Source organism: Apodemus sylvaticus, chromosome 5, assembly GCF_947179515.1.
Source record: "Apodemus sylvaticus chromosome 5, mApoSyl1.1, whole genome shotgun sequence".
Taxonomy (NCBI): domain Eukaryota; kingdom Metazoa; phylum Chordata; class Mammalia; order Rodentia; family Muridae; genus Apodemus; species Apodemus sylvaticus.
In genome coordinates this window covers 150,493,985-150,635,494 of record NC_067476.1, presented here as the reverse complement: position 1 = coordinate 150,635,494, position 141,510 = coordinate 150,493,985, and the positions used below count along the sequence as shown (strand labels likewise).

The 141,510-nt window shown below is 49.6% G+C and overlaps 4 protein-coding genes across 8 annotated transcripts in view; 1 reads left to right on the top strand and 3 right to left on the bottom strand.

Moving 5' to 3' along the window:
* Positions 1-2,939, bottom strand: part of Cd40 (CD40 molecule) — a 15,628-nt gene extending 12,689 nt beyond the window's left edge. The window contains exon 1 of one of the 2 annotated variants that reach the window (XM_052184277.1): positions 2,812-2,939. In XM_052184277.1, the coding sequence (XP_052040237.1) occupies positions 2,812-2,862 (51 nt within the window). In that variant the 5' untranslated portion in view covers positions 2,863-2,939. The remainder of the gene's footprint in view (positions 1-2,811) is intronic. The other variant, XM_052184276.1, reaches the window with a different exon arrangement.
* A 21,556-nt stretch (positions 2,940-24,495) lies between these two features.
* Ncoa5 (nuclear receptor coactivator 5) lies at positions 24,496-58,927 on the top strand. Of its 4 annotated transcripts, none has more exons than XM_052184274.1 (9): positions 24,496-24,641; positions 35,275-35,346; positions 36,499-36,565; positions 46,205-46,531; positions 48,815-48,951; positions 50,002-50,128; positions 55,064-55,263; positions 56,312-56,632; positions 57,117-58,927. In XM_052184274.1, exons 3-9 carry the CDS (start codon positions 36,528-36,530, stop codon positions 57,704-57,706), a joined length of 1,740 nt encoding a protein of 579 aa, XP_052040234.1. In that variant the 5' UTR covers positions 24,496-24,641; positions 35,275-35,346; positions 36,499-36,527; the 3' UTR covers positions 57,707-58,927. The 4 variants fall into 4 exon arrangements, with proteins under 4 accessions (XP_052040234.1, XP_052040232.1, XP_052040235.1 ...); XM_052184272.1 differs by lacking the exon at positions 35,275-35,346 and adding an exon at positions 26,809-26,954; XM_052184275.1 differs by lacking the exon at positions 35,275-35,346 and adding an exon at positions 26,809-26,954 and having other exon boundaries at positions 56,312-56,655; positions 57,117-57,257.
* Positions 58,928-59,579: 652 nt separating this feature from the next.
* Positions 59,580-97,389, bottom strand: Slc12a5 (solute carrier family 12 member 5). The gene is made up of 26 exons (XM_052184270.1): positions 97,269-97,389; positions 84,547-84,641; positions 84,070-84,201; positions 83,647-83,793; positions 82,771-82,825; positions 82,144-82,274; positions 80,096-80,337; positions 79,197-79,408; positions 76,802-76,972; positions 76,499-76,597; positions 76,220-76,277; positions 72,897-73,071; positions 72,043-72,161; positions 71,656-71,754; positions 70,606-70,725; positions 70,174-70,278; positions 68,806-68,974; positions 66,630-66,825; positions 65,457-65,626; positions 65,082-65,213; positions 64,179-64,286; positions 62,991-63,113; positions 62,700-62,899; positions 62,374-62,388; positions 62,008-62,141; positions 59,580-61,872 (listed from the first exon to the last, which is right to left on the bottom strand). Exons 1-26 carry the CDS (start codon positions 97,387-97,389, stop codon positions 61,781-61,783), a joined length of 3,420 nt encoding a protein of 1,139 aa, XP_052040230.1. The 3' UTR covers positions 59,580-61,780.
* Positions 97,390-101,097: 3,708 nt separating this feature from the next.
* Mmp9 (matrix metallopeptidase 9) lies at positions 101,098-109,210 on the bottom strand. The gene is made up of 13 exons (XM_052184269.1): positions 109,016-109,210; positions 108,392-108,624; positions 107,998-108,146; positions 107,585-107,713; positions 107,304-107,477; positions 106,945-107,118; positions 106,431-106,607; positions 106,154-106,309; positions 104,706-105,009; positions 104,452-104,591; positions 103,835-103,985; positions 103,626-103,729; positions 101,098-102,171 (listed from the first exon to the last, which is right to left on the bottom strand). Exons 1-13 carry the CDS (start codon positions 109,154-109,156, stop codon positions 102,032-102,034), a joined length of 2,172 nt encoding a protein of 723 aa, XP_052040229.1. The 5' UTR covers positions 109,157-109,210; the 3' UTR covers positions 101,098-102,031.
* Positions 109,211-141,510: the final 32,300 nt, after the last annotated feature.

The window sequence follows — 141,510 nt, the reverse complement described above, 5'->3', positions numbered from 1 at the left end:
AAATTCAATGCCCAGCAACCACATGAAGGCTCACAGCTACAGTGCACTCATATACATAAAATAAATAAATAATAATAAAATGGATTGTGACACCTGCCCTGGAGGCTGGACTGTGAGATTGTGAGGGAACACAGGTGCATGGCCGGGCAGTAAATCAAGGTAGTATTCAGAAAATGGCAGCTTTCATCAGCACACATAGATGATGGCTGTCTGCTTGGATAGCCTGCAGCCTGGTAGCTGTCTGCCTGTCCAGAATCCAGGAAATCTCACTCACGTAATGACATGCACCTGAAAGCACCATCCCCGGGCAGCACTCCCGGAGATGTCCCGCCCTCCTTCTAGAACAGCGGCCATCCTCAGCCGCATCTTTGAAAAAGACAGCTTCCCTCTGATGGCTCGTCAGCCCGTTTCCATCCCCCAGAGCATCCTCCTTCCTCCACAAAAGGTCTCAGGGCCACAGCTTGGAGACCCCTGGCCATGTGAGTGGCAGGCTCAGAAGTGAGGCGGTCACAGATTCATACCCGTGGGTATTCATACTTTGGGTAAAACTCCTCCCCTTTCTGAGCCTCAGTTTGGTCATCTGTGTAACAGAGACCTTGGGAGAAATCAAATGAAGCGCTATGCAGCCTGGCTCACAGCCCCAAGCACAGGAAGACCTCAGAAAAGAGCACCTGTTGTTTCTGTCAGGCTCCAGCCCCTCCCTAGAGTCCAGATGGGGGCTTCCGAGGGCAGACTTTGCTCTCGGCTGGTCCACACGAGCCCTCATCACGCCTCTGTTTCTCCCTCCATCTCTCCCAAAGGCCCTCATTCACTTCTCTTGAACTTTCCCCTCTTCTTGCGTCCTGTCTCCCTGAAGGTCGTTGCTTAGAGCAGTGGTTCCCAACCATCCAACACTGCTGCCTGTTACAGTTCCTCAGGTAAGCCCCAACCATAAAATTATTTTTGTTGCTACTTCATAATTGTAATTTTGTTGCTGTTCTGAATGTAATGTAAATATCTGTGTTTCCTGATGGTCTTAGATGACCTCTGTGAAAGGAACCACTGGCTTAGGGGAAAAAAAACAAACGAAAGCCAGTCAAGCAACTCTCTCACTTCCGCTCCTCTCCGCTGTGACCTCCACAGCGATCCTTGGCAGGCCACATGTCAGAATCTACACTCTGGATGCAGTTCAGTCTGTACGGTGACTGCCCAGCATGCACGAAGGCCTCAGTGCTGTTCTAAGCGCCACATAAGACTGGGCATGGGGGTGCGTGCCTGCAGTCCCAGCACCAGGGAGGCGGAGGCAGGAGGATCAGAGATTCAAGGACAGGAGAGATGGCTGAGCTCTTAAGGTGTTTGCCATATAAATGTGTGGGGCCGAAGTTAGATCTCCAGAAACCCGTGCAAACCCCAGGTCTTGGTAGTGGCCTCCCTGTAAGTCCAGGTTCAGAAAGCAGAAGCAGGGGATCCCCACAGCAATCCTACTAGTGAGACTGGCCATATGGGGAGCTCTGGGTTAGATTGAGACCCTGTCTTGATGAGTAAGTGGGAGAGGATCCAAGAATGACTCATGATATGACCTTCAGGCCACCACATGCAAGCACACACGTGTCGCCACACAGACATATGCATACACACAAACCATGCATGAACAGACAAAGGAAAAGAAAAAAATTAAAAGTCATTCTCAACTAGATCATGAGTTTGAGGCCAACCTGGGATAGGTAACATTGGCTGATTGACAGGTATGTGCTTAGGGTACTGACTGCCCCAGCTGCGGAAAGCCAGGCCTGAAACAGGACACCTTCCTGAACAGACAATTCAAAGCCCTTGAGAGACCTAAGCCCCAGTCTCCAACCAAAAAGGACCTACAGTGCTTGAAAGCAAAGGGAGCCTCGCCAGAGGAGAGACTCAGGTAGTCAGGGGATTCCCAGACTCCAGAATGAGGAACTGCAGAAACACATTTAAACCAAAAGTGAATCAAGTGCCGGCTTCTGAAAATCCCCGAGATGTGCTTGATTGGGTCTGAACTTTTCTGGTGCCTGGAGAAACCTAGTCTGGTCTCTTTATCCTTTCTTGAGCTCTAAAACAACTCCTCCTCCTCCTCCTCCTCCTCCTCCTCCTCCTCCTCCTCCTCCTCCTCTTACTCCTCCTCTTACTCCTCCTCCTCCTTTTCCTCCTCCTCCTCCTTTTCTTCCTCCTCCTCCTTCTCCAGGTGTCTCCTGTACCATCTTAAGTTCAAGAGGCAGAGGCACAAACTTGGGGATTTCTCTACATTGGCTTGGCAGTGACACGGGTATGGTGGTTAGTAAATTACCTTTTACCTAAAAAGTACCGGGGGGTGGGGGGGGTGGGGGGGGGGGAGCTTGTTCCCACAAGATTCCCTAGACAAAAGTGGTCCCTACTGGCAAGGGGAAGATAACTACAGGTGGCAGACATCTGTCCACAATGGGAAAGTGACAGGAAACAGGCCAGACCCTCCCCTTCCCCTAGCCAGGCTTTCCTGTCCGCTAACCCTTTCCAGTCTCTGTCGCCAGCTCCCGAGCCCGGGTTTGGATCAGGACAAAGCTGTCCAGGCACCGCTGTGTAGGAATGCCCTCCCTAAGCTCCCTCTGTGGGACTACGTGGAACAGAACCCCAACCTTCTGGGAGGAAAGAGAGGCAGCCCACCTCATTTTTTTAAAGCCAAGGCCCGAGAGATCTTACCCATCTTATTCACCGCTTCCCGCCTTTCCCAAATCAACTAGGAAGAGCTCTCACCCCCGAAAATCTTATCTGTCTCTCACGCTCAAAGCCCTAACCCCCTTGGAAGTTAGAACTGAAGCCACTCACCGCTGTCAACAAGCAGCCCCAGAGCGCGCACAGCCGAGGCAAAGGCACCATTGCAGGGCGAGATCAGAGGAGCCAGATCACAGGGCTCCCGGCGAGGCCACAAGTCACTCCGACGTCCCAGCTAGGAGTCCCGCCCAGGAAGGGGGCGGGGTCTTTGGGCACCAATCTCGGTGGGCCTTCGGCTAGTCCCAGAGCAGGGATTTCCCCAGGACCTTCCCAGGAGTCTGATTGTCCCCCCTGGAGTTTAAGGGATGGGCACCAAGGTGGCGGGAGAAGGCGTGGTCCCAAGAGGAGCCCTTTTCCTACATCCCCCAGGCCCCACTCCCCACCCCATCCAACCCCCACCCCACCCCCACCGGCATTTAGGACCTCAAAAGCCACCTTTAGCAGGGCTAAGGACTCTCCTGATTGCAAGTTAGCAGAGGGGAGAAGGATTACTGTAGGGACTGGGGAGCACCACAGGGACACTCTTGTTTCCCTACCCCCCCCCCCCAATACCCCCGGGAATCTCTGCAGAACCGAAAGCATCTCCAGAGAGGTCTAAGGAAGTCCCCAGTGTCACCGCAAGCTCAGAAAACGGGAAAGACCACAGTTGAAGGGCCAGGAGGCAATTCAAGGAAGTTTGAGTTCCCTACTCAGTTTCTCTTTCTTGAGAAGGAAATTCCCACAAGTAGGGGGCGGCATCCATCCTCTCATCCATGGGTGCCACCCACGGATCTCCACCGACTTCTAGCCCATCCCAGCTCCATCCAGAGCCTGGAGACAGGCATTTACTGTATGGATCAGCCTTTCATAGGCTCAAAGACCCCTTGAGAAATGTTAGAAGACTAGAGACCCTCCATTAACTTTGCGGGAGGGGGGAGGGGGTTTCTGGGAACGAGGGATCCAAACTCTGGTCCTCATGCTTGTATGACAGACACTTTACCCTGGGTGTCATCTCCCCCAGGACCACCCACTATTCATCTTTCATATTTCTCCTCCCCCACCTCCTCATCCTCCCCTCCCCTCTTAGAGTATATGGGTGTCAGAGAACATCTTAGGGGAGTTAGTTGTCTCCCTCCGCCATGTAGGATCCTATATCAGACTTAGGTTGTTAGGCTTCATAAGTGCTGTCCTACAAACACACACACACACACACACACACACACACACTGCACTACCCACCACCATTTTTGAACCAGGGTTCACATCTGGATGGCTTGGGTTCTGGTCCAAGCTCTGAGTCTGATGCTTTGAGTTCACTTGAGTGGCAATCCCCACCTCAGTTCCCTCCCAGGACCTTGAACTAGCTAGTGCTTGAGATGCTGACACTCCAAACTGCACAGCCAAGCAAGCCAAACTGAGAGACCAGGCTGCAAGGAACCGGAGGCCGGGAGGGAGGACGTGCTACATGAAGCCCAGGTTGGGGGCTGTGAAGACACCATGACCAAAGTAACTCTTAGAAAGAGAGCATTTACTGGGGGCTTGCTTACGGTTTTAGAGGCTTAGTCCATGGTGGTAGGGAGCAGACAGGCATGGCACTGGAACAGTAGCTGAGAACTTTACATCCTGAGCCACAGACTGCAGGAGGGGGTGGAGGGAGACTGGGCCTGGCATGGCCCTTTGAAACCTCAAAGCTTATTCCTAGAAGGAGTAACACATCTCCAAGAAGGCCACACCTCCTCCAAGAGGGCCACACCTCCTCCAAGAAGGCCACACCTCCTCCAAGAAGGCCACACCTACTCCAAGAAGGCCACACCTACTCCAAGAAGGCCACACCTCCTAATCTTCCAAAACAGTTCCACTAATTGGGAATAAACATTCAAACAAAGAAGCCTACGGGTTCCACCTTCAGTTAAACCACCACGCAGACTTTGCTACAAAGATGGTAATAGCTTCATTTATCTTCCTTCACTCCATACTTAAGAGTCACGGGGTCAAAGGATGCCCTAGGGCTCAGGTTCCTTTATACTGTCTGTTCCTCACTCTGGCGTCCCTGTCCTGTCACCTCTGCCACTGTCCTAACTCAGAGCCTCACAGTGAGTATGTGAATAGGTTGTCAATTCTCACCCCAATCTGTCACAAAGAAGATGGCCAGATGGACACAACCCTGGTGGTCTCAATACTGACCTCAAGCTACAGTGGCCTCCTGCATAGAAGGATGCTGGTCGCATTCAAAAGGGCCAGAAACACTCAAACGAGGACCACCCAAAGACATCCAGGATGAGGAGAAAATGAAGCTGTCTTTCCCTATTTTTCATCTCCTTTGGACAACAAGTCTGGTTTTCATTCCTGGAAGCAGGGATAGGGGTGGGGATGCGGGTGGGGTGGGGTAGGAGTGGGGTTGGGGTGGGGTGAGCATTGCTAGATAACTTCAACTTTTGCTTATTCCTTATTTGCTTGATTCCAAAATTGGGCCCTTCGCAAAAACTGCCTGGGGAAAGCCAGTTCAACAGGATTAAAACATTAATTATATTATATAAAACATATCATAGCGGCAATTAAAGCATCTTAAATTAATGTGTGAAAGAATAAATAGTAGCCTTCGGGTTGCCCCATGGGGTGCAGACCAGACAAGATAAAGGGAAGATATTTCAGTTCACAAGTCCCTAGGAGATGCTTGTGGTGAAGCTCAGGGAAGGATGGGAAGGGTGCTGGGCCAAGCAGCAGCGAGCGGGGAGGGGGAGGGGAGCAGAGTTCAGGGAGAGGGAGGGGTGGTAAAATACGGTCAGGGGAGCGGGCAATGGTCGGTTTCCCATCAAAGGAAGGGTCGAAGGGTCCAGGGACAGAGGAGGGCAAGGGATGCTGGGAAGGACAGTGATCCAGGATTTCAGATCTCGGAGGAAATGGCCTTTGTGAGAAGCAGGGGGCAGGAGCGTGGCTGAGAGGCAGGCCTGGGTCAGAATCCACAGCCGCTGGTATCCAAAGGCCCAGCTCTACTCAGGAGCCTTAAACCTGTGTCCTGTCTCTGCTCGTTACTTTGTACTGTTTCCTGTTCCTTTTCCTGTGTATTATACTGTACTTGCATGTACATTTGCATGTGTGTGTGTGTGTGTGTGTACATGTGCGTAGGTCTGTGTGTATGTACACGTGTCTATATGTGTGTATGGGTGTGTATGTGTGTACTGTGCACACGTTTGATGAAAAAAAATGATACAGAGCTCATTGTTTTTCAGATTTTAACTCTGTCCTGTATTTGTCAAGGTTTTTTTGTGGTAGATAAGCTCATAAAACTATAATCAATAAGCCGGGAAATGGTGGCACATACCCTTAATCCCAGCACTTGAGAGGCAGAGGCAGGTGAGTCTCTGAGTTTGAAGGCAGCCTAGTCCAGGCTTGAGTTCTAGGACAGCCAGGGCTACACAGAGAAACCCTGCATTTATATGTGTGTGTGTGGCCAAGGCTACACAGAGAAACCCTGTGTGGGAGGAGGGGCAAGGCTACACAGAAAAACCCTGTGTGTGTGTGTGTGTGTGTATGTGTGTGTAAAATCCAACGTGAAGCTCCACAGCTTCAGAATGGCTACTCCAAAAGCCAGGCGGTGGTGGCGCACGCCTGTAATCCCAGCACTCTGAAAGGCAGAGGCAGGTGGATTTCTGAGTTCAAGGACAATCTGGTCTACAGAGTGAGTTCCAGGACAGCCAGGGCTACACAGAGAAACCCTGTCTCGAAAAAACCAAATCCAAAAAAAAAAAAAAAAAGAAAAAGAAAAAAAGAAAAAACCAAAATGGCTACTCCAACCATTAAATGTTCGTGAAGATGTGTAGACTTTGGTTCTGGCTAATCTCACTGCATGATTTTTTTTTATTTGCAAGTTCATTACAATAAAGTTTTATTTAAGAAAAATAAAAAGAATATTAGCTATAGTGTGGCTCGTGCCTTTGATCCCAGCACTCAGAAGGCAGAGGCAGGTGACTTTCTGTGAGTTTGAGGCCAGCCTGGTCTTCACAGTGAGTTTGCGGTGACTTCCTGGGACCAGGACCGTCCCAGCCCTGGACTTCCATGTCTGCACCTGTAACCAGCCTTCCACTCCATGTCCCATGCTGTCACCTGCACCTGACAATACTGTCGTCCCCTTGCCTCCTGTCACCTCGTTTTTTCAGTGCTGGGGTTCAGAGCACCTCCTCCGGGAACTCCTACACACACACACACACATACACACACACACACACACACACACACACACACAGCCCACGGGGGCAAACGCACCCATCTCCCCGAGCTCTCTCTCCAAGTCAGGCCCACCCTGCTGTACTTCAATTATTCTGTTTATTTGTGGAACCTGTGTGTTGAGGCAGCTCGACTCCGCGGTGGCACGATAATGAAGCGCTCTCTAATCTCTCCCTCCAGCCAGGCTCAACCGAGTTTCCCTTTTCTGTCCCTTAATGACATTTTGGGCAGATTGCATTACTTTCGGATCTCTCTGTGTTGTTAAACCTCCGTCCTTTGATGCGTTCTTCTCAAACTCAATTTAAATCTCATTTCATCTTCCCTGCTCAGCCAAGGATTGACTTGAGCCAGAAAAAAATCTTGTCAGCTAGAAATACAAAGCAGGCAAGCAGAAAAGACTGGCTGGGAGATGAGCCTTAGCTCATTCGAAGGAAGAGACAGGAGAGGCCAGATATCCCTGACAGGAGTGTCTGGCCTCTGCAAAGCACTCTCTGCCTGCCTGACGGTTGACCCTCTTTGTCTGCTGTGGCCAAGTGCTGGCTTCCTGTGGGGCAATGAGTTACTTCCACGGTTTTCCCTGTGGACAATTCTGATGGGACATCCAGTTTAGAGTCTAACATTCCTCTCTCACGGTTACCACTGAAGCATCCAGGGCAGCTGCTCCACCTTGTCAGTTTTATCCAACTCTCTTTGCCCAGATAGGTCCTGTCCACTGCCAGGAAGACCTCAGGGGAGACAGCATCCCACAACCCTTTTCTACAGTAACACTCAGAAGGTCCTTTGACTCTCGGGTCTCTGTTAATTCCTTTCCCTTCCACTGTATACCCTACAGTACTCAGGAAAACCGAAGACCCCACCCTCCCTGGGATTTTTAATTAAAGTGAGCAGAGGGGCTGGAGAGATGGCTCAGTGGTTAAGCGCACTGACTGCTCTTCCAGAGGTCCTGAGTTCAAATCCTAGCAACTACATGGTGGCTCACTACCATCCGTAATGGGATCCGATGCCCTCTTCTGGTGTGTCTGAAGACAGCTACAGTGTACTTACATAAATAAAGTGAGCAGAGATGAGAGAACCGGGGATGTGGCTAGTGGGTGTGGAGTCAGCTCTGCCTCTTTTAGTAAAAAGCCTGTCGGGAAGATCTGGCTCCCCACAACACAGAACCTGACGGATTTTCCTGCTGAGTCCTAACAGAACCTGTGCTCCATAACCTTTGTAATGGCCAGTCCTCACATCTGACGTGCTTCCTAGAGAGAAGGAGCTCAGCGTCTTAGCTATTGCCTTAGTCAGGGTTTCTATTGCTGCGGTGAAACAACATGACCGGAAAGGCACATTGGGGAGGAAAGGGTTTGTTTGGCTTACACCTCCACAGCACTGTTCATCAACGAAGAAAGGACAGGAACTGGAACAGGGCCGCAATCAGGAGGCAGGAGCTGATGCAGAGGCCACAGACGGGTGCTGCTTACTGGCTTGCTCAGCCTACTTTCTTATAGAATCCAGGACCGCCATCCCAGGGATGGCTCCACCCACAGTGGACGGGGGCGGGGCCCTCCCCCATCAATCACTAGTTAAGAGAATGACTGGGGGGGGGGCACCTGCAGCCCCAACTCATGGAGGCAGTTTCCTAATAGAGATTCCCTTCTCTCAGATGACATTAGCTTGTGCCAAGTTGACATTTAAAAACAAAGAAATAACAACATTGGCTGGAGAGATGGCTCAGAGGTTAAGAGCACCGGCTGCTCTTCCAGAGGTCCTGAATTCAATTCCCAGCACCCACATGGTGGCTCACAGTGATCTGTAATGCGGTCCGATGCCCTCTTCTGATGTCTGAGGGCAGCAACAGTGTACTCATAGACATAAAATAAGTAAATAAATCTTATGAACAAGCAACAACAACAAAGACCTGGCCAGCACAGCCATCTGTTCCATGCAACCCACAGGCCCATGCTGCAAAAGCATGCTGATTAAGTACCTATTGAGTGAATGCAGGGCCCCTGAACGAAAGGAATCCCTGAACACCAACCTGCCCAGGCCCCACAGAGCTGCATAGCTGGCCATGCTCTAGATGACTGAGTTCTCAGGCTGGGATTCCCACATATTTCCCTATCACTCACCAGCGTTGAACTGGGATTTGTCAAGAGGAACTAAGTCACCTAGGAAAGAACACAACAAGAAATCTGGAAAACCCGAGAGTCAACAAAGCAGAAGGATGCTTGACAAAATGTCGTCGGACTTTGGTTAAAATGACTTGCTGGCCTGGCTGGTTCTGACTCCCAGATGAGAGCCTCAGCCTCCTCGGACTGTGGGGTCTGCCATGCATCCTGACTTCTGTGGGCCTCCTCCTCTGTAGCCCACTCACTAGGGACCTCCAGGTGTCAGGCTTTCTTTGTTCCTAGCTTAGAGTTTTGTCTGTGTTCCAACCCTCCCCATCATCTGCCTCCTCTTCCATAGCAGGGTCTAAGGCAGATGGTGTCATCTCCTAGGGAAGCCTATTTTGAGATCCTCATCTAAAAGGGAATTCCTTCTATGCCCATCCCCCTCCCACTCTCCATAGAGTCCTCACGTAAAAGACAGAATTCTCATCATAGAGAGAAAATAATGTTTTTTTGGAAAGGGGCTGAGCAAGAGGCTGGAAAACCAGATTCAGGAGTCGGAATATAAAGAAGTCCTTTCAGCCATTCCTGCACTGGCCAGTCCCCACGACAGTCCTATGTTCCCAACCCCTGCTCTTCACACCCACGTTTGATCTCCTCCCTCAGTGGACCAACAGCAATTAGTGAGTCACAGGAGGTCACAAGGAGTATAAAACCCTGTTGCTTGGCTGGAAAGAGGACCAGTCAGTGACATACTTGATCTCAACACAAGAGGTCTTGAGTTCAGATCCCCCAACTAACCCTATGACTGGGGACGCAGAAACAAGTGGATCTCTGTGAATTCCAGGCCATCCAGGGCTACATAGCTAGACCCCATATCAAAACAATCAAAGAAACAAAACAAAACACAACAAAAATGAGGCAGTGTGTCTGTAATTCCAATGCTGGAAGCCAGAGACAGGAGACTCCCCCGGACTTGCTGGCCAGTCTAGCCAATTGGCAAGCTCTATCTAAGTTCAATGAGAAACCCCTGTCTCAGGGAGAAAATAAGGTACAGGGCCAGCAAAATGGTTTAATGGTTAGAGGTACTTGCTGCCAAGACTGACAACATGAGTTCGATTCCCAGGACTCACAAAGTGGAAAAAAGAGAGGCAACTCCTAAAAATTGTCCTCTAAACTCCACGTCCATGTAGTGTCACGCTTGCTTGAGTAACATACACACATAAATACATAAATATAATAACAAAAAATACGGTGCAGAGTGATTGAGGAAGACACCCAAGATACGTGATTCTTTTTTTTTTTTTTTTTAACTTTTGGATTTGTTTTTCTCGAGACACGGTTTCTCTGTATAGCCCTGGCTGTCTTGGAACTCACTCTGTAGACCAGGCTGGCCTCGAACTCAGAAATCTGCCTGCCTCTGCCTCCCAGAGTGCTGGGATTACAGGCGTGAGCCACCACCGCCCAGCAAGATACGTGATTCTTATAGAGCAATATTTATACTGAAGAACACTCAGTTCTGTGGTTATAGACACACACCACCACATCAAGGTTTTTATGTGGCTGTGGGGTGTCCAGAGCTGCAGACCAAACACTTTACCCACTGAGCCATCTCCCCTGGCTCAGAATCATGTATCTTAATTCTCTAGTGTCCCTGCAGAACATGCTAGTTCACTAAAGATATTATAATAAACAGACACATCATATGAATATGAAATATTATGAACCAAAAATAATCCATTGTCCTATCCCAGAATTAAATCAATATTTTCATTTGTACATTTATATTCACGTTTTAGTCCTAGCCTGTTGGTATCATTAGAGTTCTCTCTCCCAGGGAAAGCATGCAGTCCCTGCTTTATACTTTCCTATAATAGTATGCTCTGAACATTATTCCCACAGTATTTTTTCTTTTATAAGATTTATTTTTATGTTATTAATATATAATTTATTTATGTTTACTTACTGTGCTTTAGTGTTTTGCCTGCATGTGTGTCTGTGTGAAAGTGACAGATCTTCTGGAACTGATGTTATGGACAGTTGTAAGCATCATGTGGGTGCTGAGAGTTGAATCCAGGTCCTCTGTAAAAGCAGCCAGTGCCCTGAACCTTTGAGCTATCTCTATGCCTTAGATGATGATGATGAAGGTGATGGTGATGGTGATGATGACCATTTTTTCTGTGTAGTCCCGGCTATCCTCAAGCTTGCTCTGTAAACCAGGTTGGCCCTGAACTCAGAGACCCACTTGCCTCTGCCTCCAGAGCACTGGGATCAAAGGTGTGCTGTGTGCTACCACCGACTGGCTATAAGATGTATTTTTAATTGTGTATGTCTGTACATGGTATGCACTTGTGAGTATAGTGCCCATAGGGACCAGAAGAGGGCACCACATCACCTGTAGCTGGAGTTACAGGTCCATGAGCACACTGGCCTGCTGGGAACGAGACTTGGGTCTTCCACCAGAGGGAGCAGTCTGTGCTCAGGAAGCCTTCTCTAGCCCCACATCTTTCTTCCTTTATCTATTGTTACTCTCCCCTCTTCCTGACCTCCCATTAGGTATCATCCTACATGTTAAAAAATGTACTCATTCATTTCCTAAGGAAATGAGTCTATCATTTTCTGAAACCATTTCAATTTCTTCCCACACCACAGAAATTGTTCCAAGTCAGGAGGAGACACAGATCGGCAGCTCCTGTTCGAAATAGTTATGCAGTGCTCTATGTTGTGAACTTGTCACAGCCGGTCCAGCTGCTCTGCTGTGGACTGGAATCCAGGCTGCTGCTCCCGCAGTGGGCACTGCAGGACCCAGGACACTCAGTCATGCATGCTCAGGCACTTTATCCTGTTATCTGCGGAACAGATTTCTAGAAAGAACCTGCTGCGTATACAAAGTGCAAACTAGTATTTTCAAAATGCTTTGCAAGGGAAAAATTGGAAAAAAATTACATTTAAAAAGTTTCGAGATGTCGGGTGTGACTGTACACATCTTTAGTCCCAGCATTCCAGCGGCAGAGGCAGGTGGATATCTGTGAGTTCAAGGTCAGCCTGGTATACATAACCAGTTCCAAGATAGTAAGGGTTACTTGGGGATCCTCTGTCTCAAACAAAAGAGAACATTTTTTTCAAAAGAACCTTGGACTCTCTCCATTACTAAATGTTATTGCCTGTTTAGTATTTGACAGCTCAGTGGGTAACAGATATTACTTATTTAATGTACACTGTAGCTGTTTTCAGACAAACCAGAAGAGGGCATCAGATCCCATTACAGATGTTTGTGAGCCACCATGTGGTTGCTGGGAATTGAACTCAGGACCTCTGGAAGAGCAGTCAGTGCTCTTAACCACTGAGCCATCTGTCCAGCCCGATTCACATTTCTCCAGAATTATACTTCTGCTTTTTCGGTGAAATGAACGTTTTTTCTTTTCATGGGTCTAGGGCTTGAGCCTAGGGCCTCATCCCATATCCTCAGTCTCCTTTCTAGAGAGAAGCAGTGACTCAAGCTGGCCTGAAGGTCACTCTGGAGCCCAGGAAGGTCTTGATCCGGAGAAGCTGGGCTCACAAACCTGCACTACCAGACCCAGGGGGTGGAGAGCAGCTTATGTCTTACCACACCCTTTTCTATGAACTAATTATCCTTTTTGAAATAGTTGTCATTTGATCTCAATCATGTGTTCATTCAACTGCTTCTCAGAGTAGTTGATATGGGTCACATGTTGGCGCTGTAGTACTGCTCTAGACAAAGTTCCAGCACTGATGAGTTCTACGGATGAGACACATAGTAACCTCTTCCTCTGTCACTGTGTCAAAATCAGCCCAGATGTCTAATTGTGGTCTCTGGCAGCCAGTAACCATCTTGGTTTGGTTCTGGGATGTAAAACAGTATTGAGCACTTAGCCATTGCTTTGTTAAAGCGGGGGTGGGGTGAGGGGGCCGGTGTTTAGTCCAACACCCCACCTTGCAGCACTTTGCAGGCCCCCACCCACAGTCAGCACTCTTGAACGTATCTTGAGCACCTGTGACAAACTGTTTGGAGGCCATTAATGACTTCAAGGGCGTCTTTAGCTAACTCTGGACAGGAGCAGAACTGCCACATGTCCATGATAAACAGCCCTTTACCATTTGCTGAGGAGGAGGTCTAGGCTGGTGCCTTCATTCCTCGTCCCCTGAGGAAGGCTAAGAAGTGGGTCCTGCAGCAACCTCTCAGGCAGGGTAAAACTCCAGGGCCCCCTGGGTGTGATCTCCTCATCGGCCGCCCGCAACCTGGAAGTCCTTCCCTCCACTTGCCAAGGTCTCCATCAAAATTTTCTGGCTGTCATCTCTATTGTGTGACAAAACTTATCCTAGGAAAACACACAACACACATGACTACAGGCCCAACAACAGACCAAAGTACGGATACCACCGAAGTCCGTCTCGGTGAGCCATGAGTTTTATTGGGATTATTGACAGGAATATGGGGGAGGGGTTACTCACAGGAGCAGAAATGACTCAATGACAGCTTTGTCACCAAAGCCCACCCAGCACGGGTGACAGCTCACAAAACTGGGAACCTGGAGCCCACTGCATGGCCTGCAGGCAGCTCACCAGGCTGGAGAGCGTCCTTTCCAGATGCCTCAGCTGGTCCAACCCTCTGCCGGGCAGCTCGGCTGGCTTCTGCTTCTTCCAGGCAACTGCTCTAGTCTAGGTCTTCTTTATAGCTTTTCCCTTCTGGAGAATCTTCTGGCAGGTCAGCTCTCAGGAGTCAACTTTCGTTTTTACTTTGGCGGGGAAGAACCTAGGGAATCTGGTCAGTTTCAGGGACTTCCTGATGCTATTTTGTTTGCTTGGGTGTTTTGCTTTGTTTTGTTTTGTTTTGTTTTGTTTTGTTTTATTGGTTTTTCAAGACAGGGTTTCTCTGTGTAGCCCTGGCTGTTCTGGAACTCAATTTGTAGACCAGGCTGGCCCCAAACTCAGAAATCTGCCTGCCTCTGGCTCCCAAGTGCTGGGATTACAGGCATGTGCCACCACGCCCGGCGTCTGTTTTGAATTCTTAAGGAGCTTCTCTACAGGTTGGAAAGTTTCCATATCTGCAGACACCATCACACAGCAACCTCCTACGTCCCTGGGAGAACTCAGAGCTTTGTCTCACTTCCCATTCGGAGAGGCAGCTGCTAAGATCCTTCACTGATTCCTGAGGAAACTGGCAGCAGGTGACAGGGGAGTCAGAGAGTCATCACTGTGACCTCCGACCTTCGAGTGAGTCCAAAACCACAGTGCTCCTGTGTGGCCCCACCCTAACCTCTGCTTCTGTGTGAAGTGGGAGTGCTTGCACGGTTATCGGACAGACTGGATTGAGCACTTTTTTTTCATCATAATATCTAACACAAATGGTATAAACCATTGATAATAAACATCCATTTCAGGGGGTTCAGATAGTTCCCCCATGGCCCCTGGGCAGGTAGTATTCTTATGTCCATGTCAGACGACTGTATCGGGCTCTCTAGGGCGCAGGGCTATTGAAGCCTTAGGATTTCTCTAGTCTTGGGGTTTGAATATTCCTAGGTATATTAGTGCTTTGGCCCATCTGTGACGGCAGACACATTCCATACCTGTGCCATCCAATATGGACATTTGAATGTGGACATGACAATTGAGCAAATGGATGTCTTGATATGTACGTGTGTGTGTGTGTGTGTGTGTGTGTGTGTGCATCTCCCCATATAGAGAGGACAGAGGACAGCTTTTGATGTCACCCTCAGGAAACCAATCTACCTCCCTTGGGACAGGGTCAGTCCAGGCTGGCTGGCCAGTGAGCCCAGAAACTGGCCTCTCGGCCTCCCACGGGATTCCAAGTATGCGTCATCGCAACCAGCTTTTTCATGTGTGTTTGGGGACTGAACTAAGGTTCCTGTGTTTTGCCAACAGGGGGCATCCCAGCCAGCCCAGGACTTGCTTTTGACAAGGGTAAGCAGCCGCAGACAGCTAGCAGGTCCTACCTTATGTGACAGCTCCAGGCTAGCTGGGCAGTGGCGGGCTCTTGTCTTCCCCGCTCCCTCGCTTCTCTTTCAGCTGGAGCTATTTATCCCCTGCTCTGGAGGGTTCTGCCTGTCTCTCTCTCTCTCCTTTGTCTGTGACAGGTTCTGCTGAAGGAAGCAGTCGGGACTGTGGCAAGCGCTGTATTTTCATACACTCGGCAAGGTGAGACAAGCGCCCCGGTGACCTCTGAACTGAAAGCAAAGATGAATGCCGCTATAAATACGGCTGAATAGAGAATTGCTTCCAGACGGTCCCATTGTTCGACTTCCTCATAGTATTCACGCTGAGATAATTCCCAGCTCCTCAGATCCTCTATCGTTCTAAAACATCGCATTACCTCATCTTCATCTCATTACACTCACGGGTCACAAGCCGGCTTTCATTTCGTGTGGCTCATCACTGACGGCTGCGAAATCGAGTTGCTTCCTTCTGTTTCAGCGGGAGCCCAACAGAGAACTCCATACTTGGGAGCTCTTTTATCTCCCGCTTCCCACTTTTGACTCTTCTGTCTAAACAATGGGGGCTAACGGAGCTCTCCTTACCGTAGTGTGTATTTCACATCTGCTAGCATGTGACTCCACAACAGGAACGGGGAAAAGTAGTTATTTCTTTCCGAACTATCTAATCCTGAGGGATGACACGACCACTCTTGCAGGAGCCATGCTCATGGCCAACCGTCAACTCACCCGGACTGTGTTTCCATGGTACTCTCATAAAAAAACGCCACAAGATACAGTAGAACAAGAGGGCTTTGAAGCCCTCAATGACATGGGTTCGAATCCTGACTGTCACACTTAACAATGTCCATGAGAGGGAGCAGAATGCATTCACATCTTTTGAGTCTCAGTTTACCCATCTGTAAAATGGACGGAAGAATCACTGTTTCTATGGGGCATACTAAAAGCAAGGATCCCACCACAAGTAGACTACCTTATACCCTTCGGTGATTATCTGCTCCTCTGAGACACGGTATTCTCATCCAGAAAGTGGGATAGCAATATCTGTATTTGAGGTATGTATACAGTGCCCAGCAAAGTTCCTGTCTCAAAGAGCACCCTCGGTCTCTCGTGTACCCCAAGAGAGGTCGTCATTGGTTGCTAGCTTTGTTTCTAAGGGTGCTGTGACCTCCTCTGGCTGTCTGGAGAAGTCAAATACTCTCCAAGGAATAAGGCGTTGTGGGCATGTGACTGACAGCCAGCCCTAACCTGTTTTTGCCTGCCGAGAAATGAACTGCTCTGTCCTAGTCACTAGAGATCAGACCTGAGTGATAATTCGCACAGGTCCCTGGGGCGACGAAAGAGCCTTACTGTGGAGCCAGGCATCCATGCCTTACGGCGGTTGGCCTTTTGCTCTGGAATGCTGAGGAGATCCTAGTGGCCTGCAGGTGAGAAGATAACGGGACAGTGAGCGCTGAGGTGTTAACAGCTACCGTTGCTCCTGTAAAAACTGCTCGACACTGTGGAGAAGGGATGGAACGGTCTTTTGTTACTATATAAAGGGAAAGAAAGAAATAACTGGGGGAAGTAAAATGGATCTTCCTGCCCAGCTGTGGATTCCACGGGTAGTTATAACACATGCCTTTCTGACGGCTGTCTTCAAACTCACCTAAACCCTCTTCCACGTGGCCATGGCACTAAGGCTGCTGTCCTTCTGGTAGCAGTAAGAATAGATTTATTTCATCTGAGTTTGAATCGAGTCTGAGTCTCTGATTTCTCCAAGTGGGTTCAAATACCACACCATGATAGTGTCATGAAGAAAAGCAATTATATAGAGAGATACTCATCAAATTATGACAATACACATGTGGTCTAGTGCCCCGTGCTTGCTCATTAATTAAATAACAGATCTAGTGGCAAGTCCTCCATCATCAAAATGTAAGTACAGGTGCGAACAGTAATGTAAGAAAGATGCCTGCAGGCTAGCGGCACAGGCTGTTATCCCTGCTACTCGATCAAGAGTCTGAGGCAGGGGAATCAAAAGCTCAAAGTCAGTCAGAGCTGCAGAGTGAGTTCAAAGGCAGCCTGGGCAATTTAGCGAGACCCGGTCTCAAAGTCAGAAGTCCAAAGAGAGCTGAGGGTATAGCTCAGAGTAGAGCACTTGCCAAGCAGGTCTAAAGCCCTAGTAGGTTCACTCTCTTGTCTCACAGTGAGATAGATATGTCTGAGCTCTGTGGGAAATGGAACAGCAATTCGCAATCAAGAGAAAGGCTTGCTTCCGGTCAATAGAGACAGACATTCAAGTTCATGAACCCCAGGCCAAAAGTACTTACTTTATGTTTAGTGGCCCTCTGTCCTCATCAGTGGGCCCCAAGTCACAGATTAGGCAGCAACTCGAAGTAACAGGCTGCCAATTACCCATTGAATATTATGTGTCTGGCATACGGCTAAACGTTTTGCCTATTTTAAATATGAAGAGGTTAAGGGGTTATATCCAAGGCTGCACCATAGAAAATGGGAGATCTAAGGACTGAACCCAGGTACTGAGTCACAGTCTGTTTTCCTAGCTACCTTGTCACACTGTCTTGCTACAAAGGGTGTGAGAGTTGAGGTCAAACTGAAGCTGTTAGGATTAGTTGGACTTCGTTAGAGCGGGAAGTGAAGAAGGAAAGATGGAGAAAGAAGAAGGAATGGGCCAAGAGAATAGCATGAGAGACATAAAGACCTTGAGGTACAAAGAAGATGGCATGTGTCAGGCCTGACAGGACCACAGTGGTGGCAGATGGAAAGCTCAGAGGTCAGTGGTCTCAAGAGAGCAGGAAGACAGGAAGGGGACTGGCCTTGGGGGACATCGAAGACAGCTTTATGATCATCCTAGATCAACGGGGACAGATTCATCTTGCAAAAATATCCCAGCTGGTGTGGCAGTGCACACTTTTAATCCCAGCAGAGGCAGGCAGATTTCTGTATGTTCAAGGCCACCCTGATCTAGATAGCAAGTTCCAGGCCAGCCAGAGGTACATAATGAAACCCTGTCTCAAAAATAATTAATACAATTATAATTTTTGTATATGTAATATATATATTGAATATACACATACACATGCACCTATACACACATATATAATATATACATACATATATGTATATATTTATATGTATACATATATACATATATGCATATGTATATGTGTATGTGTATATATGAAGTGGACCAAATCAGGAGTGCAGCAGGATGCCCAAGATGCACAGACACGAAGAGATTGGAGGAAGATATGACGGAAAGGCTCAAGCACCGCAGCTGTGGGGTTGGGAAGTGATTCCACTGTGCAGACAGAGTTTGCAAAGATAGGCACAGCTCCTCCCCCTTCTGCATGCTCATCTCAGAGTGGGGTCCTCACTTCCCTCCCATTCGGAGGTAATGATTCTGTCTTCCTTGCTTGAAGCCGGCCATGCTTGTACGATTCCTCAAGCTCTGTCCCAGAACACCATGTGGCTCCTGCCTGCTTCTTTTGGCTTTTCCGAGACAGGGTTTCTCTGTGTAGCCCTGGCTGTCCTGGAACTCACTCTGTAGACCAGGCTGGCCTCAAACTCAGAAATCCGCCTGTCTCTGCCTCCCAAGTGCTGGGACCAAAGGTGTGCGCCACCGCTGCCCAGCTGTCCTGCCTGCTTCTTTCATTTGCTCTCTTGGAGCCCTCAGCGATGGGTAAACAGCAAGAGAGACCTAGGATGCCATGAAGCCTGAGCACATTGAGACCTGACGTGGAGAGACTCTAGGGCTGTGTGAGGAAGGAGACCTGGCCAGCCCACGGTTGCTCCAGTAGCCCCTGTCTCTGAGGCAGCCACTAACTCTGAGCTAGAACTGCTGGGCCAGCCCTTCCTGATTCCCGGAAACCGTGAACAAGAAGGAAATGGTGCCTTTACCACTGGGTTAAACCTGGAACGTTCATCTTCAGAGTCTGCCTGTACTGAGCCAGCCAGTTCTCCAGTTGAGACCTTCAGAGGGGACATTTGACATAATGAGTCAGGGTTATCTACAGAGGACCCTGAGAGATGGCGGCCTGTGGTGAATGGCTCTTTTTTTTTTTCCTCGAGACAGGGTTTCTCTGTATAGCCCTGGCCATCCTGGAACTCACTCTGTAGACCAGGCTAGCCTTGAACTCAGAAGTCCGCCGGCCTCTGCCTCCCACGTACTGGGACTACAGGTGTGAGCCACCACCGCCCAGCTCGGTGAATGGCTCTTTGGTGTGTTATCTTTGCGATTTTAATTACCCAGCCCAGTAACTTGCAAACATGGGAGAGCTTTTTAAAATTAAAATGCAGATCCTTGTGGAGAATGACAGTGCACACCTGTAATCCCAGTACTCAGGAGGCGGAGGCAGGATCGCTGTCTCAAGGCTTGGATCACACTCGGAGACCCAGTCTCAGATAAAAGGGGGTGGGGGCAAGGAGATAGAGCAGTGGTTAAGGTCTGTACTGAGCAAGCATGAGCACTGAGTTCAAATCTCCAACCTTTACACAGAACCTTAGGCGTGGCGATGCACACGCGTGACGCCAGCACGTGGAGACAGACAAAAAAAGCCCCTGGGACTTGATGGTCAGCTGGCCTGGATGAGCTCCAATTTCACTGAGAGACCTGTATCAAAACAAAACAAAAACAACAACAACAAAAAAAAAAGCCAAAAACTCCAAGGCAGGCAGCGATAGAGGAAGACATTCAACATTGACCTCTGGCCACACACACGAGCATGGCTTTGTATATACATGCAATGCACATACGTGTATATACCATGCTTACCCCTTCTCATAAACATGGGCTTGTACACATATTCACATACATACATACACGACACATGCCCCCAAGCATGGGCTTGTACACCCATGTGTATCCATGTATATATCACATATATTCTCCCCAACACACAAAACCATGGTTTGTACGTGCATGCATACACAGGTACAAGCACACATGAAGATATTCTCAGACTCTACCTCAGGTTCCCTGAATCAGAATCTCACAGAAATGGGGAGCCACTGGCCAACTGCCTTGTCTTGCTGTTGCTCTCCTTCACCTTTCTGTCTGATGTCCCAGTGCAGAGACAACCTGGGAGCTGCATCTCTTGAGAATTTCTGATGACAGGGCACTGAAAGGACTAACTTGGTCATCTCAGTAGCATATACTTTTTTTGTTTTGTTTTGTTTTGTTTTGTTTTGTTTTGTTTTGTTTTGTTTTGAGACAGGGTTTCTCTGTATGGCCCTGGCTGTCCTGGAACTCACTCTGTAGACCAGGCTGGCCTTGAACTCAGAAATCTGCCTGCCTCTGCCTCCCAAGTGCTGGGATTACAGGTGTGTACCACCACTGCCTGGCTCTCTTCTTTTTTTTTAAAGATTTATTTGAGTACACTGTATCTATATATGTGAGTACACTGTGTCTATATATGTGAGTACACTGTATCTGTCTTCAGACACTCCAGAAGAGGGAGTCAGATCTTGTTACAGATGGTTGTGAGCCACCATGTGGTTGCTGGGATTTGAACTCAGGATCTTTGGAAGAGCTGTTGGTGCTCTTAACCACTGAGCCATCTCTCCAGCTCCAGCATATACTTTTCTTAAAGGTAGCTTTTCTTAAGTGTTTCAAAAGTACATCCCCCATTGCTCTGCAGGTAGACTAAACACATTCCCAGGTGTAATAGCAATAAAGTGGAGATGTTACTGCAATAGCAGATAGCCCTGAACTCCATCCTCTTTATAGAATATTATATGGTGAAGAAGACAAGCAAAAATGGTTCAGGGTAGGCAAGGCATGGTGGTATGCATCCATATATAGTCCTAGCACCTAGGAAGCAGAAGGTTCAGAAGTTCAAAACCATCCTCGGCTCCAGGGTGACTTTGAGGCGAACCAAGAGTATGAAATCTGGGCAGTGGTGGTACACATCTTTAATCCCAGCACTCAGGAACTGGAAGCAGGCAGATCTCTGTGAGTTCAAGGTCAGCCTGGTCTACGGAGCCAGTTCCAGGACAGCCAGGGCTGCACAGAGAAACCCTGTCTCAAACTTACACACACACACACACACACAAAATGAACACACATACAAATTTCTTGAAGTGTTATTTGGTGTTAGATAGCTTAAGGAAAGAGGGAATCTAATTAGACTGGCCTGTGGCTTGTCAAAATCAATTTTAATTAAAAGTTTAATTATTAAAGGGCAAGAAATAAGTCATGTTAAGACTTACAGAAAAAATCATGTTTTCTATAGACAATAAAGTCTAAACTTAAAAAACAAATTAGAAGGGCTGTGTTTCTTCCAGTAGGGTTTGTGGGGACATCTCTCTCCCCATCTCTGGTACCTTCTAGAAGCTGCTTGCTTTCCAGAGTCAATCAGTGCCTGTCCTTCTCCTCCTGCCCCCAGCAAACGCCTGAGATGCTGGAGGAAATGTGCTGCCAAGGCGAGCACAAGGAGGGAGGATTTATCATGCTCATGGTTACAGGGGTTCCTGGCCCATCACTGTGGTAGGAGCGTGAGGTTTCTGCTTCTCATATTCTGGTGCGTCAGAACTTGAAGGTTCCGTGGATAACCCCCTCACCTCCAGCTAGCCCCTGGCTCCCAAAAGTTTCCATCACTTCCTCAGACAGCACCACCATCTGGAGATCAAGTGTTCTATGCATGAGTCATGAGGGACATTTCCTGTCTAAACTGTTACACTTCCCTTTATCCCCTCCCCATCCTGCTCCATCTCTCTTCTGCCCCCTCTCTCTTCTGTTTCTGTAGCATGCCTCCTTCTGTGACTCTGAGATTCTCACTTCCCTTTATAAAAACCCATGCAATTACATGAGCCTACCCAGACAACCCAGGGACAGTGCCTACATCAAAACCAACAGCATTATCCTTGTTACCTTGGAGACAGACTCACAGGTTCCAGAACCGAGGACACGGGCATCTTTGGCAGTCATCATTCTGACTACCACAGTGGTACAAAGCCACACTGACACGGGTGTGACCAGATATCATCTCTAAAATCAACAATCATGAGCCTTTAGCTTATGTTGCCCAAGCTGGCCTCCAACTCTCTGTGTAATGGAGGATGACTGTGAACTTCTGATCTCCCTTCACCTCCTGAGAGCTAGGGTTGTAGGCTTGCAAGATCACACCAGTTTATGCTGAGCATGCATTACCACACTTTCTGCATGGTAAGCAAGCACTCTGCCAACTGCCCCACACTCCAGCCCATAGTTCCACTTAACCACTGAAGTGATTTGAAAGAAAAAGGCCCCCTGAGGCTTGTATGAAGCGGCAAAATGCTAGGAGTTGTGTCTCTTTCTCCTCCTCCTCGCCTACCCAATCCACATGTAGAACTCTCAGCTACCTCTTTAGCACTATGTCTGCCTATGTGCCGCCATGCTTCCTGCCATGATGCTAATAGACTGAACCTCTGAAATGTAAGCCAGCCCCAATGAAATGTTTCCTACTAAGAGTTGCCGTGGTCATGGTGTCTGTCCACAGCAGTAGAAACCATAATGGAGACACTAAACTAGTTGACATGATTCCTATTTTTTTTTAAATTTAGAATGTATTTTAAATATTCACTTTTATGTGTATGAGTATACTGCCTAAACGTTATGTGTTCATCTGCACCACATTCATGCCTGCTGTTTGCATAGGCAAGAAGCCGGCAAAGGATATTCTGGAACTGAAGTTAAAGACAGTCGTGAGCTAACCTTTGGATGCTGGGAACACAGCCTAGGTCCTCTGCAGGAACAGCAAGTGCTCTTAACTGCTGGGCCATCTCTGCAACCCATACCTTAGGACCCATTTTAGAGAAGAAAGAATAAGTATCTGTGGACTATCAATTTGACAGATTTTTCTCTTTTGGTCTGTAATCTCATACATTCTTTTTTTTTTTTTTGGTTTTTTTTTTTGTTTTTTGTTTTTTGTTTTTTGGATTTGGTTTTTTTCAAGACAGGGTTTCTCTGTATAGCACAGGCTGTCCTGGAACTCACTCTGTAGACCAGGCTGGCCTCAAACTCAGAAATCTGCCTGTTTCTGCCTCCCAGAGTGCTGGGATCACAGGCATGCGCCATCATCACCCAGCTAATCTCATACATTCTTATAATCATTTTCACAACTGTTTCAGCTGTGTGTAACATTAGGCTCTAGCTGTAGCCTGAAGATGGCTAATTCTTCCCACGTGCACACATCTGTCTCAGTGTGCAGCTACACACTCTAGTGTGATTTCTTTTTAACCTGAGTTCTATCTTTCTGCTAGCCTCTACTCTCCAAAAGAAGGTGACAAGATTTGCTAAGATGGTGCCCAGCACATAGGTACATAACAAGTCACAGTGTCTTTCAATGAATTATTTTATAATTAAAAAGAAACGTTTTGAGGCGGGGTCTCCCTTGCTGGCCTGCCATTCCTTATGTATAGGCTATCCCTGAACACATAGTGGTCTGCCTGCTTCTGTCTCCTGAGTGTTGTTATTAAAGATGTACAGTGGCATACCAGATGGCTTTTGTTTTTAATGTGTGTGTGTGTGTGTGTGTGTGCATGTTGAATGTGTGTGCATGCATGGGGTTGAACTCAGGTCATCAGACTAGGCAACACCTTTCCCTCCAGAACCACCTCGCCAGCCAAGTGTTGAGGTCTTTGTAGCAAACGTACAAGAAAGTGAGTCAAGGAACAGAGTGAATATAGGATCCGATGTTTAAAGAAACTGGGCCTCTCACAGTGTTCAAATTCCACAGTTACCATTTTAGTTGACCTGTAATATCCACGAGAAGGAAGCCGAGGCCCGACGGCATTTTGAGGAGTTCCTTGAGGCGTGAGGCGATTCTGGTAGCCATAGCTTTGTTTCACGGAGAGCATTTACAATGGTGTGAGCTAATTCCAGTCCCTGTGACAAACTCTAGATTAAATGGGGGAGGGGGAACCCACAACATTTTTAGATGCTTCGTGGTCGACAGTAACGTTGTAGACAATTTTTGACCTTGAATATTCCTCAAAGAAATATCTCAAGAAAAACCTGCAAAGAGGCTCCTAGAGACAACTAGGCGACTAATAGGATACACAAGCTATTTAAATGCAAATTTAAATACAGCTTTTTCTTCACCTCTCTGCTTTCTTTGTTCCTTGTGATCGGGTTTGGGTATTGCACATTTTCCATCTACAGCTGCTTGGCCGTTCGGGGCTGGAAGTTTTACAGGGCTGGAAGTTCTGGGGGACTTAAATGTCCTAGCTGCACAGTTATGGGTCAGGAAAAGGACCCTGGAAAAGGGAAAGGCCAGACCAAAGTCCTTTGCGGAGCCTGTGCAGGCGTGGAACGGGTCCTCCCCGTTACTAGGCAACCGCTGGCGTTCTCAACCGCCGCCCAAGAGCCACCGCCTCGCCCCCGTCGCCAAGGAGATGGATGCCTCAGCTCAGCCCTGCCGTAAATGCGCACGTTCTTTACGACACTGCCGCGGCCGCCGCTGCGTGCGCGCCCTCTGCCCCCACCTCCACACTCCGCCCCGGCCGCCATTGCCTCGTGCCCGCGCTAGTCGGTTGGTGGCGCCTTTGTCCTACGGCGGGCAGGTGGGCTGAGGCCGAGGCGGCAGCGGCAGGCCTGAGGCGGAGGAGCGGCGGGCAGGCGGCCGCGCTGGTAGCGGTGAGTGCCGGGGAAGCGGTGGCCGTCCACCGAAGCGTAGTACTGATGGGCAGGCGGTTGGGGTGAGGGGGACGCTGAGGCGGGAGGGCCCGTTCGACGCGCGGCCGCGGCCTGCTCTCCGGGCACGCGCGAGGCTGCGCATGCCCGGGAGCGGGGCGCGGCTGCCTCCGGCTCCGGTCCGGCCCAGATCCGAGTCTGGCGGACCCAGGAGGCGAGCGACTACTGTGCGCTGAGGTGGGCACCGCGGCCCGGCTCGGTCGTAGCTGCCGAGGCTTCTTTGTAGGGTCGAGCACGCCCTGCTCTCGAGTCTGTGAAGTCGCTCGCCCGGGGGGGTTTGGTGGGCAGTGGCACAGAGGGATTCGAACCGGGATCCGGGATACCGGTCTCGGCGGCGGTGTCCTGACGCCGAGCAGCCCTAGGGAGAGCTGTCGCCCGCCCTGGGCGTATTCGAGAGATGTCAACTTGTGTGACATCTCGCCCATTATATATGGACGCGGACCCTGGGCCCGGTGAACCGGGCGAGAGAAATTGTGCGGGAGGTTCGCACGGACACGGCGTCGGAACCCACTGGCTTCCCAGGGTCCTAGCATGGGCCCTTTCCTCACCCCAGTAGCGGGTCAGGGACTTTGCTTAGGACCACGTCTTCCCAGCTTCCGTCCCTCGCGCTGCACCGATACAGTCCGCCTACATCTGTACTAGATACCAAATGTTAAATGTTTATCTTTAAACTGATTCCGACCCCCTCCCCCTTAAATGCATTTGTTTAAGGTGGAAATTTGAACCCCAAACGGTATAATGGAAAGCCAGTTATTTCTCTTAACGCTCATAAAAAAAATAATAAATACCTGTCTATTAAAATAAACACTGTGTCCTTGTTCCTCCTGAAGTTGTGCGCTCCAGGCTTTGGGAACCGCTGCCCTCTTGGAGTACGGGGTTAATTGTCATGTTGTGCCTTTCACTGTATATGCAATTTTTCACCCTGCGGCATTCCAGATCCCATTGCGATATCCCGGGATCTTCGGGGTGATGATTAATATTCTGAGCTTTCTCATTGTAAAAGGTTGCCCTTTAGAAGCGCTAGTCCCAGGAGCTGCAAGAACCATCTCTCAGATGCACTGGGTGTGTCTCCTCGCTTTCTTACTTGTATTGTGGTGTGGTAGCCACCTTGAAAGTTCATAAAAGGATGTTTCTGCAAACCCTGATGGGGCTTTTAACCACAGTACACTTACTCTTGTCTGTATCCGTCTTTGACTGTGAAAAGCAACTTTGTATCAACATTTTGGAACAAAGCACCAGTTTTGCCCTGTGGGGATTGGAGACCACTTGACTAATGGTTAGCGTGCATGCCTGCCTTTCTTTTTGTTTGTCTCTTCCATTTAGCTCGTCTTTCATCTTTCATATATTTTTGAGCCCCCCCCAGACATTCGTTAGTCTCTACCTAAACGTAGGTGACTGCTTTTCCTTGTATAATGTGCTAGCAGAACAACCACATTGCAAGACTAAATGGAAGGTGTTTTTCTAGATATCAGCTGTTCCATGTCCCATTAGCTATCTGATCATAAATTCAGTTTTTATAAAGTGTGAGAGTAGATCTACTTTATTTTTTTGACAGGAAACTCAGGAAAACCAACTTGGGTCATTCCAGATACCCCAGCTCCAAGGACTATATGACAAGAAGTCTGTATTTTGCAGGACTGATCAGATTGAGCACAGAGTAGAACTAAACCTAAGGTCACCCACTGTCCCGAACTTCTCAGCAGCAATTCTGTACAAAGAAGCAAGGAAGTTTCCTTTCCTCGGGAATCCCATTTCGGAACACAGCAAGTGCAGTGCAGCCTCATCTGCTGGTGCTCCAAGCTAAATAAACAATACTTCACTCTGAAACTTTATTATAAATAACTATTACAGGCATTCCGTGAATGCAGCCTGCAGATGGCAGTACCTTTATTAGCCTGCTGCACTGTGAGAACTGAAGTCACCTGTGCGTTTGAGAATGGAAAACCTTTTACAAAAAGGAAATCTTTGGAATGCTCCCTTCAGTGGTCTTGAGGTTTTGACTCCCCACATGAAAATGTTGTCTTTGTTTCTAAACTTACCATTGGTGCTCAGTTGCAGAGGGCCACAGCTAGCAGTGCACACAGTAAATACCATTCTTTTGTTCCTGCAGGTTGGCTTGTAAGATGGGTGTGTTGGTGTTATTATGTCTCAAGGTTTTGTGCATATGCAGAAATGAGAGCTCAGTACCTTAAAATGTCTTGCCCGAGAACATGTTCAAGATACTATTGTTGGAGATAAAAGATTTCAAAAGAAAAAGTAGGTATGCTGTGTGGTATCCATAGTCAGGAGTTCTGAGGCTGCTCTGTATGCTAACCTCATGCAAGTATGTCCTAGAAATGACAGTTCCCTCACGCTTCCCATGAACTCTTCCAGTTAAATATTCCCCCAAAGAAGAATTCTTTCTACTGCATTGCTTCCTGTGGTTTATGAATGATTACCATGTGTCTTTGAGGCTAATACTTCTAAAGCTCACTTAAAAAGTTTTTGTTGTTGTTGTTGTTGTCGTCGTTGTTTCTTGGTTTTTTTTTCCGAGACAGGGTTTCTCTGTGTAGCCCTGACTGTCCTGGAACTCACTCTGTAGACCAGGCTGGCCTCATAATCCCCTTGCCTCTTCCTCCCAAGTGCTGGGATTAAAGGCGAGTGCTGCCGCCACCACCCAGCTTAAAAGTATTTTTAACAAAAGTTTTTTTGTGCTAAAAGATTTGTTCTATGAACAGCATATACTGTTGGCTAGATTATTCTGCATAAACAGAGTTAAACTGTCAAATAGCTAAAAGAACAGTGCCCAACTCTCATTGATAGACCTTTTAATGAAAGGGTAAGGCTACTGTCTAAAGCAGTACCAGGGTTCCAATATCCTATTTATTCCTCTAGCTTACACAATATAGGATACAGTTAGACCTTTATTTAGAAGTCTCCCTAAATCCTGTTCAAATAGAAGTAACCTACAAACATCAACTGTCAGAAAGAGAATGATGTGACAATAGCTAAAGCATGGAGTCACACCGTCCCTGAAAACTCCCTGTACAAAGGATAATCACACCTGACTTTCAAAAGAGATAGGACCATCAGTGCAGGGTTCCAGAGGCCTAAGTTAGTAACTACACAGTCATAGGCTCTCTGATCCCTGTCCCTGAGAGAGAACACGATCTGATGGCTTTCCTTTACTATACTGTTGTGGGTTGTCCAGATGTTGTTTGTATTCTGATGTTGATTCTGCTTCCCAGAGGAGTTGCCCAGAGAGTTTCCCATCAGGTACTCAGGTGATCTCATTTGTGAATTTTCCCTCCCTTTGAACTGGTCAATAAAGGCCTATGGTTGGGTAGTTAGAAGAGGATGAGAGGGAAAGGAGAGCGTGCTGAAAAGGGTAGGAAGAAGCCAGGATGGATCAAAACCACTTGGACAGGAGAAACTGCAAGTAGCAAGGTGTCTTATAGTTGGGGAATAAGTTAGGATATTGCTAGATCTGCCCAATCTAGGCTTATAGGATAGAATTATAATAATTGGATTGTGTGTTTTATATGGGCTTATTGGGGTTGGAAATTCCAGCAACAAACTGAGTTTATTGTTTTTGAAGCGTGTTATCCAGTTCTCTGGTAATGAATTGCAAACTGCTAATTCTACAAGCCAGAGCTATAAGTTATTGCTTTGTTCCTGGGGTCTTCTTTGAAGCATTTAGTTCTGTCTGAATGCAACTTTTGGGAAAACATTAAAATGGCCACATACATACTTTCACATCCACACTGCTAAATCAAAGTGGAGTAAATATGAAGTTACCAAACAGACAGTTCCTTGGTAGATGTTCCTTGGTAGGAAAAGGCTTTGGTTTTGTTTGTTTGTTTGTTTGTTTGTTGGGGTGTTTGTTTGTTTTCCAGACAGGGTTTCTCTGTATAGCCCTGGCTGTCCTGGAACTCAGTCTGTTGACCAGGCTGGCCTTGAACTCAGAAATCCACCTGTCTCTGCCTCCCAAATGCTAGGATTACAGGCGTGCCTCTGCTTGGCTAAGAGGCATTCTTCTGAATGTAAGGAATTAGTTATGAAAAGGTCCACAGGCATTCCAAATATTTCTTATCCTTTCTAGTTCAGTCTACATTACAACTTAGCCAAAAAGCCAAGAAGAATTTAGTTTAACCTATAAAGCTGATACTATTTTTTGTTTTGGCTTTTCAAAACATGATTTCTCTGTGTATCCCTGACTGTTATGGAACTCACCCTGTATACCAGGGTGGCCTTGAACTCAAACAAGATCCTCCTGCTTCTGCCCCTGTGATTAAGGACGTGTGCCACCACTGCTGAAACTATTTGTATAATTAAGAGCTTTTGAAGACAAGTATAAGCATAAACCAGCAGTTGTCACTCTCCGTGATCCTGGCTGTGGCTAGGTTTCTCTCTGGCGGGTGATGTTTATTATTTCTATTTGAACAGGGTTTAGAGAGAGACTTGTAAATGGAAGGCCTAACCATATGTTGTATTGTGTAAGCTAGAGGAATGTATAGGTGACAGACTAGCACTTCTGAAAGATTTGTTGAAAGCCTGAGAATTTAGGTAAACTTCAGAAGACTGGTCCCAACATTCAGATTCTCTAAACTTAAGACAGGGCCTAGGACTTTGATTTTTAATGAACTTTGCAGGAGGTACTGACACATCGTCATTAAAGCAGTGTGACAGGGAATGTATGTATGTATGTATGTATGTAAAAATATGGAAACATACACATACGAGAGAAGGACTGGGAAGGTCTTGTTTCGTGGACATAGAGTTTCTGTTTTGTAAGATGAAAATGTTGTGAGAATCTCCTGTCTGACCGTGAGTGTACTTGCGCCTGCTCAGGTGTCCACTTTGGAAGTGTGGCTTGGCTGAAAATGTTGTTAAGAAAATGAAGAATAGTTGTCAGTTTTCTTTGTGAATAGTGAACTAAACTAACAGACTGATGGCTGTTAAGGTATTAGAAACCTGGCTACAGAGAAACTCAGAGGCTGATGCTATTTTGACCATTGGATCATTTTATATTCTATTAAAGGTAAAAATCATGATCTTTTGAAATTTTTTCTACCTCTTTTCTTTCACTGTTAAGTCAATGGACCCTAAAGAATGCTACATAGACAAGAGGTCACTGACCATACTTATGTGGAATCCAAAGCTGTCTCACAGAAGGAGAAAAGGATGGTCCCTGCAGATGGGAGAGCTGATGGGCACGGAGGAACAGTGCAGCTAGGGATGAGTGAGAGTTAAAGTGATGGATGATAACTGGGCTCAGTTATTCTACACTGTTCGTGTGTGTGTGTGTGTGTGTGTGTGTGTGTGTGTCCGTGTGTGTCTGTGTCTGTCTGCCTGCCTGCCTGTCTGCATGTCTGTCGTCTGTCTTAGGGTTTTACTGCTGTAAACAGACACCATTTGCAGGTAGGTGTCTTACAAAGGGCCTGGCTTACAAGTTCAGAGGTTCATTATCATCAAGGTGGGAGCATGGCAATATCCAGGCAGGTATGGTGTAGTGGGAGCTGAGAGTTTTCCACATCTTGTTCTGAAGGCAGAGAAGACTGGCTTCTAGGCAGTTAGCACAAAGATATTAAAGTAAAGTGACACATCTACTCCAACAAGGCCAGTCCTCATATGCCACTCCCTGGGCCACATATATACAAACCATCACAGTGTGGATGGAACTACTGAGTTTGTTTAATGTTGCTCCTGTGTATAGGGCCGACCACTTGGGATTGGATAGCCTATTGGGGCTTGTCTCTGAGAAAAAGTGTTATGTTTCTCTCAGCAGCCTATAGGTAGCTCTCCATCTAGGGGTAGGGCCTTGTGAAATTTCCCTTGTCTACACTGGCATGTGAACTAGTATTGTCATTATGCAAATATTGAGGAGGTGGTATTGTTGACTTTCATGGGTTCATCTTTCCTAATATGTCTACAGGACACTGACTCACAGAAGGTATCTATGTTTTCTGGTTCGTAACATTGTCTTTCCATCCCGTCTTCCAAGTGTTCCCTGAGCTCTACTTACAGGGATTAGGTTTTAAATGCATCAATTGGGGTTGGGCGGCTCACCGTCTCATAGTCTGTGCATTTTGGCCAGTTTGTGGATTTCCAGAATACTCACCTGCTGCAAAGAGAAGCTTCTTTGAGGGTGAGAACTACACTTACTTGTAGGGTTTTTTTTTTTTTCAATTGAGCTTCAGAAAATAGAATAATTTTAAAAATTAAGCTCAGAGAGAGAGAGAGAGAGATGACAAGGGTTAGCTCAGTATTGGGAGTGTTACCCACCCTGCACAAGGTCAAGGGTTCAATCCTCAGTGTGCCCAAGCACGCACATGTGCGAGCACTCTCTCTCTCTCCTTCTTTCTCTCTATCTCTTGCATACATACACATAAATCTCATGATTAAAAGAATAGGAAATTAATGTTTTAAAAGGTTTCTGTTTGTTTTGTTTTTTGGATTTTGTGGTTTGTTTGTTTGTTTGTTTTAAGTCCTTTGATCCCAATATTTAGGAGGCTGAGGCAGGAGAATTTGGCGTTTGGAATTTGGAGGCCCGAACAAAAATAAAGTACTTATTTAAGTACTACTACTATCAATTTCTCTGAGGAGTAGAAATTGATAGTAGTAGTACTTAAATAAGTACTTTGTGCTGCATTGGGCATCTGTGAGGCATTCAGACACTGGGTGTCCAGCATCCTGTAAAACAGGTTCTCCTGGGCTACGGTCAGTCCTAGTGAGAGTGTTCTAAGTGGAAACCATGCCCTGCGGTGCAGCTGAGCCTGATGGTTAAGCACTCTGTGTTGGTGACTTAGATCTGAGTTCCAGTTTGCCTTTTGTGGGTGTGATGCAGAGTACACATGTGAGCATGAATGCCCGTGTGCCTAGGTATGTCAGTAGAACATGCATGCCCTCTGCCATATTGCCTTGAGACAGGGTCTCATGAACTAGACAAGATGGCTGACGTCAGATCTGCTGTTTCCACTCCTCCAGAGATGGGATTACAGACTGGCACAGTACGTAGCTTTTAATGTAAGTATTAGAGATCCACAAACTTCTAGACCTCCAGGTTTGTGTCTTGATAATACAAAAATAAACCACATGGGTTTTGTGACCTTCAGTTTCCTTGTTTGCATATTGGATTTTTTTTGGGGGGGGGAGATTTTTGGATTTTTGGTTTTTTCAAGACAGGGTTTCTCTGGATAGCCCTGGCTGTCCTGGAACTCACTCTCTAGACCAGGCTGGCCTTGAACTCAGAAATCCGCCTGCCTCTGTCTCCCAGAGTGCTGGGATTACAGGCATGTGCCACCACTGCCCAACTAGATTTTTTTTTTTTAAGATTTATTTATTTTATGTATGTAAGTATAGTTTGTTCTCTTCAGAGACACCAGAAGAGGGCATTAGATCCCATTACAGATAGTCGTGAGCCACCATGTGGATGCTGGGAATTGAACTCAGAACCTCTGAAAGAGCAGTCAGTGCTCTTAACCACTAAGCCATCTCTCCAGCCCCTGGATGTTCTTTTTTGAGACAGGGTCACAGTGTGTAGTTCCAGCTGAAGGGTTGCAAAAGGATTGGATCAAATCGTGCACATGGTGTTCTGTATAGGCTGGAGACAGAATGAGTACTTTGTAAATTCCCGTTTCCAGGAATGTTATGCTAATATAGTTAAAGAAATAATAAATCCAGAGTGAATGGGATAAGTATGAGGGAATGTATAGTATTCAGAGTGAAGCCAGCTTAAAGGGCTGATTAGAAGAAATGCAGCAAGCAGGCTCACATAGCCTCTGATTTATACGTGTCATCAAAGCCACGTTTCAAAAACCCTGTTATTTTTCTTTCCAATTTGGGAAACATGGTGGTATCTGCTGTCTTTGTGGGTTTGGTTATCCAAATAGTGTCATCTTCGTGTAATGTCAATTTAATTACTCCTCATTGGTTTTCAGCTAAACTCTGGGAGTTTGAATTTCTTTGTTAGCAGTTACTAGAATTCTGGATTCTTTCAACAGTAATAATGGTGCTGTGAACCATTCCAGTCTAATGGGTCACATTGCTGTTGTCACATCATCATTGTTTTCTGTTGCTGCAGCCTACTAACTAGAAAACTCCAGTTTTAAGGTTGTTTTGAAGGGCATATATGTGTCTCCACAGTAGAGAGCCTGTTCTACATGCACGGGCCTTATGTTCAATCCCTAGTCTGCAGAAACAAATAGAAAAACTTGTTTTATAATGGTATGCTGTGTGTGTGTGTGTGTGTGTTTTCAAAACAGTTCATGGCACTGTGAATGTTAGTGTGCATATATATATAAAACACTCAAGGGCCCCTATGCAGCTCTACCTGGCATATTAGTTTGAAGTAAAACTGTAAATTGGAAACTACATTCTTTGAGAATTCTTCACTCTGATCGTTCATGCTTTAAAATGGCTCTACTACTTCTGTGTAACATGTTTTCTTGGTTATTTTCCCAGTTTTTCCTTTTGCTGTAAATCACTTCAGATGGTGTTGGTTTTCTTGACTTAAAAATCTTAATGAGAAGTGCTTTTAAAGTGAAGCTTTCAGAAGACTGCTTGGAAATCACAGATGTTCCAGCCAAGGTTATCTCTCTCCTCTGATTATGGTGATACCGAGTAGCACTCATTTTGCTGATAAAAATTATTAAAATTGTACAAAGTAGCATCCAAGTGGAGAAGATATTGAAAGACTGACTTTGGGTTTTATAAAGGTGTTAGACCAAAATAACATGTCATAGGAATAGAGAAGCCATACCTTTCCCTTTACTACTCAAAGAGGTATTCCACCTATTTTTGGGAAAACTCCCAAGTTGCAGCAGCCCTGCTGTTGATTAACTTCTATCCAATCATGATTCTCCAATTCATGTCCCAAAAGAGCTCTGACTCTTGCTACCTTTTTCTTCTTCTTTAGATTAATGTCATTTCTATTTCCTCGTTATTGTCTGTCTACCTCTCTGATAAGTCAGGAAGAAAATAATGTGATTAATACAAAAGCTCCTTTACTGCTAACTGCATGTGTATTTATTTTCAAATGAGGAACTCCCTAAACCTCTCCCTCCAGTGACAGGAGTTCAGGTCTCCAGAAGTTCTGTGTGTGTGGTAGGATAGTGAGGGACTTAATAACAATGTTGGTGATGATGTTTTCACCAACTCTGAAAACTTCTCACACCTACCCTAACAAGGGCAGTCCTCCTGAATGAGATTCTTAGCCAGAAAGTTCCTGTTCACTGTCTCTGTATGTCAGCCAGGATGAAAGATGAAGGCATTCAGAACTGAAGGTGAAAAGTCAAACGTTTGGCATGCCACATGGAATGGGTGCCAGCCTCTAACGTAAGGTAGTGTGTGTTGAGGGTGCAGCTCGGTGGGTAGCAGACAGCTCGGCTAGCTAGCACCACAGAGCAAAACAAAGCTGAGCATAGCGGCTCACACCTGGAATCCCAGCACTTGGACACTGAGACAGGATTGTCTTGAATTTAGGGCTAGCCTGTCTCAAGAAAGAAAGGGAAAAAATATTCAATAGTTAAGAGTCTTCTTTTTCTGTTGTCTTTTTTATAGAGGAAACTTAACCCACAACATCCACAAAAATCATTGCTTTGTAGTAGGCAAGGAGAATAGATGCTACAAAGCAATTGTGATGAATTAATCTAAGTATATAATGTTATATAGTATAGAATCTTAAGTGTTCTTCAAATAACCTTTCAGTTGTGAAATTGTTTTTGACAACTTAAACATAAAATATCTCCCTATCTGGAACCAGTGTTGCCTCAATTTTTCATAATATATACCCACTTTGATCTTCTCATTCCTATATAGGCCACACTCATAGACTGGATACAATGTAACACCCTTCCATATGCTGAGGGAAAGCATATATTTCCTTCAAATCCTAGCTGTCCTGTACTTAAAGTGTGCAATGAGCAGGCTAGGTCAGGAAGCACTTGCAAAGATGAACTTGTTCTTCACAATTATACATTAAAAAATTAGGAATTGGGAGATGCTCAGTGGGTAAAAATACTTGCTTGACAAGCCTGACAACCTTAGTACAATCCTGGAACCCATGTAGTACAAGGAAAGAAATGGCTCCCAAAAGTTGTCTATCCCTCATACACGCATGCACACGGTTTAAAATGTTAATCACTGTGATGCCTGTCATATAATGTATAATTGGGATATTTGTGACCTTAAAGGACTGTAAATTACAGAAGTTCCATCTGCAGTATCAAAACCTGGCAGCTATTACTAGTCAAATCTAACTTAGAAAATATATCTTGAACTGGGTGTGGTAGCACATTCCTTTAATTCCAGCCTTTTGGGAAGCAGAGGCAGGTGGATCTCTATGAGTTCCAGGCCAGTCTGGTCTATAGAGTAGGTTTCCAGAGAGCCAGGACCACACAAAGAAATCCTATCTGGAAACAACAACTTTTTTTGTTTTTTTGAAAATGAAGAGAGACACAGACAGACAGACAGACAGACAGACAGACAGACAGAATGAGAATGAATGAATGAATATATCCTAAATGAATGATTTGGGCAGAATTAAGTTTGTCTGGCTATGTAGATTCATAATCTCTTTGGTTTTCTCCTAATATAGAGACTTCTGATTTAAAGTGGAATTACAGCTCTTCCTCACTTGAATGAGAATTTAGAAATGACAGCTTACAGAGTGAGTGAAGCCTATTCCCAGACCATTTTAAGCTTTTTTGCTGTGGTCTTGCACATGCGATAAGAAACTCCTGGGTCTTTTAAAAATGCATAATTACTAAAGCATTCTATTAGTGAGTGTTTAATACCATTTGAGTCATTAGCTGTGGTGCTGCTAACTCCTTGACTGGAACAAAGGGAAGGATGGAAGCTGCCCTGCAGCAGGAAGCAGTGTGTGTGTCATCTGCCAGGAGTGTGGAGGTTCTAATGCATCATTTGTTTTCTGAGAAGATCAGGTGTTATTTTGAGACATAGATTGGTGTGTTTCTTTAAGTACTCAATTATCTCTTAGAATATGGTGTTTTGTTACTCCAGGCTTTGAAGAGTAAGTCTGTTTTGAACAAAGCAGGCTTTAGCTGCATGTGGTCATTGGCCTTTCTCTAAGCTCCTAGAGATGCTGGTGCCTCCCTTACTCATCTGTGGCACATACATGTCCTATCTATGTGAAAATTGAGTAGGAACAGTTTCTCACAACCCATGTGGAAAATGCTCGTGCTTACCTTAGCTTATACATGTAGACAAATACTATTCTCTGATTTTAAAAATGAGTTTCTTTCCCACATCTCGTTCTGGAAGATTTCTATTCAGTGGAAAGTAACCCAAAGTACATTTTAAAAGGCTGTGCTTTATTGAGTAGTGATGATTTAACACCACTAATATTAGCTTCTTTATAAATAAAATAGAATTATTTACCACTTTGCTTTTTTTTCTCCCAAACCGTACTTATCTTTCCTTCCAGAAAAAAACAAAAACAAAATCAAAATTCACCTGACAACCACCTCTGCCTCCCTTTGGACAGGGAAAAATGTTAGGTTTAGGGTTTGGTAGAGTATTGAGATATTGATATAATCAAATTTAAATTATGATCTGTAAGTCACTGCACTGTACTGCCTTAACTTAATAATAAAACTGCCCAAGTGCCAGTATGTCTCTAAATGGATTTCCTTGTACCAGTTGGTTACCATTGTAAGTTTTGGTTCTTTCTTTCTCTCTTTCTTTTTTCTTTTCTTTTCTTTTTCTTTTTTCTTTTTGGTTGTTGCTTTCATTTAAAATGTGCTGATGATCTTGTTTTTATTCCGTAGCATTGAACAGATGGGTTGATTATTCTTTTCAGATATTAATAAGGCAGCGGAAAGAAGAAATATGAATACGGCTCCATCAAGACCCAGCCCCACACGAAGGTAAAGTACCCTGAAGCCGTGAGTTACCTTGGGAGAGCTGGGCTCTGGGGAGTTAAGCCCAACTTCACACATCAAGGGTCTTTTCTCCCCCCCCAACAAATCAGAAACGCTCAAGCAAACAAGAACCTTGTCTGAAGGGCCTTGCTACCTTTTAAATCATACATCAGGAGATACAGAGGAAGCTTTGTGTTTTCGGTGACAAAACCAGCAAGTTCAGCTTGCAGCATGAGTTGCAGGCAATTGGAAGAGGATAAACCTCTGTCTTTCCCCAGCTCACGTGTCATTGGGAGCCTTCAGAGCAGGAGGAGGGCCCAGGGTCGAGCTGGTGTGTCCCTGCCATGTTGCTCTGCAGCAGGCAGCAGAGATTTGACTCTTCATTGCAAATTGCTGCCGGTCCAGATGTTAACCCAGGTTTGCGGAAAGAGCTGCTTGAGAGATTGCCGCTGTGCCTGTGCCACAGATCCGGTGTGCTCGCATGTTTGCATTACTTGTTTGAAGGGAAATAAAAAGGGCAAAACACTCCACTTCTCAAAAGTCTTCCTTTTTCTGAGCTTTCCTGAACACAGAAGGCCTTTTTCCAATATGGTCTTCCTTCCAATATAGACAAGAAAGTCATAGCTTTGGTGTGTACTCTCAAGATACAAAGGAGACCTTTCCTAGTGTTGATTGAGATTGTATACACACTTCGTGGTTCCATAGCAGTGCATGTGTGGGATGCACCTGATGGGATGTAGTTCATTTCTGCTGTTTCCCAAAGCTCTCGTGTGCACTCTGGATTTTGCCTGTGTTCCTAGGTAAAATGCTAGATGTTCACAGAAACTACAACCCACAATAAGGAACATTCCAGCGAATGGCTCATAGGGAACAGGAACTTGACACCAACCCTGTAGCTTGAGTTGGATCCCCAGGATGAACACAGTGGAAGGAGAGAACCGACTCCCATAGTTATCCTCTAACTTCCACATATGTGCGCCGTGGCACCCCTCCAAAGGGACAGAGTGGAAATTCTTAAACTAAACTACATTCCCTACATGAACTAAGCTTAGTTGTCCAAATAAACCTCACTGTATAGCTCTACAGAGAGCTGGGAATGTACCTGACTCTGCGAGCGCTTGCATGTGACATGTACCTGTCCTGCTTTTGGACAGAGCCACCTGTGTGCTTTGTGTTTTTATTTTCACTTGGACATGAAAGGAAGGTGTTTTCTGTCAAAATTATGTTCCGTGTGTATACTCTGCAGAGTTCACTCTGACACTGCAAGCAAGACAATGATTGTAATTTCAACTGAATCTTTGTCTGTTTTTGGCTGTACGGGGGAGTTAAACAGCACAAGTGCAGCTGTGTCACAGATGTCACATGCATGTCTAGCCATTCATGGGTGTCACTGCAAGAAAGCACAGCATATTCTGTTTCTTCTGATACCATAATGCCTATGACTGACTGCAAGTATAGCTCTGTTGGTAGACGACTTGCCTGGAGAATAAGCTCTGGGTTCAGTGCCCAGCACCACGTAAACTGTGTGGTGATACATCCCGTAATCTGAGCATCTGAGAATTAGAGGCAAAAGAAGCTCTAGGTTATCAGCATCAGATACAGGGTGGGTTCAAGGCTAGCCTAGGATATGCTGCAACTTGTCTCAAAATAAAAAATAAAAAAATAAAGAAGGATTGGTGCCTGCAGGTAAACACTATTTTGGTTGACTTATAGTTATCTTTGAGTAGCCTGGACACAAATTCATAAAACTTAAAAAATTTTCTATGTAATATCTGCTTCCATCAGGCTATATCTGTGGTATAGATTTAAGGCATTCCCCATCTCTATTCTTAATTCATTTCCTCAATAAACATACAGTGGGGTAGCAAAGAGTTTGCATATGATGGTCAGAATTAGGAGGTTTCACATCAGAGTTGTGGTTGCTAATGACTTGAAAGAGGAGACATAATGTGTCCAATTTCCAAAGAATTCTAGTGTGTATTTTTCTCAAATATGGCTAAAAGGAGTATGGATTGATAACTATGAAGACATTGATTCAACTAGAAAAAGTCTCCACCTGTAATACTTGTGATTTCTAGATAGTTATCAGCTATGTTTTTACAGACTGGAAATGAAACAACGCATACACATATGCTCTATAGAATAGTCATCCTTGTTTCTGTTATGAATGGAAAGGGCATTTTATATCATCCTAATAATGATATTTAGCCAGATGCTTCTCACATTTCTAGTTGATCATTAATATTCAACATTGCAGTTTTGGAAAAATCAGCTTACTGTTTTGGAATCCCATATAACCATTGCATGGACACTGAAGAGATCATGTTCAGTCCAACCTAAAATGGGGCTCCTTAATGCCATGTGTGAGGGCAGTGTCTCACTCTCTCCTAGTGCTGTGAAAAGACACCATGGCCAGGAGCATGGCAGCACACGGGACTCTGAAGCTACATCCTGTCCACAGGCTGAGAGCTGAGCCTGGCATGCCCACCCCCAGTGACATTTCCTCCAACAAGGCTACATCTCCTAATCCTTAGAGTCCTTTCAAATATGTCGTAACCCCTTGGTGACTAAGCATTCAACTACGTGCCTGTGGGACCTATTCAAACCACCAAAGGAAAGAATAGTATTTTTTTCCTTTTTAACAGTAGCTTCCCACAAGCAAGCAAACATATAAGCAGCATTAGAGAGAGCCCTTCAAATAATCTCCCTACCAGATAAGTCCACACACAGTCACCTTGGTATACTTTAGAACTAAGCTGCAAACGGGGATTGCTTGAAGTCTAGTGATTTGAGTAACAGTTTTTCTTATGATGTATGATGGGTTCCTTCGCATGTAATTTATTTAGCATGATAAGTTCTGTATGTTTATGCTTACTTGTTTCAGGAGAAAACAGGATGCTCATATTTGGTAAAATTTGTTCTGAGCACCACCTAAAATCTGAATAAAGAAGCCCAAATTTTTACCTTTAAAAAACAAAACAAAATGATCAAGACAAGGTAAATGTACTGAAATAAAGCAGTGTTGTTTTGACTAGTATCCTACCCATGCCTAATTTTCTAGACATACCAGTAGAACAGCAGGGCAGGGCAGGACAGATTAATCCGGAAGACAGTGATTTCTGGACTGTCAGTCCCTTTGGTGCATGCATCCCATCAAAACCTTGGAATAATTGCAGTCAGCAATTGAACTGCTTTCACTGGGAGGCCTTATCCTTCTGTGTGCCCCAACAGAGGGTTGCACTGTTCTGGGAGTGAGGCTTGACACTGAACTGATGACCAAAAGTTCCTTTTAAGATACACCTTTCTATCATATGTTATCTACTTTAAAATAAAAAATTGTTTTTGGATGTGCTGGCAAGACCTTCATAACACTTGTTTTGCTGGACTTTAACCCTGAGTGTCAAAAATACCTATCTTTGGGAGTTTTCATAGGATTATCACTTCTTTAGAAGACTATAGTTCTACTAGGCTTACTCTATGTTCAGTAATGTGCCTCCCTAGTAACTCTAGCTGTCAAGGTATGATTCTGACACTGTTTGCCTGGCCAAGCATGAAATTGGCATGAGGGATCCATATTCAGGATCCTTAGTGCACCACTTACTTAGCCAGGTTGTTCATAGCTGGTAAACAGGCATCGCTCTGCTCTCAGTGACTGAGTTAGAATTCTCATATCCCAGATTTTTGAAGTTGCCATTTTCAGTCTACTTTGAAAATCAAATCTTAGAGCACACCCTTGTGCCAATTTGGCCTCCAAGTACTGTTTCCTAAACCTCCTCCTATGACCTAAAGAGAACACAGAATTACTTTGACCACATCGAAAGATCTTCAGAGGATTTCCTCCTTTTAACTGTGAAGGATGTCGAACACAGTGCCTCTCCAGTAAAAACCCCTGGGGATTAGCTTATCAGAAATAACCTGGCTCCGAACAGATGTCCTGTGTGACCTGGGGTGCTTTCACCGTATCCATGTCGGTTTATGTTCGATAACTGCTTGTTCCTGTGGTATGAGATTGCCCCAGTTTTCAGTGGCCTCACAATGGAAGACCCTGGGCTGGGATTTACCTCTTGTCTTACACCTGAAGAAAGTCATCAGCTCTCAAGAAGTGCCTCGTGGAGCAGCAGAGAAGTCAACACGCGCACTTTTAGACTGTGTCTCTGAGGTGTCCTTCTCATCGCATCGTTTGCTACCTGCTTTGATAGAGCTCTCAGGTCCTTTATCTTCCACCACGTCTAGCCATTCAGATAATGGTATTTGTGGGCAGAATCTGTGATGGGAAGTGGAAGAGCTGATGGAGGATTTTCCTCAGGGTCAAATGAAGGTGGACCCTCTCAAGGACAATATCGCAGCAGTGGACATAGGAAAAAAGGAGCGGAGGACAGAAAAGAAGGAAGATGGGGCCTTTCTGCTGAACCTTCCATACAGTCAAAGCTAAGAATCGCTGCCCCGGAGCTAACATTTCAAGATTCCTAAAAAACAGCTCGAGTCCGGCTCAGGCTCTTAGGCCATCTGTCAGTTTTCTGTATGCTTTCAAATGCCAAGTACCCTCCAAGTTGCTTTAGTCCCTAGCAAAGGAAGCCTGTCACCCAAAGCATGACACTACTTTTGAGCCATGGTGTTTCCCTCAACTATTCCCACTTTAAAAAAAACAAACAAACAAAAAAAAGAACAGCAACATTGTCCCCTCCTCTTTTCCCTCCCCGTGAATAGATCAAGAACATGGAGCAAAATTGTGTGTTGACCATGTGCTTCCTTCTGGCCTTTGGGGCTACTGTTTAATTGTAGTGTTCTGTTCCTTCTTGGTGTCTAATAGTGTGGTACGTGACTGTATGCAGTTTTGGCTTTCCTTTGTAAAATACCACTGGGTACCCTGCAGTGATCCTGTGAAGTTCTTGTGTTCCAGAAACTTGTTTGTGACCTACTTATCATATGAGGTCAAGCTCCGCACCTAGGAGGCTTGTCCTCTCTACCTTTAGATGCTGGGCATGGCACTATCCTTTAATAACTGTGGTTTTTGTTTAGAGAAAGATGGTGGGTGAGAAACAGTGCTGTTGCTCTGAGAACTTTGTTGTTTGGGTCCTAAAGTGACTCTAAAAGGGTGTTTTGTTTTGTTTTTGTCTCCAGAAGAACAGCAGTCTGCCATATTGTTCTTTTGGAGGAAGGAAAATGTTTTGCCTTTCTGTTTTTGATAATTACTGTCTTTACCACCACGTGCCTTTGCTTCTATCCATTCTCCTTTGTGAATGTTGCCCTTTCTGTATTTTTATCCAGAAGAGAATTATTAGCTTTGTTGCCCATGGACCTCAGAGTCTTTGAGGGAAGGGAAAAGAAGGTTGTACCATACAGGAAGTGTGGACCTGGGCTGTGAAAACAGGGTTGTTATGGTTAACCTGCAAAGGCAAAGTCTACCAGTTAGATGCCTCCATAGAGCAGGAAGAACAAGAACTCCTAGGTTGGAGATGTAGATTGGTAGCAGTTCTTACCTAGTGTGTAGGAGCCTCGAAAAATAAGAACAGCGACAACAAGCACCAGATACGGTGTTTATAGTTGCCGTGAAGCTGCCGAGAACGTGCTGTGACATGTTTATCCACATTCCCCAGCCTCGGGCCATGTGTGGTGTGTGACTGGTCAGCCCTGATTGCCAGGAACACTTGACATCTGATTCCACCTCTAATGACTGCTACTAATCGCTTCCCCAGGCAGGTCTATCTGCCAATCATTAATAATCTAAAAAATACTTTGTGTTTGTCACTTTCTTCTGTATCCTGACTGGTTGCCCACAGTTTACACTGCAGCAGATGCTCCACATAGCAGGATTCTGTGATATGATAGGGGAGCTTGGGCAGTCTTAGTCTGCACGTGCTTCTGGTAGGAATGGCTAGCACTCATTTAAACATCTGGCTACTGTGTGGTTATGCCCACAAATCAAAGAGTACTGATGAACCTTAAGATAGAGGACCGGAATAGCCATAGCTAAGGCAGAAAGCTCTATTGAACCTAGAATTTGAGACCAGCCTAAATAACCTAACAAGTCCCTCGTCAAAAAAAAAAAAAAAAAAAAAAAAGAAGAAGAAGAAGAAGGATTTTTAGGAGCAAAATTGAATTTAAGTTGCTTTTGTTACAGCTCTGAGGATGAAGGGAAATTGAGGCTTCTCCCAGGCCAGTCAGTATGTACAGTGGTAATGAATGACAAGTCTCACCACAACATGGGACCTGTTCTTGGAAGTTTTAGAGTTCAGTAAAATAGTTGAATTTTTTAACATCCCCTAAACTCTGCTGAATCCTAGAGACAGCCTTCATGACAGCTTTCTGTTGATAGGGAATCTGTAAACAGATACCACCATTCACTGCCTAAGGGGAAGCTATGTTCCCAGGATATTTTGCTGGGGAAAATTTTTGTTGTTTTGTAAACAACATAAAATGTACTTACATCCAGACTCTGTAACACTGTCTTAACACTATTTCACATGCGGTCCAGTGTCACTTAAAATGTTTCCTCAGGACAGTCTGCTAAGTGAAGTAATAGTATGTGTAGAAACACATCCCTCCCAACATAGCTCTGTGCAATAGGTTTCTGGTGTAGAACCAAACTGACACCTTTGTCTCTGTAGAACTTGCAGTCTACTAGAGAAGATACCTAAATGATATGAGAAAGTACGGAGTAGTTGGTGCAGCTCAGTGGTAAAGCACCTACTTTTAACATGCATGCTGCTTTTGAGATTAACCCAAGTACCTGTCCAAAAACTAAAGCCTTGAAATTTAGAAGCAGAAAGTAATTTTTGCCCCTCCTTAGGAGGCATGGTCTCACTGTGTAGCTCTCACTGTGTAGCTAGTGTGTGCTACAGTGGTATGTACTAGGCTAGCCACATAGTCGTGACAGTCCTTGCACCTTAGGGTCCTAAGTGCTAGAGTTTCAGATGTGGGCTGCCACACCTGGCAAAACTCTTAAATTAAGAAAATCATTCAGGCATGGTGGCACACATCTGTAATCCCAGCATTCATGAAGATCATGAACCTAGGCTATGAGACCATCTCAAATATCTGAAAATGAACTTAAGAGAATCAGAGTAGGGGCTGTTTTTATACTGAAACCTAGAAAAGGAATATGGGTCCATTTCTGCTGCACAAAAGGATCAGGAGAGATCTAGGCTGGTTGTAGGTAAAAGGCTCATATGGCAAGAAAGTGGTGAACTAGGGAGGAAGTGCAGCAGGGCTAGAGGATATAGGGAGGTCAAAGGTCATTCAGGCCCTTCCTGGCCTTGGTGGAGATTTTTTTTTATTGAATTTAAATACTATGGGAAAGTATTTAAAAGGCTTTTGCTACAGAAATGTTCCCTCAAAAGCCATCTTTCTAGACAAAAACAAAGTAAGAGCAGAAAGGATACTCTAGAAGGTTTTTGCTCTAGTTTGAAGGCAAGGTCTGGAGTTAGCATTCATTGGTACCAGTGAAGGTAAAATGGGCAGAAAAACACCAGTTTTCTGAAAGGAAACTAATGTCATATAGGCATATAATTAGGAGTGTGAATGCTGATGTCCAGCTTTCTGGCTTGAGTGGCTGTCAGTTGTGTCATTTACTGAGGTGGAAAGCTATGTGTTGGGAAGATCAAAAATGTAGGGCAGGTTTTATGGAGAAGGTAATCCTGAAAGTGGGTCAGACATAAGACACTGTACAAATATAAGTGCCAGATCAAGGTGAGTCACAGACATGGAAGTTTTAACAGGGAGAAAGCAGTTACTAGGAAGATTTGAGGAAGGAGCTCAAAAATGCCATGGGCTTTCCTATGAGGGTTGATAGGATGTTCTTGGATTCATCTAAGAAATAGAGAAAGCACGTGAACAAAAATATGGAGACAAGTACGCTTGTGAATTAAGTCATAAAAGCAACTTAGGTTAAACCAGGAAGTAATGAGGAAATAGTGATAAAGGGACCTGTTGAGTGATGACTTTGTGCACTGTGTGTTCAGATGCTGATTCCTGAGCCCAGAGATCTGGTGCACGGTTCAGATGCTGGCATGGCCTCATGGTTATTGGGTCATCTCCTGGCTTGGTGATATGTAAACCTTCTTTTCCATCGCCTCTGATTGGTTAATAAAGAGCTGATTCAGCCTAGAGCTGGACAGGAGAAAATAGAGTGGGACTTTTGATCCTAGTTAGGGGGTCCCAAAAGAGGAGAGAAGACGAGAAAGCTGGGGAGGGGGATTTGCCCTGAGGACACATGGACTAGAGCAAGCCAGAGCCAGACTCAGATTGCAGGTAAAAGACCACGTGCTGGAAGTAGGCAGTATTAGAGGGTTGGCATGGGTGAGTATCTGTCTGCCCAGCATAGTACCTGCAGCTTGTCAGTAGGTAGCTCTCTGTGTCATTTATTCAGGAGCTAAAATGGGCTAGAGTGGCTGTGCAAAGGCCCTGTTGTTACTTGGGAGCAAAAGGGATAAGGCAAAGCCCCTAGAATTTACAGGGCCAAATTTGTTAGGCTGCCAGGGGCTCCTGGAGAGCCAAGGGATGGTGGGCAGCTTCTAGAGATGGGTGTTTAGTATCTATTTAATGAGTTGAAATCAAGATTGATTTTTTGTGGGGGGAGGGGTTGGGAAATTCTTTTGATGTCAACACAGAAACTGGCTTACATAGGAGTGATGCATTTGAAGGGACTGCAGAGGAAGCGTCCAGGTGACTTTAGTAGGGATGGGGAAGAAGAGTCAAAGCTTACTTACACACTGGCAACTGGAAGAAGTGAAAAGTGCAGATGATTGGCCAGGTTAGACTGGGTCTTGTTATTTTAAGTCTGTCTGAAGTCAGTCTCCAGTGAGTGAAATGTCTCATGAAGGATATTGAGGTAAAGCTATGCAAGCACATTGCTGACTTCAAACACTTAACATGAAACGCAAAACCTTGTACAAGAAGGAACTGACTGGATTCCATGTAACCCTTAGATTAGATTGGGGGAAGCTGCTACCAGCAGCAGTTGGCTATTTCAAAATTGTTTACAAACCAGATTTTGCTTGTGTCTTTTCCCTTGATTTGAACATCCTACTAGATATTTTAAGTGGTTTTTTTATACTTTAAAAATTCTTTCTTTGATTCCTTTGTATGAGATTGTGCCTGAACAGAGTAACAGATGGGGTGACTGGCCTTAAAATTCTAGTCCCACTCTCACTGTTGAAGTGCTGCGTTGGAGAAGAAGACTTGAAGGATGGGATGGCACTTTCTCCCATAAAGAGCTGAACGGTTGGCTTTTCCTTTCTGAGCCTTGGCCCTTACTGAGCTCCAGTAGTTCTGACCCATAAAGCCTTCTTCATATACTGGTAATGGAATAAAATAGACTTTAGGGGAAAGTGCTTTCCCTTTGAAAACCTGTTGTAACTGAGGGGATAACTCGGCTTGTTTAAGAAGCTGAGCTGTGAGTAAAGCCTGATAACTACTCATCCTCCGGTGTTTGTTCTTGCTACTTCCTTTGATGCTCAATCCTTTGAGGTTCTAGGACCTTAGGCCTAACAAGATGGGTGATTTCCTAAACTTTGTAGTTAGGTTCTCACTGTTTGAGTACTGAGAGGGAAATACTTGGAGGGAGGTGGCATTCTCTCATACAGAGCTGAAGGGTTGGCCACCCAAAATTTCTTTGTCTTAGTATGTTTTTGCTAACTCCCACAGGGATCCCTATAGCTTTGGAGATAGTCGAGATTCAAGGCGTGATCGCTCTCCAATTCGAGGAAGTCCAAGAAGAGAGCCCAGGGATGGCAGAAATGGCCGGGATGCCCGGGATAGCAGAGACATTCGAGACCCTCGGGAGTTGCGGGACCGAAGAGACAGCAGGGACATTCGGGATCACAGAGACAGCAGAAGTGTACGTGAAGCCCGGGACCTGAGGGATTTTCGGGACTTTCGTGATCTAAGAGACTCTAGAGATTTTCGAGATCATCGAGACCCCGTATATGACAGATACAGGGATATAAGAGACTCCAGAGACCCTTTGTACAGGTATGTCCAGAGATACCTTGTCTGCTATTTCGTTAGAGGCCTATCTTAAGTATATTTGGATGCACTTACTGAGAACTGTACATAAGTAACCTTATATTTCCTGTACCTATCAAGTAGTACTTGGTACGTTTGCTGAATGTATGAATAACTGATATATTGTACTTATTAAAAGCATCTGGATGCCAGGCGGTGGTGGCGCACGCCTATAATCCCAGCACTCTGGGAGGTAGAGGCAGGCGTATTTCTGAGTTTGAGGCCAGCCCGGTCTACAGAGTGAGTTCCAGGACAGCCAGGATTATACAGAGAAACCCTGTCTCGAAAAAAACCAAATCCAAAACAAAAAAAACAACAAAAAAAAAAACATCTGGAGCCGGGCAGTGGTGGCGCATGCCTTTAATCCCAGCACTTGGGAGGCAGAGGCAGGCATATCTCTGAGTCGAAAGCAACTAGGGCTACATAGAAAAACCTGGTCTCAAAAAAACAAAAAAAAAGTATCTGGATCTAACTGTGTTGGGGAAGAGTCCGTTGTACAAATGAAAACCCAAGTGGAGTATAAATTAGGTTGGCCATGCAAGAACACAAAGATACTCGGGTAGTTGGGAAGTGCGTGAAAGATGTCCCATATCGTGAGTCTTCAGGCAGATGCAGATGAAAGCCACTTGAACCCATTTTACACCTGCTAGGATACGTCTAGCGACTTTCAGGAAAGACACAGAAAATAATTACTAGCAGGATATGTACAGTGGTATATACTTAGATGGTGAGATGGTTCATGGCCAGGTGAGCCAGTCCATACCTGTAACCCTAGCACAGGGAGATGAGGCAAGAAGACCAGTCCAAAACTGTGGAAAACGGTTCAGGAGTTCCTCACAAGTTCAAGAATGTAGGGCTAAGAAGATGGCTTGGCCAGACAGGTATCTACTGCACAAACAGGAGGACCAAAGTGCTAATCCCCAGTACCCACAAACAAGCCAAGTGCTAATCCCCAGTACCCACAAACAAACCAAGTGCTAATTCCCAGTACCCACAAACAAACCAAGTGCTAATCCCCAGTACCCACAAACAAACCAAGCATGATGCGTGCATCTGTAGCCTCAGCACTAAGGCAGTAGAGACAGGTGGATCCCAGAGTTCTTGGCCAACCATCTTTGACAAATAGGTGAGCTCCAGGTTCAATTAGAGACTCCTCCTCAAGAATAACATTGAGTGATCAAGGAAGGCACAGGACACCAACCTTGGTCTCTGTACACTCAGTACAGACACCACATACACAATGTTAAAGAGTTGAGGAGGATTCAAATAATTGTGTATGGTGCATAGCAGCACTAGCCATATAAACCACAAGGCAGAACAACCCAAATACCCATCAGCAAATGATGGAAAGGTTATCCGGTCATACACTTATGAAATGTAAGACAGAGGTAAACACTGAAAACATTGTGCTATATAAAATAAGCCAGACACAAAACCAGCCACTGTGTGATTCTGCTTATTTGAAATCCTTGGGGGGGCTGGAGAGATGGCTCAGCGGTCAAGAGCGCTGACTGCTCTTCCAAAGGTCCTGAGTTCAAACCCCAGCAACCACATGGTGGCTCACAACCATTCGTAATGAGATCTGACACCCTCTTCTGGGGTGTCTGAACACAGCTACAGTGTACTTACATATAATAATAAATAAATCTTTTTTTAAAAAATCCTTGGAATAGACAAATCCATAAAGTTAAGAAATATAGATTGTCAGGGGCTGGGGAAAGCAGACAAATGATGTAGACTTCTGTCTGCATTTCTCTAACAATTGGAAATGGGTAGTGAGGACAGCTGCATGGTATTGGGGTTACAGTGCAGATGAGGTGCCCTGCGATGGTGTAAAGTAATGGTGAGACACACCATGATCGCAGCACAGAGGAGGCCAGAGGTTCAAAGGCAGCCTTTGCTGTAAGTAAGTTCAAGGCCACGAGACCTTGCCTAAAAAATGCCATAATGACAAATTATTGATATATATTTTGAAATGAAAAAGGTATAAAATGGTTCCTCCAACAGCCATTTTCCATTTGCTCAAGTGCTGTCTGTATACCATCTCTTTTCTTCTCAAGTCGTCGTTGTTTTGTGAGGTGAGTTATCTCAGTCACAGCCCCAGAGACAATGAACACAGCCTGCATATGAGCCTGTATATTGATTCCTATGACTGCTCTGGAAGGACTTGAGTTTTAAAGCATTCTCTGTGTCTGATTTTTGCCAAATAGGACAGAGTCTTAACTTGAGAAATTGTCCTTAACTTTTTAGGAGAGAAGGCTCCTACGACCGGTATCTGAGGGTGGATGACTATTGCCGGAGAAAAGATGACTCTTATTTTGACCGGTACAGAGACAGCTTTGATGGGCGAGGCCCTCCTGGCCCAGAGAGTCAGTCTCGTGCAAAAGGTGAAGTCATAGTTGTGTGTTCCATTACTGGGGAGCGGGGGGAGTTACCAACGATTTGTGGGCATCAGCACCTCTACACAAAGGGCTCAGTGACCCAGCCAGGCAGTCCACAGATATTAATGTTGATTTTTAAATGCAAATTAGCAGTATCATGTAGTTTAATCATCCTACAGGAAATAGGGAATTGTAATAGCAAGAAATGAGCAGACGGTTGCAGGTGAACGGGCTGAGACTTCCTTGCCTTGTCGCTTGTTCTGCAGGTAACTGACCACATATACGGGGTGGGGGTTTATGTGTCTTTATCATTCTTACTTAACAGCTTCTCCCTTAGGTAAAGGCAAAACTATCTGCAAAGATTTTCAAATTGTTTTGTACTGGCCAATTAGGGATGGGAGAAATCTCATCTACTCTTGCCCATTTGACTAGTACTGAGTATTAGAAAACTTGTACTTTGATTTGTTTATTTGTTTGTTTGTTTTTTAAAAAAAGTCCAGACAAATTTACATTAGAAACATAAACTGGAAACATTAGAACTGCAAAGAATGAGAGGCCAGTGTTGGGCATGGTATGCAGAGAGATAGACAGTGGCTGATTTACTCTTGCTTTTGAGAAAGTCTGCTATAACCCGGACCTGGCTCCACCTCTCTGGCATGGTCCATGTTGTCCAACTTTTTTTTTTTTTTTTTTAAAAAAAACAAGAATAGCCCTTGCTGATCTGAGGTCATATGTAAGCTAGGCAGACCTTGAACGCTGCAGTCCTCTGGCCTAGGTCTTTCAAGTGCTGCAATTAGACAGGCATGAGTCACCACACTGGCTAATCCACCTTTTTAAAACATAAATGGCTAACTTACTTTCTTGGTCAGTTTAGCAGTAGAATTATATAAAGCATTACAGTGGCCTTGGCCTGTCACCCAAGGTTTTGTCTTGATGGATTTAAGATAGTAGAAAATAATAAAAATGGTTAAGATTGAGAGACCTGGGGATTAGTTCAGAATGTCTCACTGCATTATGGAAGGACAGCCTTACCTTTCCCCTGCTGGTGTCTTGCAGAGCGTTTGAAACGGGAGGAACGACGTAGAGAAGAGCTTTACCGGCGTTACTTTGAGGAGATCCAGCGGCGCTTTGATGCTGAGAGGCCTGTGGATTGCTCTGTTATTGTGGTCAACAAACAGACTAAGTAAGAAACCCTGTTTGTTTCTCCTCGGAATGAGAGAGGGGTCAGTGCTTAGCAGCTCCACTCACTGACTGCTGGCTCACTCTGTTATTACCTGAGTTTAAGCTGGAGTTCTCTCACTCTGGTGGTGACAGAAATCCAACAGAAAAGTGGGGTTTGTTTTGCTTAAATGGGAAGTTCAAACATGGCCTCCTCTAAAGTCCGACTGTGAGCAAGACATGCTCCCTGTCAGGGTCTCGGTGCTGCGCTCCTTGCTTCTGCCCTCTTTCTGACCATGCTTTCTACTTGGAGAGTCAGAGTGGCAGTGACTTCAGACAACTATCTTCTTAGCTTAGCAAACCTACTAAAGACAAGGCTTCTCTTTTCTGATATAGTCATCCTCTCTCTCTCGCTCTCTCTCTCTCTGTGTGTGTGTGTGTGTGTGTGTGTGTGTGTTTGCAGGCACATAAGTGTATGGGTGCTGCAAAAGCCAAATGACAGCATAGGCTCTCCTCCTTGCGTCATTCCTTTGAAAAAGGACTTCTTAGCCAGGCAGTGACAACACACACCTTTAATCCCAGCACTCAGGAGACAGAGACAGGCAGATCTGTTTGAGTTCAAGGCCAGCCTGGCCTATAGAGTGAGCTCTAGGACAGCCAGAGCTGCACCACCGACAGTTCTCCTTCTGTCTCTGGACTTGCGGATGCGCTTGGCCATCCCCAGCTTTTATGTGGTATGATGCAAACTTGTCCACATGCGTACTCAGCTAGTAAGCCTCTATCTCTGCAGCCATCCCTCCTAGGATTCTACTGGACAGCTTAGATTTTTCCTGAAATAAGCTAGTTTACTGTAACTCCCAACCCTGATGGTGTCACTTTGGACTGAGGCCCAGGAAGAATACTGTGATTTACTAGGGCTAGGTTATATAGCATAGATTTAGAGATGAGATTGGCCTTGCAGAACCATGTGAACTGAGAATAAGAATGGAAGTATATTCTAGTCAAGAAAACTAATAGATCTCCCCCACCCGCTTCCACAAGGGGCAGCCTCGAATCCTGTAGGACTTCAGGAAACTTGGCCCTGTTAGTGTTAGGTGACCACATTAACCAAGTCAGAGTCCTAACTCCTCTCTGTTCCACTCTGTTAAGCTTTCACATTTGTCTGGAGCTATGTTCTACTTCTGATGTAGCTAGTAAATCTGTATATTTTCTAACTATTTGCAGTTACAGAAGTTCATTTCAAAGGTGCAGTGGCTAGGAACCTGTTAAGACACCCGCCAGTAGGTGTGAGTTCACAGGCTTCTGGCTGCCTTAGTAAATAGTCATCATTTTCTAAGCACCTACCCTATATGCCCACTGGGTGCTTTACTTAAACAATTTGTAATCTTCACTGTAGCTATATGTGGGTCATTCAGCAAGGGGTAGGAGTCTGTGCAAGTGTGCATGGCTAGGTACTGGGACTGCAGTAGTAATAAGCAATCACCTTAGCCGTTTCTACCTGTGGATCCTCATAGACTAGTGAAGAAGGTGACAAAAATATACAGCTAATGAGTCTTGTGAGGGGAAGGACCAGAGGTTTAAATTGGAGGTGAAACTAAGTCATGTTCTTGTGTTACTGACTCTGAGAACAAAACTGAGTTTGGTAGGAGTTAAAGGACTTAGTAGCTTCGCTTCTGTCTTGGTCAGGGTTTCATTGCTGTGAAGAGACACCATGGCCATGGCAACTCTTATAAAGGCAAACATTCAGTTGAGGCTGGCTTACAGTTTTCATTACCGCCATGGTGGGAAGCACAGCAGTGTGCAGGCAGACTTGGTGCTAGAGGAGGCAGGAGTTCTACATCTTGATCTGAATGCAGCCAGGAGGAACCTGTCTTCTGCAGACAGCCAGGAGCAAGTTCTCTTCCATATTGGGTGGAGCTTGAGCACTAGGAGACCTCAAAGCCCACTTCACAGTGACACACTTCCTCTAACAAGGCTATACCTATTTCAACAAGGCCGCACCTCCAAATAGTGCCACTTCCCATGGGCCAAGCATCCAAAGCACAACAGCTTTACAAGGAAATGCTGGAACTGGAATCCAAACTAACATTTCTACCACCAAAGCACATTCTGTTCCCAAGGATTGAAGACTACAGCAGGTCCAAGAAAGCAGTTGGTGGTGGACTAGAGAATCAAAAGAAAGGGATTAACCAGTTGTGGTAAGGCCTATAGTCTCAGCACTTTAGAGCAGGGGTAGGAGAATTACTTCAAGTTTAGGAGAAGCCTGGGCTACGTGGTGAGATCCTGTCTTGAGACACATACATCCATTTGAGCATCTCAGGAGTGCTCCACTATGTAATACGTGTAGCCAGTGTGACTAAGGAAGCCCTATTGATGGAGAAGAAAGAGGTTAAGGCATTCTTGGGAGAAACTGTCTAATTAATGTCATTGATCATTAATACTTTTTATTCAAACAAATTCATCAGATACTCTGGGCAAAATCAGATATGAAAGGTTAACAAAGCCTGGTAAACTAGACACTTGGAAGGAGCTGTACATTTCTGTCATTCCCTGCATTAGACCTTGACTTTATTCCAAGTCTAGGACCAGAGTTTTCATTAGGCTAGTGCAGGCCCTGATGATTGCCCAGTTTGGCATTGGTTTTTGTTCAATCATCAAACATGATATTGATGAATAACATGACCACTAAGCCTAGACTGGTTGGCATACAGAACTGACAGGGGACCTGTGGGTCATAGGACAAAGGTTCGACTGCCTCAGAATGAACCTAGGTTCTTAGAGGAAAGACGAATAAGTTTGTGAAGAAACAGCTTTAGTTTTTGGCTTATCTCATTACTGTCTCCATGAAGAAAGGAGTATGAGCATCGGTGATGATGAGGCTGAGGACAAGGAAGAGAGGGAAGAAGGAACAGTCTGCTAGAGCCCAGAATACACACTGTTGATTCGTTGAAGAGACGGAAGAGGAGGATAGTGATGAGAAGAAGAGGAGCACTGTGGAGAAGTACCCTGGGGAATGGAGTCTGGCCATCCAGGCAGAGGCAGGCAGATCTCTGTTTGAGGCCAGCCTGGTCTACAGAGCGAGTTGCAGAAAAAAACCCTGTCTCAAAAAACCAAAAACAGAAGAGTTTGATTAAAAACAAAGCCTATTTGGGACAGAAGTCCTGGGGTGTTAGAGCAGCCCTATCCGTTAGTTAGGTCCTTCCCAGCGATTGGCAAGAACCCTGGCCACATAGCCACAACGTAGCACCATTGTGGATTCTATTTCCTGTGAAATGTTGCATCAAAGCAAAAATTGGAAAACTATCAGAAAGAATTTGGACAAAAACCATGCTTGAAACTTCTTGTTCATTAAACTGGCAGAAGAACTGGAGAGAGAGCATGCAGCAGTTAAGAACACTGCTGACTGCTCCTCCAGAGGAGCTGCGGTCAAAGCTCAGCCCCATGTGGGGGCTGACAGCCTTTTCTAACTTCAGTCCTAAAGGATCCAGGGCCCTCTCTCGCCTCCTGGGGCACAAGGGGGTACAGGGTACACCGATATACATGTAGACAAGACACAGAACTAGAAACGTTTAAATGTGGTAAATAAACTGGTAGGGAAAGAGAACTACAAAAAGGTTTATGAGCAGTTTTCAAAACCTATTAAGTCAGAATAGATGAAGACCCTCCAAGTCAGACCCTTCACACTTTTATGACACTCCGCAGCTGCTTCTGGGGAGAAGGTTGCTTCCTCTATCAGAGTGAAGAAAACTAGAACCGCAGCTGTGTTCTCACAGGGAGCCCTCTAGACCATCGTGGAGTAGCTCAGAAGTGACGTGTGGCCGAGCTCAGTGCTGAGCAAACATCGTGTCCATAGCTCATGTGTCAGCAAAGACTGCTTGGAGCTTGGAGAAGATAGAGAAAACAGGAAGAGAAGACCAAGTTTGAAAAGTTTGTAAAATTATAAAAGCTATATTAGGAAAAAGATCAAGAGTGGTTGTGTCAGATCTCTCAAGACATCCTCATGCTGCTGTCATGAGCACAGTTATGGAAAGAATCCTAGAGGCTTCACACCTGAGAGACAACTCAGCCTTGGGGTTAGAAGACAGCAAAAGACCCCATGGAGAGCCACCTGACCACTCCATTATTGAGACCTTAGGGCAGGAAGCAGGCAGAGGCTGAGGAGAGGCAAATCTGGAGGACCTGGCTACTTAGTGCTTGTTCCTGTCCTGTGACGTCAGTTGGGAAGCTCCCTGGATGTAGTCTAGAAGGTCCTAGGGGATGCTCAGACTCCCTGCTGTTGTTGTGTGATTCCGCTGTTGTGGCAAGTGCCCTTTGTAGTGACTACACCTCACACATGGAAGAAACAGACAGACCTCAGCAGAAGATGCGCTGGTGCGCATGCTCAGTGCGCCTCCACTCTGATGATGGTGTCTTTTCTGAGAGTGAGAATTGAGCAGTGTTAAGCTCTGATGGCATGCGAGTGAAGATGAAGCTCCAGTCTCTTCCTCTTCAGTGAGACTCTGGCATCGATGAGAGGCCAGTGAAGCTTTTTCTAGTGTCACTTCATACTGTAACCATTAAATAGTCCTCTGGGGACAGTTTGTTAAGCTAAACTCAGTGGGAAGCACTCTCTTCAAGGCTTGCTTTCCAAAGTACTAGAGAACAAAATGTTGACCTTCCCAAGGTCTGAACGGGCTGGTTGGGAGCAACACTGTAAGGCTTATGAATAGAAAGTGTCCAGTCATGGTCAGCTTTAGCTTTAACAGGTAATAAGATTGGGGGGGGGGGTCAAGTACCGACCATCCCACTGGCAACTTCCTGTGTGCCCATAGCACAAGGTAAAATTATTCTAGAAACCCGAAGATAGTACTAAGTGGGCTTAAGTCTGAGTTCTGCGGAGACACAGCTGGCTGAGATCCAGAAGTTTACAGATTGAGCTGTGGCTAGGGAGTGCTCACCTGGATCCCGTTTGTTCTCATAGAGATTATGCCGAGTCTGTGGGGAGGAAGGTTCGAGACCTGGGCATGGTTGTGGACCTGATCTTCCTCAACACAGAGGTGTCCCTCTCACAAGCGCTGGAGGACGTCAGCAGGGGAGGGTCTCCCTTTGCCATTGTCATCACCCAGCAGCACCAGATTCACCGCTCCTGCACGGTCAACATCATGTTTGGAACACCACAAGGTACAGAGGGAGGCGGGATTCCCCGACATGGGCACCGGCACACATTCTGCGCCCTGCCTGTGAGAAGTGGGTTTTGCGAAATGACTGATGCTTCAGTTCCACTGTGACAACCCCTTCTAGGGACATGGCAGTCCTTCGCTGTGGAAAAGACTTTCATCTTTTCCTTAGTATTCTCTGATAGTGTTCTAGACCTGCTGGCCAGCTCTGGTGAAAGGTGGGCTGATTAATAGTGAGCACAATTTCCATGTGTCAGGGCATCACTGAAGGGACTCTCAGAAAGACCTGCGCACACCTGGCTCTCAGTGAGGTCTGACTTAGGCATCTGCTACCTGAAATGCAGCTCCCAGGGGTGAGACTCACAGACAGACTGCTAGAGTAGTTCTACAGACAGGAGAGGCTCTGGTCCACTAGAGGAAGGAACTTGTAGTTGCTTTGAGCCCAAGCACTGAGACTCTTAACACTAGCTTCCCCTTTCCCCCCTGCCTGTGATGGCTTGTTGACCTGGCTCTCACACACACAGTCACAGGGATGGTAGAATTGTGTGTCTCTGAGGAGCTGCCCTTAGCTTGTGTGGAGATGTTTATGTAAGGTTCCAAGAAGTACCCTTAGTACCCTGTAAGATTGTTGCCCCATTAAGAAGAGGTGGTTATTTAGGGTTACAATTTAATCTTAGTCCATGACTTTTGAACTGATAACTAAAAAGCTGTAGTGACTCTGCCCTGAGCACAGCAGGGAGCCAGGCTTCACATGGACCTCTCTAGCCTCCTGCTGCTTTGTGGAGGCTGCCCTATTTGACTCTGTGGGAGGCTCTTGTATTCCTTTGGTTTTTACCACAGGTCTGTGATCCACTGGAGAAGTAGCTCAGTAGGAAGGTGTGTCCCACACTGAAGAGCTCTGCTCTGCCCTCAGCTCACCTCACTCTAGGTTCCAGACTTGTTGGCACTGCAGTGCTTCTTTGCTTTGAGACTGAGAAAGGCTTGTCAAAGCACGGCAGTGGGCACTTGGATCTGTCATGGGAGAAAATGACTGGTGTCATTCCCTCCTATAGAGCATCGCAACATGCCCCAGGCAGATGCCATGGTGCTGGTGGCCAGAAATTATGAGCGCTACAAGAATGACTGTCGAGAAAAGGAACGTGAGGAGATTGCCCGACAGGCAGCCAAGATGGCTAATGACGCCATCCTCCAGGAACGAGATCGTGGAGGCCCTGAGGAAGGAGGTCGTGGGGGGCACCCTCCAGCTATCCAGAGCCTCATCAACCTCCTGGCAGACAACAGATACCTCACTGCTGAGGAGACAGACAAGATCATTAACTACCTGCGCGAGCGGAAGGAACGGCTCCTGCGGAGCAGCGCCGACTCTCTGCCTGGTGAGCTACGTGGCAGGGCCGAGGTGAAGTTCTCACTCTGCATTTCTCATCCCGTGCTCTGTTGGGAGGGTGGCATGCCCAGGGTTCTCTGGGGTGGGCAAGGGGAATGAGCCGTCCCTTGGCTCCTCCCACAGTCCATGCACGCTGACGCTGCTACTGTCAATGATGATCCTGCTTTACTGCTGAGCTCCGCTCCTAGAGTCGGGCTGCTGCTAATCTATCTAGGGTTGGTGGCTAGGAGCCATGATGGATGCCCCTTGTTTATTTAGTTAGTTTATTTTGTTTTGTTTTAAGCAATTTTGTTGGGCATTGGGCTGCTTTCTGTGAAGCAGTCCATATTTTGCAATGGCCCCTTTGGAATTTGATGTTATTGCCTGTACTGTATGATTGTTGTGATGTATGATTGCTGTTCTTCTTGTGGCTGCTGGGCCTCCTGCCCTCACAGGGCACTCTCAACCAGATGCCTCCCTCTTCTGTCTTCCAGGCCCGATTTCCCGCCAGCCACTCGGGGCGGCCTCGGGTTCCTCGCTGAAGACACAACCAAGTTCTCAACCGCTTCAGAGCGGCCAAGTGCTCCCTTCTGCTACACCCACTCCAGCCGCACCCCCCACCTCCCAGCAAGAGCTTCAGGCCAAAATCCTCAGCCTCTTCAATAGTGGCGCGGTTGCGGCCAACAGCAGCTCTGCATCCCCCTCAGTGGCTACCGGAAGCTCCCAGAACCAGAATTTTTCCACAGCAGCAAACAGTCAGCCTCAGCAAAGACCACAGGCCTCAGGAAATCAGCCTCCAAACATTGTGGGACAGGCAGGGTCTGCTCGGAACATGGGCCCTAGGCCTGGGGCTCCTTCCCAGGGGCTGTTTGGTCAGCCTTCCAGTCGCCTGGCACCTGCCAGCAGCATGGCTAGCCAGAGGCCTGTATCTTCCACAGGTATTAACTTTGACAATCCAAGTGTACAGAAGGCTCTGGACACCCTGATTCAGAGTGGCCCTGCTCTTTCCCACCTGGTTAGCCAAACGGCAGCACAGGTGGGGCGGCCCCAGGCTCCCATGGGATCTTACCAGAGGCATTACTGAGGCCGTGCAGGTTCCTAGTCCCTCCTTTCCCTGGCCCCTCCCACTTCATCCTAAGTAGAGTTGTTTGGAAGTGTTCGGCACACTTTCCAGGTCAACATCAAATATCCTAAGTTTCTCTCACCACTCCTTCCTGCGGCTGTTGCTTATCACTTAACAGAATCAGAACTTAGACTGCATTCGGGGCTGGATCTTTTGTTTGGGTAGAAGATAAGTATTCTGGGATCTGGGCTCAGTTTCTGTCTGGGATTGATTGCTCTGGCACCTGCCTGGAAGATTTGGAGGAAAAAAGGAAGAAGTCAAGCCCAGCTGCCTGTTGGGAGCACCATTTTTGGAGTCAATGGGAGCACCATTTCTGGAGTCAGTGGTCACAGCCTTAGCTCTCACCTCCACATCAGCCAGAGCTGGGTCCTGCCTGGCTACAGTGAAGCCGGTGGCCTTGGCAGGCAGTGTTGTCATTGTCCCATCAGAGACTGAGACTCCAAGGACTCGAGTGATTTCTCTGGACTGTCGAAGTACCACGTGGCAGCCAAAGGAGAGGAGACTTGTACCTGTGTCAGAGCGGCCCCTTGAAGTGGGTTTGGTTTCCTGCGTTCCATTTTCTTGGAGGGTCTCCAGACAGCTGAGCATCCCTCAGCACTTTGACATGGACTGTGACCATGGGAGCCACTGCTCTCCACAGCGTCAGACGGCACTCTCCTCTCCAGCAGCGCCTCATGCAGTCAGCACCGGGGGCGGCTCCAGGCTCTGCAGCTAGACACCTGTGCTGTCAGGGATTTATTTTGAGCCCCAGGCTTTTATTTTCATCCAGACTCTTGTTCTGCTTTCTGATGAGCAGGAGACAGGGACCATTTGATGTTAGACTGTGGTAGTTGGATATATTCGCATACAGAACAGCATTCATAACTTTGAGACAGGGTGATACTGGCTGCTGCCCTGAATGGAGCCAAGGGAAGAAAGCACCTTGTCCTCTGGGAAAGACTGCTCATTAGAACTCCAGGATCAAGTCTGGGGGAGAATGAGGCCTGCCTGGGCAGCAGGAGTGGTAACTTCAGTTCAGTCCCTGCCAGAGGCTGAGCAAACCAGTTTCAAAAGCCAAGTCCCCAAATGGCAGCAGTTTCTGTTCTGATCTGTTTGTGTTATGGTGGGTTTTCCCCCCTCTTTGGAACTCTTGTGTTGTTGATAAAATGAAATAATTACTTTTTAATTAAAATGAAAAAGCCAGACCTGTGCTAATCTTTCTTGGGTGTGTCTGCAGCACCTCTGCTGAGCACTTCCCCAAGATCAGAATCTCTGTACCCAGCCTACACTTCCATGTTCTGCCTGCCTAGTGAGAGGTGCCAGTAGCAATGCCCACAGCACTGTCGCTCTGTGCCTGTGCTGTACAGATGGCGCTCGCAGGTGTGTCCATGACGGTTTCCAGGATGAAGCAATTGTGAGAAGCCTTTATGGGCAATGCCTTTCATTCCTCTTTTTGCCTCCATGCCTGTTGCTTGTTGTGCAAGAGTTTGGCATAATCTATAGTCAGAACATGGAGGCCTTGAAGAGCCTTTAATACACTTGGCATGAATGTCCTGAGCCACCTCTAAAGAAGAGACCCCCTGCCTCCCAGAGTTCCATGTGACTTGACACCCAGGAAGCACCTTCTACATCAGGCACAAGGCCCCAAAGCTGGTGTGCCCATTTCTGTAGGCAGAGGACAGTGTTTCCCACCAAACATCTAACAGGCCAAGTTCTAGCCCAGCCTGGGCTCCATGAAACACTGTCTCAAAAAGCCAAAGTTCCATGTGCTAACATGAATTTGACTTCCTCTTGAAGAATCTAAACCGTACCCCCTCAGGCTATCAAGGGTGTAATAAAATTATTTTTATTGCATTGTGTGCAGACAGGTATCTAAAAAATTAACACAGTAAAAGCCTTAAAGCATTAAATGGAGCATTCAACAGTAAAGGGAAGAAGTGGCCCTCCCTCTCCTTTGCGTATTGGCACAAAGAACACAAGATCAATACCGAGGCAGGATGCGAAATACCGAAACACTAAAATTAAAGGCAGGCCTAATAATAATAGTAATAACGATAAATACTCTTGATTTGGCTCGCAACCTCTCCTATTTACAAGGGTTTTGGACTGCACTGCGTTGCCCTGCACATAGGTCTGCTGAAACACAAGCGACACTCTCCTCACTACCAGGCTATTGAAATATTGCACTCAGTAAAAGTCACCTGGATGGACATGGAACATCTAGCTACAGTGATTATAAAGGTGACTTGAACGACACAGGGTCATAACAGATATTGCACATGGAGCACAGAAAACGGGGGACTGTGGGATTGTTGTGGGCTGTGTTTTCATCAACGGAAACTTTGCTCTTGTCAACCAGAGACTGGGCCCAGGTAGTGCAACTTTGGTTCCCTAATTGGTGTTGAGGCTGCCTCCTCCCCATCTGCCCAGCCCCTCTCTTGCCCCAAAAGGCAAAACCACAGCAAAGGGAGGGCAGTCTTGAAGGATGATGGGTCCTGGGTCCTACATGTACAACTTGATGGCTGCTGCCTGGAAGAATATCCAGTCCCCATCAAATCTTGAGGAGTTTCTAGCCAAGCACCAGGGCAGTGACCCTCCAGCCCTGCCACTGGCCACACCTGAGCCTGTCTACATGGCACCAGCTGCAGCTCTCTGCCTTGGGCTTGGAAAAAGGTGGTGAGGTCAGCTAGTGGCCCTGGCCCTGGAGTGGGCATGGTGTCTAACTAGGTGCGCAGGCCAGGGCCCTGGGGCTGGAGGCACTGTACCCAGTCCCAGAGGGCGCTTAAAGGAGCATGCAGTGCCTGTCCTCTTAGTAACGTGCCCTGGGGAAAGGGAACCAGCCAAACTCCTAAGGGGCTGAGGGCACCTCCCCACAGATGGGGCTGGTGGAGCGGAAGCGCCAAGGATGAGTTGGGAAAGCCAAAGGCCTTGGGGTCCTACTGGGGGAGGGGGTGGTGCTGAGAAGCGCTAGGAGCAACTGAGCCCGTATGACTCCATCCCTACTCCAGGACCTGGTATCTGAAGAGACCTTAGCCGAGGACCTGCTGCTCGGCCGCAGCGCTCAGCCCCAGAACAACCAGGCAGCTGGGTCCCCAGAAAGGACTTGCAGAATGGGGAGCAAGAGAGGGAATATCGGGGGCTGCGCTAGGCCTCCTGATGAGTCGGCCCCTAGACTGACATTGGCCCCTCACCTGTCCCGGGAAGGAAACTGGGGAGGGTGTGCCCTCTAGCTCCACGAATTCAGTCTTTGGCGAGGAGCCACGGGACAGGGGGAGCAGGCTGCAAGCCAGGAGAGGAGAGACGGCTGCTCCTCCCCGAAGGCACCGGGCAGGACTTCCTCGATGGGCGGGCGCGGGCCTCGGTTTTTCCCCCTGGAGGGGCAACCCCTCCCCCTCCTGGCCACCTAGGAGCTCGCAGCCACCGAAGCCGGCCGCTGTCTCACCTGTGTTCGCCAAGAACTGGAGGGAAGAGAGGGAAGCCCAGGCCGTGGACAGGAAAGGGAAAGGAGAGCGCCGGCCCCACAGCACTTGGCTCTCAGCTGGGGAGCGCAGGGGAACCTGGCTCCCCGGGCTTCCACCTTCCTGGGCGCCCGCAGCGGGAAGAGCGCGGCCGTGGCGAGGAGTCCGTTGCGTTTCTAGTTACAGAAATATGGGGACATTAAAAATACACGCGATGTCTCCTGTACACTATGTATAGCGCAGCCGAGCAGCGCCCGGGCTCCGCGACCAGGGTCCGGGGGGAGCGCGGCGGGGCGTGGGGAGGGACGGGCTCGGGGCTGCCCGGCCCGGGACCACAGTTCTGCTCCTCTCCACGCCTCCTCGCCACCTTTATTGCAACGTCTGCTCCGGTGGGGCGAGGCTGGGCTCAGAAAAGGGGCCCACGGGCCGCCCTGCGGGTCAGCCCCACGGGCAAGGCCTCCGGGCTGCAGGCAGCAGGAGGGAAAGGGGCCAGGGCACGGGCAACAGGGTCTTATGTAAACGGTGACAGCGGCGGGGAGGCGCGGCGAGGGCTCCGGGGCCGCGGGCGCACTCGGGCCGGAGTGGCAGGTCCTGGCCTTCAGGAGTAGATGGTGATGACCTCTCGGCCGCCACCGCGGACCAGCATCACCCGGTCCAGTTGCTCAGTGAGGACCTCCAGGAATTCCATGTCTTAAGAGCTGGTCAAGGAGACAGTCTGCGCCTTCTCTGAACCCGCGTCCCTGTCCTAGGGTTTCCATCCCAGGCTAGAGGACCCATGTAGGGTACCGTCCACCTCCCTCTTCCCGTAACTTAGATCCAGGATACAGTTTTCATCACCATTGCGGTTGCGGGGAGGCCCGGGCATGTTGAGCAAAACCAGCTTGGCATCCCGGGACTTATTTACGATGACCTCGTTCAGCCGCACCGCTGTGTGCATGCGTCGCACGTTGGACTGGTTCCTGCAGAAGAAAGGAGAGGAAGTGTGGACGTTAGCCCAGTCCAGGAAGAGTTAGGTCTGATCGCCCTCCCAGCCTGAGTCGGGCTGCTCGAGCCTGGTGCTTGCCAGCCTGGGACCTCCCCATACCCCAGAACTCTCCAAGCCAGGCAATGGCCAGGGACACCCCTTGAGGGTTTCACGGAGTAGGGACCCTAGAAACCTAGGAGAGAAGATGGAACTGTTGGCGCACTTACAAGTTTTCCCACTCCCTTCAGGAAACACAAAGAGAAGCAAAGAGAGAAAGAAAAAGAGGGTCAGGAAAAGAGGCACCCGGCTGAGCGCCAGCCACCATCTTGCCCAGGATAAGCACTGCCCCCACCACCTTCACCTTTTCAACACCTGCACTTGGAAGTGCATCCTGACCCTTAACCATCTATTGAGCCCAGCCCTGTTAAGTCTCAATCTGGGGAAACCAAAGCAAATCCTGCCCTTGCCAGGCAGAACCCTGCTGCCCAGTTATTCTGCCATATTAAACACCTTTAGGCCCACCCTACCCCCAGATGCAGCCCCAGGCCCGTACGGCTTCATGCTGAAGAAGTCCTTGATGCCCTCGGAAGAGACGGGACTGGGGCCTTTATTCTTCTCTGCCACCGACTTATCCTTGGTCCAGGTAAGATGCACCTTCTCGGGGTCTGTCTCCCCCTCCCCCTCAGGCTCTTCCCCCGGAGACGGCGAGCTGCTAGGGCAGCTGGGAGCACTCTGGTCGTGGATCAGCTGCACCTGAGGTAGGGATGATGGGTCAGCAGGTGACACTTTTGGTGGTCAAAGTTTCTGCTGCCGTTAGCCAGAGCCAAACACCCCAGCCTGTCACCTCCTCCTCCGGCTTCTCCTCGTTGTCACAAGCTGTCTCTTCGGGAACGTTGAGGCGGAGCCGAGTGTTGGCTGGATTCTTCCTCCGAATGGAGCCCCGAGACTCATCTGTGATGCTCTGGATCTAGGGAGCCACAAAGGTTGGTGCCAGCTCTGCTGGGGGTCACCACCCACCCACGCCCTGTGGAGAGCCACTACAACAGCTGATGCTTATCCAGGTTACACACATTCCTGAGTGGCACCGTATTGTAAAAACAGTGGAGTGCCTCAAGACCAAACACCTACTGCACTGCTACCCCGGCCTCTGGTCTCCAGAGCCCAGACCTTCCTGTCATTGGCAACCAGCAGTCTAACACCTGGCACAGTAAGCTGTAGCCTAGCATCACAGCCCCGCATCACTCTGGCTGGTCCCAGCACATGGCCTTTCTTATCACTTCTGCTATCACCCTGGGTGACACTTCAAGGGCCCATCACTCATTTCCCTAAGCACCCATCAGCCACATTCTGAAAGACAGACTCTCCCCACCTGAGAGACTCAGCCTGTGGCACTTTCCCTCCGCCTGTGGGATCTGCTACTCATTCCCCAGCAGTGACTTCCAGGAGGTAGTTCTTCTGCCACAGCCCTGGGTACCATCCCTCACTTCCCCCAGGGACTCCACCCCCTGGGGTGGAGCATTTTTTATCCATGCTCCAGGGGGCCAGTGATTGAAACTGAAGAGATCTTACCCTGTGATGCTCAACACTACCTCTCCTGAGAGCCCTTCACTCAACCCCTAGGAGGCTCGCCCCTGACTCCTACCCAACATCCATGTCTTTAAATAGCCATCTGTTACCCACTCAGAGAGTCTGTTACATTGTCTCCCACACTGCAGCACACACCCCCTAAGAGCTTGTCATCCACGCATATTTAGCATTCACTATTCTCCCTCAGGCCTAGAAGTCTCCTACAGAGGCCAAAGTCTGTCTCTATGCCAAAGTCCCTGTGAGGGGACTGGAAAAGAGGCAACAGCTACATATAGCCCCACAGCAGGGGAGTTGAGCCTTAGGAGGTGCAGGGTGGGGGTGGGGCCCTAAGGTGAACACAGCATTCCTGATGGCCCGGGATGGCGGCCCAGAACCTCCCACACCCGTGCAAGCCCACAGTCTGAAGTAGCTTATGGCTGTGAGAGACAGGCCAGGGCGACCTTACCTCCCGTTCCCGCTCGTTCTTCGTGAGGTGCATTTGTTTGAGGATCTGAGAGCGCTGCTCCATTACCAGCGTCTTCTCGTAGGTGTACGCAGAGATGTCGCTCTCGTGCTGCGTGCAGGGAGGAAAGCAGAGGCTTGGAACTGAGGAAGGCCAAGGTGGGAGGCAGGAGCCCGTCCAGCCCTCCCTCCAGCCTGCTGCTTCCTGTCACATGTCCTTGCACCAAGGCTGTAGGAGGCCAGGAACCAAACCCGAGGCCTAAGAGAACAGGAAGCACCCAACACGGAACCAAGAGTGTAAACTGCGAAGTGATGAATGCGTTGATTAATTAATTAATCACCTGAGCCAATGAAGAAGGAGAAGCAGCGACAAGAGATGAATGAACACAAACCCAGGTGAATGGGATGGTAAGCGAACGGACACATGGGTAGGTTAATGAACACAGTGTGAGGCGTAGAGGAGCTGAGGAGGTGGTGAGGCAGGGGAGTGGGGGCAGTGTGCCCACAGGGAACAGCACATGTAGCAGCCCGCCTGGGTTTGAATCCTGCCTCTGCCACTCACGGTCAGTCACCAAACCTTTGTGTGTCTCAATGTGCTAGCTGGGAATAAAAACATCAACGTGTGTATCTCATCGGAGGCCGTGAGAGTTCCGACTTGCCAAGGGCACACAGCAGTCTGTCACAGAGTCAGCACTCTTCGACATGGTGGCTACTCTTGTGGGAGAGGGCTGGCTGGCTGGCTGGCTGAACCCTTGGGTGAGTATGTAAGAAGCTAAGATGCGTTCTCAGGGAAGGGCGATCTGCATCATCCGCCGATGGCTATCTGAGTGGCCCTGGTTGGTACTGTGGCTGAAAGGAAAGAGTCCCAGCTGGGACTTCAAGGACGTCAGGGGCCCTAGGGACCTACCATCTCCACTACCTCCACCTCCGCGGTAATGCGCAAGTGGTACAGAAAAGTAGTCAGGTCCTTCTTCATCTGGATGCTGTTGTCGTCCATCTGGGCCACGGTGAAGATCCGCATTTTGCATTTCCTCCAGACCTGTAAGGATTAAAGGCAATCCCAAAAGGTCCAGTCAGAGGCTAAGAGGCAACCTGTGGCAAAATGCCTATCCCCTCCACCCTTCTCCGGTCAGGGTGACGCGTCAGAGGGTTTGGAGGCTGCCCTTGACCAGAGCCCGAAGCTCCCCCACGGACGGACCTGCAGAGTCCGGAAGCCCCCACCCGACGGGCGCGCATGCGCACATACCCTCCCCGTGCCACAGACGCCCACGCGGACACCCACCTTGTGGTGCCGCAGCAGGAAGGGCAGCAACATGAGCATGCCCCCGTCGTGCACGATCCACCACACGTCAATGCTGCCCTCCGAGAAGCGCTCAGGGTTCCCCGGAAACATGGAAACATTCTTGGTGACCAGCAGGGCGAGGTGGCCGGCTGTAGTTTCCCGGACCAGTTCTTGGAAAGACCAAAATAGGACCAGAGGGCAACAGTGACCAGTTCTCCCAATACCCAGGAAAAGCCACAAGGTCTCCTGGCACCTAGCACCCACCATACCCAAGTCGACCTTGACTTCGAACCCCAGTTATCTGAACACCAGCACTACCTGGGCCTCTCCTGGGCTCAGTTTTCCCACCTGTTAAATGGCAATAATGTCCCCTGTTCTTTTTTCTGTGTGTGTGTGTGTGTGTGTGTGTGTGTGTGTTTATGTGGACATACATGTAGATGTATATGGACAGCAGATGCCAATCTCAGGCACTCTTGTTGGGATGTTTGTTTGTGATAGGGCTCTATCTGACCTGACTGGACTAGACCCCACAGAGCAGGCTAGATGGCTGGCCGCTGAGTCCCAGGGGGTCTCCTGTCTCTGCCCCCCAATACTGGGGACCTCTGGATTCCAGGATCAAACTCAGGTCTTCATACTTTCATGGTAAACACTTTGCTGACTGAGCCCTCCCCAGCCTGTGCTTCTTTTGATTATCAAGAAGCCACCTTGTGTAGCCTCACTGAATCCTTAAAAGAGTCAGAACCGTTTGGAGTTAGCTCTGGACATTTCAAACATGACTTCCCAAGCTGTGTGACCTAGGCAAATTCCTCTGTCTCTGTGTCTCTGTCTCTCTGTCTCACACAACATGCAGATGACAGTGCCTAGTGCTCACGGACATGAGAGCATTAGAGAAAGCCTCAATTTACCTGGTACACAAAACACATCCTATAAGTGTTGGCTGGACATATTTAAGATGGACCAGACCCTGACCTCAGTGATTGTGAAGCTGCAGCCCTTGCCCTGCCCTGCTCTGCCCTGCCCTGTCTTTTCTCCCAGGGCCTGACACAGAAGATGACATGTGGTATCACCTGATACCCCCACACACACACAAACACGCTGTGCTCAGGAAGCCCCCCCCCCCAAGAGAAGCATCCCGGAGCCAGCCCTCCATCCCCGAGCCCACCGCCTCAGTACCGATGAAGTTCCTCCAGGTCTGATGATCCTCCTTCTGCCTCCAGTTCCGAGGCCAGCCCACCAGCACGGTGTTGTGTTGCAGTCCCCCGAGGCCCCCAGACTGGATCAGGTGGGACACGCCATCACGCAGGTTGGAGGAGATCACTACCTGACAGAAGCCCTTCACCTTCTCAGCCTCCATCAGGCGCCTGATAGACTGTGGGGAGGGATGTCCGTTCGTCTATAAGGGCCAGCCTCCGACACCCTGCCCGGGTGGGGCTGGGGCTGGGGCTCGCTGACTCTCATCTTTCCATCCATCCATCCATCCCCCTCTCTCTCCCTCTCTGTATCTATCCCATCTTCTTGACCCTCAGCTCTGATCTTATCCGACTCTAGGACCCGACCCAGCACCCCGTCATCTTCACTCAGAGGCCACCCTCCCCAGACGGCATCCTCCTGATGGACCACAGTTAAGCCAGGATGCTCTGCATGGCCACACATAGTTATTTAACAAAAATAATGATAAGCGTTTTCAGTGCACATTTAATCCACACTGAGGGAAGGGTTCTTGTTACTCCCATTTTATCCACGAGGAAATCGAGGCTTGGAGAAAGAGAGTCTCACTTAAAGACAAGCTCAGAGAAAGAGAGTCTCACTTAAGGACAGTGTGAGAATTGGACGAGCCAGGAGGCTGGTTTCAACTGCTCTGCCCTTAACCACTGCCCTGGTGTCAAATACACAGAGGCTAATTTCCATCTCCGCCACCTCCTGGCTGTGGCTCCAGGCAAGTCATCTAACCTCTACTCCTGATGGAGGCGGATCTGCTCAGGAATCAGGAGAATGACACAACTCGATTCATGAAAGGGCTCAGGACGCTGCCCCGTATCATAGCCCTAATGTGTCCTATAGCTGGTGTCATTAACCCAGCGCAGCACTCAACGGTGCCTAATGGTGCTGGCACCTCCCGCGTGTGGCTGTGGCCTGTGGCTAGCTAGCACGTGGTCTCTTGCTCTGCCCTATGCCTAGCCTAGTGCCTGGTACCCAGCATGCTCTCTGCTAGTCCATGTTGAGTTGTCCTGACCAGTCGGGGCCTCCAGCTCCAAGTCTTGATAGATTGGTGTGAACGGCTCAGTGAGGTGGAAACAGCAACTGTCACAAGCCATTAGGGGCGCTCCTCCCCATCCCACCTCACCTCCCTTAGGCCCCCTTTTCTCTCTACTCCCAGCTACCACCTTGAGGGAAGACAGGCCTGAGTCTCAGGTAGAGCCCACTTTCTCTTCTACCCACTGGGTTCTAGACACTTCTACGGTTCAGGCCCCATTCACGGTGACTCTGTAGGCTCCTTTGTGGATGTAACAGAAGCAGGTGACCCAGAACTGGGGGCATGTGCAAATCCTGGCTAGACGTCCAGCCTTGTGACTTCAGAAGCTGGCGTTCCTCTCTAGGCCCTGGGTTCCTCCTGCGAGATCTCTGAATTTTTTTTTTTTTTGACAGGATCTATCTCAGTGCAGCCCTGGCTGTCTTAGAACTTATCATGTACATTAAGCTGGCCTCGAACTCACAGAGATCCATCCACTTCTGCCTCAAAAAGGCTGGGATTAAAGGTGTGCACCACCATACCCAGCAGATCGTTGAATTTGAAAACACCTTAAAAGATTTTCTCCTCCAGCAAGATGAGTAGTTTCTGACTTTAGGTAATCTGACCTCCAAGCCTCAGTTTCCTTATCCATAAAATGGGCCCTTCTGCCTCTATTAGCCATTGGTTCTGTAGGCTGAATTTTGTGTGCGCATGTGCACAGACCTTCACGCTGTTAGAAGTCTGAGGTCAACAGCAGCTCCTTTAACTGGCCTCCACCTTACTTTTTTGAGTCACTCATTAAACAGAGCTCACTGATTGGCAAGCCATGCTAGCCAATGAGCTCCCGGGATCCTCTTGTCTCCGCCCCTGCCCTCAGTGCTAGAGTTACAGCTGTGCTCCCCCAGGGCCTGGCCTTTCCGTGGGTGCTAGGGACCTGAGATCAGGTCCTTTTACAGCAAGCAAGCGCTTCATCCACTGAGCTCCCAAGGCCCTCGCTCTGTCTCTGACCCTCAGGCTCATCTTCTAAGAAGAAGACAAACTCCCGAGTGCCCTGTGATCCAAAAGGCACACTGAAGGCCAGACCCTGGCTTCCCCCACCCCGACCCGGCCTCTCCTCACCTCCTCTGCCCGCTGAGCCTGGGGATGGTTGTCCAGAAAGGTGCCCTCAAGGACGGAGCCCACAATGGTCAGGCCCTTCCCTGCCTTGAGCTGGGAGGTCAAGGAGAGGAGCTGCGGGTGCACCACGTTCTGATCCTGGTCCACACGCACCAGCACCAGCAGCTGGGGCCTGAAGAGGGTGCAGGTCCACATGACCCACCTACCACCCCCCCAACCACCCAGCCTCCCACCCCATGACCGACCTCCGTTTATCCCATTTCTTCTATGCCCCCGCACCTGGGCCCCATCAACCATAACCAGTGGGCGGCAGTAACCACTTCCTTGAGCAACAAGCCCTCCAGCCATCTCCCATACCTCTCCATCCATCCATCCACCCATCCACCCGCCCACCCATCTCTCCATCCACCCCATTCATCTATCCATTCAACCACCCACTCGTCCATTTCATCCTTCAGTCAGTCATCCAGCAGTACCCAGATGAATTTACCCACCGGGCATTATTCCTGCTGTCACCCGCCCACACATCCACCCACCCGCTATCCATTCACACATCCATCTATTCACCCGGAAAAACTCCTCTCTGTGCATAGGCTTAACCCTGCGTCCCTTCAACCATGTGCTCACTTCTCTATGCCTTCAGCCTCACGTCCCAACTCTCCATCACGTTAACAGTATTGACCCAGTGCCTACACTAGGCTGGACCCTGTGCTGTCTGCCCACTTGGGAACCTACAGACAGCGCCAAGCGCAGCATCTGGGAACCCCAGGCTGGTAACATGACTATCACTCAGATTTCCAACCTGACCCCTGATGAACCAGCGAGACAGAAGCTGAGCTGGGTGTGTGTGGTAGCCACTTAGGACGTACCTGACCTGGGAGGCAGAAGGGGAAGATTCTAGAAGCCCCGGGGCCCCTCATCTTTGGTAGAAACATTGGCATTAGCCTGGAGACTCCTGGGAGACCCTACCACCCTCGAAGCAGAGATCAACGCTACAGAATTGATGTCTATCTGCCTCTCTCTGTGCGTCTTCACAGATCTGTGGAGCTGGCAGCATCCCCGGGAGGTAGGAAGAGAGTTTGCCATGCAGCGTGCATTTAAGACTTATTTTAAACAAGGAATGGAACGACCAAATAGACAAGCACATGGCTGGGGGGCTGCCACAGTGACTAGGTTTGGAGAACAAACATCTGGGTCACAGTTCACCATAGTGTTTGTAGAAGGAGGGATCAGCTGAGGTGGGGTCAGGGTTGGGTGGGGGAGGTGCCACTCAGCCAAACAAAGTCAGAGGGATAAATCTGGTCCCTGCTCCCCTGTCATCCCTACCCTGAACTCCTCGGCAGGCAAGCAGGCATCCCCCTTAACGCTTACCTCCAGTTCTTCGTATGCGGAGGTCCTTCCTCCAGGCGCAAGAGAGCATAGCGGGCAGCACTGAGAGACAGCCCTCGGATGCCATCTCCCCATTCCTTCTCTGCCCTGGGGACCAGGAAAGGGGTCACGGGAGTCCAGAAAACCAGGAGCAGCAGGGGGAAACATCTCACAGAACTGGCCATCCCACGACACAGCCATCCCTTCCATATCGCCCTGGCTGCCTGACTTAGTCAAGCAGTAATTGTCCCTTTGAAATCACTCCTAAGTCTAGATATTCTCTTACCCGCTCCTCAAGCCTCGGCCTCTCACGTCCATGCCTAGCCCACATCACCCGGTTCCTGTATCCCAGCCCTGGACCACCACCCGGCACCCTCACCTTCTGCGAGCTCACCCTGCCCGCCCTCAGCCTTTCCGGCCTCCTCCGACACCTACCCCCGGTACTCGATGTACTTGTAGATGAGCCCAGCAATGACCATGGCCACCAGCGCGTAATACCAGGAGCAGATGAACATGAGGGCCAGGCAGAGGCTCATGCCCAGGAAGGAGAGGGTCCTGGAAAAGAAAGAGAGCCTGTCCCTCAACCCTGGCACAGCTTGGATGGCAAGAGTGGGGTGGCAGGCAAGGCCTGGGCAAGCGATGGTCATACAGGCCTAACTCCCACCCTGTTGTCACCCTGAGCACCACGCAGACATGTGGCTTTCTAAATAAGTAGCCATAGACAGGACGCCGATCCACACCCCCACCGAGTCCCGAATCACTGCCCCGCTTCTGTCCCTTCCGCCTGCCTGCCAGTCAGCCTCGGGTACATGGGCTCATGTGGTTTCTAAGACAGAGGTCCAAGGACACATTGGAAACAGGACCTACTAGAAGGAGGCCAGCAGCAAGAATAGCCCTAAGACTGAAGTCATGTGGCCTTCAGTCCCTTATCCAAGAGTCTTACCGGAAGACCGTGGGCCAGTCACCTGCTGTGAACTCAGTATGTTCTGGGCAGAGTGAGCAGTCCTTCCCATCACAGAAGAAGGGCCACCACCGAGTGACATGTCAAGGAGGTCTGTGGCCCCCTCGAGGGCCGAGTCCTCCCTGCATCCAGGGCCAATGTGCTCCCTGGTAACCCAGGAGGGAGTGTGACTATTGTAGCCATTTCCCAGCTGGAACTGAGACTCCAAAAGGCTCCATCACCAGCCCCGGCTCCCGGAGCCAGCAAGTGGAGAGTCAGCCTGTGAATTTGAGTCTGGTGGACTGTGACCTCCATGCTACATTGTAAGAAGCTGAGCATTATGGAGCAGGACGCGTGGTCACTAAGGCTACCTTCTGACTGTCACATTGCTGCTCGTGACCGGAAGACCCTCTCTATGACCATCTTAGAGCTAACCAGATACAAAAGCTGGAGAGGATGGGGCATCCTGCTCTTCAACCAGAGGTGAGGCTAAGAAGTGGTAAGACTGTGGTCCTGTGGGAAGGGGTGGGAGAAGGGCCACCCACCAGTGGTAATATCGAAAGCGTGGCCTCCAGTTGGGCGTCCTCAGCAGCGTCTGCACCGCACAAGCCAAGTTCACAAACATGTAACACATCAGGAAGAACCTGCAATGCGAAGAGTCCCGAGGTGAAACAGATGCAGGGGGCGCAGAAAGAGAAACTGAGGCTGGGGGAGAGAACAGGACATTGAGGGGAGAGAGGTAAGAAGAGGACGCATCAAGTCACGTGGACTGGCTGGACCTCACGGCACACCCCGATGTGGAACCTGCTCAGCAGAGGACAGGCTTCTATCACCGCTGAGGAACTTCTTGGGGTTGCTAAGGTGGGCGGGATGGGGGAGACCCAGGAGGAGGCTCAGGAGGCTGACAGGTGTGCTCCAGACCTGGTACGCACATGGAAAGGATGGGAGCGACCTCGTCCAGGGAGGCGATGAGGATGCCGATCTCACAGATGCAGGCGGTCAGCAGCAGCGCCCAGGTTGGCTCTCCATTGGCTTTGCCATGGCCAAAGACCTAGGGACAGAACAGCCATCAGTCTCGGGAACGAGAGGAGTCGAGACGGGGCTCTTATGACCAATAAGGAGCTACAAAGAGAGGGCTGTACTCTGCATCATCTAGGGAACTCAAGGGAACAGCAAACTCTCTCTCCCCACCCACCCTCATGACATCCTAGCACAATAACACTGAAATGACCCCCCCCCCCCCCCGCCAGAGGGAACGAGGCTCCTGAGAGGGTGAGGTATGTCTGGATGCTCTATTGATTTTTTTTTAAAGATTTATTTATTATTATATGTGAGTACATTGTAGCTGTCTTCAGACACACCAGAAGAGGGCGTCAGATCTCATTATGGATGGTTGTGAGCCACCATGTGGTTGCTGGGATTTGAACTTGGGACCTTCAGAAAAGCAGTCAGTGCTCTTAACTGCTGAGCCATCTCTCCAGCCCCTAGATTTTTTTTTTCTTAAGGACCACAGACAAAGAGAGCATTTCCTTGCTCCGTGGCTGGCTCTCTGAATCCCTGACTGGCTCCTAAGAGAGAGAAGCGCTATCTATTTTTTCCCCTAAGAGCAGGCAGTGTTCATGGATGGTACTGATCACAGGTCCAAATATGGTCCCTTCTTTCCTTAGTGTAGCTGTGGGGCAATACCCAGGAGGGCGCTCAGGGCTGGTGATGACCCAGCTCAGTGTCTCCTGGACAGGGGCCCAAGTGACTGATCGTCTCTATGAGGTGGCTTTGTCACACTGACCTGCAGAAAGGGCACTATGCCATCCCGGGAGATGGCCTGCAGCAGGCGTGGGGCCCCTGTGAGGCTCTGTAGTCCGGCCCCACAGGTAGAGAAGAAGGAGCCTATGACGATGACCCAGGGAGAAGGCCAGGCCAGGGTACCCACCACCAGGTTGCCATTCACAGCTTCCCCAAACCTGGAAAGAGATGGAAAGGGCACAGAGACGTTGGGTGAACAATGCCATCTGGATTCCAGAGTAGGTCAGCCCGGACAGATGGCATGCCCAACAGGGTGCTGGCCACGGGGTTAGGCTTCGCAAGGGTCTAAGGAGATACAAAGCCAAGCAGTCTCACTACTGCCTGTCTGTGTAACCTTGAGTGCATCACTGATCCTTCTTGGCTGTAAGCTGAGGGTCTCCACGATCCTCCCTCATGCAGAGAGAACAGGAGACAGGATGTGAAAGTGTGCTCACAGCATGGTGTGAATGTGATTTCTTTTTTTATTTGGTTTTTTTCGAGACAGGGTTTCTCTGTGTAGCCCTGGATGACTGGAACTCACTCTGTAGACCAGGCTGGCCTTGAACTCAGAAATCCGCCTGCCTCTGCCTCCCAAGTGCTGGGATTAAAGGTGTGTGCCACCACTGTCCGGCTGAATGTGATTTTAATAAATAGTTGTTAGCATGGCAGTCTTGAGCTAGTCGTGGGCTCAATAGGACTATAGCATCTCCACGTGAGAGACGGGCTTCATTGTGTGCCGGTGGTGTGAAGAATAAAAGAGGAGGGCATGCAAGATGGCTCAGCAGGGAAAGACCCTGGCTGCAGGCCATGGCCCACCCGCGTGGTAGAATGAGAATACTGACTCCCACAAATTGTCTTCTGACCTCCACACATGTGCTATGATGCATGCGTGTGTGTGTGCGCACACACACACACACACACATGCACATCCATATAATAAATTAATGTTAGAAAAAGCAGAAGAAATTAGGTCAGGCATGGTGGGGCACACCTTTAATCCCAGCACTCAAGAGGCAGAGGTAGGTGGGTCTGAGTCCAAGGCCAACCTGGTCTACAAAGTGAGTTCCAGAGTAGCCAGGGCTACACAGAGAAACCCTGCCTGAAGAAAACTGACGCATAAGAACCCTTTGAGTCCAGGAATTCCAGAGCAGCCCGGGTAACCAAGCAAGACCCTACCTCCAAAGAACAGGGATGTGCAGAATAGATGGATCATCTGTTAGGAACACTGGCTGCTCCTCCAGAGGACCTGGGTTCAGTTCCCAGCACCCACACGGCAGCTCACAAACTTCCTATAACCCCTGACCCAGAGGATCCAATGACTCACTTCTGGCCTCCATGGACACCAGGCATGTATGTGGTGCACAGACATACATACAGGTAAGCACTCATACATGTATGTGGTGCACAGACATACATGCAGGTAAACACTCATACAATAAAAACAAATAGTTTTTAAACGCTGATAGAAAGAAAAGCAAGCGGGGGAGGGGAGAGTAAGAGAGGGGAGAGCTGAGGAGAGGGCGACGGCTGCTTCAGCGGCTGAGGAGTCCTGTCCCCGGGGGTGTGCACAGGGACATTGCTGAGACATGTCCAACACCAGGGGAGCGCCTGGGGTGGAGGGACTGCTGGACCCCCAGCAGCCTCACGACAGCTCTATGATGAAATGAGATGCACGGCAACAGACTGCTCTAAAATAACCGTCAGATGCAAAGTTTTCAGACCTGAGCTTAATCCCCAGAATCTACAGTGGAGGGGGAGAAGCAAAACTTTTTTTTTTTTTAAAGAATTACTTATTTTATTTGTATGAATACACTCCTGCTGTCCTCAGACACACCAGAAGAGGTCATGGGATCCCCTAACAGATTGTTGTGAGCCACCATGTGGTTGCTGGGAATTGAACTCAGGACCTCTGGAAGAGCAGTCAGTGCTCTTAACCGCTGAGCCATCTCCCCAGCCCTGAGAAGCAACTTTGAAAGTTATCTTCAGACCTCCCATCCGTGCCATGGTACACATGTATCTGCACACACAAGCACATACATGCACACAGCCCTCCTCCATCATACATACATACTAATGACAAATAAATGAAATTTGGGCATTGGTTGAGACAGGGCCCCTCCACATAGCTCTGGCTGTCCTGGAACTATGTAGACCAGGTTGGCCTTGAACCCACAGAGGTCCACCTGCCTCTACCTCCTGAGTGCTGGGATTAAAGGCATGCACCACCACCACGCCTGGCAATAAATGAATTTTATTTATTTTGGTTTTCAAGACAGGGTTTCTTTCTATGTGGCCCTGGCTGGCCCGGAACTCATTCTGTAGACCAGGCTGGCCTCAAACTCACAGAGATCTGCCTGCTGGGAATAAAGGCGTGTGCCGCCATGGACCTACAATAAATAAAAATTTTAAAGAAAGCAGGAAAAGTGAGGTGAACACCAAGCAGTGCCCACAGGGGGCAGGAACCAGTGCCCTACTCCAGAAATGCCAGGTCTGTGGTGCACAGTATCCACTGGCAAGCACACACTCCCGAAAACTCATGTCTGGTGACTTACAACCCCGAACACACCAGAAGGGCTCTGGACCTGGATGTTACGTTGTATTGTTTAGGAGACAATGACCAAGAAAAATCTATGCAAGCTGAGTTTTAGCCAAAATAAAATAAAATATAAAACCTCAGAGGAGCCTCTGCTGAAGTCCTTCAAATGCTAGATAAAGAGCTGAGGCGAAGGAACGGCTGGACCCCGCAGACTCGTGGGAGGTCTACGGCTAAGGGAGATAAATGGAATCCAAACTGCCCTAAAACAGCAGTAATGTATGCAAATTGCTCACTTGACCAGGTCACACTGCGCCCCTGTGTGCTCTCTGTAGCCCTGGGTTCCCTTCATGTTTTGCATCTAAGTTTGTTTATAAGTGAGTGAGTGTGGTCATCACCCCATGCGGCTCCTTCAAGACAGGAAAAACAAAAACAAAAACAAAAGCAAAGGAAAAAACACCTGTGTTACTCTTTGCTTCCCTCAGATCCTTCAAGGCAGTGAACAATACACAGAAGTATTAGGTGAATAAATGAATGAATGAATGAATGAATGAACGAACAAACGTATCATTATCCCAAACCAAAGGTAACATCTTTTTAAGGAGACTTTTTTAAAGCTTCAGTGACAAGAAAGAGAAAATATTTAATAAGAGGAAAATGAGGGGTCTCCCACCCATGGCCCCTGACTCAGGCCCCAGCCTCCTGCCACCCAACCCCCAAAGGCCTTGTCCCTCCCCATGCCAGGTCTGTTTCCTCCTGAGCCCACCCAGGACAAAACCAGTTCCTTTCCTTACTTGTCCCGTAGGACGACACCCTCGATGCAGGCTCCGAACAGAACGACAGAGCTGATGTCTATAGCAGAGAGTGAAGGAGAATCCTTAGCATGGTGGTGCCCACCGCCCCCAGCCCCATCCTTAGCCACTGGAGAAGGTAGCAGCTGCAGTGCCTCCTGCAATATCACACACACACACACACACACACACACATACACATGGTAGACACAGCGCGCGCGTACACACACGTACACACACACACACACACAGTAGACACAGCTCAGCCATGCAGGAGGATACAGACAGCAGAAGTGGTAGCAATGGCCAGGATTGTTCCAGTAGGGATAGACTTCTGGGCATCCCGCAGGTCTCCAGACCGGTTCGAGCCAGCCATGATCCCTGTAGACAGGAGAGCAGTTCAGAGAGAAGGCCAGGGCCACTGAGGAAAGGATACATAAGGGAGATGGGGGCCCCGTGCCTCACCCCGCCATGCTGACTCCCCTGAATGATCAGCTCCTGCTTAGGTGGCAGGGTTTCAAACTAAGAACCCCTAATCTTGGCGCTGACTCCCCGTCCACCCCTCCCCCCCAAGCTCCCAGTCACCTGTGACTGAGGGGAAGTAGATGCCAACAAGCAGGGTGAAGTAGGAGGTCATATCACTGAAGACATAGGGCAGGTCCATGTCAACGACGGTGCCATCTGCCAGGCCCACGGAGGGCATCCCGCGCCTCTCCACAATCACCCCTTTGGTCAGGTAAGAACTCCACAGGTTCTCTGTGGGAAGATGGGGTACTCAGGAAGAGGACCGGACATTGGGGGCCAGAGCTCAGAGCAGGAGGAGTGGGGAACAGAAAGCCAAGACGAACCACCTCTCACTCCCGCCTTGGGCCTTAGACACCCCCACCATTTCCCGAGCTCCTGTGTGGTACCAGTGTGTGAACACAAATTTCAAAGTTGAACGGGGCTGAGCCTCTGACCCTTAAATTGTCCAGTCTAGAGGAAGAGGTGCAGAGGATCCTCTCAGACCGGCTTCCACGTGTCCCCGGGTGACCTAATCAGCTCGCAGGCCCCAACTGGCTCCTGCCTCTCTCGCCTTGGTAATGGCACTGGCATCAATCAATTCAAACCCGCTGGCATTGCTCTCAACTGCATCTGTCTGTCTCCTTCCCTGCTTCACAGCATCCCAACGTCTGTCTGTGACCACTCACTAATAAGTCTTTTTCCCCCCGTGCTGGGGCTCAACCACCATGCACTAGTTGTGGGTAGCATTGATGAGTGTGCCCTGGAGAGCTATCAAACAGCACCATAGGGTGTTAGACAGAAGTCCAGGATGTACGCACTAAACATCAGAAGCAACCCTCTGGTTTGTCTCATTTTTGTGTGCATGGGTGTTTTGTCTGGGTACATGTCTATGCATACCACATGTGTGCCTGGTGTCTGCAAAGACCCGAAGGCATCAGATTCCCTGGAAATGGAGTTACAAATGGTTGTGAGGCACCATATGAGTGCTGGGAATCGAACCCAGGACCTCTGGAAAAGCAGCAAATTCTCTTCACCCCTGAGACATCTGTCCGCCTCAACCCCTCTGGGCTTTTTTGTTTGTCTTTTTGGTTTTTTGAGACTGGGTTTCTCTGTGTAGCCTTGACTATCTGGAACTCACTTTGTACACCAGGCTGGCCTCAAACTCAAAAGAGATCTGCCTTCCTCTACCTCCAGAGTGCTGGGATTAAAAGTGTGAGCCATTACTGCCCTGTCAACCCCCCTAGTTTTGATGACCAAAATATTTCCAGGGACCAGCAAGATGGCTCAGGGAGTAAAGACACTTGCTGCCAAGCCTGATAATCTGGGTTCAATCCCAGAGACCCTCATGGTAGAAGGAGAAAACAGACTCCAGAAAAGTTGTCCTATGACCTCCATATGCATACATGACATGCATGTACACACACACATATACACAAGCAAAATTTGTATGTGTGTCCAGACATGATCAAACACCTCCAGAGCAGAAGAGTGGCTCCAGCCGAGAGCCCCGACTCCACTCCCACTGAAACCATCACTGTTCCTCAGTACAGAGTCATCTTTGTCCCGAACTCACAACACTGGCCTCCTCCTGCACCCCACTGACTCCTCCTGCACCCCACTGACTCCTCCTGCACCCCACTGACTCCTCCTGCACCCCACTGACTCCTCCTGCACCCCACTGACTCCTCCTGCACCCCACTGACTCCTCCTGTACCCCTCTTCTCCTCCTGCACCCCACTGCCTCCTTCTACACCCCTCTGCCTCCTCCTGCACCCCACTGCCTCCTCCTGCACCCTACTGCCTCCTTCCTGCACCCCTCTGCCTTCAGGATGTAACTCCTCAGCATGGCTTCTAGGGCCTGCCAGTCTGGCCCATGCTACCCTCTCCAACATCATCCTTTGCCCCCTTTCTTCGTATGTTAATTCCAAGTCACACTGGATGACCTGGGGTCAGAGGACATGCTATGCCTCTCCTGGCCACACACATTGGGCAGGCTGTTCTTTGCCCTGTAAATCCCTTATTCCCCTTCATAACTGATAATCTCCCTTAGCAAGTGTGGGAAGCCCCGTTCTTGTCACCCGAGGCACACAGATGCTATGTCTTCCTCATAGCCCTCTGGTCACCGAATACACACCTACATGGATCATAGTTTATTTAGTAACACACTATCTGTCACTAAAATCCCCAAGGCCAAGCACTGAGACGCACGTGTGTGCCGTGGTCCCAGTGCATTAGCAGTGCTGAGTACTGAGTAGAGGACACTTATTAGACATGTTTGCTCCCTTAATAACAGTGAAGTGAATTCTATACTTTTGCCTCTACCTCACCATAACTTTTAAGACAAAACATGGCCTATACAAGATGTTCAATTAAAGCTGACTTAATTGAACTGAGTCCCAAGGGACACCCCTAATTCTGACCATTTAGCCTATGATCCCCACAGCGCTTCCTAGATACCCGACCCTTTCCCTCAGACCTTTGATGAGACCACTGGCAGCACCAGGGATGCCCTGGATCTCTGTGACATTGTTTCGGGTGAAGTACTCATCACAGGTGGCATTGAGGAGGCGGGAGGAACAGAAAAGGCCCCAGAGCCGTGTGGTCACCGTCTCATTTCCCTCCCAAGCCAGCTTGGCACAGACATCAAAGCCGTGGCGAGACAGTGTGCGGTTCCCCAGGAGGCAGATCCTAGGGAGAGAAAGGAGTAAGGAAAATGGGGATCAACAGACCTCTCCCTGGTTTCACAGGACAGCCACTGAGAGCGAGCGTCAGTAATGCACATCTCAGGGTCCTACATCCAGACATTCTGAGTCTGTCTGGGGCGTGGCCATCAGAGTTTCTGCAAAGGTCCCCAAGCAATTCAAGCATGTAGAGGAAGAACTGGGTGCCGTTCAGCACCGCGGACAGCGGCCTTGGTGTCCTGTCCTCCTAGCTACTGAGACAAGGGGGGTTCTGTACTAGAGGAGGAATCAAAGAGGACCTGAACCCTGGGCTCTCCTGGGTTTCCCCCCCCACCCCTGTCCTTGAGAATGTGTTACAAACCAAGACTGTCTACACCAGGAGACTGGCCCATCCAGAAGGTTCCCTACCATACCGAGCATACTCCTTTAGAAGCCTAAGCCCTCTACCAACAAGCAGTTGACACACTCCAGAGAACTTCTTCCCACCCCCAAGAAACGTCATCCCATCCTGAATAAACTCCCCTAAATAGAAAACTATCCCCCTTCCCAGGGACGTTGCTCTCATCCCACACAATCCAGTTCTGGGAGATGAAGAGAGAGGACACCCAGCGGGGACTCTCACTATGCCGGACCTCGGACCTGAGCTGGACCACTGAGGGCCACCATACTGCAGACTCAGAAAGACAGCACTCACGGGAAATTGGGTGGGTCGAAGGCAGACTTGATGACCCCTGCATAGATGGCCAGGATGGACAGGATGACGCAACCCAGGAAGACCAGGGCAAACTTGTTGACATACTTGACCCCCACAAAGACCACGGTGGCCATGCAGGTAAGCACGCAGGTGCCGTACACCCGCATGTTATTCAGCATGGCGGCCGCCTCCCCGCTGGCATCTTCTGCCTTGAAGATGGCCATAGCTGGGAAGAGGTAAGCCTATAGGAAAGGAGCAAAGGAAGTTAGATAGGTGACCTGGGAAAGGCCAGCTGGGGCTTACACCGGGGAAACAATCTCCAAAGGCAGCCGTTAACAGGTCACTGGCTTGAGACGCAGTGTTCTCTCACAAGGTGGTGGCGCACGCCTTTAATCCCAGCACTTGGGAGGCAGAGGCAGATGGATCTCTGAGTTTGAGGCTAGCCTGGTCTATAGAGTGAATTACAGGACAGCCAGGGCTATATAGAGAAACCCTGTCTCAAAAGAAAAGATAGGAAGGAAGGAAGGAAGGAAGGAAGGAAGGAAGGAAGGAAGGAAGGAAGGAAGGAAGGAAGGAAGGAAAAAGGGCAATGGATGCTTTTATTGAATAATTGAAATGTGACTTTTACATAATCAATTTTTCTAAAATGTCTACATTAAACTTAAAATGCTTATATTTGTTTAAGTTACTTTTTATTTATGAATAAATGGAGTGTCCAGGTTCTTAAGGAAATATTTATAGATGAAGTTAGGTTTTACAAATGCAGAAAAATATCAAACAGAAAGAAGTGTGAGATACATATACTAAAAAGCTTCTGATTCCCACTGGACCGGATTTCTCCTTTACTCTCATATTGTTCCAGTGACAGTCAGTGGGCAAACTGTTTGATAACGCATGTGTTACATCACAGAGCTCTACAACGCTCTCACCAGGATGCCCAACTCAAGCGTCTCCCAGTCTCTGATTTCTTCTCTCCTGCCCCCAAACCAAAAGTTCTGCTTCCCCAATACCATGGGAGACAGTTGATGAGCACAGGCCCTGAAAGCCAGAGGAATGCCGGCTCACACTCCTCCACATGTCCCTGAGATGCTCCGTCCTCCTCCTCTGTAAAATGGCTGTATCCTAATGCATGAAAGATTGGGTGGGGGGGTGCATCAAACAAACAAAACCTCATAGCCTGAAAACCTTAAGTCTTGCAGAGGATAGGGGTTTAGAAAACATTGACTCTATGCCTTCTTCTCTTCTCTTTTCATTTGCGGCAGGGTCTCTTTCTCTTGTGGCCCTGGCGGGCTTCAAAGTCACTATGTAGCTGATGGAGATCTCAAACTTCTTATCCTCCTGCCTCCACCTCCAAAGTATAGAGAGTTACTACGGTGCTGAGACACAAAGCCAGGGCTCTGAGGATGCCTAGGCAAGAGGCCTTCCAACTAAGTTCCTTAATCCAAGGATCCCTCAAACACACCCACCCAAACAGAAAGAACGGGAGGTCTAAGACAGCCACACTATCCTTCAAACAGTACACACGCCTAGTCTCCCCCACCCTGACCCCCATCAGACACTACTCCTAACCGGTCCCCCATGGTTCTTCTGCAGTCTAAGAACCATCTATCAGGGCTCTGCAACCAACATCCACAGCCCCTGGAATGTCGTGGGCCGTCATTATTCCAGCGGTTATGTTAACGCTTCCAAATCCACCTCTGTCAACATGCCTGTAGCTGAGTGACCTTGAGCTGGCTTTATCTGCCTTTTGGAACTTCTCATTTGTAAAATGCCATCATAATACTTAAACCTCTAAGGATTCCAGATAATGACTGTAAAGCACTTGGAGCTACGCTGGGAGCCCTGTGGGTGCCTGATAAACCGCAGCTGTTTGTGTTACATAATTATCGTATCTCGTCTCTCCAACCAGACTGGGAACTCTTTCGAGACAGACCACATCCGACTTCTCTTTGGCCGTAAGCAATGGCCTGGCCTATAGCAGGTGTCGGGGGACACTGCTTAAGTGGCTGACAACCTGGCCCCCACGCCTCCTCCCCTGCCCCTCTCACCAGCAGGATCTCGATGGTGCCTAGGATATACATGGCTCCAGCAAAGGTAGTGCCCAGGTAGAAGCAGAGGCCCACGGCGCCCCCAAACTCCGGGCCCAGAGACCTGGAAATCATGTAGTAGGAGCCACCAGCTGCAGAGAAAACCTAGTGTCAGAGAGAGGGTCAGAGGGCCCTGGGAAGCTCTGTGGTGATCGGGGCTCAGGGACAGAGGACAGAAGGTTTCTCTAGACCTCAGGCTGCAGCCTCAGAAAGGAATTCTATGGGAGACCCAGCCAAACTCTGCATGGAGTTTGCTGCATTAATTATTACCATGTTGCTAATTACTCCTGTAAAGAGGTCATGGCTCCAAAAGTAGGATGGTAGAGAGGAGAAGAGGGTCTCGGCTTGAGTGGGGGACACAGTAGCCACTGCCCTACCCCACACCAGCATCTGCCTCCTTCCCTAGCCCCACAGGCTCTCCTACCCACCCCACCAACAATCATAGCCCAGCTCTTGGTCTGCAGTACTGTCTTGGGTCGTGATGACCCACAAAGCCTGACCCACCACTCCCAGGCTCCCCCCCTCCCCCCCCTGTCAATCATTAGGCCTCCAGCCCTCCCTCACTCTACAAAGGGCCCAGCCACATACCAGGCACAACACCATTGGTTGCAATTGCACTCATGGAAATGGCAGTGAGCATCGTCTGTAGGAAAGAGATCGTCAGTGTGGTGGCTGCTGGGGGCAGCGGTGGTCTGGCTGGTGGCCAAGCCAACATACCCTACAGCCACCAGCCAAACCCACACGCTCTCCTCTCCTGAGCTTCTCTCTGGGTCTGTTCCAATTTCTATTCATGCCAAGCCCTTCTTTAAAAAATAACCTATTCACCGTGCAAATAGGAGGACTTATAGTGCCAGAGAACTCCGGTCACCACGATTTGGCCCCTAGGTATCATATGACCCAAGAAAGCTCAGTTCACTTCTGAAGCCGCAGCATCCCCATCTGTAAAATGGGAACAATAGCCCCAACACTGACATCTTCACACACAGGGCGGCCTCAAGGCTAAATGTGAAGACCCAAGAGACTAAATTTGGTGTTCAATAGATATTGGAATTTTGTTTCAATATGGGTTAGGAGAATCTAATTGGAAAGTTATCTGTAAGACATAATCTCATTTCTTGAGAGTAGGGACTTCCGTGAAATTAGCTTGAATTTTGTTTTCTTCTCTGCAGTTATCATTTTCATCAATGGATCGGCAGTACTTGTGTAATCACAGGCATACACACATACACGCAGATCCAGATGAAACCTGATTGACAATCGTCAGAGGGAAGCCTATGAGATTCGGGAAGGACTAGTCGGGCCTAATTTACTCTCAAAAAAATCCATAGCAATGGCTCCTATAAAAAGCCCAGGTCCCATGCTTCTCCCGCCCACCCCCCACCCCCAGGCCTCAGCCCTACCCCAGCTGCCTTCCCTGAGCGGGGTGGCGGGGGGGGGGGGGGGGGGGAAGGGGGTGTCACTCACACAGGAGCAGCAGATGAAGACCATGCAGAAGGACTCCATGATACCTGCGATGCCCACTACCCACGTGAGCCGCAGGAAGAGGATGACGCCAAAGATATTCTGCAGGCATGGGAGGTACACGCCCATGAAGGTGCCCATGCGCGGGGCCTGCCAGAGAGGCCAGCATCAGTCTCTGCCCTGCCTATTCACTGCCAACCGCCTAACCCACACCTCCTCCATGTTCCTTTCCTGCCTCTCTACTCTTGCAGCTCTTCCCTCAGGTTCTCCCATGGTTTTCCTACTCTCTAGCAGCGGCCCCCAGGACCCCCCTCACCTCCCTCACGCCTCCTTCCTCTCCCCATACAGTCACCCCCTCCCCCGCTTCTCCATCACTCACCCCTCCGTCCAGATCCCTCTCCCATCCCTTCTCCCCCAAAGCCCCACCTGCACGGGCTTCTTTTTTCCGCCCTCATTATTTTCTGCTTCTTCATGTTCTCTGCTTCCCTGGGGCAGGTTGGTGTAGTTGGCCAGCCCACTGAGCAGGGAGGAGACCATGGGGCTGGTGTCCATCTCCTCCTATGGAGGAGAACGAACGGGGTCAGCGTTAGGAAGCTGTGGGGTCGGGGCAGCAATGGAGTGAGCTGGATGTAAAGAGATGGGGACGAAGAAGGTCAAGCCCCTGAGTTGGGGATGTGACGGGAATGGAGGAGGTGGAAGCAGGAGGACAGGAGAAGGCAGTGGTGAGACAGGACAGGAGAACAGGAAACCAGGAGGGTAAAGCCAGGAAAGACCAAGGAGGGATAGGGAGGCTGGGGAAGAAGGTGGGCCTGAGGGAGGGATGGAGAGGCGGCTATTCTCCCCAAGGGAGGGAGAGAACACTGATGGAGCCGGCGTGACTGAGCGGCAACCCAAGCAGCTCACCTCAAACAGGGCCATGTTCCTGCCATCGTACTCTCTGCCCTTCTCTGTGTCCGTGCTGTTGATGAAGGGACTGCTCTCTTTGGGGTTGCCATCACCTGAGAAGGAGAGGAGTCGGGTCTGACACAAGTCACTGTGTCACACACGTCCACCCTGTTGACAGCTAGAAGGCCATGTTAACTCTCCTTGCCTCAGGTCACGCCCTGGAGGGTTTGGCCTTGCGCTGCCTTCTTGCATGATTTTAGTTGGCAGCATGGAGGAAGAGGCCAGTTTACCGCTGGCGAGATCTGGGTGCCTGGTGAACATGTGAGCCCTTCTTTGCTCTTGAAGGAGGGTTCTACCTCATCCACCATGACACCTAAAAGTCACCGGAGTTGTCTTCTTGGATATAAAGGAGCCCATCTTGAGTATGGGGGTGGATGTCTCCTCCTCCTGTCCCCAGGGAGGACAACAGAGAACCACGCAACCTGAACTCCCAAGGATACCCCCTTGGCATCTTATATCCTCCCATTCACTGTCAGACTCCCATGTGCCAATAAAATGGGCAGAAGAGGGACCGAACAGCCGGAGCCAGGGGAGAAGAAGCGGTAGACAGGACTGCGAAAGTCTGTGAAAGAAACCATCAGGGATGCAGGAGGGCACGCAGCCCAGTCCGAGAGGACACAGGAGGCTCCCCAGAGGAAGTGACGCGCCAGCTGAGAACTGGAGGATGAGTAAGGGGGGTGGTGGCAGGAGGGTGTTCCAGGCAGAGAGAACGCAGAACAGTGTGTTTGATGCCCCAGATGTGAAAGCCAACAGAACAGGTTAAAACTGCTGAACAAAGCACGATCCAGCTAGAGATTTAGGAAGGGGCATATCGGGGCCCAGGGATGAACCGTGGCTTTGGAAAAAGATGAGTCAAGGCAGTGTGAGACTTAAGGAAGTGGCAGGCCATCTTGAAGAACTTGGCCCTCATCCAGAGGACAATGGGCAGTCATTGACGCTCCAGGCCAAAGAGTGTCAGGACCTGAGTTGGGTTTTGCAGCAAGCCTTCCGGCTTCATGTGACAGATACAGCAGATAACTAGAGCGTTTCCATAATCCAGGCAAGGGCTGACAACGACCTAGGTCCAGCAATATGGAGCAATGGAAGGACTCGGGCCTCGAGCACTATGGGAACATGGTGTGCCAGATGTTTGGGGAGGGGGAGAGAGAATCTAGGATAAAGCCCGGGCATGGGTTCCGGCATGAGTCAATGGGTGGGATGATGCTGTAGCTTAATGGAGCGGAAGTGTAGAAGAGAGGAGTTTGAGGTGTGGAAGAGGCTGAACTTAGCTAAGGGGGTCCATCGTAGGGTCCAGAAGCTGCCTGGACACCCGGAGGGAGCAGTCCCCACGACAGAAGCGGCACACTGTAAGGGCCAGAGGTCACCACACAAATGTGTTTAAGAAATGTGCCAAGCCAAGGAGAAACATTGTTGATGCAAAGAAATCTTCCTCCAAAAAGGCATGAGTTTTCCATGGACATAATTTGGCAGCTGCAGTCATCAACCTACCTCAGCACAGGAGCTGAAGGTCGAATGGCAGACATCTTCCTGGACTCTAGGGAGGATCAGCATTGTCCAACTCTCAAGTAAAGGATCCTGTGGACCCTGGATCACCTAGCCCTCGGCTCTTAACAGCCTTATCTGTCCAACTCTCTGCATCCTCCCTGCCTCCTGGAACCTTTCTTCAGTCACCCAGCTGGGAACCCATCTCCAGAGCATGATGTATCCCAACCTGTCTGACAATCGGAGAGGTGGGGGTACCTGGTCCAAAATACATCCACCTCCACCTTGCCCGTTGAGACAGAAATGCCCGATTGCCTAACTAGACCCCAGTCATTCTTTTCTCTCACAGGGAGGTGGCAGGGTCAGGGTTGAGTTACTGGAAGTACCAGGCCTATCCTCCCTAAGGAAGCGGGCTTGTAATAGATGATCAGGAAATAATATTTGGAGGAAAATTCTCCAAGGCAACCCTTTCAGACCCCAGAATCTGAAAAGTTCTGAGACCAGAAACAGAAGAAATGAAAGTGAGGTGGGCCTCCTCTCCTTTTCAAATGTTGACCAGATAGATGCCTTCTTCTCTTGCTGCAGATAGTGAGGACTAAATAGAGTAGCTAATGGGGATGCAAAAGGAAAAAACCCTAGTGTTCAAGAAAGGGCCGAGCTGGGAAAACTTCAGTACCAGCCTCTGGCTCTGACTCCAGCCTTTCACTCCCCCACTGCAAAGGGATACTAACTTGGCCTAACTCATAAGATGGTGAGCGACTCAACTGGAATGACGCACGCACACCATGGCGGTGACACAGGTGTACCTACGGTTACTATTGCAGCTAACATTCTTAGCACACCTGGAGCCCATCCCGCCAGGACTCCTTGTTCCACATCCTTCCTTTAGCTGAAAGACTTAAGGGCTTCTCTGTCTGTATGACTGGGTGCTTTTCCTAGAACCATCCTTTCTTGGGTCCAGGTCCACCAGCAGAAACGCCCCCTCCCTCTGTCTTTCGTGTCCCCTCTCAAGCCTGCCTTCTTTGCCCCAGCAAGTGGCGCTCAACGGGCTGGAAGGGGGACATCCTGGCCGGAGACCCCGTAACTAGGAGGCCGCGCGCCGGTCTCCATGGCGACAGCGAGGACCGACAGCGCAGCGCGGAGCCGAGCCGGCCACGCGCCCGCAACCACTTATGTAACGCGGCGCGCAACGCTTAGCCAGACTACAGGCCCGATCCCGGCCAGAAGAGGAGCGCAGAGGAGGGGGCAGCTTGGTAGGCTCGTCCTGGGTCCCGCCTTTCCATCCGCTGCCTGGGCCAGACGCCAGCCTCCCGGCCCCATCAGCCAAAGGCTGATTTTGTCCCCAGCCTGGAACGCTAGGCTCACTTGCTAAGGGGGATGGGAAGCAAGCGTCTGCTTTCTCAGAGGAACAAGACAACGAAGGGGAAACTAGTCTCAATTCCCTAGAGCCAGGAGTCTGGGTGATGGGGGAGAGTAGAGAGGCGCGAAAGAGACTGGCCAGACCCAGGCTGAACCGCCCCCGCCCCCGCCCCCGCCCCCGTCCCCGCCCCCTGGGAGCTCTCAGCCTGAATCGGCTTTCAATTAAGCTGCGGAGGCCAGAGCTCGCCCGGAGGAAACAGGCGCCTTACCTCCCCCGGGGCCTGGGGCTGAACCTGGAGGGAATCCCCACGGCAACTTGGGGAGAGAAAGGGGGCATCAGACGTCAAAGGCAAAGAAGATCTAGGTGCCAGGGATAACATCCTTAGGTCTTCTTTGACCCAGAGGAGTCCTCATACTCTCCCCCGAGGTCAACACCCAGATCCTTCCATATAGTTGCAAGAATCTAGACTCAGAGTCAGGGGGCTCTTGGTCCTGCTTTGATCAGACTCAGGAAGTCTTCAGTGCCTTCTGCCACCTTCTTCAAGTGTCCAGGGTAAGACCCTCCCGCTCTGGGACGCAGAATACTTGACCCAGGTTCTGGCCACACTAATTCCAAGCGCTGTACTCTATATATAGAAAGAAAGTCTCCAGATGGGCCTGCTACACTCGGCCTCTAGAAATTAACAGAGAGGCCTAATAACTGGAAAGAACTACTAGTCAGAATCCTGCTTCCAGCACACATGGGCCTCTTTACAAGGCCTTTGGGGACCCCAAAGAAGCACGGAGGTACAGTGAAGGTCGGTGGGGGAAGCAGATGTTGAAGAATTCACAGAACCCATTCTGGGGAGCAGGGGTGTCTCGAAGCGGAGGTATCTGAGGGGGATCCCAGGAGGAAGTGCCATCCCTTCCCCTGGCTTCAGGAGCACTGCTTCAGGATACCTGGAGCTGTCGCAACTGGACTTTACAACTCCCCTCCCCCTGCAGCCAGGGGGGCTCTATCTGATGAGGTGACCCAAGGGTCACTGGAGAGATGGATGAGCTGGCCAGCAGCAGTTCTGTCCCCAGTATAGGACTCAGCCTCGTGGGAGAAAGGCAAGGGGGTGTCTCGGACAAAGGATCAGGGACACTGGTGCCCCCAGCCTTCCCACACCTCTACTTGGCCCTGACTGTGATCCAAAATCAAAAACCTCAGAGTCAAACCTGCTAGCGTCTGCGAGATCATGCTTTCAGTTCTTGGGGTCTTGGACTATCTCCTGGGGAGGTCTCAGCCCAGAGGGTCAAGCTATGCCTGGGGGGAGCGTTTGAAGGCGTTGAGCGCAGACAGCAGGCACTGGAGATGCGCTAGTGCGCAGGGGACGCAGCGCCGCTAAAGGGTGGGGGCTGGGGGCGGCTGACAGCCGTGATGGATGGCTGAGACCGCTGGGGGGCGGCGAGGGGCCCGGGAGCCCGAGGGGGTGGCTGGCCCCAAGACCTCGGAGCAGAGAAACGGCAGTGAAGAATGACGGAGAACCGAAAAAGCACAAGGATTTGCTCCAGAGCCCCTCAGTTCCTGGCAAGTCCCTGCACCCACCGCAGCGAGTCCGCAGTGTCGCCACAGCGGTGGGGAGTCAGCCACTAGGACCCCGTTTCTGAGGCTTCACTAGGATAGCTAAGAGAGCTAACTATAAAGACTTCCCCCCTGCCCCGCCCTAAAAACCACACTGTCGCCCTAGGGTACCAAGAGTAGGGGGAAAGAGCAAAGAATAGGATCTTGCTTCCTGTCCTGAATAGGAACCCACGGAGAACCGAGAGGAAGAGGAAATCGGCAAAGTAGACCAGAAAAACCCACAGAAGTGGCAGCTTCAGGTTGAGATAAGGACTTCAGGGAGCCTTGGGGGGGGGGAGGGGGATTCTGGTTGCACCAAGTGTCCCCTTAAGGAGACACCGCAGCCCAGACGGAGAGCTATCATATGCCTCCAAACCCCAGAGCCATCACAACCCCCCACCACCACCTTTTAGCTGGAAACTCATAGCGAGGAACTGCAGCAGACTGCGCCCCTAGAAGCTGCTGGTCCCTGCTCTGCGCCAGGACACCCGGGTCCCCTCTCGGAGAAAGGAGCCTCCCTCCTGCACGTCGAACAGCACGTCAGCCCTGTTCTAGCTATTTCATCCCCTTCCCACGGCCTCTCCGGTTTAGCTAATCCAAGTCTGCCCCCAGGCCGTGGATCATTCCAACCCCGGGTTCCCAATCTGCCTCGGAGCGCGGCGCATTCCAGAACCGTGGACAGCGCCTAGCGCATTCCAATGGAGCTAGCCTCCTGCAGCCTCCGGCATCCGCCGCCCGGGTCAGCCCCAGGCTCTTCTCTGCAGGAGGCGGCCCCGGCTCTGCCCCCCACTCCGAAGCTGCCCTCCTCCTTCACCTCCTCCTCCTCCTTCTCCTCCTCCTCCTCCTCCTCCTCCTCGCTGCCCCCTCCCCCGCCGCCCCCGGACCACTGCTTACCCGGGTTGGCTCCCCCATCGCCGTCCTCGCAGTCCGTCAGGTTGTTGAGCATGGTGGCTGCGCGGCGCCGGGCTCGGGATGGCTGCGCCGCTTCGCCCGCGCCCCTCTGCCCGCCTTCGCCGCTCGCTCGCTCGCTCGCTCGAGCTCTCTCGCTCGCTCTCCGCTCCACGGAGGAAGAAGCTGCAGTGCCCGCCCGCCCGGCGCACACACACTCGCACACGGACACACGCTCACACCCGCGCGCGCCCCCTCTCAGTAGCGGCGCTGCTCACCTCATCCCGTATGCAGGAGGCGTGAGCCACTGGCGGGTTTTCTTTGGGGGGGGGGGAACCGGAGGGAGGGAGGAGAGGGGATGAGAGGCGGGCAGAGAGCTCCGATGGCCCCCTCACGGGAAAACTGGGGGCTTGCGCGGGTGGTGTGGAGGGGGTGCTGCGGGGGACGCGGCCCTCGCTTCCCTAGAGCAGACGCAGCCCCCCCCCCGACTCCGGCGCAGGCGGGGCCCGGCACGTGGGCAGGTGCCATCCCGCGCCCTAAAAATAACGGCAGGGAACTAGGTCGCGGCCGTGGGGAGGCGGCCCCGCAGCGGCTGCCTGACTGGGGGTCCGCGGTGACCCCTGGGGGAAAGATGTGGGGGACTGAGGCGGCAGGGGCGGGCGCTGTGGACTATAAGGGCCCCAGGGAGCCTGTCTACAAAACTGGTGAGGTAAGGCCTGGAGGAAGGAGAACCAGACCCTTTCCCAGATCGCTGTCCTAGAGATTGAAGCCTAGGAGAAAGATGGGGCCTAGGCCCCCATCAGTAAGGGCCTGTGCTGCCCAGAGGGGTTTCAGGTCAATGGGTCTGTTTGGCCCATTCTGTTTTTAAATCGGTGGCCACCGCTAGAGGAGTTGTAGAGAACTCTCTCCTGGTGCTCAGGCTGGTTGGAGTCTCAGCATCCTACCAAGACAAGTCCCTGGAGTCCACACCACAGACAGGGGGTTTCTGACATGGAATGATCTATGGATGAAATGCAGTGAGGAGCAGGCAGCACTGAGGTCCTGTGGCCCTTCCTTCCCACTGAGATGGTGCAGCCTCTAGGGAGGGTATGCTGGCCCCAAGCTGGCCAGGAACAGGGTGGGGGAAGGGGGAATGAGGCCACCTGCCGGTTGGGGACCAGATTTTCTCCTGGGGCGGGAATGTCTAATCCTCTAATCCAGGATTGCTTTCTGAGGCTTCCAGTCCCAGCCGGACATGCTCTCCTGAAACCAGCTCCCTCCCCCAGAAGTTAGATTACCCTGGGACCCCTCAGCAAGCCAGAGACCAGACTTGGGCCAATGGTGGAGACCCTTTAGAAAGTGACACTTGAGATTTTGGCCCTTTGCATCTAGGAGAGCTACACATGCTGGGGGTATAAACAGGAAATAGCTTTACAGTCACCCTGGTTCCCAGCTTGAGCCCTCAAAATCTCAGGAGAGTTGCAGGACAGAAGAACCGTTCATCTGATCAAATGCATAGCTTTCATTTCATAAATAAACAAAACTAAGCACCCACGAGAGAAACTGACTGCCCAGCCACACAAAGCCAATGAACGGCAGGATCCAATCTAGAACCAATTTCTATTTACTCCAACGTAGGGCTCTCCTCAATAGAACCTCTTTTTAGATTGATCTTGCCTCCAATGAAAGAGACTAGAATACAATCATATCTACACTACCCAGCTGCCTCTGATTCTCTGCTCCAAGAAAAAAAATTAGCAGGGTTTGAGTCTGGGATGAGCTTTCCCCCTTTTATGCCCAGGTTAGAAAGGACTAGAGCCGGCCCCTTGGCTGGAAAAGCAAGCCTCCCATATCTGCAGATACTCTTCCGAGGCAGGCATTTTCAGAACCTTGGACAGGGCCAGCGGCCATGCTGGTTCAATGGACTCTATCAATGGTTTCCGGACTAAGCCAACGGTGGGGTCTTCTGAGAGATTTGCCAACAAGGTGTCTATACCGTTTGGTTTTGTGGACACCCAGATAATCCATTAGGATGGACAGTTAACATTCAGACAAGATGTGAGCATTCGGCAGATAGTGTGTTAGCTCAGTAATAAAGTCACTTAGAACCTAACCTGACAAGCCAAGCTCAGGGCTCAGGACCCATACAGTTGAAGATGAGAACTGGCTCTTGCAAGTCATTTGCACGCATACACAATAACAAAAAATATTTGTAAGAAGGTATCAGTATTTGACTCTTGGCTGTCCCAGAGTCAGTCTCTCTCTCTCTCTCTCTCTCACACACACACACACACACACAAACGCACCACACACCAATCTATATTATTCTGTAGAGAAGTGTAAAAAATGTAAAATATGAAGTACGTTTGAGCAGATCTGCAGAGGCAAGGACACTGAGGTTTCTTCTTCTTCGTCTCTGGCCCTAGTGCCACTGCCTCTCTGACCACCCAGGCAGTAAACCTATCCGTGGGGTCATGATGATCTTCAGGGGAAACAGATGAAGGCCACTCTCATGCCAATCTTCACTAGAGCTCTGACCTGGAAGGTCACCCAAGGTGTAGAAAATACAGATTCCATCCTGTCCTCTGCTGCAGAATTCTGCTTATTCCTGAACAAAACCAAGTCCCTCTCTCTGGACTTCACAGCCCCTGCCTGCATAAAATAAAGATGTGATTCCTCCCTGTCTTCTATGAGTCTTAGATTAAGGTCATAGCTCTATGTGAGAGAGCTTGCCTAATATGCACAAGGCTCTAGGTTCAGTGCTCAACACCACAAAAGTATTTGGGGGTACCTAGCTGAGTACAGGCAGGTTCTCATGACAATTTTGAGGCTAGCATGGTCTACATATGAGTACTAAGCCAGACAGAACACTGCAAAGTGAGGAGGTCTTCCTGAGACATAGAAACCAAGCAAGGACAGAGTCCCAAAGGAAGACCCCCCAAGCCCTTCAACTGACACTACTCAAGGAGGCTGGGTCCTCTCTCTCCCTTCCCAATGAGGTCTTGACAAAAGTCATTATAAGCACCTCCTACTCAGCCAGCCTTGGCCAATAAGAAGTGGCTTCAGCTCTGAGGCCCAGGAACCAGACTGCACCACTCAGCATCCCGTCCCTATGCAGTGGAAAGTCCAAAGCCCTAGGAAGATGGCGCAGTAGATGAAAACTTCTGGATAGAACAGTTTAAGGGACAGCCAAGCAGGGTCCTATTTTTGAATTCAGAGTCTCTAAAATCCATACGCCCTCCCACCTTGTGTCTCTCAGAAGCTCAGTGAAGCTGCGTCTCTGCGGGAGGATTGGGGTGCTAGAAAGGACTTCATAAATTATTTTTTTCCACTTACCACTCATGATGAAATTGGAGTCTAGAAATGGAATCAGAATGGGAAGCTGAATTTACAAGTGGAGACTAGAATCCAGCGCCCAACCCCTAAGCAGGCCCTCGCACTCAGCTGAAGACCCAACTGTGTTTTTCCCCCACAGGCACAGTCAGTATTCACCCCATTCAGCTACCCCCCTTCCCATCCTCACTACCCCATGACCTACCCACCTCCTGCCTCAGAGCTAAGACTCCGCCCTAGGCCTCTCTTTTACCCTCCCTCCTACAACCTGCCTGCTCCATCCTCCAGACCCAGCAGTCAGTTGAGTCCAGTGCATAGCACACCCCACACACACAGGGCTTGCCGCAGAGCACGTCAACCACCACCGTCTCCGTGGCAACCGGGGGCTTAATTAACAGGCTGCAGCCCCGTCTCCATGGAAACAGCACCCCAACAGCCCCCTATTCCCCTGCAGACTCCGCCTATCCTCCCAATTTCCCAACCTGGACCCCATCTCGAGTAACTCTACCCTCCCCTTGCCCTGCCTGAGAAAGCTGGGGCCCACAGATAGCTCTGGTTCATTGAGAAGAGAGGAGGGGAGAGAGGGGGATGTGAAATAGAGAGGGAGGGGGGAGGGAGAGAAAGGAGAGAGACCTGTCACCATGGCAACTGCAGCCCTGTTCATAACCAGTTTGTTGTCATGGAGATTTCTGGGGCTCACCTTGGGCTGAGGTGGGCAATGAGGTTCTGAGTCTCGACTGAAGGTGAAGAAACCAATTGGGCAGAGGTATCCAGCACCTTCTCTCTCTCTCTCTCTCTCTCTCTCTCTCTCTCTCACACACACACACACACACACACACACACACACACCAATAACAGCATCATTCTTCCCAATTTACAGATAGACTGAAACATGAGATCTGAGTCCTGAGGAGGCCCCACCCTTATAGACCATCTAAACCTCTCCCTGATTTTTGTTGTTGTTGTTGTTGTTGTTGTTGTCTGTTTGGAGGGTTTAGTTTGATTTGGTTTGGTTTGGTTTCAAACCAGGGTCTTTCTTACCAAGGCTGGACTGCCTTAGCCTCCTGGGATTACAAGTGTGACCACCTCCACAAACTCACTGTCAGTGGAGGAAGGGCCCTTTCTCCTCTGTGCTACAGACAGGTAAACTGAGGCCCAGGGAGGGAAAGCAGCGTGTCTGAGATGATACCATAGAGCACGTGTAGCCCGTCTTATGATCTTCCTTCATCCCCTAGCAAAAATTATTTCATTCTCCCTCCATAAAGGCACGCCCCCAATTTATGTGAGCCTGGCCAGCCCCGGGGTTCCTTTCTGTTGTCCAGGCTCCCCATGAAGAGTCGAGGCAGGGGGTGTAGGTGGGTGGATATGGGCTTGGTTCAGAGATGTAAGAATTTGTTCCATGTCTACTTCTGTCCCAGGAGGTCACCATCCACTTTCCTTCCTTCCCTGTAAGAGGCAGCTACAGCCCAGGGTTAATGGCGGCATCTCAAGGCTCGGCTGCTCAGCTGCCCTCTTCATCTGTGTGACCCTGGAGGTCACACAGAGGCGACACTCCAAGGGGCAAACCCTATATCCTGGGCCTGCTGTAAAACATGGTGCTCACACACGTGGTTTTGCCAAAGTCTCCCCACTGCCACTACCAGCCTTATATGTGCTGTCACCGCTCCCTTTGGGCCAGGAGACGGGAGGGAAGAGCATCCCTCTGAGCTGCTGACTGACTGACTCTCATGTCTAAAGGCTGACACAAAAGCAGCTGTGGAAAAGACAGCAGACGCTAGGTTCCCCCCTGGGAGCATTCATCTAATTCCCAGCTCAGTGACCTTCATGAGGGGAGGGGCCTGAGGTCATCTGAGGGGGCTTGAGAGGTAAAAAAGTCACCCAAATCCGTGACAAAGGGGAACCTTGAGTGATCTCATGGATACAAACAGGGAAACAGACCCACGGACATGTCTGTCCCACACACTGGTGGGACAGCGTGCGTCGTTAAGCACGCACCGAGTACCCGACAGACCACAGAAGCTGCTGAGATAAGCTCACGTCAAACATGCGCACACAGCCTCAGCCACGGACACACCACGTTCCATACACTTCCCACATACAATTTGGACAGTCAAATTCCCGGTCTATATATTTTTACTTCAGTGGCGCAGGTGTTTGGAGGGTGTAAATGCAAAATCCGAGACATCACCTTGGGACATGAGTCCCCAACACCTTATTCCCAGGCCACGGTCTGAGGAACAGGAGGAGAGGAGGCCAAGGGGGAGGAGGAGGCCAGAGCCGCACACTCTGGTCTGATGAGCACGAGTCACTCACTGTTAGGCTCTGGGCCTAGCCCTGGGAACACAGAGATAGAGACATGGCCTCTGTCTTTAATGTGCTTGAACCAGCACCCACTGGAAGTGTGCCCTGGTGGACAGGCTGAAGGGGGGGCGAGGGAAAGAGAAAAGGATCTCGGAAGAGGTGGAAGAGCTGTAACTTAGAGAATGAGCTCGGGTGAATTTTCCTAGCTTGTGGAAGTGGGGCAGGGTGGGGGTGGGGTAAACAGGATGAGACATACCGGATGCAAATGAAGAAAGGAACTGAATGACAGACTCAAGGGTTTGGCCTTCATCCGATAGTGATGGGCTTCTTAGTGTGGGATGGGTAGACCGACCGGGCGGGCGGCGGGGAGATCAGATGTGGCTCTAGATCTGTGAGCAGCTTTACAGGCTCGGATCAGGGGGGTGGTGACCGACAAAAGAGAAACGTAACAGAATTCAGGATCAGTTTTGAAGGTCGTTGGCCAAATCATGAAAAACGATTGGATTTGATGAGAAAACGGTGATGAGGTGGTGTTGAAATTTTTGATTCTGAGAGGTTTGATAAGCCTTTTAAAAAGAGAGAGAGAGAGAGAGAGAGAAAGAGAGAGAGAGAGAAACAAATCCGAGTGTCCACAATCCGAGAGGCGGTTGGGTCACTGACTGGAACCTGAGGAAGTCCAGACCTGGAGTTGTCCATACCTTGAGGAGCCTTCTGAAGGAAACCCCCCAAAACAGGCTTGTGTTAGCTCCAGGCAATGCGAGCTCACCCGCGGCTCATGAGCGACCCCTAGCGACCAGGGACGGCTCTATCTCTCTTGCTCTCCTCCAGGCCTTGGGGCCGCTCCAAGCCTATTCGCCCCTCTCCTTCCAAAGGAGAAGGGCACAGAGCTAGGAAGAGGGGAAAACCCTGAAAGAGACCCTTGCAGAGGGGACTGTTTCTGTAACCAGGATGTCACTTCTTCTCGGAGAGCCAGAAGGATCCCTTTGCCCTCTCCAGTGGAGCTGCATGTGACTTCCATTACCAGATCACTGAACTGTGCACCCCCAACTCCAGCTCAGCTAGCTCCTCCCTCCGAGGGAGATGAATGCCCAAAGACTGGGACTGGGTCCTTTGACATCCTTCCTGGACCTAACTGCCTATGATTCAAACTAATTTCCCTGTCTGCGGTCTCCTTTAGGGGATACCCAGGCATTCCGCCTGTCTACAAAGAGGCAGAAGACTGAAGAATCCGATGGGCATCAAGGATCCGTTAACGTAGCTCCTGCCTCAGCGACCCCACCCACCCACCCTGGCCCTACTTTGATCCTCCCAGCCCAACCCGTCCTGTTTGGCGCCCCCAAATCGATCTAGGCCCTCTTCACCGCAGCTCTGGACACCTCAATCTCATAGTCCCCGCTCCTTGGTCCCGCTCCCTCTCCTCAAGGTCCCCACCTCCTTAGTGCTTGGGCCTACTTCCCTCCAGACCCAGACCCAGACCCAGACTCGGACCCAGACCCTCAGTCTCCAGCTCACCCCTTCCTCCCTTGCCCCTGTCCCAGCTCTTTTCCTGACCCTACTTGCTCCCCTGTGGCCCCGCCCACCAGGATCCGGTCACGCCCCCTCGCCCTTCCCTCTGGGCACCCCAAGTCCTTGGGTCCGCACTCCTGTCCGCTCCCTGCAGCCCCCTCGCCCAGTCCAGGCCCCGCCCCACTCTGCAGTGGCCCCGCCCTCTCGCCCCGCCCCCCAGCAGTCCCGCCCCCCCTGCGGCCTCTACCTTTGACGTCTTCCCTCGGGAGCCGGCGGGGGTCGGCGACCGAATGCCGGCGGGACTCTGGGTCAGCGGAGGCGGCGGACGCCGCGGGGGGCAGCGAGGTGACCGTGAACCTGCGGCTCATGGCGCGCGAGGCGGCGGGATCGCACAAGTGGCCGCAGCCGGGCTGATGGAGCGCCAAGAGCTTTCCCCGCCCGCCGCGCGCAGCGCCGGGTCCTAGTGCCCGCTGTACCCAACCTCCCCAATCTGGTCGCTTCTCCTTGGGACCCCCCACCCCCCAATCCGGACTCTCAGTTTCTCCAGAAGAGCACCTGAGCATTCCACCCATATATGAGTCATTTCTCACGGAGGGCTTCCCCACCTCTGCTAGGTTCTCTTGAACATCTGGGTTCGTTGACTCAGCAGAAGTTGATGGTGATCCTGTTTTTTAGGCAACAGACAGAGACCTCTACCCATACAGTAATGACCATCAACTGGCTACTTGCCTTCCTGAGGCTCATGTTCTAAGGAGGACATCGGAAAAAGTGTGTGAGCAAATAGGTAGATAGGAGACGCTGCCATACCTTAAGAAGGAAAATTGGGGCCACTGAGGAGGAGAACTAAAGGGTGACCTGAGAGAAGGGCTCCCAAAAAGCATGAGACCTGAGCTAAGACCTCACTTGTAATGAGAACTAACAACGCAAAGATCTCTGGGAAGAACTCCTCAGTAGAAGCAGGAGCAAGTACCTAGGTCTAAAAGAAGTAGCTCTGTGGGAAGATGCTTGCACAGCAAGCAGCTGCTTAAACCTGGGTTTAAGCCTAGGCATTCTTTTAAAAAAAAAGATTTATTTATTTTTATTATATGCAAGTATACTGTAGCTGTCTTCAGACACTGCAGAGAAGATGTCAGATCTCCTTAAGGATGGTTGTGAGCCACCACGTGGTTGCTGGGATTTGAACTCAGAACCTTTGGAAGAACAGTTGGTGCTCTTAACTGCTAAGTCGTTCCCTCCAGCCCCTTGAATGCATTTCTAATCCACACGGGAAGTCATGGGAAGTTTTGATTCAGTTTTGATTAGTGTGGTCTAATTTATAGTTAAACGTGATCAATGGCTCTGACAGCTGAGGGGAATGGGAAGATGACTCAGAAAAGAACATGGGGCATACAGGGCCTGTAATCATATGGTTGGTGACGCAGAAGCATGGGTTATCCCTGCGTCTCAGTGGCAGCCAGCCAACCAGGCCCAAGGTCTCAGAGAGAGAAAGGGAGAAGGACAGGGAGAGAGAGAGAGCGACAAAGAGAGAGAGAGAGACAGAGAGAAAGACAGAGAGAGAAAGACCCTGTCTCAAAACAAGATGGGGCTGAAGGTGGCAAAATGGCCGGCTCATCAGGTAAAGGCACGTGCCAACAAGTCTGACAAGGTGAATTTAATCCCTGAGCCACAGAGATAAAGAGCCAGCTCTGCCTGTGATCCACTGACTACTGTGCAAGTGCTGTTAGCGTGTGGGTGCCCGTATACATACACATAACCAATTAAAGAACTGTAATAAGTTTTTAAATCAAGATGGAGAGCCCCTGGAGATAATACCTAAGGTATGGAGAGCCCCTGGAGACAATACCTAAGGTGTCATGACCTCTGGCCTCTGCCTGAACCTACACATGTCTATGCGTACACACGTGAGCGTGCACACACACACACACACACACACACACACATGCAGGAGTCAGGAGTGGATACCGGGTCTAAAGAAGGGGTAATTAATCATGCCTAGTCTAGAGAAGTAGAGACATCAGATGCAGGGGAACACAGGCAGCAGGGCCTGCAGCTGGGCTAAGCTGACAGTGGAATAAGACAGCAACCGCACTGTGGGGATAGGAACAGCTAAAGTCACTCTGGAACACTTTGTCGTATCTCTTAAGCTAAGTCTAGGCAAGTATGTGCTGCCCTTCAGTCCAGTTTTCCTCTGGTTTGTGAGCAGAAGAAATGTCTGTCTGTTCTCAAAAACTTCTTGTTTGTGTGTGTGTGTGTGTGTGTGTGTGCACGCGCACATGTGTGTGTGTGTATGTGTGTGTGTGTGTGTGTGTGTGCAGTACCCATCGAGGCCAGAAGAGAGTGCTGGATCCCCTGGAACTGGATCTACAGGCAGTTATAAGCCACCAGATTTGCCAGATTTGGGCACTGGGAATCCTCTGCAGGACCAAGTACTTTAGCCCCTGAGCCAACTTTCCAGCCACTATCTCACCAAGACTTTTCAAAAAAAAAAAAACAAAAACAAAAACAAAAAACTGGTCACAGCATCATTATTCGTGATGATCCCAGACTAGAACATACCCAAATGTTCACCAGTAGCAAAAATAGACCATCGTCAGACATTCACACATGGAACTGGGCATAGTACTGAGAATAAACCATCCACTGTTTACAAAATACGCACAAGCTCACAAAGACGCCATTGAACAAAGGGGTTCAAGAGACACAACAGGTGCAACACACCTTCCAGAAAGTATTTAAATAGTGGGGGCAGGCAATGAGAGATAAAAGTGGATAAAAGTGCTGGAAAGAGCTCCTAAGAGTTGTCATCCTCTGTGTATGAATGTGTGTGTTCATGGTCGGTCACACAGCCTGGTGACAGCTGGAGGAGAGAGCTGGGTCTGTTTCAACAGAAAACCTATTAGGTCAAGAAGAGCAGGCAGCGGAGCCTGAGTCTAGGGCTCAGGGGAGAGGTTCAGCTGGGGGAATGCCAGTTTGGAGTCTTTTGCATGGAGATGCTATTCAGAGTAGGTGGCTTGGTGGGATCATAGGGAACAAGTGTCCACGGAGGACTCTGAGGACTGAACCTTAGGGTGTGCCCCCACGGGAGGCTACAGAGAGGAAGAGAAGAACCAGGAGGGGATGGCTGGAAAGTATTTCTGGGGAGAAAGCAAGGTGGGCTGTCCCATCCGTGTGTGGATGGAGGATAAACAATGCTCACTGTGCATTGTCTGGGAGTTGCAAGTGAGCCAGTGACCTTGTGAGGCAGGATTCAGTGGGGAGCGTTGTTTACAACCAGCAACAAGGAAGTGGAGAGGCGAGGGGGATCCATCTGTGGGAAAGTTCTACTGGGCGTGGGCGTGGGCATTGAGAAGCAGGAGAGCGACCCGGGAAGTCAGGACAGAGAGGGGTTTTAAACAAGGCGTGTCATGGAATGTTTGTGGGAGTGGCTCATTCCTGAGCTAGAAATAGTCTATCAGGGAGAGGCGCACCCCAAGTAAACTGGGAGTGGGGGCCGTTCTCTGGGCTACTCCTCTTTTTTTGGGGGGGGGGTTGGTTTTTTCGAGACAGGGTTTCTCTGTATAGCCCTGGCTGTCCTGAAACTCACTCTGTAGACCAGAACTCAGAAATCCCGCCTGCCTCTGCCTCCCAAGTGCTAGGATTACTGGCATGCGCCACAACCTCCCGGCTTGGGCTTCTCCTCAAACGCCTGCTTGGACTCCTCAGGCAGGACACAAGGACACCACACCAAGCCTCCCTCCTTTCGAACCTTTCACTGAGAGCCCACCCTGGTCGGCTCTCCTCAGTGGGCACGCATTCCCACTGCTAGGCTCTCATGATTTGAATACTACGACCTCCATCCTGTGTGTCCATTTTCTGGCTGGTGGTTTGACGGGGTGGCTGGCTGGAGAGGCAGCGCCAATTTAAACTCACTTGCTGCTGTCCCAGGGGATCAGAATTTGGCTCTCAGCACTGGCATAGGGTAGCATCTCTCACCACCCACAACTCTAACTGCAAAGGATCCAGTGCCCTCTTCTGGCCCTCTGGAGGCATCAGCACACAGGTGCACACAAACACATAAACACACACACACACACAGATAAATAAATATTCATTTATTTAAAAAAGACTGCCGCAGGAAGACACCTGGTCATTCTTCCTGGATCCATTCCAGCTGAGGGGGGCATCTAGGCTGGAGGACACCGTCTGATCTAAACCACAATGCACAGAGCCCCTACCTCTCTGGCACATGTGCTCTCTAAGCACTCTGCGGCCGCCAGCAACCACAGGGTTTCCCCTGTGAGTGAGTCGGATTCTTGAGAGTGGAGTCTGGGGTCTGGTCTCAACAGACTTCCAGGACACTGAGAATCTTTGAATCACTGAGTAAATCCTTGAAGGAAGAACCAACATCCAATAGATTCCCCTGTCCCTAATGCCCAGTAGAGAGCCTGGCTCCCTAGGGATGCTCTCAATAAATGTTTGATGAGTGGATAGCTCGGTGGTGTCCTCCATGTAAGAGAGAAATAGCTACATAATACCTTCCAGTTGGGGTAACTGAATACCTTAATATTTATGCAGCAGTTGGAGCAGTGCCCTACACACAGTAAGCATTCTATAGGTTAAATGCATACATGTGAACATAACCACATACATAATAAACAGAAGGGGGGCTGGAGTCGGTGAGGTGGTTCAGCGGGTGAATTACTTGTCACAAAAGCCAGCTGAGTTCAATCCCCAGATGCCACATAAAAATAGAAGGTCAGAACCAACCCCACGAAGTTGTCTTCTGACCAGCACACGATTGGGTGCAGATATAATTACAGATTAGCCCATCGATTAGAGTAGCTGGTAAAGGTTGGGGGGGGGGGAGTCTGTGTTTATTAGAAACAGTCCAACAAGAAAGGACAGCATGTGGAGAGGGCCCCGCCCATCTCCACTCCTTCCCATTCTCTAGAAGAGAACACCAGGTTGTGTCCAGCCAACCAGCTCCTTTCTCTAGAAAAAGGTGGTCTCTAGAGACTTAGGAGACCTAATTCAAGGGCACTGCAGGAGGTCGTAGGTCACATAACCCACGTGGTCCACCTGGTTCATCTTGTTCACGTCATTCACCTGGTTTGTCTCCTTGTGTAAATTCACACGCCAGAAGAATTTGCCTTGGCAGAAATAGGCTTTGTCTACAGGAAACAAGAAGACACAAGAAAGCTGAATTCTATGCTCCCTTCTCATAGACAAAAGGAACAAGATTTTTATAAGCACCCTGTGGTGGTTTGAATGAAAATTGACCCCTATAGGTTCATAGGGTGTGGCACTTGGGAGGTGAAAGGAGCGTGGCCTTATTAGAGGACCTGTGTCACCGGGGTGGGCTTTGAGATTTCAGCTGCTCAAGCCCAGCCCAGTGTCTCTCTTCTGCTGCCTGCAGCTGAGGTAGAACTCTCAGCTGCCTCTCCAGCACCATGTTTGCCAGTGAGCCACCATGCTTCCCACCATGACAATAATGGACTGAGCCTCTGAACTGTGAGCCAGCCCCAATTAAATCGGCTCTTTTAAACATTAACTCTTAAGTTGCCATGGTCACGGTGTCTCTTCACAGCAATTGAACCCTAACTAAGACACATTCCTCCTGGCTTCTCTCTATCTTCCTGTGGTTTTCACATGACACTTCCATCTCTTCTACCTGCCTGTGAGATGCTAGAGGGCACAGACCTCTCTTTGATACCCAAAGAACTAGCAAACCTCCTTTAATCCCAGCACTTGGGAGGCAGAGGCAGGTGGATTTCTGAGTTTGAAAACAGCCTAATCTCCAGAGTGAGTTCCAGGACAGCCAGGGCTATGCAGAGAACTGACACCTGAAGGATGAGAGAGAGGCAGCCTGGTGACAGTTCAGATGGGAAGCCTTCAAAATAGGGGAACAACCAGCCCCAGGGCCTCAAGCTATGGAGGATCCTATCTGTTCACAGAGCAGCCTGGGCGGAGTGGAGAGGATGTGGAGAGTACAGGGAGGAGATGAAGAACTTGACATGCGGACAGGGCCATGTGAGCCGCTTCTACCTCAGTGTTATTTGGGATCACTGTCAAACCATTGCCCTCCGCTCCTAATCTTCCCCACTCTTGAATATACTAAAGGCTACTGGATAACTGGTATGGTTGGAGGGAAGGGTATAAAGGAGATGGTTAAAAAATAGACTTGGGAGGTTTGAGCCTTAGAATCAGCCTAACAGAGCTCCAGATAATATCATTATTTTACAGATGGGGAAACTGAGGCCCCAAGAGAGGCAGTGACTTGCCCAAAGACAGCTAGCACTTTCTTGCCTCTCCATGTATCCCTAGCGGCAGTCCTGCACATTATAGGCCCTTGGCTACTGTTTAATAATCAAGGAATGAGCCTTCTAGAGAGCTGTGTTCTCTGCTGGAGTTCCCAAAAGAGAAAGATATGCAAGCAATTCGGCACTTAGATCTGGCTGTGTGAGCTTGGGGTGCTCTCTACAGGGCTCTTATCTGGAACGTTTCCTTGTACCTCCAAGGACTTGCTCTCTCCTGCTAAGAAACTAGCCAGTTGCTAAGGGAGGGAGTCCAGTGTGGGAGGCATCTCATGAAGGGACCCTCCCCGGCCAGCATCAGCACCCCTCACCTTGGTATTGGAAGATGTCGTGTGAGTCCCAGGGCACACCAGAGAACTCCTTATCCAAGCGAGTGACGCTCTGAGGATCCACCTTCTGAGACTTCAAATCGAATCTGCAGGAAAGGGGACAAGCGATGAGCCCCCCTCCGCTCCCCACCCGAGTGCTTCGGGCGAGTGGTGCTAGGGCTCCCCCTGCTGGTGGCCGCGGTTGCTCTTACCTCCAGACACGCCCCTTGCTAAACAGCAGAGCCTTCCCGGCGTGACGAGGGAGAAGGCCAGAGACATGGGTTACCTCCGAGCCTAGACCCAATTTATCCAGACTCCTGGGGCCCAGCACCGACTGGCCTGTGTACACCCACATTTGGCGCCCTGTGGAAGAGAAAGGTCACATCGGTCAGTGGACACAAAAGTGGGGCACAGTCTCTTTGAAGGTCAGGAGACAGAAGCCAGAGAGGCTACTATCAGAGCTATTCAATAGGAAATGAAGCCGGGCAGTGGTGGCGCACGCCTGTAATCCCAGCACTTGGGAGGCAGAGGCAAGCGGATTTCTGAGTTCGAGGCCAGCCTGGTCTACAGAATGAGTTCCAGGACAGCCAGGGCTACACAGAAAAACCCTGTCTCAATAAAATAAAATAAAAATAAAATTTTTAAAAAATTGAAATTCAATACCGCCCCCCAAATGTGAAATCGCATCAGCCAGGCGGGGGCGCTCTTTCGCAGTCGCAGTTATGCTAGCTTTCTGCCAGTTATGCTAGTTATGCACGGGTTATGCTAGGTTTCTGCTCTAAGCTGATGGGTACTGGGGAATAGATGAGCTACAGAGGCACAGACTAACCAGAGAAGAAGAAAATCTTCTTGGACTGAGGATCCTCAAAGGCTGAGTCCAGGTTTGCAGGCAGAGCTGGCCACGTGCGGGCGATAAGGAAGGGGCCCTGTAATGGGCTTCCTCTGTGATTCGGGAATTTCCAGTACCAACTGAGGAGAAAGGAAATGTCAGGGCCCTGAATCTTGGCCCGAGAAATTTGGTAGAAGACGCAAGCAGGCTCCTCTCCAAATCCCGTCTCTCATCCACACCCCCCTCCCGCTTACCCATCCTTGAAGAAATACAGAGCGCCCTGGATCTCAGCAATCGCATCAAAAACATCCACATTGCAAGGATTGTCTGCTGGACTCGAAGACTCTGTAGAGGCCTCAGAAGGGCCAGGTGAGGGGGCGCCTGTAGGGCCAGGTGAGGGGGCGCTTGTAGGGCCAGGTGAGGGGGCGCCTGTAGGGCCAACCGTGGGGCCCACCGTGGGAGGTAGAGTAGGACACATGGTAGGAGGAGCTGTCGGCTGTGGCTCAGCTGTGGTGGTGGCTGGAGGCCTTGGGTCAGGCTTAGGCTTAGAGCCACGACCTAAAAACAAGACACTAGGTAAGACACACTAGTCAGCATTTCTCTGGAGCCCCAGCCTACTGCCACGCCCAGCAATGACGCCTTCAGGCTTCTCTTGAAGCTAGAGGCTACAAGCAAGCCTCTTCTCCCACACCAAGCCTAAGTGTCCAGAACTGAGCTCTGTGAAGATATGTGGACTGGGTTCTCAGAAGAGAACGGGCAGAATCTCCCTCCCTTCCCCAAGTCAGTCAGGGAGAGAGTCTTTTGGGTGACCATCGTGTCAAACAGTGCTGTGAGCTACCTGTTTCCTGAGTGCAATCATGCTGGCCTGCTTTGCCTTTAAAAGCTCCTTTGAGGGCTGAAGACATGGTGCAGTGGTTAGGACCACTGACTGATCTTCCAGAGGACCTGGGCTCATTTCCAAGCACCCACAAGCTAACAACAATTTGCTTCTCCAGGTCTAAGTGATCTAACGCCCTCTTCTGGCCTCTTCTGGCATTGCACATGCATGGTGTGCATACATTCAGGCAAAACACCCATAACAAATACAAAGCAATTTATCTTTGGAAGTTCTTTGGGTCAGAGCTTTACGTAGCCCAGGTTGGCCTGGAGCTGAGTGTGTCTCTCAGGCCAGCCTCAAACTCATGGTAACCCCTTTTGTGTCAATCCCCTGAGTGCTGGGATCACAGGTTTGCTATGCCACCCCGCAAGTATCCCCATTTTTTCAAAGGTTAATGATGATCAAAAGCAAGACAAAACAATCAAATGTCACTTAATAAAGCCAGGCGTCATTCTACTTCAGTCAGCCCTATCAAAGCCTTATGAGAACCACGCTATTATCGCACGCCAACACTTTATATAGGAGGAAAATGGCACACCTAAATTCGCCTATGAAGTGGCTTGGCTGACCCTTCTTGCTGAGAATCAAACGCAGGGCCTCGTGTCTGCTTTGCAGAATTCAGTGTGTATTCTAAACACTAGGTTGCATGCCCAGCCCTGGGCTGGCTTTTGAACCTGAGCCTAGAGTGCCATCACCAAGCAATTACTGGGCACTCAGGCCCTGTCCCAGACGGATACTGAGGTTCAGTTTCTTCCCCCCACCCCCACTTCCTACAGCTGAGCCACATCCTCCCCTCTGCTCCTCCATCTCTGTCCCCAGCCTCACCATACAGATACTGGATGCCTTCTATGTCGTCTTTATTCAGAGGGAAGCCCTCATGGTAGTGATACATGGGGTACATGAGCGCTTCCGGCACCGTAGAATGGTCTAAGCCCAGCGCATGGCCGAACTCGTGCGCTGCCACCAGAAACAGGCTATACCCTGAAAGGTAGAAGGAGCCTAAAATGTAAACACCAGCCCAAGGCCCCAGCCCTGGCTGCTCCACCTCGACTGCCGGGAGGTGACTTGGACCCCACCCCAGGGGCTTCAGAGCCCCGCCCACCTTGGTCTGGACAGAAACCCCACTTCTTGTCAGTGTCGAAGTTTGGTGTGGTCGCGCACCAGAGGCGCCCATCACTGCGGCCCTCGCTGGTACAGGTAGAGTACTGCTTGCCCAGGAAGACGAAGGGGAAGACGCACAGCTTTCCTGCCGAGTTGCCCCCAACTACGGTCACGTCCACTGGTGAGACCAAGAAACAAGTGAGTCAGGAGGATGGGTCTAATATGGTGCCAGGGGTGGGGTGGACCAAAGTAAACTGGGCGAGAGAATCTCGATGGCCTATTTTTTGAAGCCTAGGGGGCGCTGTGGAGCACTGCGGAATCCAGGAAATGCTAATGGCAGAGCCTAAAATAGGAGACCAAAGCCTGAGGATACACAAAAAAAGGCTGCCCAACTGGGAGACAAGGAAAGGAGATGTGGAGGCAGACGGTAGATGGTAGAGAAAGGAAATGGATGCATGAAAACCCGCCTTTGGAAACCAATGCTGGAAGGCAGAGCTGGGATGACCCTCGGGTACCTCGGGTAGGGCAGAAGCCATACTGCTTATCCTGGTCGTAGTTGGCTGTGGTGGCGCACCAGCGGTAACCATCCGAGCGACCTTCAGTGGTGCAGTCAGAGTAGGAGCGGCCCTCAAAGATGAATGGGAACACACAGGGTTTGCCGTCGCCGTTGCCGTGCTCCGTGTAGAGTCCTGTGGAGACCCCACTTAGTGCTTCCAAGCCTGGCCCCACCGCGCTTCACAAGTCACAGAGGAGGCTGGACCCAGAGGGAGGGGGAGGAGCCCGGCCACACCGCTAACGGCAAAGAGGGATTGGAAAAGAAGATCCTGGACCCTTAAAAGTGGCTTCCCGCTCCCCATCCCCAGCGCACACTCACTCTCACTGGGGCAGAAGCCAAATTTGCCGTCCGTGTCATAGTCAGCTGTCGTGCCACACCAAGGTGTGCCATCGTCGCGGCCATCTGTGGTGCAGGCCAAATAGGAGCGTCCCTCGAAGATGAAGGGAAAGTGACATGGGGCACCATTTGAGTTTCCAAAATAAGTGGGGACCACTGTAGAAAGAGGGCTAGAGTCAGGACACTCGCCACACGCCGGTGTAAGAGAAGGGAGTTGGGGCAGGGGGGTGTGGGGGCGGATACTGGAAGGTTCAGGATCTCACCGACGCCTTTGCCCAGCGTCCACAACTCGTCATCGTCGAAATGGGCATCTCCCTGAACGCCGGGGCCAGGGGGGAAGGCATGTGCCAGAAGACCGTCCTTGCCGTCGAAGGGATACCCGTCTCCGTGCTCTGCAAGGGGCCGTCGGAGAGAAAGGTAATCAGTCAACACTTCGCTCTCCTTAAGGGCAAGAGACTGAAGCTGACTCCATCTCCCGCTGAGCAGCGCCCCGGGCCTTGAGAAGAGGTGACTGCGGCTCCAACCCCGCTGGGGGTTAGGGGTGGGTCATTTGTGGAAGTGGCGACTAGGGATTGTGGAGCAGGCATAAGAGTGGACGGATCTGCTGTCCCTTCTATTCTGTTCGTGGTCGTCCCCCCTCCCCCTCCCGTGGCCTGCCCAGCCCGGGAGTTCTCACCCGCGACACCAAACTGGATGACAATGTCCGCTTCTGGCCCGTACACACGGGTGAAGGTGAGCGGTGTCACCTCGCTCCACACCTCGAAGGCGCGCGCGAAGGAGTCATCAATCACGTCTCTCGGCAGGTCTTCAGAGTAGCTTTGGATCCTGGAGGCAAAAAGCCGGCGTCGATGGAGGACCGGGGAAAACAGGGATCACAAATGGGAGGGGGCGGGGCAGCAGCTACACCTGATTGCTCAGTCTTTAAAAAAAAAAAAAAAAAAAAAAAAAAAAACCCAGGGCTCCAGCCTCTCGGAACTTGTACTGCTAAGGTTCCTTTGTGCCCAGCCAAGCGGAGGTGCAAACTGGCCCCCAGCCCCACCCAGGCACCTGCTTCTAGTCCGGCATCTCACCAGTAAGTGACGTTATGATGGTGCCACTTGAGGTCGCCTTCGAAGGTTTGGAATTTGCCCACATCTGGGACACCACAGCGTGGTGTACGAATGGCCTTTAGTGTCCGGCTGTCCAGCTCACCAGTCTGGGGCAGGGACAGCTGCTTCTGAAGCATCAGCAGAGCCGGCCGCAGGGACTGCTTTTCTCCCATCATCTGGGCTGCCCGGGTGTAGCCATAGCGGTACAGGTATTCCTGTGGATGGAGGAAGGGGCAGAGAGGTCGCAGAGTTCTGGCACCTTCCCTCCGGACCTCTGGACCACATGCTTAAAGACTCTAAGCCCAGGACACCCCTGCGCAGCTGGAATTCCCCTATCCTGACCTCCTCCTGACCTCACATGACGCTTCTCCCGATCTCAGATGATATAAACCATGTCGACCCCACAGCCCTCCTACGGTTTAACTGTTCACCGCCAACCCGTGCCGTGTCACACGAAGCCTTCCCCATTGTGCCCCTCCAGCAAACCCGAATCTGCCCAGAGCCTCCAGACCACCTACCCCTACTGCCTAACCCTGGCAGACATAACATACGCATCACCCCCAAATCCAGAAAGCATAACCCAAGGAAGGCTCCCCTTCTGTCTACCTCTGCCAGCTGTGTGTCCGTGAGGTTGGAGGTTTTCAGGTCTTTGGGGAAGACCACGAAAGTCGGCTGGCGCTGGCGAGGGGCAGCAGAGCTGTAGCCCAGAGCCAGGAGCGCCAGGAGCAGGGGCTGCCAGGGGCTCATGGTGAGGACCGAAGCTACTGGCTAACGCTGCCTTTGCAGAGACTTTAAAGAGGCTCTAAAACTGAATCAGTGTCCCCGCCCCGCCCCTCCAGGCTTATGCTGACTCAGTGTGTGTGTGTGTGTGTGTGTGTGTGTGTGTGTGTGTGTGTGTGTTGGGCAGACCAAAGAAAATGCTTACACTACCTCCTCCCTTTTCTCCCCCGCCCACGGTCCCCCACTGCCAAGTCAGGCAGGAAGGACCCCAGACCCACCGGAAACCACAGCTCTCTGGGAGGGGGTTGAGTTTTTGGGAACAGCAGAATTTGTGGGAAAGGGAAGGAGGGTGGCAGGATGAAGGATTCACTTCGCCCTAGGTCTGAAGGCACTGGGTGGTGAGCCCAGTCGAGGACTGGAAAACCTGAGATCCAAGACCCCTCTTCCTTGAGCTGCTAAGACACCCCCCTCCCTTACTGGAGCTCTGCCTGGAGCCCCTCCCCACACTGTAGGTTCTATACCCTCACTCACCCCCACCCCTGTTACACACACACACACATACACACACACCATAGCGTCTTTGACTCAGCTTCCTCTCAGGCCCTCTTTGAGGCAGGATTTGGGGAATTCCAAGGGCAACCCCCTAGCCCCAGCAAGGCTGACTCCTTGGGGAAGGAGAGATGAGCCTCGGGGGCATGTGGGAACAAGGAGAAGCTGCATCCCTCCCTCTCAGGCCGGCTAGCATCCTTCCTCTTCTGGTTAGAGAACCAAAACATGGAACCTTGGTCCCTCAAATCTTTGTCCTTATATTGATCTGAGGATAAAACTCACGAAACACACAAAACGCTTTGAGCACAGCGTTCCTGAGACCTCAGTTGATGGTGTCAAGTTCGTGATTGGAAATTAGGAGACTGGGGTCTTGGCTCTGAGCCTCAAGGTGACCTGGACGGGGCATACACCTTCCTCTCCCAAGCTGTGAAGACCCTTCCCCTCCTCCAGTCCTGTTCCACCCAAGAAAGCTTTTGCACAGTTGTGCTGATAGCCAGCAACCTCCCTGCCTTCCATTCCCCGCCACCGCCACCCCCAGCCACCATGGTGAAGCAGTGCCTCTAGCTGCCTTCAGCACGCTGTTCTGATTGGCCTCCTGTGTGCCCAGACCTTCATGTGCTTCCTAATGAACAGACCTTTGGGATGGAGAGAGGAAGCTGGGTGTGTCCCCAAGCTTCTTTTAGATGCTTCTGACCGATGATCTTCAGCACCGAGTTGCAGCCCTGGGTGTATCATTTCCCAACCTTACCATTTCCCAACTGTGTCACCTTGGGCAAGGCATTTCACCTCCAAGCCACAGTGATCATTCACTTTTTGTGATTTATTATGCTGAACATTGTGATATGCTCTCTACAAACCTCTCATATATATCCTATCCCCTATGTGTGTATGAGTCTGTGTGAGAGTATGTGAGCCTGTGGGTCTGTGTCTGTGTGAGTGTGAGTCTGTGTAAGTGTGAGTGTGAATCTGTATCTATGTGTAACTGTGTGAGTCTGTATGTGTGTGTGTGAGTGTATGTGTGATCTATCTCCATGTGACTCGTGTGTGTGAAAGTGTGAAAGTCTGTGTGTGAGTCTATATGTTAGTCTGTGTGAGTCTATGTGTATGTGTGTATATGTGTGTGTGCCCACACCCCTAGGGTCTTTCTTACACATGCTAGGCAAGAACTCTACAACTGAGTTGTTCCTAGCTCTTGTTAATTTAGCTTATTAATTTGTTTTAGAGGGTGTGTGTGTGTGTGTGTGTGTGTGCTCGCAGGAACACACATCCATGACTGCAGAGGCAAGAGGAGATGTTGACTTCTGTCTCCCTTGGTCATCTTTCTTTTTGTTCCTTTGAGGCAGAGTCTCTCCCTAAACTTAGAGCCCAGGGATTTGCAGACAGACTGGCAGCTAGCATGTCTTGGTGCTCCTGTCTCTGAGTCTCCATCCACCACTGTTGGAAATGCACACGTGGGTGACCTTGCCCAGCTTTTTATGTGGATGCTGTGGATCCAAAGTTGGGTCCTCATGCTTCGACGACACATGCTCTTACCCACTGAGAAATTTCCCCCAGCCCACCCTTGACTCACTGAGACAAGGTCTAATTGGAGGTCAGGTTTGTGCTGAACTGCCATCTCCTGCCTCCGCCTCCCACACACTGTGCCACAGATGTGCACACCATGCCTGGCTGACAAGGCTGGTTTGGGAGATAGCTCAAATATCTGGCATTTTTGGAATAGGAAACATCAACTCAGAGCAGTCAAGGGACTTGCCCATGATCTGAGTTAAAACAGAGAGCCACGGTTCAAGCCTTGGGCAGCGAGAATCTTAAAGATTCTCATCTGCTGTGGGGACCGAGTGGGTCAGAGAACAGGTGAATGGAATAGGTGAGTTTTCAGGGCCTCAACACTCGACCCCTTCTCTTCCCCTGATACCTGACTAAAATGAAGCTGGAGGCACAGGACTTTGAGGGACCATACGCTGAAGGCAGGGATCCAGGGCAGCTATATTACAGACCTGGGACTGGGGTCAAAGAGCAATACAAGATTTAAAATGGAAACAAAATAAGAGGACCTCCCATCCTGATCTTCATCAAGGTGACAGACAAGAACTTCAGAGAAGCCGGACAGTGGTGGCGCACACCTTTAATCCTAGCACTCGGGAGGCAGAGGCAGGTGGATCTCTATGAGTACAAGGCCAGCCTGGTTTACAGATTGAGTTCCAGGATAGACAGGGCTAGACAGAGACCCTGGCTTGAAAAACAAACAAACAAATAAATAAATAAAACAAGCTATTCAACACATTTTTGTTGAGTTTCATGAGATAAGCATTATGCTAAGAAGTGTGCTATGTCGTCAGGTGTCAGAGGAAGGTGGGTCAGGAGTCTAACTAAGATCCCTTGGTTGCATAGCAAGTTCTGAGCCAGCCTGAGCTACTTGAGAGCCCAGCTTCTTTTCTTCCCTCTCCTCCTCTTCTTTTGTTTCTGAGCTAGGATCTTGTCAGTTACCAGAGAGCCGGGGAAATGGCTCAGCAATAAAGGAGCTTGTCACTAAACACAAGGACTGCAGCTCATCCCAGGCATGAAAACCAGCTCCTCAGGTGTCCTCTGACCTCTGGGCAGTGTGGCACACACACTCCTATTCACAAACACACACAGATGAAATGTAAAACACAGTGTGTGTACATGTGTGTGTGTGTGTATGTGTGTGTGTGCAAGTGTGTGCTCAAGTAAGAGTACGTGTGTATGTGCATGCGCATATGTGCATGTATGTGTGTGCTCCTGTATGTGTGTGTTGTACATGTATGTGTGTGCTCCTGCATGTATGTGGATATACGTGTTTGCTCCCACATGTATGTGTAGATGTATGTATGTGCTCCTGCATGTGTGCTCCTGCATGTATGTGTGTTCTCCTGCATATGTGTGCATGTGTGTATACATGTATGTATATGTTCCTATAAGTATGTGTGTGCATGTATGTATTGTGTTCCTGCATGTACATGTGTGCATATATGTGTGTGTTCCTGCATGTGTTTGGGGGGGTGTATGTGTATGTATGTGTGTATGCTGTGGTTTGAGGCAGGGTCTTATCGGGAAACTCTGGCTGGCCTAGAACACACTGTGTGGATCACGCTGGCTTCAGACTCACAGACCTGCTTGCCTATGCCCTCTGAGTACTAGTATTAAAAGTGTTCCTTGCTGTGACTGGGTGGAAATTTGGGAGACAACAAAAAAGAGTCAACCGAAATACAAACTCCACACACCACACATGGAAGTGTCCCATTGACTCTAATTTCCTTCACCGCACAGATGTGGAAACAGGTTCAGCAGAGCTGCAGAACTTGGCAGAGGGAGTGTGTGGGGCAATGGGAGCTCCCACTCTGGGCCTGGACTCCCTAATTCCAAGCTTCAGCTCACTGTGTGGCTCTTCTGCTATCGACACAACCTACCATTTCCCCTCATCTTAAAAATGGCGTTAATAGCAGTGTTTCCCATGTGGGCCTGTTGCAGCGGTACCTGGCACACTGGGTAAGCAATGGGTACCACTTCTCAGCTTCGCTTGCCTACAGGATTGTTCTTACCAACTGGGGAGAGAGAACCCAGGCCTTGGAATCCATCCAAGCAAGAACTCTTCTCTCCCTACCCCCAACTTCCTCCTTTGCCACACACACACACACACACACACACACACTGCTCACCAACCCCCCACGAAGGGGAACTTGGGGGAAGCTTGGTTTTCAACACAGCCATATCAGGAAGTGGTTCTGGTTACCACATCCCCTTCCCCACTTCCTCAGCTCCCCTTAACACTACAACAGAGTTTAGCTAAGGACCCAGGCAGGAAGCGCCCCCTCCCCCAGGAGGCAAAGCCTCACCCCCTGGAGCTCTGAACTCTTAACCTGGAATCATAGTTCAGACTCTGAACCCTTCCGGTAGCATGGGGACTAGGCTAGACCTGGAATCCTGAGTCACTCACTAGCAGATGACAAAGCCATGGAAGATCTCCACAGCAGGGATAACCTCAGAGATAAGGAATGGCTTCCTCTGTCTAGCATGGGGGAATTCTAAGCCTGCTTCTCCCAAATTTGCTGAAGAGGAAAGGGCCAGGTAGGCCTCAGAGGCTCTGACAGGCAGGATGTGGGGGAGACAAATCCTTGTCTTAGATGAAACAGATGCCCCCAAGGAAGTGTATCACTAGATCCCAGGTTCCTACCACAAGCATCCCTCCTGGCCCTGGGAAAGGGGCAATTCCCCAGTCTGACTCCTAGATTATTTCCTGATGCTAAGCCACGCCTCCCCATTGCCTGTGCTTAGCACCTTGCATGGAGAAGTACTGACTTTGGAATTAGACCTCCAGGCTTCAAATCCCAGCTCCTAGCACTTTCTATGTGACCTCAGGCTGTTATTTTGTCTGTCTGTAATGCCATTTCTTCTTCTGTAAAATGGGGGAAGACTGAGGTGTAGCTCAACTGTGGGGTGTGTTCTGCTTGCTCAAGGCCCTTTGTCAAGAGTCTGGTTCCCAGGAGTCTACTTCGAAGAGTAATAATACTGAGGATTTTGTGAGACTGTGTTGCAAACTTTTAACACAGTTGACTGACACATGTCAGGCATGGTGGGGAGGGGCTATGATGATTCCTTTGCTCTAATGCTCTCATTCATAATAATTCCATGTCAGAGATGAGAAAATTGGAGTTCACCCAAGTCCACACACCCAGTGAGGGAATTGTCAGGGACTCAGTCTGGCCCCCCGACCAGGACCCCCAACCTTCTCCCCAGAGTCTGCATGTGTCCCAGGGTGCCTCTGTCTGATGAATTCTAATCCTGTGCACACAGACATTAGACAGTTTGCCCAACACTGTCACAGACCTCAGGACAGTACATCTGTACTGCATGGTGGGTCCTCTGGAGACCCTACTTGGGTCTGTGCTTTTAGAACCCTTGACACCCACAGGAAGCAGAAATTGTGAACTATTTTCAAGGTGACAGCCACAAAGCTTAGAGAAGTGTGGTTTTTTGGTTTTGTCTTGCCTTTTTGGTCCAAAGTCCCATGTAGCCAGGCTGACATCAAACTCACCGTACTGCTGAGAATTACCATGAACTTCTGAACCTCCTCCTTCCAATCTCTGGAACACTGACTGATATTAGAGCTGTGCACTACAGACCTGGATTTATGCGGTGCTGGGGATTGAGCCCAGACTCTGAGAAAAGTAATCTACCAATAAACTATACCCCCAGCCCTTTGACTTTTGAGGCAGGCTCTTGGTATCCAGCCTAAGGTGGCTTTGAACTTCTGGTTCTATTGCCTCTGCCTTAGGAGTATGGGGATTACAGAAACATGTCACTATACCTTGTTCAGAAGAAGTGTTTTAAATTCCTCATTGTCCCCCCCAGCTGGCGAGTGACAGGGCTCCTGTCTCAGCCTTCTGACTCTAAGTCCCATGCTAAGATCGGGTCACTGGTAAAGGCAAGAAGGAAGTTGGGGGGGATGGGGGAGTGTGGAAGCATCTGGGTTGGGGGGGTGCTCAGTAGCCAAGCTGGGGTGGGGGTTATGTCTCAGAACCAACCGTGGGTATATCTGGCTGGGTTCTGTAGAAAACAAGAATGAGGAAAGGTTGGAATAAAAAAAAGGAGAGTCGGGTAGCTGGAAGAGGCACTACAGCCCAGACGACTTCCCTCAGCCTGAGGGTCTTGTTCCCAGGAAGAGATGATGCTGAGGGTCACATCCGGAGATGGAGGGAGGAGGGTGGAAATGAGACCCATTCCTTCCACAGGAGCTTGTCCACCAGCAGTTATGAATACGCGTGGGGGTCTCTGCCAAGCAGGTGCAGTCTCAAAATACACGTTTTAAAAGTTGCTTTTGATATTTGGGAGGGAATAAAAAAACAACCCTTAAAATGTCCAGTGTGCAAAAAAGTCCACCCTCAGTTGGACCTCCTTATATGGTAATTCCATGGTCTGGTGTTGCTGTTTGGCTTTGGGGGAGCATCAGGAGAGCAGAAAAGGACTCCTGTGATCACAGTGTAACCTAAACCTGACTCTTCAAAGTGGGGACAGTTCAAGGGATGCTAAATCACCCACAAAAATCCAAGGCTAAACATTCAGTGGGCTCAGCCTTTGCTGACAGAAAGAAAGAAGAGGCCCTAGGGAATACTTCAGGAGGGAGGGGTGCACATAACACACAGATTTTGCTCCTGTTCCAAGACCAGGTTGAGTTCTCCACCAGGCACCATTTCTCAATCCCTTTCAGGGGTCCCTGATGTCCTGCAGCAGCTGCTCCTAAGGACATTTAAAACAGCAAATCCTCACCTGTCCCTACCCTAACTGTTTGTCATTCATTCGTTCATTTGTTCATTCATTCATCCATTCATCTTTGTGGTGCTGACATTCCAAGCCTTGTCCATGTAAGGCAAGCTTTCTCCCACTGAGCCTGTCTCTGTCTGCCCCACCCCTACAGTCTTAGATGTAACAAGCCTGACAAGGAATTCTGATGCCTGAGTGCTCTGCTTTTATGCAGTTTCATTCTAACACTGAGTGGGAGGGGTTTTGGCCCCGTTTCCAGGGGGAAACTGAGGTCAGCCAGTTAAAGCCAGTTGTCCCATTACATAACTAGTGTTAACACTGGCTGCCAGTCTAGGCTTTTTTTTACAATAAAGCTTATGTATTCCTTTATATATTATTGATGGAGGAGACAGTCAAGAATTTCAGGAGTCCTGGCTACTCCAAACCGGTTCTAGACGGTTCAGGAATCTGGGTGCAGCCAAGGGGTGCCAGGCACTAGGTGCGTCCCAAGTCACCTGCAGGAATCTCTCCGTATGTTAATAGAACTGGCACTGTACAAGTATGAACCAGTCTTCACTCCAGAAGACCCCTGAAGGCTGCAGCATAGGCACAGACCTGAGCTCAACAGACTCCAAAGTTCCCAGTGAAAGCATGTGTCTTGTAGGGAATACATGTCAGCAAGGCTGCACACATGCTGGTCTCTCCTGGGATTTTTGTACATTTTTGTGTCAATGCTGGGGATAGAACCCGTGTGCACACACCCCATAGGCAAGCCTTCTGTGACTCAGGCACCACCCCTCCTCAGACAGCCTGGGACTTTTTCTGGTTAGTGATATTAGTGTCTCATCATCTTCTCTGACTGGGGCGCGACCCTGTGAAGCTCCTGTGATTCAAACAATCACGGCTGAGAACACATCTACACAACCCTCCCCCCTGTAAGAGACTCTATTACCAACTCCCGGTTTGCATTAATATTTATCAAGGCTGGGGACATTTGCCTTTAAAGACCAGGGTCTCGCTATGCAGTCGGCTGGCCTGGAGCTCCCAGTGTACTCGAGTTCCCAGTGTAGACCAGGCTAGCCTCCCTCAGATTCACAGAGACACTGAGATTAATGGCGTGCACCCCCGCACTCCGCCCTAGGCTGGGGGCTTTAAAAAATAGAGATTCTGATTCAGTAAGCAGTGGGATCCGGATGTTAGCAAGATTCCCTGCATGTAGAAATGACAACAGGAACAGTCGCGCGCGCGCACACACCCGCACCCCCCCCCTCGCGCGCACCTCGCGCGCTAAGGAAACCCAGAGGTGTTCAGAGACTCCCCGCCCTCTCCCCACTGCACCCCCAACTGAGCTGAAGCAATTGAGAACACTGCCAGGAAGTATCCAGAACCAATTTCCGCAGCGCTTCCTCCCGTGTGCTGCTGAGACATTGCTTCAAAGCACAGACTCTAAAGAGCACGAGACACCCTCCCCACTGCGGGTGCCGCAGAGCCCCGAGGCTGCGGCAGGCCGGGCCAGCTCTGAGCAGCTCCGACTCCTGAATCCTTAGGCAGCCTCATTTACATATCTGCATACATTTGCATACCGAGCTCCAGCGCCGCCCATCCCCCCGCCCCCCAGCTCCACCTCCGGAGCGTGTCAGAGGAAAATAAAACTAATATATTCACAAAGCCTGCTGAGACACATTCGAAGCTGAACTTCCCGCTGCGTTGCGACATTAATACACCTGAAGGGGCTGCGGGGGCGGAAAGAATCGGGAGGATGGTGCGGGAAGGTCTGGAGACAGCGGGTCCCTCCCGCTCCTGCGGATGGACCATGCGGAATTTGTCTAGTGGGAAAACACTCGGGAGCACTAATAAGATGGGAAAGTGGAGGCTGCCCCTTTCCAGGGTCTAACCGAGGTTCCTGGCTTAGAGGCCACCCAGAAGGTTCTCCCAGCAACAGACCTGGGCAACAAGTGGAGGCCAGCTAGGTAACAGACCCGGCCAGTGGCTGGGATCTGGCAGACCTAGACTTGAACTGTGTGACCTTGAGCTAATAACTTAACTCTCCACGCACGAATTTGAGTTTCTTCATCCTTAAGAAATAAAGATGAGGCCTGGCAATATGCTCTAGCAGTAATCACTTGCCCTCACGCCTGACGACCCGAGTTCAAATCAATCCCCAGGCCCATAAAGCCAAAGGAGAAACCTGATTTTTTCCCCCTACTCGAGACGCTGTCTTTGCGGAACACTGACTGTCCTGGCGCTCACAAAAAGATCTATCTGCCTGCCTCTGCTTCCCAAGTGCTGGAATTAAAGGCACTTGCCACGCCCACCTCCATCACTGGACTTCCCTTTTCTTCCCCTGCCCCCCAGAGAACTGACTTATTGTAAATTGCTTCTGACCTCCACTTGTGTGTTATCTTTGCTCCCCCATGCATACCACACACATCTACTATCCCAGAACTTGGGAAGTGGGGGCTAGAAGATCAGTTCAAGGTAGTCCTTGCTTACACACAGAATTCAAGGCCAGCCTGGACTTCAAGAGACCCTGACTCGTCCAGTAAAATCCAGGGTGTGTGTGTGTGTGTGTGTGTGTGTGTGTGTGTTCTAGCTTTACTCTGTGGTGAGAGGAAACATGTCTTCACCAGGTCCTTCTGAAGTTGAGAAGGAAGTGTTAATGCTCGAGTTATACAAAGTGCCCTCCAAACTAAAAACTGAGTCATGGCGCTTGCCTCGAAATCTCAGCACTGGGGAAGCTGGTGCTAGACGGATGGGTTGGTGCTGGAGAGATGGCTCAGTAATTAAGAGCACTGACTGCTCTTCCAGAGGTCCTGAGTTCAATTCCCAGCAACCACATGATGGCTCACAACCATCTGTACAGCTACAGTGTAGTAATCTACATAAAATAAATAAATCTTAAAAAAAAATGGGTTGATTCTAGGAATTCAAAACCACCTAGAGTAACTAACGTAGTGAGACGCAGCTGCTCAAAACCCAAACTCGCAAAGCCAGGTACACTTCATAACCACACCATTTCTTTTGATGGTATCTCACTAGTTTGTGGGTCAGGAGTTTGGATAGAAGGCACAGGGCCAGCTCCGTGACACCGCTGCACCACACTGAGTAGCCACAAGGAGGTTTCGCTTAGGTTTCTGGACGTGCTAAGTGTGCTTTTTATAGTTCTGTTTTTTTTGTTTTGTTTTGTTTTGGTTTGGTTTTTGGTTTTTCTTTTTTGGGGGGAGTTTTTTCGAGACACGGTTTCTCTGTGTAGCCCTGGCTGTCCTGGAACTCACTCTGTAGACCAGGTTGGCCTCGAACTCAGAAGTCCGCCTGCCTCTGCCTCCCAAGTGCTGGGATTACAGGAGTGCGCCACCACCGCCCGCCCTCTGTATAGTTCTGATGTCCCGTAATTCACTCTGTAGACCAGGTTGTCCTCTGAACTCGGGAATCCACCTGTCTCTGCCTCTGCCTCCTGAGTGCCAGGATTAAAGACACATGCCAGCACTGCCCAACTGTGAACCGGGGTTCTTGACAGGACCAGCGTGAAGGCTGGACTCGCTTGAACGCACCACCTCCTCTTCCCAGCATTTGTGGCCCCTCTCCACAGGCTCTCAGTAGGTTCCCAGTCCCTGGCAGAAGCTTCTGGTTTCCTTAAAGCCTGGGCCTGGGCTGGCACAGCGCCACTTCTACTCTGGCCCTTTGACTAAGACAGTCACAAGGGATAGGAAGTAGACAGCCTTTTTCTTTGTGGATAGAGGATCCTAGAGCATTGCATCTCAACCTCCCTATGGCTGCTGTGGCCCTTTAATACAGTTCCCCATGTTGTAGCGACTTCTAATCATAAAAATCATTTCCGTTGCTACTTAACTGTAATTTTGCTACTGCTGTGAATCATAGTGTAAATATCTGGTATTCAACTCCTAGGAAAGGGTCATTCAGCCCTTAAAGGGATCCTGACCTGCAGGTTCAGAACTGTGGTCCTAGAGCCTTCCGCCATCTTTGATCTTCTGGGGGAGGAGAAGCCACTTCCCAAGGAACACCTCCCAAATGTTTCTAGGGTACAGACATCTGACCAGACCAGTGCCATAGGACGCTTCCTCCCAGAGCACTCCACCCTGGACTGCATGGTCCTCCTAGGCTGTCTAGAGGCATGTTACAACCTGTCACACTCTCTGGTGACCAGTCTACCAGAGGAGTCTCAGCTCATTGGCCATGTCTGGTCCTCGACCTTCATTTCACTGCCAGAAGCCTTTGGAGACCTTTCCGCTACAGTCTGGCTTGCTTGAGCTGACTGGGAACAGATCTGATGAGTGTAACCGAGGGTCTGGACTGAAGCAAGGACCATTCTCTTCCTCCTGCTCAACCAAGTGTCTGGCGTTGGGTACCTCAGGCTCACTACCTCCTGCCTCTAGAGCGGAAGTTCCCCCAGTATTTCCAGTATGAGCTGGTCCCTCAATGCTCTTCCTCGGTCTGGGTCTTCTCAAACTTTCTGTGTCATATCCCACAGGCCTCTCCCCTCTTCCTGTGCCTTGAATAGTTAACAACCTGAACAATCCTCTTAAACCACCCGCTCTAAATCTGTGCACCCACTGGGGTTGTTTTAACCAAACCCCACAGGCTGAAAGACTTAAACAGCAGAAAGGTCATTTTTCACAGTCCTTGAGGGGAGAAGTGCAAGATAAAGGTGTCTCCTTCTTTGGAACCTCCCGTCTGGTTTCTGGTGGCTTCTCTTTCTGTGTCTTCTTTGAAAGCTTTTCTTCTGTGCATGTGCTCTCATTTCCGCTTCTTAGGGACATCAGTCATAGTGGATTAGGGACTGACCTACTGACCCATTTCAACTTAATTACCTCTTTTAAGACCCTGTCTCCGAATGCAATCCATTTGAAGATGTTGGGGGCAAGTGCCCAACGTATAAATGTGGAGGGCACTCACGTCAACCCACGCCACCCTCCACCTCTCTCCTCACTGCTTCTCTGTGAGGCCCTGAGCCTCAGGCCTTCCCTGTCTCCTGTTTCTGCAGGAGTTCAGCCCCCTGCACGCTCAGCACCCATATTCCCAGGTTCACACCCCTGGTCAGTGATTCCTGGTCATGCCCAGAGAGCTTCCGAACTCTGTAGGCTGCCACCCAAGCTTTGCATGGTCTGGCTCCAGGTGCAGTCATGACCACAATCAGGGGCAGAGAGAGAAAGGTCATGCTCTCTCTAGCCTGGCCTTCCTGTTCAAAGCACAGCTTACAGACCTAAAGTAACATTGTCATCTCTGAGTCTGTCAGAAATGAAGAAGCCCAGGCTAACCGCCCGAGCTCCTGCCCAGAATCGGCTTCACCTGCAGGAGCCTCCTTGGGGATGATGGGTAGATAGATGGTGGATGCTGAGATAACGCGGGACTGCAGTGTAGCTCAGAGTTAGCGGGCTTGGCTAGCATATGTGAGGATGGAGTTCAGGTTCCTGAAGGGAGTCACTAACTCCAGGAGTTAAGAAGTACTACAAAAGGGGCTGGAAAGATGGCTCAGCGGGTAAGAGCACCGAATGCTCATCCAAAGGTCATGAGTTCTAATCCCAGCAACCACATGGTGGCTAACAACCATCTGTAATGAGATCAGATGCCCTCTTCTGGTGTGTGTGTTTGAAGACAGCTACAGTGTATTTACATATAATAAATAAATTTAAAAAAAAAGAATTCTGAAACGTATATGCATCTTAAAAAAAAGAAGCACTACAAAAAAACAGCATGCATAATTTCCTATGAGGGCCTTAAGAGTTCAAACTTGACCCACCGGTGGTGGTGGTGGTGGTGGTGGTGGTGGTGGTGGTGGTGGTGGCAGTGGTGGCACACACCTTTGATCCCAGCACTCTGGAGGCAAAGGCAGGTAGATCTCTGAGTTCAAGTCCCACCAGGTCTACAGAGTGAGTTCTAGGATGGCTAAGTCTACACATAAGAACCCTGTCTCAAGGGTGCTAGAGAGATGGCTCAGCGGTTAAGAGTACTGACTGCTCTTCCGAAGGTCCTGAGTTCAATTTCCAGCAACCACATGGTGGCTCACAACCATCTGTAGGGGAATCTGATGCCTTCTTCTGGTGTCTGAAGACAGCTACAGTGTACTCATATAAATAAAATAGATCTTTTTAAAAAAAAGGCAACAAAGGCACAAACAAAGGAAAGACTGGCTGAGATTGCAGCTGGCAACACTCACAGCCCCGTGCTAGGCAGGGTGCTAATGCAGGGACTAGAAGGACCTGTGACTTAGAGCATGAAAACCAGAAGAGACAGAGCAGAGGGATGGATTGATACACCCGGCTACAAGCCAGGGGTTCCCACTCTCCCCACTCCCCAGCCCCAGCACATGCAGAGACCCCAGCTGGCCCCAGCTGGCAGGGTGCTGGCGTCCTGCCTTTCTGCCTGCCTTCCCACACCTCCCTCTCCCTCCTGCTTTACCCAGCTGTTTGATTCACGTCTTAGATTTCGGCTGAGTCAGCATCCTTCCAGGAAAATCCCGCTGACCACCCAATCTGGGAAGGGGATCTCTTCCCTGCTCCCATGACTCCCCTAAACCCACCACTTCCCTTATCGTGGCTTTATTTTTTCCTTTCATAATTCAGAGTGAATTTCCTGTTTGTCTCTCTTCTTAGCACCACCCTGATAGACTGTATTTGCTGAGTTCATGGTGTTTACAGGTATTTCTTAAATAAAGAGGCATAACAGGCTGGGCAGTGGTGGTGCACGCCTTTAATCCCAGCACTTGGAAGGCAGAGGCAGGCAGATCAAGGCAGTTCGAGGCCAGCCTGGTCTACGAGTGAGTTCCAGGACATCTAGGGCTACACAGAGAAACCCTGTCTCAAAAAAAAAGAAAGAAAGAAGGAAGGAAGGAAGGAAGGAAGGAAGGAAGGAAGGAAGGAAGGAAGGAAAAAGAGAGAGAGAGAAAGAAAAAGAGGCATAACAGTTACAGCCGACCACTCCTTTATCATATCTCTTTATCTGTTTAGAGAGTGCATGTGTTGGTACCCTGGTGTGTGAGTGTGTGTGTGCCACAGTGCACACATGCTCACGGTACGTGCACAGAGGCCAGAAGACAATCCTCAGAAGTCAGCTTCTGCCTCCAGTGTGTGGCTCCTGGTCAGGCTGAGCCTTGCAGCAGGCCTTACCACCAAGCTGTCTTGACAGCTCCCTTTTGCTTTAGGTCATCTGATATGCCAGGTACTATCCTAAGATTTTTATTTAATAACTCATTTAATCCTCATGGCCATCTAGTGACTGGGGTGCTGTTCTCCCAACCCGCCTGCCCCCATTTCCCAGATGTAAAAACAGAGGCACAGAAAAGTTAGGTAAGCTGCCCAAGATCATACAGCTAATAAGTGGCAGAGTGAGATTCAAACCCAAGTGCCCTGGAAGAGGAGGTGGTGAATTCTGTGAGAAGTCAGAGGTGAAGGAAGTCTTCTAGAGGAACAATGCCTCTAGTGGGTTTTGAGGACTGAATAGGAGTTTGCTAGGTGGAAAAGAGGGAGCAGGAATGAATAACCTTGGCAATCTTCGATCTTAGTTCACCTGCCAATGCCACAACCTTCCCCACAGGGCAAATGAGAAGCAGCTGGCCACACCCCAGACACTGGCAACAGCCGACTCAGACACGGCAAATGCCTCGGGGCAAAATGAATACCTGGTCCGCTTTCAGCCTGAGTCACCCATGAGCAGGGGGGGACAAGGCAGGGTGCACGTCCTGAGGTGAGAGGTGCAGCACCCTCTGGCCTGAAGGGTTGGGCTTACTCAAAGGTGAACCTCCTTTCTCCAGGGCCTTCCTCCCTCTCCCAGGGGCACCTTCAGGCAGGTGTGGGGCCACAGCTGACCTGGAGCCCCCGGGGGAGCACCCCAACTGTGGCTCTGCAGTTATGGCTCCTCAGGCTGTCTTTGTCAACTTGACCCTGAGATTTAGGGAGTGCCTACCCCTCCTCTTTGAAGCTGGATCAAAGCCCCCCCCCCAACCATGCTGTGTATAAATCAGATCCACCATGCTGTGTATAAATCAGATCCACCATGCTGTATATAAATCAGATAGGGTTGAGGGGCCACCCATGACCTCAACCTCCCTGACTTATTACAAGAAAGGACAAGACTCTGAGGAAGAGTGGAGTCTTCTAAGAACCAACAAGCCTGGACAGCACCTGGGTGGAGCTCGCTGAGGTGAGCCCAGTCTGGCCACAGCATAGTTCTCTCAAGTGGCCCAGTAGCATCTCCACCCCACCCCCACCCCTTCTTTTCTGTCTGGGCATTGAACAGGCAATCCCCAAACTCCCCCACCTCTTCCCTCCATCAACCCTCTGAAAACTTCATTTGCTGTTTGGTGATAATCACTAAGGATTGAACTCAGGGCCTCAAGCATACTAGACAGAGCTTTGGTCAGTGAATTCTAGCACCTCCCTCTCTCTCTCTCTCTCTCTCTCTCTCTCTCTCTCTCTGTCTCTCTCTATCTCTATCTCTCTCTCAGACACACACTTACTCACACCACACACACACATACATTCACACACACACACGTACACACACACACTCATACACCACACAGATACAGACACATCACAAAGACACACACACACACACACACACGTCTCATGTAGCATGTGGCACAGGCTGGTCTCCAACTCTCTCTGCAGGTGAAAATAACCTCAGACTCTTGATCCTCTGGCCTCCATCTTCTAAGTACCAGGAATTCCAGGGTCTCTGGGATCTGGTTTTTTCACATTTTGTTCTGAGAGAGACCCTCTTTATGTTGCCCGGCTCGCCCTAAACTCCTTCTGTAACACAGATAGATGGGCCTTGAACTTGCAACCTTTCCCACCTCACTCTGCTGAGTAGCTGGGATGACAGCCATAAGCCACAGGCCAGGCCTCAGAAAACCTTTACCAAGCTCTTTCAGACTTTGAGGAGCAGAGCCAGGCCCCTGACCTCAGAGGATGACAAACAGATGCAGGGCACACATACAGTCACAGACATTCACAGTGTTCTCTGTCATAAGCACCGCAGAGACCACATCCATTTTGTTTATCCTTTCAGAGGTGCTCAGTAAATTCGGAGCCCCAAGGAAGGAGAGGCAGAAAAGACAGGGGGAGAGCCACAGTCACTGTAGGGCCTCCCATACCCCACCCCCTCCCAGAACAAAGCACCCCTCTCTGAAGAAGCCCAGGAAACCAGGACGCAGATAGCTCTTGTCCCTACCAGCACTCCCAGCTGTGTGTTCAGAATAAACAAGCTAACTGGGTTGGGGTGAGTGTTGCCCTATGAGATCCAGGGGTCATCTGAGTTCACATTGAAATGAAGTAAAATTAGAAGCAAAGCCAGTTTTAGTGTGATCGGACACATCTCGAGTGTTCAGAAGTCACGAGCGAGGCTCCAGAAACCTCACAGATGGCTGAGTATTTACATCTGGACAGTGCAGCTAATCTACACACACAGCAACAGCCAGATGTTGAATCCAGGACCAACAGTAGACTATATTTCCAAAAGCCTGTGGGGGATCTCCAGACAGCAGGGTGACACATTCCTTGCGATGGTTATTTGAAACTGTCAACTTGACACAATCTAGATAGAATAAACCAGCTAGCTCAGGTTGACCTGTGGGCACGTCAGATTACCTTCATCAGTGCGTCAAGACCCAGCCTAAAAGTAGGCTGCACCATTCCCCGGGGCTGGGCCCTGAACTGACTGGAGAGACTGTGAGCGGAGCACTTCCCCATTCATTTCTCTCTGCTCTTGACTGGACAGGATGTGACCAGTTGCTTCAAAGCTCCAGCTGCCTTGATTTCCCCATAGTGATGGGATTATAAGCCGCAGAAACCCGTCCTTCCTGAAGTTGCTTTGTTTTGAGCAGGTATACACTATATGACTACAGATAGTTTAAAACTACTACCCAGACCAGGCTGGCCTTGATCTCAGGGATCCACCTGCCTCTGTCTCCTAGAGTTCTGGGAGCAGGGGAGTACAACACTATGCTCAACCCCAATGTGAATTTCTTTCCCCCCCTGCCCCTCCCCAGACAGGGTTTCTCTGTGTAGCCCTGGCTGTCCTAGAACTCTGTAGACCAGGCTGGCCTCGAACTCAGAAATCTGCCCGCCTCTGCCTCCCAAGTGCTGGGATAAAGGTGTGTGCCACCACCGTCCGGCTCCAACATGAAATTCTTCATTGGGCTTTGGGTTTCAGGGGTTGGGGGGTAAAGCTGGCACATGCTTTGAGTCCTAGCAGAGGCAGTCAGATTTCTAAGTTCAAGGTCAACCTGAGCTACAAATTGAGTTCCAAGACAGCCAGGACTCCACAGAAACCCTGTCTTGGGAAAAAGAAAACAAACAAAAACAAAAAACAAAAAACAAAACAAACAAACAAACAAAAAGCCAAGGTTGGGAATAAGAAATGTTCTTTCTGGCCAGGCAGTAGTGATGCACAACTTTGATACCAGGACTTGGGAGGCAGAGGTAGGCAGATTTCTAAGTTCGAGGCCAGCCTGGTCTACAGAGTGAGTTCCAGGACAGCCAGGGCTACACAGAGAAACCCTGTCTGGAAAAACCAAAAAAAGAAAGAAAGAAAGAAAGAAAGAAAGAAAGAAAGAAAGAAAGAAAGAAAGAAAGAAAGAAAGAAAGAAAGGAAGGAAGGAAGGAAGGAAGGAAGGAAGGAAGGAAGGAAGGAAGAAAGAAAGAAAGAAAGAAAGAAAGAAAGAAAGAAAGAAAGAAAGAAAGAAAGAAAGAAAGAAAGAAAGAAGTGTTCTTCCTATTGAGGAAAATGGGAGGAAGAAACCATAGTGGGGACCTCAGTACAGACTGTGTTGGGTCACTCATTGGCTATGTAGTAGCCTGCCCTTGCCCTTGGATGTTTTGAAACTCAGGGTAGAGAATTTAACTACCCTAAGTATGTTTCCCACCAAACTCTTTGTTATAAATAAGTGTGTGTGTGTGTGTGTGTGTATGTGTGTGTATGATTTAGGTGTAGTGACACACACCTTTAATCCCAGCACTCTGGAGGCAGATGCAGGTGGTCTCTGTGAGTTTGAGGCCAGCCTTATCTACAGAGTGAAGTTTCAAGACAGCCAGGGCTACACAGAGAAACCCTGTCTCAAAACCAAAACTAGCAACAAGTAAATGTGTGTAAATACCACAAGAGAGAAAGGGGAGCAGCGCATGGTTGGATGTCCGTGGCCATGCGGAGGTGGAAGTCACGAGTGCCCACTGAACTGTTTCTGCGACTTCTCTCGAGTGCTGAGTTGTTTTTTTTTTTTTTTTTTAAGATTTATTTATTTTATGTATGTGAGTACACTGTAGCTGCCTTCATACCAGACACACCAGAAGAGGGCATCAGATCTCATTCCAGATGGTTGTGAGCCACCATGTGGTCGCTGGGATTTGAACTCAGGACTTTTGGAAGAGCAGTCAGTGCTCTTAACCACTGAGCTATCTCTCCAGCCCAAGTGCTGAGTTTTTTTTTTAAAGACAAAACCTTGAAAGGAAATCAAGTCATGCCACACAGGGTGTAAGGAGGTCTCCTGGGACTGTATGACATCTGTTGTTGTCATTGTCCTTATTATTTTGCCACTATCACCACCACCGATTGTTGTCATCGAGGTCATCATCATCATCATCAATTATTTTGCCACTTCTGGAGACTGACCTTTCCACCCCAGGAATGTTAATCAATTGCTCTACTACTGAGCTACAACCCCAGCAGAAGGTCTTGTTTCTTACTGTGGGATTACCACAGGTTAGTTACCAGAGGAAGGTTGTGGGCTAGTAGACTGTTATTTACCTTATTCCTATCCTGCCCAATTTCCCTCTCGTGCACAGGGGGATGCCAACCTCAGACTTGTGAACATGACCATATTTGGCAAAAGAGATCCTTCAGGATATAAGTTCTTTTCTTTACCTGTGGCCATCTTGCCAGCTTCAGGGCCCAGCCCTTTAAGCCACTGAGTTCATGGTGCTCAGTACAGCTGCACCAGGAAGTTGCCACAGGTATGTTCGATTAGTGAGTGCTCACTGAGCCAGGGCCTACAGAGAGAGGGCTTGTGCACATTTCTCCATATATTAACCGAAAAAACAAACAAAAACAATACAGAATGACATGCTAGTAACATGTCTTAGCCAGTGTTCTTTTTTTTAAAGATTGATTGATTTAATGTATATGAGTACACTGTAGCTGTACTGATGGTTATGAGCCATCATGCGGTTGCTGGGAATTTTGAATTCAAGACCTCTGCTTGGTCCCGTTGGGCCTGCTCACTCTGGTTTGCCCTGCTCATTCCAGCTTAAAGATTTATTTATTGTTATATCTAAGTATGCTGTAGATTTCATTACGAATGGTTGTGAGCCACTATGTGGTTGCTGGGATAGGATTTGAACTCAGGACCTTTGGAAGAGCGCTCAGTGCTCTTAACCGCTGAGCCATCTCTCCAGCCCTTAGTCAGTGTTCTTGCTATGAAGAGACAGCATGAACACAGCAACTCTTTTGGTTTTTGTGGGGGGTTTTGGGTTTTTTTTTTTTTGAGACAGGGTTTCTCTGTGTAGCCCTGGCTGTCCTGGAACTCACTCTGTAGACCAGGCTGGCCTCGAAATCAGAAATCTGCCTGCCTCTGCCTCCCAAGTGCTGGGATTAAAGGCGTGCGCCACTACCACCCGGCGAACATGGCAACTCTTAGAAAGCATTTCATTATGGCTTGAGTTTCAGAAGTTCAGTCCATTATCATCATGGAAGGGAGTGTGGAGGCGCGTAGGCATGGTGCTGGAGAAGTCCAGACCGCAGTCAGCAGAAAGAAATAGAGATGCTGGACTTGGCCTGGCCTTTTAAACCTCAAAGCTCAGTCCTGGGAACACACTTCCTTTCAAATAGTGCCACTCCCTGGGGCCCAAGCATTCAATTCTATAAGCCTGTAGGGGCCATTCTCTTTCAAACCATCACGTAATCTTATTTATATTTTTTCCAGAGTGAGTGTAGTAGATCTCTAAGTGCAGAATAAAGGTGTGCCCCAGAAAGGGAATTTAGCGCTATTACTTTCCCTGTTTGTTGCTAAGAACCCACAATAGTACAGAGAATCTCAGTACAGAGAATCACCATTCTCTAGCTCAAGGAGGACAGACGGCTGAAAGACACCCCCACGTCCCCACCCCACCCCTGGCAGTCACCAGGACAGGATACCAAGGCCAAAGCAGTGCGACTGCCCCTCCCCCCACCCGGAGTTTGGTGCATGCTTGAGGCAGAGGGGACCACAGGTTATGGCGCTAAGCCAGCCAGCCGGTCAGTCACTTGGAAGAAATAAAACTACATCTTCCTCGTTCCAGTTACCTCAACGAGAAGGCTTATTTGGGGGAAAGTCCTCTAGAGAGCAGTAGGAATTGTTTTTCTTTTATAATCTTGAGGTAGGAACTGCGTTTGAGCCCCACTTACTGTATCCTCACGGTCTCTGGGCTTTGTGCTAGGGCTGCGGGTGGGGGCCTGGAGCCCCCAGGGGTTCACTAATGCTGCAGGAGCGCTGACCTAGAACTCTGGCTTTCCATTTTAAGGCGGACCCCAGGTAACCAGGTTCAGTGGCTCACGGCAGCATTCCCAGTCCTCAGCAAACTGGGGAAAGAGAATTGCTGCGAGTTCCCACACAGCCTGGGCTACACAATAAAACCCTGTCTCAAAACTTTGCTTTGGCCATTAAAAATGATTTAAAAATCCTTTGCCCTTGTCTTAGCCAGGGTTTCTTTTCCTGCACAAACATCATGACCAAGAAGCAAGTGGGGGAGGAAAGGGTTTATTGAGCTTACACGTCCATGCTGCTGTTTATCACTAAAGGAAGTCAGGACTGCAACTCAAGTAGAGTCAGGAAGCAGGAGCTGATGCAGAGGCCATGGAGGGATGTTCCTTACTGGCTTGCTTCCCCTGGCTTGCTCATCCTGCTCTCTTATAGAACCCAAGAGTACCAACCCAAAGGTGGAACCACCCACAAGGGGCTCTCCCCACTTGATCACTAATTGAGAAAATGCCCACAGCTGGATCTCATGGAGGCACTTCCCCAATTGAAGCTCCTTTTCTCTGTGATAACTCCAGCCTGTGTCACGTTGACACACAAAACCAGTCAGTACAGCTCTTTAATCATTCATGGATGGACAGAACATTCAAATGTACAATATCAAACCCCAAACCACTAAGAGCCTAACAGATGGCTCAAAGCAGGAACTAGTGAGTGGTCTAAGGCTACAAACCTGTAATCCCTAAAGTGTGTGTGGAGGGGGCACAGTGGCAGGGGAGTTGGATCAAGAGTTAGAGGCCAGAGGCTAGATCGATGTCTCAGTGTTTAAGAACACTGACTGCTCTTCCAGAGGCCCTGGGTTCAATTCCCAGAAACCACATGATGGCTCACAACCATCTGTAATGAGATCTGATACCCTCTTATGGTGTGTCTGAAGACAGCTACAGTGTACTCATATAAATAAAAAATAATAATAATTTAAAAAAAAAGAGTTAAGAGGCCAGCCTGGGCTACACAGTGAAACCCTGTGTCAGAAACCCCCAAAACCAAAACCACAAAACAAACATGAGCTGCGTATAGCTGTCAGAGTGTGCTTGCCCGGTGCCACAAAGGCCCTGCCTGGATTTAATCCCCGTCAGTAGCTCCTGCCCCATTGACACAGAATGTTCTGGGGATTGCTGCTTGATGAATATGAGCTTTTTGCTTTTGTTTTGTTTTAGGTGTGTGCACATGTGTGTACATGCGTCGTGTGAAGAAGTCAGGAGACAGAATCAGGTGTCCTCTGTCACTCTGCCTGCCCCTTTGCCGTAGCTTCCCCTAAATTTAGCCTGATCTTGAGTTTTCTAGACTAGAAACCAGAAAGCTCCAGTGATCCTTTTGTGTCTAGAATTCACAAATGGAAACAAACAAACAAACAAACAACCGACTGTGCACTTCTCTGTTATCTTGTCCCCTCTCCCCACCCGAGGTGCTCACACACGCATGTTTCAATTGCCCCGATGCGCAGTGTGGCAGCAGACAGAACATTGTTCAGGACTCATAAGCACACAAACAGCACTGTGCTGCACGGGAACGCAGATCCTGTCAGATTCAACCTTGGACCTCAACCTTTAATGGCGTCTCCCCCGGCTCTCTGCCATCCCTGCTCTTTCCATGCCCGAAACATGTTCACAGTCAGAGTCTCAGACTCTGAGATGTCCCACGCACAGTCCCTGGAAGTCCGGAAGGCCAGCCTAACAGTGTCCGGCCTGCCTCTGGCATCCCACTGGCCACTTTCCAGGGGCCATCCTCTCCAGGGTGGAGGATGACTCTGCTCCAGCGGCCACTCTTGGTGTAGAGCAGGACGCGGAAGACAGAGTCATACAGTGTTCACACACCGGAGGGGTTGGAGTGCTTCTGTACAACCTTTCCTTCTCCCCTCCTCTCTTAAATTCTGTGCACGTGCGCGCTGGTTTTATGTGAACTTGACACAACCTAGAGTCATCAGAGAGGAAGGATCATTAATTGAGAAAATGTCTCCGTAAGGTTGGCTGTAGGTAAACCTGTAGGGCATTTTCTTTCCTTTTCTTTTCTTTTTTTCTTTTTCTTTTTTTTTTCCGTTTTTTTTTTTCTCAAGACAGCATTTCTCTGTGTAGTTCTGGCTGTCCTGGAACTCACTCTGTAGACCCGGCTGGCCTCGAACTCACAGATCTTCTTTCCTCTGCCTCCCAAGTGCTGAGATTAAAGGCGTGCGCCACCACTGCTCGGCTTGTAGGGCATTTTCTTAAATAATGATTGATGTGGGCGGGCCCAGCCCATTCTGAAAGGGGGGCACCCTGGGCTGGTGGTCCTGGATTCTACAGGAAAGCAGACTGAGCAAGCTAGAGCAAGCCAGTAAGAACCGCTCGCTCCATGACCTCTGCATCAGCTCCTGCCTGCAGGCTCCTGCCCTGGGTGAGTTCCTGTCCTGCCTTCCTTTGGTGATGGAAGCGTAAGTCAGTCAAATAGGCCCTTTCCTATTTTGCTTTGATCATGGTGTTTCACCTCAGTATCTGTGACACTGAGGCTCTCCCACCAAGCTTGACATGACATTACTTTTTAACATTACCATTTCAAGTGCTATGTTTATGTCTTTTGAAGTTCATTCCCTTGCAAGATCTCATTGACATTTTGGGGTTTCTGATGCTCAGTCCAGACCCAAAAGAGTCTGATAAGCACACTGAGGGCCTTGGAAGGTAGACCAGATGACCTGACAGACCTCATGGGGACACAAGGTGCCCCTCTGCAAGGCAGGGAAGTAGAGACTGAAGAAAACTACATCGAGATTAACAAAGTTCTGCTGAGAAGGCTCAGCTGATAAAGACCTTGATACCAAGCATGATGGGAAGAAAGAAAAAGATGACCTGTGACCTCCACAGCACACAGTGACAAGCACCCACATTCACACCTACACACCTACACACCTACACAGAATGTGATGGGGGGGTGTGCTTTTCAAGACGGGATTTCTCAAGCAGTAGTGGCTCACGCCTTTAATCCCAGCATTTGGGAGGCAGAAGCAGGCAGATTTCTGAGTTTGAGGCCAGCCTGGTCTACAGAGTGAGATCCAGGACAACCAGGGCTACATAGAGAAACCCTGTCTCAGAACCTCTCCCCCCACCCCCAACCCCCCCCCCCCCAAAAAGACAGGATTTCTCTGTGTGGCTCTGTAGGACCAGGCTGGCTTCAAACTCACAGAGATCTGCCTGCTTCTACCTCCCAAGTGCTGGGATTAAAAGCATACACAACCAAGGGGAAAGCATTTGGAATGTAAACAAAGAATTTAGAAAATTAAAAAAAAAAAGTTTTCCTTTATAAAGAGTAAAAAAAAAAAAAAAGCATACACAACCATGCCTGGAAAAAATGTAATATATTTTTTTAAAAGATTTTATTTATTCTATGTATATGATGAATACAATGTAGCTGTCTTCAGACACACCAGAAGAGGACATCAAATTCCATTATAGACGGTTGTGAGCCACCATGTGGTTGCTGGGAATTGAACTCAGGACCTTCAGAAGAGCAGTCAATGCTCTTAACCACTGAGCCATCTCTCCAGCCCTGTAATATATTTTTTTTAATCAACACATTAAAGGAGCCATTTGGCGTAGGAGTGGAAGCCCTCCCCCAACCAGGGCTACACAGTGAACAGGTTCGCAGTCCAGCACGGTCAAGCTCTTACCCTTCACCTCACTAGCTGGTGCCCCCCCCCCCTTCTCAGGAGCGATGTGTATACGTGTATTTATCTGAGTTTATGCCCACGGGTGGAGTGCTTGTGGAAACCAGAGGAGGAGGGCAGGTCCTCTAGAGCCTGCTGTGAGCCCCGATGAAATCCAAAGTCACTATGAGCCCTATGGACGCCACTGCTCAGTCCTTTCTCTGGTTTTCCCTTTCTGAAGAAACAGCTCTATTTCTATATCCGACCATGAATTCCTGGCCCAATCTTTTGCCCTGGGATGCAAGAAACCTGTGCGAGTGCCTTACCGCTCAGACCAAGCCTGTCTCCCCCTGGCTTTGCGTTGGCTACCTACTCTCAGCAGGCGCTTCCAAGTGCTCACAGGACCCACAGGCTAGACCTACCTTAAACCGAGTCTCCAGCCAGAGGCCCTGACCCAGGCAGAGTCAGCGGGCTCCCCCTGCTGTAAGGCTCGGGAAGTGAGCAGACAGACCTGGCATCCCTCCATGCACTGCCTCTAGGGCTCATTTAAGCCCTACTCCACTGAGACATGAATAATTGCCTTCTCTCCTGGATCCAAAAACGTAACGCAGATATTCTAATGGCTCCCATTTCTGGATCCCTTGTTAGGGATGGCGAGGACTCTGCTAGACTCAGACTGTCCACTAATCATTCTATGACCTCTGGCAAGACACTGGACCTCTGGGTGACTCAATTTCGGGAACAAAATAGAGACAGTCTATCACCCAGCTCAGAGGCTCTGCTTTGAGGATGAGAGGCAAAGTGTAAACTGTTTGAAAGTGGTACCCAGCACGCAGCCAGGATTAGTCCCTGTGAGGCCAGACCTGGAGCTAATGAGTGTTCCTCGGCCTCAGAGGGCTACAGGCTACATTCTTATTATTTTAATTATTTATTTAACTTAAGAAAAAAATCTTAGCAGGGCGGTGGTGGCACACGCCTTTAATCCCAGCACTTGGGAGGCAGAGGCAGGTGGATTTCTGAATTCAAGGCCAGCCTGGTCTACAGAGTGAGTTCCAGGACAGCCAGGGCTACACAGAGAAACCCTGTCTGAGGGAGAGCGGGGAGGAAGGGATCTTGGGCTGGAGAGATGGTCCGAGGATAAGGGCACTGGCTGCTTTTCCAGAGGTCCTGAGTTCAATTCCCAGCAACCACATAGTGGCTCATTGCCATCTATAAGAAAATCTGGTGCTCTCTTCTGGTGTGCAGGCATGCATGTAGAATACTGTATATTAAATAAATAAAAGTTTTTTTAAAAGAAAAGAAAAATCTTGCTTGTATGAATACTTTACCTGTATGTAGGTCTCTGCCCCATGTGGATGTCTGGGTCCCACTGAGGGCAGAAGGCATCAGATGCCCTGAAACTAGAGTTAGAGTTGGTAGTGAACTGGCCAGATGGATGCTAGGAATGGAACCCAAAAGAGCAGCCAGTGCTCTTGACCTCTGAGCCATCTCTCCAGCCCCTAGCCAACATCCTTTCTCTTAATTGCAGCACCTAATGTCACAGCTCGATGGAGCAGAGGGACTTATGTTGACTCCCGCTTTACCAGAGAGGAACTAGGCACACAGAGACTAAGCAAATCAAGGTGACAAGGCCTGCCTTGAGCCCAAGCAAATGTACCAGCAGCCACTCCTCAGCCACTGTGTCCCCAAGTGCTCATGAGACAGGCAGTGACCAATATCTGAATGGGGAAAAGAAAGCTCAGACAGGAGACACAACTTAGGTCATAGAGCTAATTAGCACTGGAGCCTGGCCTGGACTTGACCCAGTTCTGTCTCCCACATTGTCTCGTGTAATGCCATGACAACCGAGCAGGAGTGATGACCCTGCGTGTGACACATGAGGACACTGACCTGAAAGGGTGACCCACTCAGAGCCCCGGGACCAGAGTGCAGGGAGCTCTGTGTGGAAGGTAGACGCTGGGCTTGGGGCCCAGCACACCCTCTGTGCCTTGCTGCAGTTCCCTGCTCTATCTTCTTTTTGTGACCCATCCTCCCAGGCTCCAAGGTGCCAAGTGCTTCCAGGCCAGAGAACAGCTGTCAAAGGCCCCGTGCCACGCTGCTGCTCAGCCCAAGCCTGGCCTGTCTTCCATCCTCCTGGCATATTCGCTTTTGTATTGCTGTGATAAAACACTCGGGAGAAAGCAACTTGAGTTTCACTGTGGCTCAGTCTGAGATAGAGTTGATCCTGGGGGCTGGGAAGCCAAGGCACAGAAAAGCCAGAGCAACTGGTCAGGTTGCATGCACAGTTAGGAAGAAGAAAGGAGTGGATGCTTTTGTCCAATCACCTTCCTTCTCCGTATGAAGTTCAAGACCTCTGTCCAGAGAATGGGACTGTGCATCTAACCAGGATCATCCCTTGAAGGCATGCCCAGACATCCTCACCAGGCAACCTGTCAGGTTGATAATGCTACATCACCAACAGCCTCTGGAGGCAGCTTGTACAGGAGGGCCCAGGTGGTGGAGGAGAGGGTCCAGGATGCAGATGCAGACGAAGATGCAGATGCAGACACAGATCACTTCTGCACAGCCTCGGGTGAGCATGCCCTTCCCGGAACTCTTCTTTTGTTTCTGGTGCTCAGTACCTCGGAGGCGGCTTCAAGGATAAAAAGTAGTGCAATGTGTTCAGCATCTGTCACACCACTGCACACGTCACCACAGGTCCAGAAGTCCTCACCTTCACTTCCAAGGTGGTCCTAAACTGGGTAACACCACCGGACTGGGCTGATGTTCCGTGGTATCCGGAACAGAATGGATGGTCCCAAAGCACTGGGCATCTAGGCAGAATAGTGTCACCATGTCCCTAACTCAGTCCTCCTTTGGTGACTCAGTGGGATGGGCTGGACCCCCACTCTGCCAGAGTCTGTAATGGAGCTACTGCAAAGCTCCCCCTCCCCCCACCAGTTGAGTGACGTCACTCTGAGTGGTCACTAAGCCAATGTGGGGTCTTAAACATTGAATCACTTAACTTATGCAGATGCCATGTGATGCATTAATGTCATCCCCAGGTCAGAGGTGAGGGGGCAGAGCAGACAGTCAAGAGACCTCACCCCCACCCCCACCCCGCCCCAGTGTGGAGCCTGGCTCAACCACAGTCTGAACCAGAGCCCAGGACTTAGCTCTTAGCTGCCACATTCCTGCCGTCTACTCCTCAGGGTTATCGGTGCTGTTCCCATGCCAAGATGAGCGGAGGCTATCCCAGGACAGGCTGGGTATAAATGTAGTTCCTGGGGTATTTGGGCCTTGGTTTGGTGTGATTTTTCTTGCTATGCCAAGTCACCCTACCGAGAGCTGATTCATACAATAGTCTGTTTCTGGGCTGAGGGTGTGGCTTAGAGTGCTTGCCTAGCCCAAAGGAAGTGGGTTTGATCGGTTGATAGCACCACAGAAAGCCAAGTGTCGTGGCACAGGCTTACAACCCCAGAACTCAGAAGACACAGGCAAGATGACCAAAAGTTCAAGGCCATCCTTGACTATGCAAGGAGCTCAAGAACACAGGGTGGTGGTGGTGCACACCTGTAATCCCCAGCACTCTGGGAGGCAGAGGCAGGCGGATTTCTGAGTTCGAGGCCAGCCTGGTCTACCGAGTGAGTTCCAGGACATCCAGGGCTATACAGAGAAACCCTGTCTCCAAAAAACCAAATCCAAAAAACCAAAAAAAAAAAAAAAAAAAAAAAAAAAAGGAACTCAAGAACACCAGTCCGGGCTTTGTGAGGCCTCATCTCACAACAACAACAACAAACTCTGGGAAACAGAGAAATAAAGCGGACCCCAGGTCTAGCTCAGTCTGCTGGAGACGGAGACACTGGAGAGTCACTAGCAGTGTCACAGTATGATGCAGACTATGACAGGCAGAGGCACATAGAGGGCATCAAGGGAACTTATAATATTATATTAAGTCTACTACAGAGAAATAAAGTCCAGTTGTGGGCCAGCCTGTTCTGTACAGAATTGCAGGCCAGCCAAGTCTATATAGTGAGACCCTGTCTCAAGTATATTTGTGTGTGAATAAACAAATCATTTCTACTATTTTATAATACAATGTAGTAGTACTGGTTCATTCATATAAGCAGGTGTCTAGTGTCTCCTGAGCCTGCAGACGTCACTGAATGTTGAGGACACATTAGGCAAGAGACAGAATAGAGACTGCAGGTCTTGCCTCTGTCACCTGTCTTCTTACCACCAGAATAAATGTTTGCTTCTGTGTCACCTGCCACCTTCAGGAATTGTCATCATATACAAAAACTGTCCAACCTCAGCCCATTTTCTGAATCCGGGGGCCCTGATCCCAAGGCCCCTTCCCCACAAGCCCACCTCCCTCCACGGCTGAAAGGTTCAGGACAAACCAAAAGAAACCCTCATTTCACACGGCTGGCAGCCGACCCTAGGGGCTCATTACCCCAAGCAGGAGTGTAGTTTGGGGCTATAAATAGGTCTTTAACAAGAGGTTTAGATAACCCTAGGGGCCTGGAGAGAAGGAGTGAGTGACTAGCTACAGTGCGCCTGCCAGGCCTCAGCTCTGTGGTGTCTAGGGTAGTGGAAGGGGCACTGAAGTGAGAATAAGGAGACGACGGCGACTCCATGGGGTGAACTCCCGTGAGCATGACTCTGGCCACCTTGCAAGCCCTGGGCCAATTTCCTTGGGTATCAGAGTCATGTGAGGATTATCTAGCGCTCCACCTGTGATTGCAGTGATGTTCCTTACTGGCTTGCTTCCCCTGGCTTGCTCAGCCTGCTCTCTTATAGAACCCACCAGCCCAGGGATAGCACCACCCACAAAGGATCCTCCTGGCTCGCTGGATCACTAATTGAGAAAATGCCCCACAGCTGGATCTCAGGAGGCACTTCCCCAACTGAAACTCCTTTCTCTGTGATAACTCCAGCCTCTGTCAAGTTGACACACAAAACCAGCCAGTGCACGGAATAAACCCCATTCCTCCCCAGCTTGCTTCTGGTCATGATGTTTGTGCAGGAATAGAACCCCTGAATGTTCACATCTATCTTGGTGAACCAAGTTCACCGAGTTCATTGGGGTTGCTATGGTAACTCAAAGGATGTTGTATCCTGAAAGCCCACCCCAGTTGGATGATTCACAAAAGCTGTCAGAGCTCCCGCCCAGCTTGCAGGCAGCTCCACAGAAGAGACTGCTCTCCCCAGCAGTTACTCAAGATTGTATAACCTCAGTAGTGGGTCTCAAGAGTCTTTTGACTTTGAGCTTCCTGGATCTAATGACTTTTGTTTCCTGAGCCTTGTAAGTTCCATTGGCTAATTTCTCAATGGTTTGCATGCAAAACAAGAGATGTCTTTAGCAATAGGGTCTCACATCTCATCTGGCATGCAATAATAGCAGTGGTCTGTTTCATCAGGATTTCTATTGCTGTGATGGAATGGAACAGGTTTATTTGGTTCATTTGGCTTACACTTCCATATCACTGTTCATCTTCAAACAAAGTCAGGGCAGAGGCTGGGGAGATGGCTCAGCAGTGAGGAGCACGGGCTGCTCTTCCAGGGGTCCTGAGTTCAATTCCCAGCAACCACACTGTGACTGGCGACTATCTGTAAGGGGATCCAATGTCCTCTTCTGGCACGTGGATGTATGTGGGGACCACATTAGGTGCCAGCTGTAGGGAAAGGGGAGGAGGAGATACCTGTGTAGGCCTCTCAAGTACCTGTTGAGGGAAGCTGACCAGCTAGTGGGGAAGGTCCTTGCTCAGAAGACCGGGCCGTTCTGGTGCTGGGAAGAGGCTTGGTCCTATCCTGCGGCTGGAGACACTGAGGCCTATTCCATGCTCCTACACTGTGGGTTTTGATAAAAAGAGACAGTCCATAGTTTCAAAGCTTTATTATAGAGAAGTAGGAAGAGAAAAGAGAGAAGAGAGAAAGAAAAGATAGAGGGATGAGAGCTGGCCATGACCATGTGGAAAGAGGGGAGAAGAATGGGGAGAGAGGTGGAACGGGGACAGGGACGACACAAGAGAGAAAAGCAGGAGAGCTGGGAGGGGCTGGGCAGACTCTTTAAACATGGGAACGGGAGAGGTTAGTGGGCTGGCTTATGGCTGTTGCCAGGTAACTGTGGGGCGGGGAAAACCTGGCTGTAGCCAGGTGACTGTGGGGGTGGAGTCCAGCCAGAAAACTAGGGGCGTGGCCCTATGTGTGACTGATGGCCACAGGATTATGGAGTTGAGGAGTCAGTTATGCAGTTCCAGGAGATCTGACGCCCTCTTCTGGCCTCTTGGGATACAGCACAGACACAATGCTGAAACACGCATGCAGGTGAAACACCTATATGCATAAACATATTTTTAATAATTTTTACTTTAGGTGCATTGGTGTTTTTCATTCATGTATGGCTGGAAAGTATGTGTCAGGAGCCTGAGTATCTGGGAGCATGTCCCACTGGTCCCATCTCTCATAGAATATTCTACTGGGCCTCTGGAGTAAGCCTCGCTCAACCAGGCCATAGACTGCCTTTCATGGTGCCCACGGGTGTACATGTGGCAGAGTACTCATAAATAAATAAATACACAAACAAACAAATACGAGTCAGAGCAGGAACTCACCCAGGGCAGGAACCTGGAGGCAGGAGCTGATGCAGAGGCCATGGAGGGGTGCTGCTTACTGGTTTGCTCCCCATGGCTTGCTCAGTTTGCTTTCTGATAGAACCCAGGACCACCTGCCCAGGGATGGTTCCACCCACAGTGGGCTGGGCCCTTCCTCCATCAAGCACTGATTAAGAAAATACCCAACAGGCTTCCGTACAGCCCAGTGTCATAGAGACTTTTTTTTCTTTTTTGGGGGGGGAGGCTTGGTTTTTTGGTTTTTCAAGACAGGGTTTCTCTGTGTGGTTCTGGCTGTCCTGGAACTCACTCTGTAGACCAGGCTGGCCTCCAACTCAGAAATCCACCTGCCTCTGCCTCCCAAGTGCTGGGATTACAGGCGTGCGCCACCATGCCCGGCTGAGACATTTTCTTAATTGAGGTTCCCGCCTCTCAGAGGAGTTTAGCTTGTGTTGACCAAAAAACTATCCAGTACATGACATCAGCTTTTATGGTTTTGGAGGCCTCAGAGGACTGTGTCCAGGCGTGGATAGAGGTAGCCCGCCCTGGCACTACAGAGGAAGCCCACTGACGAGTGGGGCTTCCACTCATAGGTATATGGCTTCTGGGGTGTCTCTCCCCAGCCGTGAGCGAGCCTGCAGGCGTTCTTCCTTTCTGTTGCCGTTGTTCTTCCAGACCTTCTCCCAGATCTATAAGATACTCAGGGTTAGCACTGTGTCCTGAACGCTTTCTCCAGATGATGGGCCAGGGCTCTGAAGGCTCTCTACCATCTATTCCAGGAAAATAATAATTCATCTTTGACAGCTAATGAGGTATTTAAAAAGAAACACAAGCAAGGCCCAATGCAATGAGAAAAAAACCATCGTTTGTACCAATTCCTTTAAACAACAACAACAACAACAACAACAACAACAACAGGCAGTGGTGGCGCACGCCTTTAATCCCAGCACTTGGGAAGCAGAGGCAGGTGGATTTCTGAGTTGGAGGCCAGCCTGGTCTACAGAGTGAGTTCCAGGACAGCCAGGACCACACAGAGAAACCCTGTCTCGAAAAACCAAAAGTCAAAACAAAACAAACAGACCAACAAAAAAACCTGTGTATGGAGCTGGAGAGATGGCTCAGTGGTTAAGAGCACTGACTGTTCTTCCAGAGGACCTGGGCTCAATTTGCAGCAGCCACAGGGCAGCTCTCAACTCTCTGTAACTCTAGGATCTGACACCCTCACACAGCCATACTATGCAGGAAAAACACCAATGCACCAAAAGTAAAAATTATTAAAATTATGTTTATGCTTATAGGTGTTTCAGCATTGTGTCTGTGCTGTATCCCAAGAGGCCAGAAGAGGGCGTCAGATCTCCTGGAACTGCATTAGTCAGTGGTTGCTGGGAATTGAACCCGGGTCCTCTGGGAGAGCAGGCAGTGCTCTCACCTGCTGTGGAGTCATCTCTCCAGACCTTGGACCGAGTCCTTTCGTCCTGATGGTTGTGGGGCCACACCTCATCCCCCTGCCCCCGTGCCTCCCCCATACCCACTGGGCCTGCTGGGTCTGTCTGGCATTGCTCAGCCTAGAGCAGGACCAAGAGCGAGCAAACACTGGGCCTGGCAGTGTGGACTTTTAAACCCAGCACTGGGGAGGGAGACGGGTGGTTCCTGTGAGTTATATGGCAAGAGCTATAAGGTTGAGACCTTGTCTTTAAACTCAGCCACACCTGCCTGCAGAAAGGGCCAGGGCTGGACAATCTCCATTCCTAGTACATTTTCTTCCATGGGGCAAATATGCACAGCATACCTAAGAGAAGTAAGCCACCAGTTCTAGAAGCCTCACAATTTTCTCCAGTAC

What these genes read in the sequence shown, in the direction of transcription:
- Ncoa5 (XM_052184272.1), top strand. Translation starts at nt 26,909, where the DNA reads ATGTTCAAGATACTATTGTTGGAGATAAAAGATTTCAAAAGAAAAA. An exon ending in AAAAGATTTCAAAAGAAAAA is followed by an intron (nt 26,955 to 36,498) that starts GTAGGTATGCTG and finishes TATTCTTTTCAG; the next exon opens with ATATTAATAAGGCAGCGGAA. An exon ending in GTGGTCAACAAACAGACTAA is followed by an intron (nt 50,129 to 55,063) that starts GTAAGAAACCCT and finishes TTGTTCTCATAG; the next exon opens with AGATTATGCCGAGTCTGTGG.
- Slc12a5 (XM_052184270.1), bottom strand. Translation starts at nt 97,389, where the DNA reads ATGAGCCGCAGGTTCACGGTCACCTCGCTGCCCCCCGCGGCGTCCGCC. An exon ending in GCATAGTGCCCTTTCTGCAG is followed by an intron (nt 72,162 to 72,896) that starts GTCAGTGTGACA and finishes TTCTGTCCCTAG; the next exon opens with GTCTTTGGCCATGGCAAAGC. An exon ending in AGAACGAGCGGGAACGGGAG is followed by an intron (nt 63,114 to 64,178) that starts GTAAGGTCGCCC and finishes GTGGCTCCCTAG; the next exon opens with ATCCAGAGCATCACAGATGA.
- Mmp9 (XM_052184269.1), bottom strand. Translation starts at nt 109,156, where the DNA reads ATGAGCCCCTGGCAGCCCCTGCTCCTGGCGCTCCTGGCTCTGGGCTAC. An exon ending in GACGCTGGGCAAAGGCGTCG is followed by an intron (nt 107,478 to 107,584) that starts GTGAGATCCTGA and finishes CTCTTTCTACAG; the next exon opens with TGGTCCCCACTTATTTTGGA. An exon ending in TGGCTTCTGCCCCAGTGAGA is followed by an intron (nt 107,119 to 107,303) that starts GTGAGTGTGCGC and finishes GGGTCTCCACAG; the next exon opens with GACTCTACACGGAGCACGGC.